Source organism: Leguminivora glycinivorella, chromosome 1, assembly GCF_023078275.1.
Source record: "Leguminivora glycinivorella isolate SPB_JAAS2020 chromosome 1, LegGlyc_1.1, whole genome shotgun sequence".
Lineage (NCBI taxonomy): Eukaryota > Metazoa > Arthropoda > Insecta > Lepidoptera > Tortricidae > Leguminivora > Leguminivora glycinivorella.
The window spans coordinates 22,711,884-22,855,096 of NC_062971.1; the positions used below are offsets into that span (position 1 = coordinate 22,711,884).

Genomic DNA, 143,213 nt, shown 5'->3' on the forward strand with positions numbered 1-143,213 from the left:
TATCTATTTAAGTATGTATATCGTCGCTTAGCACCCATAGTACAAGCTTTGCTTAGTTTGGGGCTAAGTTGATCTGTGTAAGGTGTCCCCAATATTTATTATTATTATTTATTATTATTTATAATTGACAGACATGACGAAACTATAAGGGTTTCCAGTTGACTACGGTCCCCTAAAATCATCAGATATTCACAGTTTAAAAAATGGAATAAAAATTAAGCTTGGTTGGTTTTGTTATGCTCATTTATTTATTCATCAGTTTCATCACACATCATGTCATGTCTACGAGAAAACCTGATTCAGTAGTGCTGCCTCTGGATTAAATGGCAGTATTATACCCTAATGGGCTCTTTTATACTAAATCGTGACGATAATTTTCCCATAAACTTATTGTTCATAATTTCGTTAGTCAGAAGTTGTTATTCATATATTTTGTGGTCATAAAAATCACTAGTCATAATTTTTGTTACGAATAACGTTTAATGGCTCTAACAATAACAAACCATAATATTGGATATCATAATCTCAAAAGTCATAAAGTTGATGATGAGTATAAAATTGAAAAGTATAACAATAATTATTCAGAAATATTATTAGGCATATATTTTGAAGCCCTACTGATTGGTCTGCATATAGATTTAATGTCCAAAACTCCTAAAGTATATTATATTTCAGACAAACATATAATTACACAGAAACATTTTGATACATAAAATATTATTTATGACTTGCAAACAAAAAGTAACTCCATTCCTTAGATAGGTTGTTAGTTTCCTTTGATTCCTTAGAGCGGAAATAGGAGCCCCGAGTAGCGGGGCTCCGTCTACTCATTGGTGGAATTAAATTGTTTCAAAATAACCTTTTTCCTCGTGTAGGTTCGTTAGTTTCCTTTTGTATCTTAGAGCAGAAATAGGAGGCCCGCGTAGCGGGGCTCCGTCGACTTATTGGCGGAACAAAATTGTTTCAAAAAATAACCCTTTGCCTCGTGTAGTTAGTTTCGTTAGTTTCCTTTTGCTAGTTATCTTTTGTCCTTAAAAGCGGATATAAAATATTGGCGAGATCAATTGGTTTAATAGGTGTCATGAAAATTTAATAAATACTGAGGAAGTTAGTAAGCCAAATTACAACTTTCGGGAATGCAGACAAAAAAACATTGCAACATTTTTTATGGGAAACAATAGAGATCCCATTGAATGCTATTAGTGAAGAAACACATGGTTATTAATCATTATGACTTGTGATAAAGTCCTTAGAACAATAGGCTAGTTTCCTACTAGTCAAATCAGCTTCTTTTTAAGAACTGTCAAAACGCTTTGCTAATATGGAATTACTATGAAATACTGAGGAGTGACGTCACAGTCAATTCATTTACTTTATATCTTTCTCTTTGACTTATTAAATAGAAATTATCTTGAAACATAACTACTGTCCATATTTTTCTTCTAATTATGTGGTGCTTTATTTCGTGCACTGCATAAAATATTTTATTTTAACTATAGGAAACTAGCCTATTATTCCGAATACGTTTATATCCTTCAACATTATGGTTTGTACAACTATGGACTTTGATTATTATGGCTAATAAATTTTATGACTAACAATAATTATGACTTTCAAAAATCGGAACTACAATTTCTGACGTTTAATTTTATGACTAGTGATAATATGACTAAGAAAAATTATGACGGAAAACGTTATGGATAATAAAAATCGGACTTAAAAAATTATGGGAAATTACCGGACTATTTCCGCTCTAAGGAATCAAAGGAAACTAACAACCTACCTAAGGAATGGGGTTACTTTTTGTTTGGAAGTCATAATAGTTATTTGTTATACAAGGGGGCAAAGTTGTATTTTAACGCCGAGTGTGGAATTGAAAAACGAGCAAGTGAAAGGATTCTATAGTTGAACCACGAGCGAAGCGAGTATTTGGGAACGTTGTTTACAAGGGACGGTAAACATGGAAAAGATATTGAAAGGAGAGTGAATGCTGGGAATAGAGTGAATGGAGCACTAAACGCTTTTATGGGCAGCCAGAAAGTATCGCAAAAAGCACGTCTGGCAGTGCATAGAGGAGTTTTGGTGCCTACACTTATGTATGGTAGTGAAAGTTGGGTGTGGGAGAAAAGACTTCAAAGTCAAGTGAATGCCGTGGAAATGAGAGCGTTAAGAAGCATGGCTGGTGTAAAGTTGAGTGATAGGATCAGAAATAGCGTGATAAGAGAGAAGTGTGGAGTGGATGTAGATGTGGTGACAAAGATTGAGATGGGTATGTTAAGGTGGTTTGGGCATGTAGAGAGGATGGATGAGAGGAGATTAACGAAGAAAGTATATGAAAAAGGAGTGAAAGGGTCAGTTGGTAGTGGAAGACCTAGGCGAACTTTTCTTGATCAAATCGGGGAAATATTGCAAAAAGGCCAGGTCAGAAGTACTCGAAACCGACGAGCGTGTATGAGAAACGTTATGAAAGTGTGTGAAGCGAAAGTGGTTTGTCAGGATCGTAGTAAATGGAAATCCGTGATCTCTGCCTACCCCTCTGGGAAACAGGCGTGATTGTATGTATGTATGTATGTATGTATGTAACACAAAACTTTTCCCCTCACTATAGCGAGGAAACTACAACGCAAAAAATGCGTTTATCACTGCTTCCAGTAGTTCCACAGGTGGTAAGTCATCTTTATTACTAGATTCACCAACTTTTATCAATTTTAAAGCAGTTATTTTGACTTTATTCAAGGTCAAATTACTTTACCCACTAGTGGATAAAATGCGTTTTTACCCGCTGGTATTAAAGGACAAAACACGTGTTTCCGAGCTAGTGAGGGGAAAATAATATTTTATGTAGGTATCAAAATGTTTCTGTGTACTTATATGTATGTCTGAAATATAATATACTTTAGGAGTTTTAGACATTAAATCTATATGCTGAACAATCAGTAGGGCTTCAAAATATATGCCTAATAATATTTCTGAATAATTATCGTTATACTTTTCAATTTTATACTCATCAACTTTATGACTTATAAGATTATGATATCCAATATTATGGTTTGTTATTGTTAGAGCCATTAAACGTTATTCGTAACAAAAATTATGACTTAGTGATGTTTATGACCACAAAATATATGAATAACAACTTCTGACTAACGAAATTGTGAACAATAATTTTATGGGAAAGAAAGGGATCCCGAAATTTTGACAAATGTTAATAACTTAAATTATAACAGCAGTATTATTCCCTATTATAGATAAAAATAATCGATATTTATCAATAAACACAATTTTTAAATGGACCTTTTCGGCCGCCTCCTAAGTATCTATGTGTATAATAATCTATGTTGAGTTCATTAGTGCTAAAGTTTGAGAAACACTGAGTGAAAAATTAATTACTTACGGTTTTCTTCCATTTTGTGAGTTTTAAACTATTTTTCCGTATTTTTCGAGCATTAGCACCATCCCACAGCACGTCAGAGAGATGACTGACGCCGCGAAATAAAAATAATCGCATTTTAGTAATTTACCTCTGAACTATGCCAGTTGACACATACCTTGTGACTATGTTATTCCTATGCCAGTAACACAAATATGTGACTACGATAATTACGCCCGGCATAGCTAAAGGGCTTAGTGAAACGCTGCCGGCGTCGAACGTGTTAACAAGGGCGACAACAATTGACAACTTGACATCATTTCATATATTGTTTTACTTGTTATTAGAGTGTCGCCTCGACTACTTCTCTAAATTTCATACAATAAGGTAATAAATAAAAATCTGCCATATTTCATAATATAATTTTATAATCGATTTTCGCTTAATCACAATTATTTTTCGAATTATATAACACTATAAATTTAGAAAAATGATTTTACATTCCAAACAATAGAAAAAACGTAAAATAATTAACATATATTCAATGTTATAGCATAAATAAGATCTTACAATCATTATACGATTAAAGAACGATAGCAAAGGTTAAGTCTGTATTACAATATGAAAAGATTACTGTATAGGCATACGTTATACAAGCATACACTAAAGCTGATTAAATGGCCCTTATAGGCTACTAGACTCGTATCGAATTTAGCACATCAAGTTATTGTTTTCTGTAGTATTTGACTTATGAAATCAATATTTATAGCTTGCGGGCATTAAAAGTGCGTGATGACTGCGTATTTTTAATAAAAGATGTGTGTATGTTTTTTTTTTAATAATGGACTGCGAAAACGGTGTTGGCCAATGGAGTGACGTCACATAATTCAGATCAACTATGGAAATTAGAGGTAGTAATCTGATCTCCATAGAAGCAAACTCTATTGTATTAATTCATAGTCGTTGACGGGTGTGACAATGTGAAATATTTTTTTCTAAATATACTGACGTCATGTCATAGATATTCTATAGATTAATATGGCTGATGTTGTTTTTGCCTGATCACGTAAAAGTAAACTTTAAATAAGTTTTTTGCGGGTTTTTAAGTCGTAATAAAATATGGTACTATTTTTTTTCGTTTAATTAGACAGTAATTAATAATATAAGACAGAAAGAAGAGAGAAAAAGGGTCAAGTAGCGTATTATTCGCTCTTAAATTTCGGCAAACCAATAAAATGTATAAATGTTGAATATATTCAGTTTTCCCTGTAAAGGCGGACAACCACTGCGGCGCACGGCTACTCGCCACATCTATTGTTTGCTAATCTACGTGATGTACAGTCATTATGACTTGTATGATACAAATCTCAGTTGACAGCGATTTTGACAGCTCCGTTGGGTGCAGATGTTATCAATGTTATCGTAAACAAGCGTAGAACTTCTATAAATTTAAGGCGCTTGCGTAAGTGTGGTTATCAAAAGTATCAAAATCGCTGACAGCTTGTTTTGGTTATGACTTTAGTAATTTTCGTGAGATAGTCATTGGTCGCTAGAAAAGTTTTGCAAAACACAAATTAATGGCTTATCATATCACATATATATATTTTAAAACTGTAACGTATGCGGAATGAAATCTGGACAAAGTTTTGATATCGTACAGAGTAAGTAAATAAATAAACTAAAATAATGTATAAATGCCAGATTAAAGTTTACATATCTGTCATTTAAACTGGTAAGTTTCATGAGTATTGGTTTCCTTTTCTCGAAATGATGGTCAATCGAGAAGGACGACCTAGCGAAACTGTTTGTAATTTCTACATACCAATTTTCTGTGACCGAATGCAAAAGCCCGAGGAAAGTTTTGTAGGAAGGGTTAGAAGCTAACAGTCAATTTATAATATTTTTGCGTCCTTTTTCTTTACAAAAACTACCGCAACAAAGCGTGGTTCAAGAAAACATTACAGCATTGGCAAGTTTTCTGGGAGAGATTTGATTAAAAGAAATGTCGGCCCCCTAAGGCACAAAATCTTACAGAGAGCTCGAGACAGCATTCGAATGGGGCAGCGAAAGTGATAAAAATTATCTTGAAGACATGAGTATCGATACACATTCAAAAAAAGTTAGACCTATAGTCTTCAAAAATAAAATAAAAAACTTTGAAAATGCTGCTACGCCGTTAAGTCAAAAAATGTAGAAAACAGCTGTTTTTGCATTTCTGGGTTTATGAATGAATAATAATATGTCGAGTAAATGGAATTTCATGACTAGAAAACTATTATTTTGAGAACACTAATGATCCTACGGACAAGAATGTGAAAAATGTCGAGCATACGAAGCTTCTTTAAAAAGTTATTACATGGAAGATAAATTTGGACCTTAAAAATTGCTAACATTGGTTTTGTCGACACCGATGGACATAAAGTATCACAAGTTCTGTTAGAAGCTTCACATTGGCGAAAACTAACTCTTTTATTTATCGATATTCAATACATAATTAAAATCACGAAAGATATCAAAAATAAACTATGTTATATTAATTTTATAAGACATTGAATTTTGTCCAGATTTCATTCCGCATACGTTATTTCTATAGACAAATTTTGGCTGTAAAACATTTACTTTTTCAAATGTCTTGACGACCAAATTACTTATTAAAAACAGATTTATGCCTCCTTTGAAAATGTCGGCTTCAGCTAAAAACGACTTATAAAAGGTTTTATCTTATACAAAGTTGGAATAAGTTTTTTAAAAAGTAGATTTAACAAGGAAATTAAATATTTTCCTCCAAACTCTCCCAAGAATTGTATGGTTAAAAATAATATTTCTGTTAGGTCTTCTTTTTTACATATTTGTCTATTTATTGCAAAACGTTGTCTAGTGACTAACGTACTAACGTGATTTAGATAGGTGCGTAGCATGCGTCGCAGTGTTGGCAAGTTGGACCGAGGGGTCTAAACAAAGAACATGCGACTGTAGGCCAGCATCTTGTCGAGCACGGCCAGGCGGCGAGGCTTGCGCTCCAGGCTCGCGTTGTCGAACCGCTCGTTGCTGTAATGTAAACAAACGAATAAGAGCTGAGATCTCACATGCGAGTTGCATTACAATGCGGACCGTCTGCTATGTAACTAAAATCAGTAATCAGCCTTTACAATAGTTGCAACGAGAATACGAATTGCAAGGATTATAAGTGTAGCAAGCGTATTTCTGAACACATAGGAACGACTAAAGCAGATCCTTTTGTTCAGCGTGTTTATTTCTCACAACTAGAGACAAAACGCAGTCGATGATAGAATTCCGACTAGAGCTCAGGCAGGAGACACTTAGAGTAGGGATAACTGCTGTAATGGACAAAAATCTAGTTTGTGATTAGTCGTCATTACTCAGTACGTGAGCCCAGGCAGGCTGAGGCCTACTTTAGGTTGCCGTCGTGGCACACGGCATGCTAGTGAAGATAGTCAGTACTCACTAGGTCAGCGAGCGGGCTCGCAGGCAGGCGAGGTGCGCGTAGTACGTGGGCGTGGGGTAGGACACGGAGCGCATGCAGCGCGAGTACAGGTGGCACAGGTAGTACGTGAGCTGCTCCACCTCGTGGTCCTTCAGGTTGCCGTCGTTGCACACGGCGTGGTAGTGAAGGTAGTCAGTACTCACTAGGTCAGCGAGCGGGCTCGCAGGCAGGCGAGGTGCGCGTAGTACGTGGGCGTGGGGTAGGACACGGAGCGCATGCAGCGCGAGTACAGGTGGCACAGGTAGTACGTGAGCTGCTCCACCTCGTGGTCCTTCAGGTTGCCGTCGTGGCACACGGCGTGCTAGTGAAGGTAGTCAGTACTCACTAGGTCAGCGAGCGGGCTCGCAGGCAGGCGAGGTGCGCGTAGTACGTGGGCGTGGGGTAGGACACGGTGTGATACTATACAGCACGACCACAGATGATTTTATTAATTCTGATGCGGTACAAATTCACGAAAAAAAATGTACTTTTTTGTACTGACGTTTAAAAAAAATGTACCTTTATGATTTTGGAGTTTTGACATAGGGCCCGTGGTCGTGCTAGGTAGGTACTTCCTGGCACGACCACACTATATTTAATGAGATTTTAAATTTCTGTTGCAGTACAAATTCACGAAAAAAAATGTACTTTTTTGTACTTACCTTTTAAAAAAAAATACCCTCATGGTTTCGGAGTTTTGACATGGGGTGTGGTCGTGCTAGATAGGTGGTACTTCCTGGCACGACCACACTATATTTAATGATTTTTTTAATTTCTGTAGTGGTACAAATTCACGAAAAAATTGTACTTTTCTGTACTTACCTTTTTATAAAAAGTACCGTCATAGTTTCGGAGTTTCGACATGGGTTGTGGTCGTGCTAGATAGGTACTCCCTGGCACGACCGCACTAAGTTTTTGAAGTAATTTACATAGTACAATTTCAAAACACTTGTTTAGTATTCATTTGACCATCAAATTAAACATAAATATAGTGTGGTCGTGCCAGGAAGTACCACCTATCTAGCACGACCACACCCCATGTCAAAACTCCGAAACCATGAGGGTTTTTTTTTAAAAGGTAAGTACAAAAAAGTACATTTTTTTTCGTGAATTTGTACTGCAACAGAAATTTAAAATCTCATTAAATATAGTGTGGTCGTGCCAGGAGTACCTACCTAGCACGACCACGGGCCCTATGTCGAAACTCCAAAATCATAAGGGTACATTTTTTAAACGTCAGTACAAAAAGTACATTTTTTCGTGAATTTGTACCGCATCAGAATTAATAAAATCATCCGTGGTCGTGCTGTATAGTATCACACGAAATTCGTGTGATACTATACAGCACGACCACAGATGATTTTATTAATTCTGATGCGGTACAAATTCACGAAAAAAAATGTACTTTTTTGTACTGACGTTTAAAAAAAATGTACCTTTATGATTTTGGAGTTTTGACATAGGGCCCGTGGTCGTGCTAGGTAGGTACTTCCTGGCACGACCACACTATATTTAATGAGATTTTAAATTTCTGTTGCAGTACAAATTCACGAAAAAAAATGTACTTTTTTGTACTTACCTTTTAAAAAAAAATACCCTCATGGTTTCGGAGTTTTGACATGGGGTGTGGTCGTGCTAGATAGGTGGTACTTCCTGGCACGACCACACTATATTTAATGATTTTTTTAATTTCTGTAGTGGTACAAATTCACGAAAAAATTGTACTTTTCTGTACTTACCTTTTTATAAAAAGTACCGTCATAGTTTCGGAGTTTCGACATGGGTTGTGGTCGTGCTAGATAGGTACTCCCTGGCACGACCGCACTAAGTTTTTGAAGTAATTTACATAGTACAATTTCAAAACACTTGTTTAGTATTCATTTGACCATCAAATTAAACATAAATATAGTGTGGTCGTGCCAGGAAGTACCACCTATCTAGCACGACCACACCCCATGTCAAAACTCCGAAACCATGAGGGTATTTTTTTTTAAAAGGTAAGTACAAAAAAGTACATTTTTTTTCGTGAATTTGTACTGCAACAGAAATTTAAAATCTCATTAAATATAGTGTGGTCGTGCCAGGGAGTACCTACCTAGCACGACCACGGGCCCTATGTCGAAACTCCAAAATCATAAGGGTACATTTTTTTTAAACGTCAGTACAAAAAAGTACATTTTTTTTCGTGAATTTGTACCGCATCAGAATTAATAAAATCATCCGTGGTCGTGCTGTATAGTATCACACAGGACACGGAGCGCATGCAGCGCGAGTACAGGTGGCACAGGTAGTACGTGAGCTGCTCCACCTCGTGGTCCTTCAGGTTGCCGTCGTGGCACACGGCGTGCTAGTGAAGGTAGTCAGTACTCACTAGGTCAGCGAGCGGGCTCGCAGGCAGGCGAGGTGCGCGTAGTACGTGGGCGTGGGGTAGGACACGGAGCGCATGCAGCGCGAGTACAGGTGGCACAGGTAGTACGTGAGCTGCTCCACCTCGTGGTCCTTCAGGTTGCCGTCGTGGCACACGGCGTGCTAGTGAAGGTAGTCAGTACTCACTAGGTCAGCGAGCGGGCTCGTAGGCAGGCGAGGTGCGCGTAGTACGTGGGCGTGGGGTAGGACACGGAGCGCATGCAGCGCGAGTACAGGTGGCACAGGTAGTACGTGAACTGCTCCACCTTGTGGTCCTTCAGGTTGCCGTCGTGGCACACGGCATGCTAGTGAAGGTAGTCAGTACTCACTAGGTCAGCGAGCGGGCTCGCAGGCAGGCGAGGTGCGCGTAGTACGTGGGCGTGGGGTAGGACACGGAGCGCATGCAGCGCGAGTACAGGTGGCACAGGTAGTATGTGAGCTGCTCCACCTCGTGGTCCTTCAGGTTGCCGTCGTGGCACACGGCGTGCTAGTGAAGGTAGTCAGTACTCACTAGGTCAGCGAGCGGGCTCGCAGGCAGGCGAGGTGCGCGTAGTACGTGGGCGTGGGGTAGGACACGGAGCGCATGCAGCGCGAGTACAGGTGGCACAGGTAGTATGTGAGCTGCTCCACCTCGTGGTCCTTCAGGTTGCCGTCGTTGCACACGGCGTGGTAGCGCGTGGGACGCGCGGTGCCCTTGATGGCTTGGTGCGATACCTGCACCGAACAAACATTGCACTGATTAGCTTTGAACACTTTTCGTCGCCACGTCAACGAAGTCAGAAAGAGGTATCAACCGATATATCAAATTTTGCAGCTTAGCTTCAAAGCTTGTGGGGTACAAAATGGATGTTACCAGATAACTTACCAAATAAAAATCTAGTTCCGTGGCATGGACAATGTGTTTATCCACCACAGTTCCTGGCTCGACGTTTCTCGGATTATTATCACCCGAAAAGAACCTGAAAAATAAATATAAGGTATGAATATGAAATTAAGAAAGTATTTTAATTTATCAGTTTATAACCTAACCTAACCACAAAATTAAAATTTTGAAAAAACCCCCGACCGCGACATAGTGGACCGATTTTCATGAAACATGGCTAAGAACACTCCCGACTAACTCAGCTTTCAGACAAAAAAAAACTAAATCAAAATCGGTTCATCCGTTCGGGAGCTACGATGCCACAGACAGACACACACACAGACAGACAGACAGACAGACAGACAGACAGACAGACAGACAGACAGACACGTCAAACTTATAACACCCCTTCGTTTTTGCGTCGGGGGTTAAAAACATTGCACATCAACCTCGTACTGTCAGCTACATAAATATTTTTACACCTGTATTCAATTTTGAACCTTATTCCCCAGTAATAAGTTTCGATATGTATAGATATTTATAGATGTGCCTGTTTACTTTTCACGTCCCCATTTAGGAAAGAGGCTCTTTCTTGCTAAGAGGGACCAAAGTGGCACTTTTCCTCACTGCTATGAGGTAGCAAACAGGGTAATTTTTTTTTTTCATTTTGTGTACATTTTTTATAACGCGAAACTGCCCTAGTGCGCTGACCTGGTGTGATGCCGCTTCTGCACCAGCAGGAACAAAACCTCGGGCTTGGCGGTGGGCCCGGCCATGCGCTGGTACGCGTTGTGCACGGCCAACAGCTCGCTGTTCATCACCTGCACCACAAACAAACGATTTAACACATTCACTTCCAGACAAAAATGGAGCAATATGTCAGAAACTGGTCGCTATCTATAACCAGCTTGTATGGCAACAACGCGACCAGCGGATTGTCCGGCAGCTGAGCAAAGTTCACAGGTGCCTGCCAGGGAGGGAGAGTTTCGAGACTTCGTCACTCGAATACTTGTGGAAAACGGCGAAATTCTATAATTGAAATACTATGCTAGGATTTGAAAAACAAGTCGTACCTACAGACCACTCGTTTTCGTTTCCATTAGAAGAATTTAAAAACCTGGATATAATGACCGAAATACACAAAATCGAGTTGTCAAAGTTTAAAAATCGACTCCACAGGGCCGAAAATTTCGATGCCTTACGATGTACATATGTATGATAAACTTCAGCTCGAACGAAAATCTTTTTACAGCCCCTAATTTCGGACTTAGATCAATAGTATACTAAATTAGAGTTTTGTAATGTGTATACATTTACCTGAGCAAATTGCCCCTCCGACACGCCGTCACGGAATACATATATTTTCGTCGGCAAAAATCCGTTGCGTTGTCTGTAAACAGTCAGATGGTCCACCATCATATCCTCAAACTCGACGATCATTTCTTTCTGTAAAATAAAAATAAAACATATATTATTCAGAAATTTAACTAAAAGGACATGTGAAATGCTTATTTTGCAAGTGTTTCTCTTCCCTTAAGAGTATACCTAACACCAGTAGCGGCTTGCCCTAAAGAGCGCTTGTGCGGTGCACTCCCAAAAATAATCACAATTAAACTATAGTAATACATCAATTATGGTACCTCAAATTAATGTATTATACTATATAAAAACTATCGCAAAAAAGTCCAATCAAACAATTACTTACTTATATTTCTTAAAAGTTCATTAAACAGTCTATATTATAATATTTATAATCCGCCAATTCCCTTATACAATTTCATACGCACCGCGCTCAACGGAGCGCTTTGAATTGCGCTCCTATGGAGAAATATTCAGTACATTCTCTAATACGAAATTCAGTAAGAGCGAAAGAGAAGTTTAGTCATAGCTCCGCGCGTGAGACAGAAGATTATGTATGAAATATTAGGTAAATCTGGAGCGCCGCTCCTAGGGACGTTTGACCACAGAGCTATATCAAGATAGAAAGTAAAAGTATCCTATTTAGTACCGCGAACGGCAGTCTGCTCGACGAGTGGATGTCAAAATTAGTTTTCCATTGCGGTTTTAATATGACGAGCTCGATTTGGCGTGCGTTCAAAACGAGCGACCTATAAACATGAAATAAATGCTAGAATAATGTGTATGTAATGAAAATAAATTGATTTGTTCTTAGAGTACGAGCGATGTAAAAATAAGCCATGAATTCAAACTGTCGAGTCAATTCACATTCGTGATATCAAGTATTTATCTATTTATTCAACAGATTAAAAAGTATGCAACACAAATTAAATTACAAATACATCCATGCAAAAATCTTAAACTAACTTATATTATAAATATTCTAAACTACATTAATAATTAACTAGGATAATCCAATCATAATAAGAACACCAATCAATGCGAAATGTTACACGATGGGTCTCCCTGTCAACCGCCAAGCTTTTTCCTTCTATCTCGATATAGGTCTGTGCGTTTGTCCTTGATTACCGTCTCGGTTGCACCGCGCAGGCGCGAAATTCGTCGCGGTCATCCGCGACCCGCGTATTTCGCGCGCTATTTTGTTAATTGTTAGTAAACACTAGATAAACAAGTTTTAAGGCACGCGCGGGAATACATACATACATACAACATACATACAATCACGCCTGTATCCCATAAAGGGGTAGGCAGAGCACATGAAACTACTAAAGCTTCAGGGCCACTCTTGGCAAATAAGGGGTTAAAAGAAAACGAAACTGTGGCATTGCAGTGACAGGTTGCCAGCCTCTCGCCTACACCACAATTTAACCCATATCCCATAGTCGCCTTCTACGACACCCACGGGAAGAAAGGGGGTGGTGAAATTCTTAACCCGTCACCACACAGGCTATACAATTTTGCCTTATTTTGAAACCGCATAATTAAATTGTTTTTATTGCAAGTGTGTGAGAATGGATGGATACAATGTGACATTTATAAAACATTTATATTTATTTATATTTATTTAGGCGGGAATACAATTTTGCCTTATTTTGAAACCGCATAATTAAATTGTTTTTATTGCAAGTGTGTGAGAATGGATGGATACAATGTGACATTTATAAAAGAGTGTGAAAAAACTTTTGCAACGCGATTAGAATTAAAAGCTAAAGGACCACCGCGGCCCGACCTTAAACTTACGCAAATATGTTTTTCAAAAACCAAAACTTTTACACGTGTTTTTAAAACGGAACAGTATGAAAAAACACCGTGGTTAATGTGGATGTGAAAAAAGTGACAAACTGTTTTGGTTTCCATGTCTTTTATTTGGAGCGGGCGCGGACGGCGGAGGTGGTGAGTCTGCATGGACCGATAGTGACCGTCAGTGACTTATCACATCTTTCGATGAAAATAAAAAAAAAAACATTCACAATCCCGCATTCATTTACTGAATGAACTGCAGTTTTCGTCTATTCATTTTTATGTTTTACTGTTATGAACCCTGAAGCTGGGCAGCTATATAAACAAAATAAAGAATATTTTTCATTGAAATTTTAACTTATAGTTCAGGCATTTGTTGGAAAATTGAAGGAAAGAAAATAAATGCATCTCTGAGCCAATATAATATGATTTAAATTTAATCACATTGAATAAGTACAAACAGGAACACTAGACTTTATGCCGTTCTAATAGGAATTACAAATACACAGTAAATAGTGTTGCTTATGTTACTACATACATTTAGGACCTTGGGCCTTACGATGATTATTTGAGTGAACACCCACAAATTACAGCCGCGAGCCGCCTCTGCCTAACACCACAATTATCCATCAAATTAAATGTGGAATATCAATGTACAAAATTACCTTAGGAGTTTGAATACTCAGTGCTATGTTGTACATGAAGCACTTTGGATCGATGGACGCTGTTACTGCAGCAATACTTGGCACGGATGTCTGAAAAATAAGTAACTATTAAATATAACCTTTTCTAAAGCTAAGATGACATCTTGAGTGAGATATCGCTTTGAACTGAGATAGCGAGTGCTGATTCTATCATTAATCGCTACGAAGAACCCAATGTGAGTACCGTATAGTAATAATTGCCGATCGCCAAAATGGATACTTTTGTTAGAAAATATCACAGATACGGTGCAATATTGGTTTTAAATTAACATTATATAGCATTTGCCTAAAAATAATTATTTTGATAATTACATGTTCTCGCACGCTTCCTATGCGTGACTTGCCACTAACGACAAACCTTGATCTCAATCTTATGACATGGGTAGCATATTAACCACATAGTTATACCAAAAAATCGTGGACAAATTAGGAATATGAAAAGTATACAAACCTGGTCCGGAGAAGGATGTGTGACGTCAGCGCCCACTACCATCACCTTGCCGTCTTTGAGGCAGTTTGGCAAGCTCCTGTTGTCCAGAGCTTGATTTATACCCATCAACTTGGAATTAACCTGGACATACAAGCATATATTTTTAATCCACTTAATAAGTGAATTATGTAAATATCTGTGTATTGTGTCCCCAATATTTATTTATTTATTTATATTTGCGACAGTTACGTACATCTTAATTTTAATAAAAACCTCAGAAAATAATCGATTTATGTGTCAGTCGGCTTAAAACTGATTATTATCTGCGGGCGTAGCACACTAGTGGGATATACGTTATCGCGTCGGTGCGTCCCTATCGCACTTACAAATAATGCGAAAAGGACGGTCTGACGTGATAGCCTAATATAGCCTTTATCCTTGCCCGCCTGATGAGTCTCAAAAAATTATAACATGTATTTTACTTTTCTGCTTTAATAAACTTTAATTGACGATAGTCAATTCGAGCGTTTTATGACAGCAATATGCAATGTTCACAAATAACGTTCGTGTATACGATACATGTGGTGACGAATGCTATGGCATAAACTTTAGTTGATGCTAATGTAATGTATATCCTTAACCTCTGGAACGCCAAATTTACTACATAAAGTCTAGATTGTCTGTGACGGATACGGGACTAAGCGTTCGATGGGTTAAATAGCTAACCTTTAGCAGGATGTTGCGCGCAGTCTGCGGGTTCATCCTTTTGAGGCAGTCTGTTCCTTTATGCACTGCGTTAATATTCCTACGTCCAGCTCTGCCATCTGCTTCACCTGTGGAGTACGTAACAAAATGACTTAGACTGAGCGCGAGTCCAAACATCTAGAAATTTCAAATTACAAATAACAAATCATTTATTCAGCATATAGGCCACAGGAGCACTTTTACACGTTATATATATTATACAAAACATTTAAAATTGAATTGAAATTACAATTGATAATACTAATTCTAGTTCAGGGTTTCTTAAAGTCACCCGACCCCATTGTTTCTCAGAAGTCCACATAAGGTCAGTTACTAAACTTGAGGAGACCTAAGTGGTTTTCCAAAAATATTTTGGTCTGTAGAATTAAATTGCCAATGTGGTCCATGACTGCAAAACGTTAAAGAATCCCTGATCTACTGCAACTTCAAGTATGATTCGCGCGCCGGAACGCAACTAATGGTAGCCGATTAGGATAGAGATCTTACAATTTCATTTCACCATTTATTACTATTTGAGAGAGACCAGTCACAGAGAGGCAAAATCTTTTATTATTTATTAATATCAAAGACAAAGATATGTAACTCCATATAGACGGATAAAGTCTAAGAAAAAAACGTACCTCAAAGCCCTAGAGAAAGAGGTACGGTTGCCTAGATGGTGTTACACCTTTGGGGAACGCTCAGCTAGATGGCGTTAATATTAATATTTGACATTTTAACACATATCAAGCTAACAATATGGGCCAAATTGACAAAACTGAGTTTCAAAAGTTTTAAGCTTGTGTCGAGAGATGGCAGTCTATGCACTGTGATTACACATTTTACTTTGACAGTAACTTTCTATAATACTCGATCCTCTCTGTTAATATTCAGGTATTGGCTACGTGCACGACAATTACGCCCACTACTATGTGAACTTGAAGTGGAAAATGACAAAAAATGACATGTAAACAAACATTATATTTTAACGATTTTTCGTTAATTTTAAATAAATCGAATAACAAGAGCTACTATTTCAAGTGTAATTTAGGTAGATAGATTATAAAGACATGGATATAATATAAAAATTTTACCTTCCAATAAAATTTGTATTATTTTGCCTGGTATATCCGAGGTCTTTATAGAGAGTACGTCGTAGACGTCGCATCGGACCGATAGATGGCGCCATCGTTCGTTGTAAGTCGCTCCGGCGTCTCACCGCCGCGATGTTGGTAGTCCCGTTTTTCCCCACCTGCAACACAAGGCCCCCGCGCCCCGACTCGCCACCAGCCACCCTCATTGTTGAGGAGAAGTGCCGACGGTATATTAAGCCTACCAGGAAGGCATCACTCAGACCTCGGATATACCAGGCAAAATAATACAAATTTTATTGGAAGGTAAAATTTTTATATTATTTGTGCCGTTTGTATATCCGAGGTCTTTATAGAGACCTGTTTATTATCTCCTGGTGGCGAGTCAGCTGGCGCGCAAGCCTTTGGTAGCCCTATTGGCATAGCATAGAAGAATAAGTGAATCAGTTGAACCGATTTGACAGATGTATCAGTCGAAATAGCCTTCGATCCGCGAATATCTCGGTGCCAGAAACGCATAAAGAGATTTTCGTGATGACGTTTAGCTTTAGTCAGCGAATAGTTAGAGAAATGACATTATTATACATCGCAGATCAAAACCAAAAAAAAAAAAAAAAGATGTAGGCGAGGCTGACTTGAACAAGATACAAAAACCTTAGATACACTATTATTATTAACAGACACGTTATTTTATCAGGTTATAAACCCAATTTCAGACACAAAGTGTGGAAATTAACTGTAAAAGTAGTGTCTGTACTGTAGCAGGGTAACGTAATTGATACTGCTTTTGTCAACCCTTCGTAAAAATTATCTAAATCAATATTAGCTTTGATATGACTATTTAAAGTCCAACGTCTTACGTCCATATCAAACACAGAAAAAGGTCATCACTCACGTGCCCAAGGGCTATTTGTTACAATACTGGTATTTTCGATCAGACTATTTCGCGTCAAGCGAGCGCGGTTGCAAGCGAGACTCCTGAACTCTGAACTCTTTTTAGTGAGGGCATTTGAGGATACCGATCGCTCGGTAAGACTAGCCTAGAAGATGAAAAGTACGAGCGCTGTCGATTGCTACTACACTGGACGGAGGTATCAGTCGATTTCTTTAAGTCAGTCATTGACTCTTAGGGTAATCCATTACCTAATCCAAAACCCGATGCGACGGATTTCTACTTCGTGCAATGAAGGTCGACAGAGTAGACTGAGAGGTGGAGACGTCAGTGTCGCATCGCTGGTGGTTGCTGAACACGTCGTGGTAGCAGGTCAAGGGGTGAATTTAACACCGCCACACATGCGCGCTTTAAGAGCGTAGGCGGAGCGCAATAATGGCGGTGCACCGCACTAACGCTGGCGTTGCGCCCAGTGGGCGCTAGCGGGAACGAACGAGCGCTGATAGCGAGCGCAACGCGCGCGGGACGCGAGCGGAATGCACGCGCATTCAGCGCGCTGATAGCGAAGCGGAATGCGCTTTATGTGTGGCGGAGGCTTAATACGTACCGTTGTACGGCGTAATGGCCCTGCATCTCTCATACGAAGCATACATCATCTCGCAGACGAAGAGGTACGATGACGGGCGAAGCAGAAGAAGGCGAGGTCACCGAAGGTCACTTACTTGGCTCCCAGGGGGTGCATACTGACCTCGTACGACAGTCTGTTGGAGTCAGCAGTTACTGTCGTAGTTACTCGTACCAGAAGAGATGTAGTCCTGCCATCGTACAGCATAACATAACATACAACTGAACTGTGCATAGCATATAGTGCTATGCGAACCTTAAGCCGGCTGCATGTCACTTCAGTCGCCAGCGCCACCGCCTGTTGAAGATTATTCTCCATCGGAAGAGCTTTACTTCGTACAATGTTCCGATTATTGAAGGTCTTATCGGGCTGCAGATGCAAGCAAAACAGGGGCGATTGGCCTACAGCTATCGGCAGCTGTACGAGGTAATGCTGGAAACTGCAGCGGTGCAACCTTCCTCTGTAGACCACGAAAGTTGTGAAATTTATGAAATCAGGTTCTACGATCGAATCAAGCACTATATTAATTGAGTATAGTCGAGCCAGATGATAACTACTGAAGTACTCCTGAGTTCCTGGCCCCTTTCGCTTTGAGCTGGAATCTGAAGTTCACTAAGGCGAAGCAGGTTTATTTTTCCCAATTTGTTTATTAGAGGCTCGGCGAATAAGTTAACCTCTCGAATGGACAGGGGGCGCCACAAGCCTCCGGGAAATCGTCGTGTACTTGGAACCCCCGCGGCCAGATTGCCGATCGGTTTTGGTGTCCGCCCGGTAAACAGACGCACGCTCAGGATGCAGGACGCTGGCTCGAATTCAGATCTGGACATTCTGAAAGGGATTTTTTTTTTAATTCCGCAAACCTTTACGATGTCTTTGACCTACACAATGAGCGATGTACAGGAATCACAGGGTCTTCTCGCGAGGCGCCTCTCCGATTAGATAGCTCGCGAACATCGTCAGGACACCCTCGCAGCAGTGCGGCTCCTCGTCCGGTTATTGACGTCTTACCTCGTTCAACTATGGGTCTCCAAACCACGTTAGGACGTAGCATCTTAAGAATTTATCTGTTCTCACTTCGGCGACGGAGGAGTCCTTGGTCAAAATAGAGTGTAAATACTGTCAAAGTACTTCACGGGAACTGGAAAGAGAAGAGTGGATACCATAGTGTACGGGATGTCAGCTGATAGCGGCGCCCGGCGTCACATTGGAGGGTAGTATCAGCCTGGTCAGCAACAGAGTCTGCAACGATACCGTAGCAGACGGAGCCTGGATAGTCGTGGTCGTGGCACCATTGTAGGGGAAGACAGTGTTCGCGGTGAGCGTGACATCTTAGGCGCGACGGGCGTTATCAGCGTGGCGGCTAGCAGCACCAAGGGCCCACGTCAGCAATCTTACCAGCTTGTCACTGCAGCAGACGCTGTTATGTTCGGCGGTGAGATTGAGACGGCCGTCGTCAGCTCGAAAGGCGTCTCGATGCCCTGTCGCGTCGCGCAGTATCGTGCTCGGTGGCCCTCTCGAGGTCGCCGCCGTCAGCGCGGGAGGCACCGGCGCCAGCGTGGCAGTCAGCTACATCGGTGAACAGCATCAACAGAGTTCGCGGCGTCGTCACGGCAAACGCGGCAGGAAAATTAGCGACGCCTTCGCGGCAGCCGCAGTATTGCGCTCGGTGGCGCGATGAAGGTCGCCGCGTCTGCAATCTTACCTCGTGCGATCGAGGCGACATCAAGGCGCCAGCATGAGCGTGTCGGCCGACGACACCGGTGGAAAACTTCAAGTAGCTTGCGGCGTTGTCACGGCAGACGCAGCAGAAGGATTGCGACGCCTGTGCAGCGGTTAACAGTATTACGCTCCGCATCACCACTGAGGCGCCAGCATAAGCGTGGCGGCCAGCAATACTGGTGGACAGCTTCGGCAGGGTCGCGTCTCGCGTCGTTGTCACGGCATATGAACGCTCTACATCACCATCGAGGCGCCAGCATAAGCGTGGCGGCCAGCGATACTGGTGGACAGCTTCAGCAGGATCGTCACGGCAGATGAGCTCGCTGCATCACCATCGAGGCGCCAGCATGAGCGTGGCGGCCAGCGATACTGGTGGACAGCTACAGCAGGTGGACAGTCAGCAGGATCGCGGCGTTGTCACGGCGGACGAACGCTCTGCATCACCATCGAGGCGCCAGCATAAGCGTGGCGGCCAGCGATATTGGTGGACAGCTTCAGCAGGCTCGCGGCGTTGTCAAGGCAGACGCACGCTCTGCATCACCATCGAGGCGCCAGCATAAGCGTGGCGGCCAGCGATACTGGTGGACAGCTTCAGCAGGATCGCGGCGTTGTCACGGCAGACGAACGCTCTGCATCGTCACCATCGAGGCGCCAGCATAAGCGTGGCGGCCAGCGATACTGGTGGACAGCTTCAGCAGGATCACGGCGTTGTCACGGCAGACGAACGCTCTGCATCACCATCGAGGCGCCAGCATAAGCGTGGCGGCCAGCGATACTGGTGGACAGCTTCAGCAGGATCGCGGCGTTGTCACGGCAGACGCACGCTCTGCATCACCATCGAGGCGCCAGCATAAGCGTGGCGGCCAGCGATACTGGTGGACAGCTTCAGCAGGATCGCGGCGTTGTCACGGCAGACGAACGCTCTGCATCACCATCGAGGCGCCAGCATAAGCGTGGCGGCCAGCGATACTGGTGGACAGCTTCAGCAGGCTCGCGGCGTTGTGGCGGGGGCAGAAGGTGGTCGCGCACGGGTTCACTAACGGCACGGCGCTCGCGTCGGGGCAGCAGCAGACATACTTACAGCGTCGCACGCGACGCCATGCGGCGGCCACAACGTTGTTCGGCGGCACCGCAGAGATGGCCATCGTTAACGAGGAAGCAACTTCTACGCAACCTCGGCGGCGCCGACGCGGCGGACAACACTGCCGCGGTCAGCGGCGCTATCGCAGCGCTACAGTAAGTTTCGGCGCCGACACGTGGCTTGGGGCCTCCGCACCGAATCGGAAACCGAACATATTCTTTCTAAAATAATATGAATCTGCTCACCCATTCGTCGGAGAAATTCAAACCTCCTTGAAGCGCGGTATTCCTCCACCGCGCCCGCCGCCGCCGCCGCCGCCGCCGCCGCCGCAGCCCGCAGGTCGCGCAGCACGTGGTCCCCGGAGCACGTGGTCCCCGGCGGAGCAACTTACCTACGTTACCGCTTATATTCTCGCGCGAAACTTTTAATACGCGGATAACACTTCCTACTTTAGTCTCGGAAATGCGAATAGTTTAAAAAGAAAACTGATTAACGGTAACGATTTTTGCAGCATGGAACTTTCTTACAAAAAAGTGGGTAGAATCATAAAGCACCGCTCGTTCATTTCTATAGTGAGAACCCCGAAAGACAAATAATGATCGCTAGCGAGGCATAATATATCTCATTATTCAAGACGAACGAGCGCAAATTAAAAGGGAAGAAAGAATTGACGGATGAAATTGAAAAATTTCATAATTCCGAAACGTTATAAGCCACTTTTTAAATAAAAACACGAATAACTCTGGTTTGACCAGAAATAACAAGGAAATAGAAACTAAAAGATTAATTTCGAGACACCATGCTGTAAAAATGTTCGAACGGAATACGCGACAACCGGTCACTTCGGCGTTCGACGAAACAATGAGGGTGGCTGGTGGCGAGTCGGGGCGCGGGGGGGCCTTGTGTTGCAGGTGGGGAAAAACGGGACTACCAACATCGCGGCGGTGAGACGCCGGAGCGACTTACAACGAACGATGGCGCCATCTATCGGTCCGATGCGACGTCTACGACGTACTCTCTATAAAGACCTCGGATATACAAACGGCACAAATAATACCAAAAATCAGTTTCCAAAGCATTACTCACGGTATAAACTTCCAACCCCAGACTACAGAAAGAGTCAATAAATTGGTGCTGGCAGGGCATATAAAGAATCTTGAAGAACATAGGAGTAATGGTACAAGTTCTTCGAGCTAGTGATATGGTATTCGCTAAACCTCCGTCCCGTTAATGCCATATAAAACAAATCTAAACGTAAGTACCTAGTCATGTCCGCGGCCGCAGAAATATCCGACACGGGCCTATTCCCAGGCTAGGCCTGAATCTTGAAGCATAATCTTTTACGGTAGGAAAAATACTAACAGCGTATTGAACAATATTAGGTAAACAAAGCTTAAATATAATTTATTATAATGGTTTGTTTTGACATGTCACTTACGTTTTCTTTTCACTGTAGCTATCCATTTAGTTCTTTGATCCAATTTCCAGTGGGCTCTAAGAAACGCATAGAACGTGCAACGACTATTTATGCCATTATTTTTACAATTAACAACGAAACAACATTGATGCCCCATATCAAACATTACACATTGTATTATATTTTATGAGTTTTGATAGATGACAACCACAATCAGTGTCGATTTTGACCACCGCAAGCACTGCGATCGCTTTGCTTACCCCCTCCATGCACTTCGCACGAAGCCAATATTCTTATGGTACAAAAATCCAAGGTTGAAAAAAATCCTTGATTGCCGCAGAACTGTCATTAATTTAAGTATTTCGCATTAATGTAAGAAAATCGTATAAAAATGATTGAAAGAGTCAAGCAGCACATACCCTATGGTAGTAATCGCGTCCTCTGGTCGGCACAATGATGAACAGGAACTTGACGTGCGTCTCCAGGCACTTTAACAGCACAGTGCGCAGCTCGTTCATGCGAATGTTGAAGTGTTTCACGGACGGCTCCGACACGGCCATGCCCATTTGGCGCCCGCAGCTCATCATCTGAAAAATAAAGATGATTTAACTCTTACTGTTATCAAGTTATTAAAAAAAAATTAATAGTACGTCATGTATGTCATGTTCCGTCAGATACTTGACACTAACTGTTATGTTTTTCTTAAAGTTATCTCAGACACGAGAGGTCATTTAATTTAGTATGAAAACCAAAAAGCATATTTTTCAATTTAACAAAAAGCTATTGGTGGTTTTTTTTAATACTACGTCGGTGGCAAACAAGCATACGGTCCGCCTGATGGAAAGCGGTCACCGTAACCTATGGACGCCTGCAACTCAAAGACATAGATTTAGAATTATTAAACTAGATTGTGGAATCACATTTTTTGCCATACTAAATTGAACCTTATCACTGAGACAGAAAGGTGATCGTATCAGACTAGCGAAAACGGTCCACATGAGAGGGCATTGTTTGGCCTGGTGTCCCTCTCGCACGTGTGGCCAGTGTTAATGAGGTTACCATAGTAGTAGTATTTTTATCTGTATATTACCTGACTTTATAACTTCTTATATTATTTTAGTGTTATATTCAAACTAGGGGTTCGACCGGTCTGGCGCAGTCAGTAGTGACTCTGCCTGCTGCGCCGCGGTCCCGGGTTCAAATCCCGGTAAGGGCATTTATTTGTGTGATGAGCACAGATATTTGTTCCTGAGTCATGGATGTTTTCTATGTATAAAAGTATTTATATATTATATATATCGTTGTCTGAGTACCCACAACACAAGCCTTCTCGAGCTTACCGTGGGCCTCAGTCAATCTGAGTAAGAATGTCCTATAATATTTATTTATTTATATTTCAAAGAATTGGAAAATAATTATAATGTAATTATTTTGATGCCCATAAATCAAAGATTTGTATAATTAAAAAATATGTTCAAATGGGTATTAGTAGATTTGGTAGTAACTTTGAAAATTGACTGGTATCCCCAATGTATGACAGTGATGACGTCACTGAATAATGATGACATTGTCAGTAAGTGCGAGAGGGACACCAGCCCAAACAATGACCTCTCATGTGGACACACTTTTTGACCTAACTACTCATTCTGGTTTAACTGTAATTCTGTGCTCAAAGAGTTGTCACATGCGCGTTGCCACCCCATTAGAAACTTGGCTCCTGTAAATGAGCCCTGTCAAATTTAACGGAAAACAAAAAAAACACGGCGTACACTACACAAATACACCTTCTTCTTCGGTCCTCCTGACTGGGGATCGTGACCACATGATGACGTTTTTGTGAACATACTCGTAACGTAACTCTTCCTTCCGCACGGTCACCGGCGCCCTGGTTGTGGGCTTGTGGCAGTGAATGTGTTAATAAATACCTATTTATTAACACATTCACTGCCACAAGCCCACAACCAGGGCGCATAATAAAGTGGTGTGAAAAAAATGTTGCTAGAAATTCGTGAATGGCAAACGTGCAAGATAATGATTTATATTGATATCTACCTAGATATCAATATAAATCATTATCTTGCACGTTTGCCATTCACGAATTTCTAGCAACATTTTTTTCACACCACTTTATTATTAATTATTTTCGGTTCGCCGACTCGCCTCGACTCGACAAGCCGTTTACCAAGAAATATAAAAAGTTAAAATCACATACCAAAGAGATGATATTGGCGGGGTCTATCGGGGTCCTTTGGTCAGGCTCGATCATTATGAAGCCCCAGTTTTGGAGAGCCTCGGGTTTCAACAGTCGGTTAGCTTGCCACGCGCCATTCCTACAAAACAAAATATTACGTGAAAATGATTTTCAAATTACGTATACATATTTTATCATTTTAGGCACCTGTCTAAAATCTCTCTCTCTAATAATATAAATGCCTGAAAATGTCAATTAATGTTACAGACGTGGTGCTGTTCATCCTCATCTCCCTTGCGTTATCCCGGCATTTGCCACGGCTCCTGGGAGCCCGGGGTCCGCTTTGATAACTAATCCCAAGATTTGGCGTAGGCACCAGTTTAATGAAAGCGACTGCCATTTGACCTTTCAACCCTGTTGCTGTTATTCCTTCTTATTTTCACGGAAACTCACGAACGTGAGATGCTATTTCAGTGAGTCTTAGTACAAGAAGTACTAACGTTTACGAACTAGCACGACAAATACGAACGTTTCCGAGAAAATTCGATGGAAAACTATTATACACTACATATGTATGCTATTATCTTGACCGCCAAAAGTGGACATCATCGAAATGCCTTATCAAGGACGCTAACGCCTCCAGGCAGGCAAGCATGGTCGCGCGATAAAGTATAAAATATCAGGCCGTCCCTATCGCACTATTTGTAAGTGCGATAGGGACGGCCAGATGTTTTATCATTTATCGCGGGACCATACTTGCCTGCCTGATTCAATAGGAACTGCCGGCTGGGGTTCAAGGGGTTAGCTAAGAATTACTAGAAGAGTGGCCTATGCTCAGCAGTGGGCGATAAAGGGCTGATATGATGATGATGATGAGTAATAAATACGGACCTGGGCTCGATGCAACCACTGCCGGTCTCCAGCTTAGGCGGAAACAAAACTTTCGCTTCCACGGGGAAAAACTTATCGGAGATCTCCAAACCAAACTGTTTGAAATCCTTGTTGCGCGAATAGTCCATCTGAAAACAAAAAAGCAAATACTTTTAATACTCGACGACCGATCTAGCCGAGCGCGTAGTGACCTTCGCCTGCTAACCCGCGGTCCTGGGTTCGAATCCCGGTAAGTGTGAAGAGCATAGGCACATTGATACCTAGTACCAATGAATAAAAATAATCCTTGACAAGTAACTATAACAACCGTCTAATCTATACTGGTACCAGTATTTTCATATAAATATTCATAAAAAACAATTGGGTAGTCTAACTCACGTGAAAAGTCCTGTCGCGTTTCGTTAATGCTAGCTCAAATCAAAATCAGATATTCAATCCACATCCTTGAGGAAATAAAGGTCACGGGTCCAACCCAGGCCGTTTTCGGAACTTATGTGAGAAATGTTATGTGGAAACAGGACTAATCCCAAAACCGCCTATAGATTGGAAGGTCAGATGACAATATTTTTCGCAAAATTAGTGCCAACGCCAAATATTAGGATTAGTTGTGAAAGCGGACCCCAGGTTCCCATCATGGGCCGCGGCTAAACGCCGAAATTATTTATTTATTAAAAACATGATTACATGACCTTACATTAACCAACGCGTCACGAAACTTAAATAACAATAACCACAAAATTAAAATTATGAAAAACCCCCGACCGCGACATAGTGTACCGATTTTCATGAAACATGGCTAAAAACACTACCAACTAACTCAGCTTTTAAACGAAAAGAAACTAAATCTAAATCGCTTCATCCGTTCGGGAGCTACAATGCCACAGACAGACAGACAGATAGACAGCCAAACAGACAGACACGTCAAACTTATAACACCCCGTCGTTTTTGCGTCGGGGGTCAAAAACAAGGAGAGAAAAAGACAAAAAAAGAGACCAATAAAAAGAAAATTAAACAATCATTTGGGCGATGACGTCACAGCGATAAAGCAAGGAGGACGATACTCAGTACTCACATCCTTGATGACCTCCTCGATCTTGCGCTTGCGCTCATCGGGGGGCGTAGCGGCCTGCCGCACCATCGTCGACAGCTGGATCTCGTTCAGCTGTCTGTTGCGGGCCTGTAACAACATGTTCATATCAGTATCCTTAACGTCCGATGATTCATGTGGTACATTTTAGCAACTCTATCAAGATTCAAGTCTCTGGCATCTTGGTTTTAATAAATCAACTTTTCCTCTCCTGTCTTTCGCCAACTCAGCACTCACTCCTTCTAAGAAAACGGACGCACTGGTTGGTGTAGAAAGCATTACGCTACGATACCTTCTTTCTTATTTACTAATTTAATTACGCTATGATATCCGAGGATATTTTCGCATGCAACCGTGAGTAACTTATTACTGACCTGTCCATATGCTACCTCCAGGAGCTCCATGGGGTAGTTTATATTTTTATCCTTTGGGCCAACGGACACGCAGTTCAAATTGGGATAACGCAACCTGCAATTATAACGATAAATTTTATCATAATCTCTATTACATTTGTACACATTCTATACTATATTAACATGACATGACATATAATATTACAATTTTTCTTTAATCATATAAAACCCAAATAAGAAATTATGTACGTATACCCAACTTGGCAGAGGCAGCCATGCCCATTTATTATTTAAGATATCTTAAGTCATGAATGAAACACAAGACCTGTATCCCTTCTCCTTGGCGAAGTACTCCGCGACAAAGACAGTCTTAGGGCTCCTTTACACGGTCTGTGCATTAATTATAATGCGGTATTTGATGGGTGTGGCGAATTGTATGTAACCGTCCTGTCAACAGTCCTGTAATGTAACTAAAATTGCGTGCCGTCTCAATGGACCCTAAGTCTTGCCACCGCAGAGTTCCATGAAACTCGGCTTACTGACCGAGTATAAAAGACAGCGATAACCTCTCGTTCGTGTCCGCTACCACTTGGATAATACATCTACTGTCTGACTGACCTGTATCCCTTCTCCTTGGCGAAGTAATCGGCCACGGTGACCATCTTAGTCTTGCCTCCCCCGATATCCATGGGGAAGCTCAGCTTGTTGGGCGAATCCGAAAGGCCGTTGGCGATGAACTCGCGTTTCTGCCCGCTGGCTGACGTGTCCCCTCCGATGAATGCGACCACCTGCGTGTTACAACAAAATTAACAGAAAAACGCAAAATATTTTGAAGTTTAAGGTAAGGTAAGAGTGACACAGGGACTTTGTTTTGGTGTTGTGGCAATATTGTATGCTGCTTAGTTTTCACAAACTGCTCTTTCATATGTAACTTCAAAACAACGCTCTCGTGCTCGTACCTTGAGTCCTTTGATAAAGGCCAGGAAGGATTCCACGCCCCTGTTTCGCTGGGTTTCCACTTTTTCGTTGGTGCTCAGCCGGAAGTCGTTGACGAGGGCTTGCACGAGGGGCTGCGCTCGGGGGAATCCTTTGTGAGCAACTGTGAACAGAACAGTGGCTTTCACAACCAACATATTACATAATAATGCTTAAGGCACTTTGTGTTATTTTATTTTTCTTTACAGAAGTGTAACAAGAAATGATAAATGTTATACGAACCATCGACATTGACGAATGGGCGCGTTGTGAAGATCGCAGACTGGAACAAGCCTGTCCACATCTCCAAACCGTCTCCGAGGTCGATCGGCTTCGCCGGCCTTCTGAAGAACTGCCGACCAGCCTGGAACACTTCATTTGTGAGGAACACTTTCATTGTACCCTTTCACATATACAGTGTGTATTTTAATAGAGGGTCAGTGAGGGCATCTATCAGATCCCGTGTGGTAGAAGACCTTCCCTCGATTTCAAATGAACGAAGATTTTGTAGAATTAACAACTTTATTTTTCACGTGATTTTTTTTTTTAAACCAAACGATTCCGTTCCGATCCAGCATCAATGGTTTCCTAGAGGTCAACTTACATAGTCATATCTAATGTGTTAATTCGGCAGTGCTGTGCCCTGTTGTCACCATTATGCCAACTCGAAATTAACGAGGTACACAGTTTATATTACAGTCATGTTTGAAAATTAATAGCAATGTTAGTTTGACAAGTACCTTTATGTAAGACTCTAATGTGCCCTGACGTAAAATTACGTCGATGCATTGAATGGCTTCAGTAGGCGGGTTTAATGAGGTGCCTCCGGACTTCATGTACCTGATGAAAATAAAAAGAATATTTCACGTAAAAGGTAATACATAAAAATTTAGAAGTCTTGAGAAATATTTTGTAGTGGATACTGATTCGATGTATACTTACGTAATTATAGTACTGAGGTCAACTATTCCAGTGAATTTAAAAGAAACTTCTACTGCCATCTTCTTCCCGTTGCCATCAACATACTCGTCCTGAAAGAATCACGTCACGATATTTTTGGTTCTTAGTAGGTGCTTAAAGTAGAAATCTATACATATTTCTCGCGTTCCATGCTTGTTCAAATTTCAAATGAAAACATCCTTGTTGCACTTGCAATCAACCAATGTAAAGTTTATTGAACGTTGTATGTAATTAATTAATTATTGCTTGTTATTAATCGACAATGGAGCACTTTTTTCTTAATAAGTCATAAATCATAATATTCAGTTTTACTTACCGTTACGCTATAACGGTCATTGTCGGATACATTCGGCAAGGGCTTCAGGCAGTAACAATTCTTCATCTGATCAAATGCAATCAGTTCCCTGGGGAAATGTTTTTGCTTGATCTTTATAAACACGGGTGAAATCATTTTCTTGGGCTTGTCCGGTTTATACGTAACGTCGTAACGATGCTGAAATATAAAATATGAAATAATGTGTCGCCAAAAACTAACCAAATATTTCATGCACTTTTAGCTAGCTACAGCATACTAAACATTTATGACGAAAACTTACTATTTTAAGTGGCGCAATTTTCATTTCCAAGTAATTAGTTAAGACCTTAACACGCCTGCAGGCTACAGGTTCTCCTTCAATCCTCAAAGGTATTGTGTATCGGCACACAGTTTTAGAGGAAGCGGGTCTATCTCCTTGCGGGCCAGGGGGCGTGGTCTGACGCACTGCCTGCGGTTTCTGAGGCGGCACTTGCTGTTGTGGTGGCGGTCTAGCCTGGCCAAAACCTGGTGGCGTAGGCTGAGTAAATCCTGGTGGGCCGGGTTGTTGCATATATCCCGGTAGGCCGGGCTGTGGTCCTGGAGGACCCGGCTGGCGAGTGTAGCCCGGTGGGGCACCCGGCGCGCCAGGCCAGCCGGCCGGCGGTCCAGCTTGCGGAGCTCCTCCCGGTGGCCCAGAAGGCATCCCGCGACCCTGACCACGCCTGCAAGCATTTTTAATAATCACTAACAATTTGAACAAGCTATGAGAACTTTAACTTCAACGTTTGTGATAACCATATTTATTACCAACGTTTGTGATAACCCTAGTTAATTTATATTTTGGTATTAAACTCATATTTTATAGATAACATGATTGTTATGGACTAAATAGAATAGACTATATCACACATTAAACTTTCAAATTCTCACCCAGCAACCCACGGTGCTTTAGCCTGTTGTTGGGCCGGTGGCCATGGTTGACTTGGTGCACCAGCAGCTTGCCCTGGTGGTACACCTAAAGCAGTTTGCCCTTGTGTTACAACCCCAACCGCAGGAGCCTGCCCCACTGGTGCAGGGCCAAGTGCGGCTGCTTGCGTTGGCAAGGCAGCTGCTGCAGCGGCAGCCTGCCCTGCTGGAACAGGTGTAGCAGCAACAACTTGTTCCGCTGGTGTGGCTGCCTCTTGTGAGGCTAGTGAAGGCTTCTTTTTTCTAGGTCTTTTCTTGCTCTTTCCTTCCATTCCCAAACCTAGCCCTCCTTCCTCTTCCTTCTCTTCACTCTTAGCTTTTTCTTCCTGAGCAGGTTTGACTGGTTCTGGTGCTGGTGCAGGCACATCAGGCTCTACTTCAGGTATAGTGGATGTCACAGGTGCAGAGCGAGGCTTTGAACCCTCTAGAGGTGCTGCTTTTGCAGCCTTCTTAGCCTTTCTCCTGGCAGCAGCAGATGTCAAACCAGAAACCTCTTCTTCCACCGGAGCCTCAGACTGTGATGTAGAAGGTGCATCACTAAGAGACAACGAACTCATAGAGGGCACCTCTGGCTCTTCATCTTTCCCTTTGCCTCCCTTCTTTTTCCCTATGAATAAAAAAAAATTACATCCTGACTGTCAAAGGATCACTGACAGGGCAATCCACGTGAATAAAACCCTAACAAAATGCAATTCTTCTATAATTTCTCAAAAGGCTAAGAGAGTGATTATGATTCTTACAATATTTCATGACTTTGCCAACAAATTGGCAGCATATTCTCGAGATTTACGGACTTGATTGAAGTAGCTGCCATACAAAACCATTTTGTAAGGGACTCTCTTGTGACTCTCGTAAAATGAACCTGGTAAAGAATGCATCATGGCATTGAGCTTGTCTTAAGTTTTTCTTTAGTGCTGTAAACTCAATTGTCACAAAAGCTAATTTTTATATAATTAGTGAATTACAACAATAGCAAACTGTTAAACCTTTTCACTGCCTTTGACTTAAGATAAAGTCAGTATTACTTCTATTTTAAGGTAATTACTTGAAAACATAGTTTGCACTTACCTTTAGCCATTGTTTCTTGGTTATATTTCTGAAAAGAACAAGAGGTAGTGAAATAAAATATATTATCACATAATAAATATTTTCAGGCTCAAATGCAATAATCATTTCATCAGAAAATCAGGGTTGCAAAAAGGTCAATTTTTGCCTGTTGATGCCCAAATTAACTCAAACAAAGAAAATGAAAAAAGCAAATTGATTTCACCATAATCAAGATCTGCCTGAAAAAGTAATAGAAATAAAATTATGTCAGCTAGTGCTGTTTTTGGGATTTCTTACTTTTAGAACACAGAATGTAAAATTGTTATGTGATGAATAGTCATTGTGTGGATTGTTTACGTGAAATAGTAAAATTCATAATTCAGCGCATATAATGAGTACAATGATTATAGTATTATGTTGTTACATTTTTATTAATTTGATTACTAAAAAAGACTTGACAAATTGACAGACTGCTTGGTGAAGTCACATGAAATACATGAAACCATCATGAAACTAAATAAAAAAAAAGCGAATGGTTAACACAGTAGTAAATGTAGCCCAAATTTATTATGGTAAAATTTTCGGCTGATAATAAATGTATGCATTAGTATAACTAACTCTAACCGATACCTATTAAATATGTAAATAAATAACTCTGCTTTTACTGACGCAATAATCCAATACTTATTTTTATTACTTGATTTCATTCTTAGTTTTACACACAGCTTTTACATACATACCTTGAGTTTAAAATTTTATGGTCGCTCTGGATACAATCGAGAAATTAATTAAACAAATCAAATAGATATTGTGAAATTATTGGACAACTTTATAATTGTAGTAACACAACTAACACAAGTTATTTATTTTTATATCCACTCCAAATCTCTAATCCACAGGCACAGACCACAACCACAGATTCGCAAATAAAGCTAGGAACACACTACGCGGACGTCCGTCGTGAATCGACCGCGGACGGGAATCTGGACAATGACATTACACATAAAGCTAGGAACACACTACGCGGACGTCCGTCGTGAATCGACCGCGGACGGGAATCTGGACAATGGAAATACACATAACCGTGCAAACTATCGGTCGACGGACGCGGACGTGGCCTTGAGCGCACGGACGTCCGATCGAAATGTGGCTCTCTGGATGTTTTGTTCCGTGCACACTGATAGGTCGCGGTCGCGGTCGTTTTACGACGGACGTCCGCGTAGTATGTTCCTAGCTTAACCGTGCAAACTATCGGTCGACGGACGCGGACGTGGCCTTGAGCGCACGGACGTCCGATCGAAATCTGGCTCTCTGGATGTTTTGTTCCGTGCACACTGATAGGTCGCGGTCGCGGTCGTTTTACGACGGACGTCCGCGTAGTATGTTCCTAGCTTTAAGCACGAGCGAACTGAGGCACGTCTTCAACACGTATTGTATTCTTTTAGGAAGCACACGGCAGGCCGTAACCCAGACATTTATTAATACAATAGATAGAGCATACGACTACAGCATATACTGCTCTTTGGACTACATCCCCACAGGTGTTCTCTGTCCGGGTATTCCCCTATTCGAGAAACTATTGCCTATTGGAATGGAGAAAGGTAATTTGACTCCAAAGCAAGGAAATATGACGCAATCACATAAATCGTGGTGCAAGCAAATAAAGCAAACTTTATAGTCAGACGGTTCAGGCCATTAATACTAGCCGTGAATAAACTAAAATACAATACGTGAACATCAACAAGTATTGATATGTATAAATTTCACTAAAATATTAATACAAAAAAATATAGGCATCATAAATATAAGTACTGAGACGTCTCAAACGTCAGAGCAAGAGAAATCCAATCAAAATCCAATCGTCTTCAAAAAACGTTGCGAACTATACTATAATCATCGATTTAAACTTCTTAGATCGATGACTATAATATAATATTCATCATTACTGTTATTACAGAAGCCAGCCAATGAGTTAAACTTACCTTTAGTAAATTATTTTTCTCAGATTTCTGCTTATACTTTATAGCAAACGTAGCACTTGAATAACAAAATTTGTATCACAATATTCACAATAATACCATGTAAAAGTGCTAACACATTACCGCACCGCATCGCACCAAGATCATTCACACATTAACAAAGAATATACATACATACATACAATCACGCCTGTATCCCATAAAGGGGTAGGCAGAGCACATGAAACTACTAAAGCTTCAGGGCCACTCTTGGCAAATAAGGGGTGAAAAGAAAACGAAACAAAGAATATAATACTCACTAAGGCCTGTTAACTCTTTGAAAGATAAGACCCCTTGTAATGCGCATCAAAGAGCATTGAATTACTACGCTAGTGACAAAGAGTAGTATGCTAGTGAGTATTAATATTCTTTGCTCAAGTCCGACTTTTGGTACCGGATCGATCCAACGTCGCAGTCTGGTACACTCGTTTGTTGTAGCTTTAAAGCCTGTCACTGTCAATTTGACATTTGCTCCAAACAGCAGTCTCCGTTCTCTCACTCTTTTGAAGGCTTTTTCATTCTTTCAGTCCCTACTACAGAGATTGAAAATTAATTTTAGATCAAAGCCATTGTAGTTTATTTATGTTAATATATATAACTATTTCAAAAGTACCTAACGTAAACATATTCTGTAATAAAACGTGATTTGTGAAGGTGAAATAAAAGCAAATTTGCTGTGAAAAAACTTGTGCGACGACCGTGGGTGTCACCGAAACCTAGATTACCTCTCTCTTGTTTTACCTGGGTCGATGTTCAGAGATAAGAACTTTTAATTTAAACTGACCGTATAAAACTTGAGCTACAGAAGTTCTTAAAAGTGAACTAATCAAGAAAGCTTATATAATGCGCCAGTTATAATATATCTACATAGCAACGCTCTTCTACATTTTATGATAGGTAAGTACATATCGTATCTATTTCTTTGAAAATACTATTATTACAAACCAGAGGTAAGCCGTTAACAACCTTGATTCTTCAGTTTTATCGATAGCAACAACTGTTTTGTTATTGTTACATAGTTTTCTTATTGGAATCTGTTTGATGAATGAATATTCAGTTCTAAATATTATCTTAAATACTGTGCTGTAATTCATCAATATGGAAAAAATGAACAGAATCTTTATCACCAAATAAAATATAACTAAGTCCTCCACCGTATCTCCAGTGTGTGTCTGTGTGTGTGTTCACGATAAAGTCAAATACTACTAGACAAATTTTCAAGCAAGTACAGTATTTCTGGAGAAAAGTTTAGGTATATAATTTGTTATAAGGTGTTGTATTATATTTCATTAAAATATGATATTATTATGTCCTATTGTTACACACTGACACTGTAGACATATAATAAGTCAATTTTGTAAATAATAATTTTTCTAATGTATTTAACACCTTGGCAATACCTAATCAAGATTTCAACACCCACCATACATTACTAACTCGCTTAGTTTTTTGCCATCCTAGATTAAAAAAAATTGTTCAGTTACAGGTAGTTACTAGGCATTACTAGGTAATGAGTAGGCATTTCATTTCATAACCTGGAAAAGTGAATAATAATAATCAATTTGCCACTGGAGGCATTATTGGTTTATAAGTCTTTTTTTTTTTTTAATCTTTATTTGGGTAAAAGGCCTTTATCGCTTAGCGATGATGTCGGCCTCATTGTAATTACATAGTGTGATAAATTTCTACAATTAAACAGTTTTATAATCAGATAATATAACTTAATAGCTTGCTTAGTTGTGGGTTGAGATAGCAAACTATTACAAATGCCCACGTCAATTAGGTTGATTTTGGTTTGCTTAACAAATGCCCTGCGGTCGGCCCCGATCCGGGCACACTCCACCAGTGCGTGGTAGGTATCTTCTCTTACCCCACAGCTTCTTGTGTTGGTTGAAGGCATTCTTGGTTTAAAAATATTGTGAATGCAATATTATCTAAATATTCTGATATGTAAATGTCAGAACATTAATTGTTTGTTTACAGTGTGGTTCCTACTAGAATGTTTATTAAAACAGTAAAATTTCCTACAATCTGGTCAGATCATGGCCCATTCTCGCGAAAATGCCCAAAAGCATAAATTTGCCTGATTTTCCAGTCCTGTTTTTCTATAGTATGTACAAGGCTGTGTTAGACAGTTTCAAACCATCTTTGTAACATATAATCCTCATTGTCACTTGGGTGCCTGGAATCTAGATATTTCCATAGCTGGGCACCGTTAATCAAATAGGTAACTTCGATAATCGCTAATCCGTTAATATAAAAGTTAACTTCATTAATCGTTAAAGCGATACATTTCAACAAATTTAACGGAAGTTAAAGTTAATCGATAATCTGTTAATCATGATAAAAAAATAATTTTACTATAGCTAGTTGCAACAGTTATCAACTACTATTTAGTATTTGCGTAAGTTTATATGTTATTGTAAAAGCCCGAAGTTCGCCAAAATCTCTTAAAAAATCCCAGCTGCCAATTGGTAAAAGCGAAATGTTAATATGTAAATATTGTCCTCTTTAGACTTATACCGATGTTGGTTCGGTAAATCCTTGGTTTTACTTTGGTGACCTGTAGATATTGGGTCATTCATGCGGTCGTAGTCATGGTGCGTGGGTTCCTCGGATTGAGACACCTCTAATCGAAGTTGTGATCTACGGTAACTTAGTAGATAGCGCGGCCCGCCGAACTTTGGTTTGATGCATCGGTTGCGCGATTTGTGTCATGCCTGATTATTTGCATTCTATTTCCCAGTTAGTGATGGGTGCAGTAGGACTAATAAACTTTAGCAGGTCTCGAACAAGTGATCCAAAGTCACACACAGGTCGAACGCGATTAATTAACATTATTTTTACCTTTTTTCCCAACGTTTCGGCCAGGTTGCACTGGCCGTGGTCGCGGAAGACTGACGTCCCAGCAAAGTGTCACCGGAGATGTAAACAACACAAAACTACCCGATATTAATTTATATAAATGTTCGGGGTAGACAAATAAATATAATCTACCCGCTTTTAGTTATTGTTTATTTCCCACCGCACGACACACAGCACTCACAACATCCGCGCACTGGTCCGAAGATAGATCTTTTGGTTTGAACATTTGAATCACTGGTCCCCATGTTGGCGATAATCTATACCCGTCTTCCCTGTTAAAGTTTTTAGGATATTTTTTAATTTCGATCGCCTCCCTCACAATCCGGGGATAATAGTGTCGCTCGGTGGAAAGAACTTTGGGTTTGTGTAGCTCAATCCAGTGATTCATTTCCGCAGTAAGCAAGTGCTCGGCGATTGCAGATTTGTGTATATGGCGATTTTTAACTGCCGCTATGTGTTCCTTCACCCTCTCTTGAACGCTGCGCTTTGTTTGGCCAATATACGCACTTCCACAACTGCAATCTATCTTGTAGACACCCGGACTTTGGTTTGGTGGCTAAAAGCGGGTAGATTATATTTATTTGTCTACCCCGAACATTTATATAAATTAATATCGGGTAGTTTTGTGTTGTTTACATCTCCGGTGACACTTTGCTGGGACGTCAGTCTTCCGCGACCACGGCCAGTGCAACCTGGCCGAAACGTTGGGAAAAAAGGTAAAAATAATGTTAATTAATCGCGTTCGACCTGTGTGTGACTTTAAATAAGTGATCCAAAGGCACCAATTGGTCTGTACCTCTAGACTGTGAAATTTACAGGAAAATCCTAGGTTTCGCCGTACTCCGGGCTTTTGCAGTAGCGGGCAGAGCAAGTTTTACTCGACGCGTGCGGAACTGGATTAACGATTAACGGACTCGAAGAAATTTAACGAAAGTTAACGAATCCGTTAACATTTTTTAAAGTTTTAAAAAGTTAATCCGTTAATCAAAATGTTAACTTCGTTAATTAACGATTAACGGATTAACGAGTTAATGCCCAGCTATGGATATTTCTTAATACCTTATCCTTCCCATGGTTTTTAAACTTGGACACTTGTATTTCCAGCCAGCAGTGTAAGATCCTACACTTGAGTGTGGCCTATGTTTTTGGGCATCACTGTTTGTTCTGTACCACTTCATGTAAAATTCATTTAAAAAGAACAAAGTGGTCAGACTTGCACATATGTAATGTCAAACACGACAATCGCACACTTTCAGAGACAATACGACAACTGTCCTAATTCATACCTTTAATGGGGGATTACCTATAAGTTACTTTAAGATAAGGTACTTAGATAAATGAGTATTCAAATATAAAATGTCTAAGCCTCTGCACTGCACCACTGACAAATGTTTACTTGTTTTTGTGAGGTTTGCTCCAACTGTTCTATTCTTTTAAGTAAAGGTAGGTATTAAAAAAAAAAATCTTATGAACAACAGTACAATATTTTGATTATCACCACATACACATTGTGTAATATTAGAATACCTTTTTTTTTGTTTAGGGGGGGAAAATGCGTTCCGCATACCACTAGGGTGCGAGGGGGGACCCTAGTGGTTATGTGGGACTCCCGTATTGGCAAATGAGGCCACGGTATACCCACTAAAAACCCCCCCCACATGCCACCTCGCCGCTTTGTTGGCGGGGTTACCGGAACACTTGCGCTCACAACGGCGACCCCGCCGGCGGCAGCCGGCCACGTGCAGCTTCTCCGCGGATGCCCAAAGGCCCTCCACAGTGAGTGCGCCGGATGACAGGGCGCACCTTCCTCCTCGGCCGCTTATAGGTACAGTGACGGACCCCCTCGAGTCCGCCACAAAGAGGCCATGGGCGCCAGAATGTTCCGGCGCCCAGCGGTGGAAATGGTCTTTGGTTCCACCGCTAACCAAGTCGGCCGCAAAGCATAGGGAGAACGGCGCACCGTAATACCGGCACTCCTCTTCCCTTGCGGCCCAACCAATGCCGCTACAGCGGAGCGGCCCCGCCAAGGTCGCAGGGGGTAGGGAGAGTGGCGCACCGTTATACCATCACGCCTCTCCCCCTGCGATCCCACCTCGGCTACCGTGGGAGGGCACAGAGCGGCATCCCATACTGTCGGATCTTCCCTCCCACCGCAGTCCTCCCAGCCAGAGGCGTCTTAAGTGGGCTTTACAAGCCCACTTAGAGCGACCACCTCGGGCCAGCCAGCTCCCCAAACCGGCCGGCCCTGGGTACCTCTTAGCTTCACCGTGGGTGACCAGTCCACGGTTACTAAGCCCCCCCACCACGGCAAGGTGGGCACCCTAGGGGGGGAATATTAGAATACCTAGATACCTACCTTAACTATAGATCTCCTTGCGTTATCCCGGCATTTTTGCCACAGCTCAGGTGAGTCAGAAGTCCGCTTTGACAACTAATCCCAAGAGTTGGCGTGACCACTAAGCTTTTGCGAAAGCAACTGCCATCTTGACCTTATAACCCAAATTACGCCTTGTTGAGATTACTCTGGTTTTTATTATTACCAATAATTTTCTTTCACCAAAAAGCGACTGGAAAATCTGAAATGACATGTATGAGGCATATACTCGTACAATATAAATACATACATACAATCACGACTGTATCTCATAAAAGGGTGGGCAGAACACATGACACACTCAAGTTTGACGCACATACCCTTCGAACATACCTTTTGAAAAATATTTTCTAAATGCATTTACTACTGTTATCCAAAGGAGTCGCCCAACGGAAACTGCAACATGGCCGGGCAAGGGACACGCAACCAGGCTAATAAAATTAAAAACAATTAACCAACATTTTATTTTATTCGAAATTCATTCGATTACACAATTCTCCATCTTGACCTCGTGATAGGTCTTATTCATTTCTCTATGAGACTGCGTTTGGTAAGCTGCAGCATCAGTAGTTTAAGACTTAAAGTCAGTTTGTTAGGAGTTATATTGTTTTGGCCCGGAGGCTGTCGTAAAAGTTAAACGGTTGCAAGCAACGGAAACGATGCGCATCGTCGGCGGCGACTCGGCGAGAGCCGAAGGCTGCGTTGATACAATTCGTTACGTATTCATAATAATTCTGCAGTCTGTCCACAAAAGCGTCGCGAAAAACGTTGATAATTACTTGTGCAAATCTGCCATTGTCAGAGCCATTTGTTAGGAGTTTAATACAAGAACTGAATGTAATTAGGAACTTTTCTTTCTTCTACGCTCAACGAAGTTGTCGCATTCCAGTCCCATCGAGCAGGAAATTAATATAAACCTTGGGCTGCATATAAGAAAAAGCAAACTTCAGATGATACAAATAAAAAAAGAAACAAACTTTACTATCTAATTCCTAGGGTGCCAAACGCATAAGCCCAAATTTTGTAGATTATAGCTCGTGCAATAATAATGACTATAATGGACCGCCCTATTTGAGTTACTGAGATCAAATTACGGGCAAAGGTTCCGCTTTGCAGGAAATGATCACTCGCTGGTTCCCATTTCCGCACTTCCGGCCTATTTCACCCCGTGCCGTCTTTGTGCAATTAAAAATAGACTTTATTAATTTTTTTTATGGATTTCAATCTGGAAGCCCTGTTATCGAAAAGCTTATCTATAGATAAAGGATGCTAGATAAAGTTTCCCTTAACTTGAAATTTTTATTATACTTAATATTTATAACGAAATCGCCATACTCACCATAGGTACTAACTACGCAGATAAAGTTTATTAGTGATTGGCGCCTCGCAAACGAGCTGCTTCCCGCGTGCAATCAACCTATTGACACAAATATTCTGCTTCGCTCGTTACAATACGAATCCCTCAATTGAAGAGTTGAATCACTGTCAACAGTAATTATCCACTTGGCCTTGTTCAAGGAAAGAATGCATTAATGTTCTATTGGTATATGAAACAACACCGGTAGTAACTGGTGGTCAGTCACATTGTCTGCATTGTCACAAGGTACGGTGGTTAGGTTAAAATATATTTTTTTAAGGATAAAGTGTTTGACTTAGCTCTACGATAAAACACTAGTATGTACCTGTTAAGAAAGGTTTCCATTCGAATCTCTGCGGAGTTCCGTTCTAGTACTTATTTAGCAGGTCCTCTTCCACATTTCATGAAATATACATGCAATTTAAACAAAATACAAATACTTATTGCTACATCATGTACAACTATGGACACGATTCTTCATGAATCGTATGGTCCGAACAGAACAGATACAGCATTGGGACTAATCTATATAGATTTCAGGAAATAGAACAACAAACCCCAGCCATTGTATCGTTCCTAAATTTGATCGCAATTATCTTGTCCCAGACAGAACGAGTTGAATTTTGTGGACTTGCGGATAAACTTGAGTGAGTAGTTCTTGTTGCTCAGATAAATAATAATATTGGTTCTATTAAAGTCTTAATCATGAAATGATTTTCAAGCATTATCAAACGTGATTGGTTAATCATGTTTTATATGTTCACACAACATCAGACTTACAGATTCCGATATAGTACCTATAATAAGTTTTTTGCAAAAATTTAATTTTTGTCACAAGCTTTCATTGCCGACTGTACCTTTCTTTCAACAGTCATCTACTGCTCCCCGAGACGTTTCTAAAAACCCCTTACTCGATGGGGATACGACGTTTCATAACAGAGTTCCTATGACCACCTTTCCGCTCATCATCAGATCAGCTCCATGATACCATAATATTGCATTGTCACGTGATTTACATATGTGTGCAAAATTTCAGCAATTGGAAACCGGGAAGTGGGTCAAAATTAGCTTCTAAGTACGTTTTGACGCACACTATACATACTAACAAGGCAAGTTTAACAGCTTAATAATTATGAATGTAAAACTAAAAGTAATGAAGTAGTGTTCTTGTATTAATCATAAAGTAATATTTTGCATAATTTTTATATACTATGCGATATGATATTCATTAATCACTTGCACTTGTCCTCGCTTGTGTTGAAATCGCATATCACTTCTCCCTTCATCATTCCGAATTAAATAGGGCTTTTCTGGCTTTTGGCCAGTAACATGTAATCTCGTACGAGTCGTACGTATGCAAATATCAAGACAATTTTATGACTAATTCTATAAACGTTAGTTATGACGTCGAAAACAGTGCTATTAAATTTACTGTGGTGGTCTCGCCATAACAGAACAGAAAAACGTGTTTATATGTTCCTTAATTCCTTAGATTAACGATTTTGTGTTAAGAGGAGAGCTACTACTCGTCCTTGAGTTGGTCAATGACGACAAGTTTTCGATGGTGAGATATAGCGAAGCTAACTGAAAAAAAAAAACTGAAATATGCTTTGAATCTATCCCAAAAAGGTATACTAAGAGTAGTCGGTGAAGTGGCTGTGCTGAAATTTATACTGGCGCGTACCTGCATACATACCGCACAGAAATATACCTAAACATGCGCTTGTGTTACCGTCTAACTCGTAAATATTTTAGTGTCGGCGATAACCCAACGCATTTGAATACCTCCCACTGACGGATTAGTACGAAACAAATGCTTTTAATCTGAAGAACAATACAGAAAGTGGGTTGTGTCTTCCTACCTGCTCACGTTTTCGACGTCAACGGATGAAATGTATGTGAACGTGGGACGTTAGAAGAATGAGATTCATTAATTTAGATAATTAGCTGTTTACCCACTTGCACATATTCTATTTCTATCTATTATGCAACGGCTCAAATATATTTTCTATGCGCTTCCATTGCATAAATTGGCTAACAAATAACAATGTTATGTAGACTAAAGGGTCTTCATATACTTAACGCTTTAATTATTCAGTGTATGTTTATTTTCACAACGAGTTTCAAAATATTACCTTCTACGCCAATGATGAAGCCAGTTTCAGATAGCGTAGAAGTCTAAAAAGTAAACAGAAAACTGAAAAAACACATTTTCTCTTAACATATTCGTATGTACGTCGGTTGGAAACATGTACATACATAAGACTTATATTGACCGGGATATAGACCGTGATTACCTTTTTGATTTTGGTCTATATCCCGGTCAATATAAGTCTAATGAAAATAACCGTGAATCATTCAAAACTCTTATGTACATACATACATACAATCACGCCTGTGTCCCATGAAGGGGTAGGCAGAGCACATGAAACTACTCAGGTTTCAGTGCCACAAGTGCAACATGTACATAGCCGATAATAGGGATATCCCCTAAAATAGGGCGTCAGCTTATCCAACTAAAGCAATTTGACTTCACACGTCACAGAAGGCCTACAAGTAGGTAAGTACCTACCTCCCTATAAGAAATGCAATCAACACAGCTGGGCAATGATAAACTTATAAGAACAGCTTGGAAATATCTTTCAGAGTTTATAATATCATTGTTATACTGTTTCCTAATGCACAGCGTGATTCATGGTCGACCTTTTGATCGTGATGAATATGGCTTGTGGCGCAACGTTATTTTTAAATAAAATAGGTGCGAACGCAACGTTGCTTAGTGTATGGTGAATGTGTGTAAAATGAATGTAAAAAAATAGGTAGGTATTTATTACTGGATTTTATGATGCTTGACCACATAACTATCTCTGGTCTACATAGACTGAGTGTCGTGCTACCACAATTTTTAAAGTAACTAGACAGGGAACTGATTAAGTGTTTCATTGATTTCTTGCATATTTATTGGAAAAATGTACTAACTCTTCAAAAAGGAACTTAAATACATTAGGATATTAATTCCGATATTTCGGGGAAAAGCTAAACATTTCAAATTAAAGATTTTTTTGCCATGGAGTCTGCGTAACCTTCGTTAATCGTTAGGTGTCGAAAGAACAAAACATATTGAGCCAACCTGGTAGATGTGAACTAGAGTGTGTAGGCAATTCACGTGTTGAGCGCCTGAAATAGTCAGTGCTGTGGAGTAATTAGTAGCGTATGGATGTTAGGATCGTCACCGCACTTGGCAACAGTTGAGATTTCTAGTGCTTCTAGGTAATAAATACTTGTAGTGTTGTTTCTAGTGGCTAGTGACTAAGTGTTTCGGATGGCTAGTGGTTTTTGTGTACAAATCTGTCCTTTACGTGCAAGTTCGGCAGTTCGTGTAAGTGTTGGAGATTTTATCGCTGCGAAGGATCGCGTGTTTGAGTGACCCCGAGTTTACTCATCTTGAGTGTAAGTAGTTTTGAATGAAAGTTTTAGATTTTTTAGTTGGATGGAGGGCAAATATCTATAATCTTTGCAGCAATGAATTTCAATATGTAATTAAATAGTACAAATTTTTAATTAAAATATTTAGTTGCACTATATTGTGAGTGAGTATTATATTCTTTGCACTATGCCTCTGATTTGATTAGGTTAGATTATTTTTGATAGTCTGTGTTGTGCTCGTGTTGGTACGGTAAACATTTTTTTTCACTCGGTGGCAAAACTTGTTTAACCTTCGTCCCTCGAAACCCCCACAATACTCATCAAGATTAAATTTTTCATATAGTATTTTTTCCCTTAGTCGGGTTGTGATGGATGTGACTTCTAGCACAGCTTCTATTAGTTATTTATTTATTGGATCGTACGGCGATGTATACAAATAGACAAAATAATAGTTATTTGTTATACAAGGGGGCAAAGTTGTATTTTAACGCCGAGTGTGGAATTGAAAAACGAGCAAGTGAAAGGATTCTATAGTTGAACCACGAGCGAAGCGAGTGGTTCGAGAATAGAATCCTGAACTTGCGAGTTTTTTAACACACGAGAAGTAAAATACATTTGCACCCGAGTGTAACACAAAACTTTTCCCCTCACTATAGCGAGGAAACTACAACGCAAAAAATGCGTTTATCACTGCTTCCAGTAGTTCCACAGGTGGTAAATCATCTTTATTACTATATTCACCTACTTTTATCAATTTTAAAGCAGTTAATTTGACTTTATTCAAGGTCAAATTACTTTACCCACTAGTGGATAAAATGCGTTTTTACCCGCCGGTATTAAAGGACAAAACACGTGTTTCCGAGCTAGTGAGGGGAAAAAGATATTCTATTTATTAAATGTCTTTTCTAGTTATTATTTATCTTCTAAAATTAAATCTAATGATGATCAATGATGGGCAAATTATATTTTAACTTTGAGCCACATCTATCAATTAATACTTACCTATTGATGAGATATCCCACAACATACCTAGTTAAAAATGCAAATTGTATAAAAAATGTCCGTTCTTGTTTAGGAAAACGTTGTTCAATTTGATTAAATTGGAGGCCACATGGTGCTGTCGCCTATGCTCATTATCAATTCAACAAACGATAGGTTATACTCGTAAGTATATGTAAATCGCACGAACTCCAGCTTACGGGCCCATTTACACAGTGCGAGAACGCACATGCAAGTTTCATTACATTGCGGTGTTTGATTGGTGTGCTGAATTGTATGCAACCTCAATAGTCCGCAGTGTAACTAAAATCGCGTGTGAGTTCGCACCCGCATGCGCTGCGCCTAGTCGAAATGAGCCTTGCCTCGGGCTCATCGAAATTCAGCGGATGCCCGACGTTGCCCTTTTGACTTTCTGAGCCTATACAAAATTCGCTGAAGACGCGTTTCCTTCTCGAGATATCGCTCTTATTCTATTCAGATTTCTAAGTCCTATTGTATTGTTATCTGTTTAGGAATCTGTAGGTGCATAACTTGTACTATTTATGCCTTACTTTATTATCTCTTATATAAGTCTCTGTTACAAGCTATTAATATTAATGCAAATGAGTGAAAGATCAAATTAATCTTATACATACATAAACATCTAATTGGAATGGAGTCATATAATATGGCGATTATGGGGTTACAGAAAAAGTCATTGGTTATAGGGAACGCATTTAATTATCCTAAGTTTTACAAATAAACATGGATAATGTATAAATTTTCATTTGCAATACTTTGTTGTACAAGTATGTATTTGTAAATAGTTTTGCTGACTATAAATGCCGAATGAGATCATTTACGTACCTACTTACAATTTTTCAGTAACACGAGTTCTTATAAATTATATTATAACATATTTAGTATTTACATGTATGTTCATTTAGGTAAATTTATATAGAGCATAAGTACCTACAATAATTGCAGTAAACGTATTTGTGTCCAAAAATTCTGCCTAATTTAGTAGGAGGTAAAGAAATAAGAAATAACACCTGCAAAATATTAATTAAACATATAAAGTTGGTCTGCGCCGAAAAGACTTATAAATAAAGATATAACGCATTATTAATTATTTATATTACCATATCACTCATCGAAATGTTCATATGATCATATGCTTCTCTGTGATGTCCTATTTTATGCAGTGTGCAATATTTTTAACAAGAAAACCCCTCTTAGTAGGTTACTACAAAGGCTTCTCTAGTTACTGTGTCGTGTGCTTTAAGATATCCATTCAACCGTCCAACCCGATCATTACTCGGGAAATAAACAGTTATGTAGGTACTAAAATTTAAATAATAAAATGAATAACTAGATCAATCGATTCCAATTTTAGTATTTAGAAGTTCTCTGATGACAACACGAACTGAATAAAAAAGTACAAAGGTAAATAAGGAACACCGCCAATATTTCCTGCTAATGAACCTTGTTACATTACAACAACACAGATTAAAACAGGTAAAGTTTATTACAAAGCTTGTAAACAGATACAAGTATATGAACTGCTGATGTAGGCACATAACATAACATTTAAGTAGATCTATAGTTACTCAAGCGTGAACAGCATCTCACACATAGTGTAGTTTAAGACAATAATCATTACAATTTGAATTCATATCATGTCTTGCTCGATAGAAGTTTTGCTTGGCTTTGGTTTATTTTATTAATTACCACATGGTTGTTTTTGTGTTCACACGCATATTTTCGGGCAGTGTCTGTGACAGTTTATTAGCCAGTGAACAAGATAGACACCATTTTTTAATACGCACACATTACAAATAATATCCTTATGCTGGGTATTTAGGGGAGGTCCGCCATGAAACGGACATTTAATTTTGAAGCATGATTACATACTGTACTTATAAACTTAGGAACTTGTTAACCATCCTTATACATTTCGGATATACTATAGTATAATTATTAATACACCATATTTTTAATGAAACTTCATTTTAGTGAGAAAAATCTACACCTACAAATGTGTTAAGACCCACTGTCCGATTCAATGCTACATGCGTTATGAAACGGACATAAATGAGATAAAGAGAGAAATGGACAAGGAACCAATGCCTTACTTTGAGGCACATAAATACTCAATGCTTCCCAAAGTTACTGCTTTTACATAATGATGATTATTTTAATAAGGCAATTACTTTGGTAGAACCCAAACCGAGGTCATATAATTAACAACTACAAAAACTCCACAGCAGACTCTACTGTAGCTTTTTCTGGAAGAAACCTCTTCTTTGGCGGCATCTGATAGTGATGAAAATAAATAAAACCAGTTTTAAAAAACTACAGTAACTATAATATGCAGGAATAATGAATCGGACATTGACTGGTACATTATTGTACGTACGTTTCAATGCGATGGTACCTATCCGATTCATTGCGCATCTAAGCTATAAACAAATTACCCAAATCCATATAATTAAGTATTGATAAGATTATATCACTAAACTAAACTCGCGCGGTTCTACAATGTGCGAAATAGTGAACTAAAGACTGTATCGTTAAGTATGAAGACAACTTTGAGTAGCCGTATTTATTTGCTATTAGATTTTTTTCTTATAACAAGACATGGGCTTAATAAGGCACACAATAAGGTACACATTTTGTCCTAGAAGCTCGACGTAAAGCATATGGTTTAGACAGTATTGACTTAATCCTCCCGAGTACCAATTACGATTCCGGACAAATGCTACTAGAAAATTCACAAAGTGCGTAAAAGTCGATACGATTGCGAAAAAAAATTGTACGGTGCGAACCTCAACGACACATGATCCACAAAGCAGAATATCTGGACATAGTCTAGCCACTGTTATTTAAAAAAAATAAAGTTCAGGATCTGTGTATGGCGGCCATTTAGAGAATGTGGCATGGTGCTTACTCTAACTCCGACTTGGATGTCGAATTTGACTATCATACACTGTTTATATTGATCTGGTTTAGGCACTGTTCAAACACCATGAATGTCAATTAGACTTTGGCCTATGGCTAATTTTTTTATCTGTTTCTCTCATCCTGCTCGCATCAAAAATTTACGGCAATCCGGAACGTTGCTCAAAATTGCGTTTTATTAATTTATATAAATTCACCGCATTTATTCTACAAGTACCCAATTGGAAAACCATGAAGAGGACTCTTAAAGAATATATTTTGGCAGCATATTAACCTTTGTTTGTTGAAATCGTACAAAGAGTCATTGAAATATTCTCAAATTAAGCCAGATAGGGGTTGTCCGAACTTTATTTGCTAGACCTTAATGAAAGTACCATAAAGTCCCTAAAATAAAAAAAAATATCAGACCTTCTTATATCAAATAGTTCTTACCAATACCTTCAGATCATACTCTCGGAACATAATAATACAAAATTATGCACATGTCAACATTTAGACGAGGTTTGTTTTGTCCTTATACTTAACGATACAGTCCTTAAGTAATGACCGCCGGGATCTGACATTATTGTGGGCTTCAGCGTTGCTAATAACCATAAGACATGAACATGTTCTCTTCGATTTTTTAAAGATATCGATAGCGTCCGTTTCATGGCGGATTCCCCCTACACCACACACATATAAATTGATCGATATCATATTGTCTGGGTCGACAATTATTATCACCACACTAACCTTATATCGCTTAGTAAAATAACAGTCATTCACGGTACTTGTCTCTTACGATCTGCGCAACAATATCTCTTGGCAGTACGGTTGCGCTAGCAGTCTTGGTGATCGCGGTCTTGGCGCTGCGGCCCGCACGGAAAAAAAATATTTTAACAATACTACCAGAACGTTTAGTAAAATAGATTTATCGTAACTGATACTACAATCTCGTAATAAAAACAACTGTATTGTTACGTTTACTATATTTTGAATTCAATAGAACTAAGCAAACATTAATATGCACTAAACAGTTCTGTTTGAACTACATATACGAGAACTCTAGTTTTATTTACAACTAATAGAATAAAGGTTACGATAATTCTATTAACAAAAAGCTTCTTGTAATGCCAAAAAAATAAAAATTATCTTTACAATCTTAATCTTAGCGGTTACTATCACAGTATACTTCCTGTAACTTTTTTATACGTTGCCATTACTTTGTAGTTCTCGTAAAGAAATAAAAAGAATATTCTTGTAATGTAAACTCAACGAAGAGTTATATTTAAAAATATTAAGTTTGTATAAATATGTACGCATCGCTGTCAACTCTATTATTTGTATCGTAGCGAATGCCATCGCTGTATAGTTGATATGACTGTTTTATAAGTTGGTATTACTTTGCAGCTCTTGTAAATAATGACAATAATATTCTCGTAATGTATACTGGTGAACAAATAGTTCTGTTGAAAAAGTATTTAGTTAGTATAAATATGTGTTTCGTTTTTGTAACGAAACGCCATGTTTAAGTACCATTGTATATCTTAGTGAATGCTATAGCAGTATAGTTGATTTTACTTTGCGCCTCTTGTAAAAAATAACAATGATATTCTCGTAATATACACCGAAAAATAATTGTTATAACAAAAATATTGTCCGCATAAATAAATGTTTTGCTTGTGTAACGAAACGCAATGTTTTGCGGCGTGGTCGGCGGCCATTTACGTGTCATGAGAGATCATGCGTGGACGCGGATCGCAATAGGTTATATTATTTATCGTTAAACGTACTCACTACGTATTATCCATTCGTTTGGTAGTTTCCATTTTAGGAAATGGATGAAGAGGTGCAAAAACTCTTGCAAGGATGGGAGATGGCAGAGTTGGCAAAAGCAGGTGAGTCACATACCGTACATGTAGAACTTAGTAGATAATTAGAATGGTGAGTAAAAAGGCATTTAATGTTGTATTCATTTTACATTGCATACAAATTCATACGACATTACGTGGGCAAAATCTAAATACTGAACTAATAAGGACTGTCCACGATAAAAAGTGGTCATACATAACATGATAAATCTTTCTTCCTGAATGCACATTTTGAAGCAATATTATATTTTGATAAATCTGTATACATAAAACTATATAATAATTAAAGCTATTCCTTATAATGCTTTAGTGTGTCTGAGGTTTCGCCGAATGTATACCATCAAGCATTTCATTTCTTGTACAGTGTTTTTTAACAAACTTCACACGCTTCCTGGCACAATTTTATAAATACTTATATTTTTATAAGCTGTTTTACACACATTAGAATGACATCTTAGCAGACAAAAAATACTTTTTGAAACTCATTTCGACTTTTGGTAGTCAGGAAGACTTTCTACTCCAAGCACTGACAGTTGTTTTTGTATGGAGAGCCAAAAAGTGTCAAAAATTCGAATTCAGCAAAGTTAGAAAATCTCAGTACTTTCTTAATCTGATTACAATCAGAAAAATTATTACTATCGTAAAAGCAGTATGTAATAGGGTATATTTTGGCTATTATAATTAAACATTAAAAAAATATTTTTGTCATTAAAACTGTTGTACTTAAAGACTGCAAGAAGACACTGTACAAAAAAATATTGTTATCATGAGATACATACTGCTAAAATTCATAGGCCACCTAAAGTTTATAATTTGTTTGTATTTTTATAATGTAGTTTAATATCTACAAATTATTTGACAAACATGCTGCTTATAAATTCTCATTATTCTCAAGATTTACCATGTTATATATGACCACTTTTTATCGTGGACAGTCTTTATATATATCTGAAGTGGACGTAGAATATTACTTAATGTAAAATTTATTCATAGAAATTTTAATGTCTTTTTCAGATGATTTACAATGGTTGCAAGTTTCCTGTGACCCATGCCATACTGTGGAACAAAAGTGGAAAAATTCTGCAAAATATAAATTTTGACGAAATGAAGGACGGTTCTATTAACACTGACGAATATATGAACAAAGTCTTGCACTAAGGATCGTTGAAATATATTTTTTAACAAATTATATAATTATTTTATTTACTTTCAGATTCACCAATTTTCACCGCTCATAGCATCCATTCCATATGCTGGGTGACCCAGGTTTCCGGATCCCAGTTTCAACTCTAGGCTTCTGTCTCTTGGGTCTGGTCCTAGCAACCTGCATTTTTATCGGTAGGTACCTATGAATTTGTCTGTGCACTGTATAGACAACTAACATTTCTTGTAAATGTAAGAAAAGGTTTGTTGTCTATACAAGGTGGTACAGTAGGATTAAAGGCTGAGCCACGCCAGATACGTGTACGTAGACGTGCGCGTAGCGTACGCGGTGTAAATGACGAATCCTCATTAGAGATTACACCGCTTGTGTGACGTGTTTCCCGTGTGTGTCTAGCGGTGTATCATCTCTTTTGAAGATTCGTACTTTACAGCGCGCACGCCACGCACACGTCTACGTACACGTATCTGGCGTGGCTCGGCCTTTAATCCTACTGAACCACCTTGTATAGACAACAAACCTTTTTTTACATTTACAAGAAATGTTAGTTGTCTATACAGTGCACAGACAAATTCATAGGTACCGATAAAAATATAACACGTTAACGCAATTGTATATTTATTAGAGAGTACCATAAATGCAGTTGCTGTAACTAACTTTCTTGTTCTATCAACCATTTAATGAAGTTTACATAAATGAAGAGAATGTAATATATATCAGATGACTTGTATTCTTAACGATACCTATTATTGGCCTAACTAAAGTTTTATAACCTTTACAAGAATTTCTTGTGGAGTTTACATTATTTTGTTTATTTAGACACTCCATTTGTTATAAATACTGAATAATCTAGTAATACACACAATTTGACTGTGTGACCCTTACAATATTTTTATTTTATGATACGTAATGTATATATTACCTTTACAAGAATATATTGTCAAGGTCACATTTCATTTATTAAGCTCTGCAAGAAAATATTATTTATTTGTACGGTCCACGTGTTATGATTACTAAATATTCTAGTAATACACGCTATTTTAATGTGTAGCAATTACAAGATAACTAGTTCACTAAGCTCAACGCATTTAAACAGACTAGTTTAGTTATTTATACTATGTGAACAATTGTCCCAGAATTTACTAGATTTTCTCGTTCAGATTACACTATTCAGGTATCATGGACGAGACTTTTTTCTCCGTGCGGGCGGCGGCTGAAGTACATGTACACGTTGAACACCAGCTGCCGCGTGTCGGCGGGCAGCTCCACTCGCGACTCTTCCCGAGTCTCTAACCCTCTTCCATTGTAAAGCCTCCTCCAACTAAACATTGTCCATGCGGTCATAGCCTCGTCCCCGTATTGCGCCGTTTTGTCGCAATAATTAACTCAAACTGAGATCAATTTCTCGAGCACGCAGACGAGAAGTTTACTCCAAACTTCTGGCAAGATTTAATAATTCGCGAATTGGATCTGGTGAATATGCGTTCGGTAGGAAAGGCAACCGAGAACTGACGGCAGCCGGACTCCGGAGACCACATCGACACCCTGGTCACACGTTTACAACATCCGCTGCGCAAACGCGGACATCGATAACCCGCGGACGGCACTTTGTATGCGACCGGGCCCTTCGCGCTTTTGACAACCTTGGCCAGATATAGTAAGGAGCCGTTAGGAGGAACATATCCCGCGCCATAAAAATGTCACCGTTGTACGACATGTGAGATCGGCTCGCTATCGATTTTGTGTGATAGAAATATTTATTGGCGTCGCCTGGATAGGCCGTGCCCTGTTCTAGAAATGCAAGTAAAGCCTTGAATGACGTCCATGCCGTAAATAGAACATGGTGTGATACATAATTTAACAAGCTGCTCTTTTTGCTCCACTACTGCCACCTATTAAGCCTACTTGGTTGTCTAATAAAATTACTAGCTCTTCCTTGGTTGTAAATTACTGCTGCATTTCGCACAAAGTCATTTTGTTTGAATGTTTTCGTTTTAAGTTTTGGGCTTCTACCCTGAACTTTATCAGCGTGAAATAATTAGCATTACCTTTGTATACTTTTTTATATCGTTCACATTAATATAAATTATATAGAAATAGTTTCAATGCATGAAAAGGTAACATAGATATTAGTAATCTTGCTCATATTAAATATTACGGATTTACATTCGAAATATTTTTACGAGCATAATTATATGCTATACAAGTTTATTTGTGTAATACCATTAAGTTACTGATCTTGCCACAGAGACAAATCATACGTGTTTTCACTATTTTCGTGGTAGCTTTCTTTCTTACATACTTTGTATTGTTTCTGTGAGTAGGTAAGAAGTGTAAATAGGTAGAAAATAAAAGTGACCCGTTTTCACTAGACTCCTAATCAGACGTTACTGAAAAGGTGCATTTGAATGTGCCACGATAATTACGATATTAATAAACATAATCATAACATAAATGCGCTCTGAAATGCAAGACTGTATGCATGAGAAAATTAAGAGTTTACTGCGTTGGTTATCAAGATAACGTCTCTTCCACAAACAGACGTTTCTCAGTTACCCTTTTATCATTACCAGTATTTGCAAAAGCCTTGTGACAGTTGTGACCGATGTATGCAGTTCTATACATAGCTGCATAGTTTTGTGATTGCGTAGTAGTTCACGTATTGAACGCAGATTACTCGAAATGTCAGTCAAAGGTCACTTTCAGAGGACCACTTTTCTTATTTGAGTATTTGGCTATGCTTATTTACTTTAATAAAATGTAGACCAGGAAGATATAGGAAGTAGTATTTTATGCTCTGAGATGTAGATGATCCAAAATTTTAGGGGAAGCCTTTGCCCAGCAGTGGGACACATTATAAGCTATTAAAAATAAAAACACCGCGACGCACTCACGTGTATTTTGCCCACAAATTTTCTTGTCTATGTTTAATGATCATACATTATTGCAAAGAATTGCTATTGCAATACAATGCTGCTTGCGTGATGGGCACCCTGCCGAGGGGCCAGGGCCTGGAGGGTAGTTTTTAGGTTTATTTTTTATTTATTTTTTAAATAAGTATAGTTTAAGATTTTTTATTCTCAATAGTGTAATATTTAATTTATACCCTATTTCATTTTCATGATTAAATTTACTTAAGTATACGTTATTTATTACTATAATACATTACCTTTACTGATATTCAGACCACAAGCATGTCAACACGAATCGGAACACAGTGACCAAATCAAGCTCATTATAGCGGTACTTTGATTTCAAAGTAGTGAAGAGGTCGCTGTAATGTGTATCAACAATGACCTATGTGCAGTTGAGTAATTGTTATAGTTACGACCTTTTGTTACTAGCGCAGTGTGATGGAGGCGTCAATTTTACGGTGGCTGACGACAGGGCATTGTCCTGTCGTCACAGCCATATACCACTGTTTGTTTTAAACTTTACTTATCATGCTTCTCGGAGTTCGTGTTAATTCTAATGATTGTATGTACATTGTACATCACTGATGTATATTATTCTTCGATATAATGTCGAGCTTTCTACAAGCATACTTGTGGAAGTCTCGCAAAGTTCCATCTATAATATCAACATTTGCCAACTAAGCTAAGCTATTATCGCTAAAAAGCTGCTGATATATTGCCACAAGTTTTGAACTTTTGAAGATAGAAATAAAATATTTAATACATAAATAAATAAATAAATTTCTGTATAGTAAACGTAGTAAATCACTCCCATCCTATCCTTAATTTAATGGGGGATCAAAGATTGTCACAAGCAATAATAATAATAATAAGTGAATTCCCACAAGAATCATTTTCATATAAAATTAAAAACGGCCAAGTCAGATCAGATACTTTTGGCTAAGGTGTTCGTATGGCTCGTAGGGCGTGCAGAGCTGGGAGCTTATTGGCTCTATTACAATCTTTACATCATCTACCTAGCTACCTACATGGGATTTGATAACTCTTGACATCAGTAATGACAGTGCGAGTATTGTGGTCTATTCAATTCAATTCAAAATATCTTTATTCATGTAGGCCTAGTTACAAGCTCTTATGAATAGTTCATTACATATATATTATGATCTTAATCTAACCTAATTATCAGAGCAATTTATTGTTGTAAATTATTGTTCATAATAATATTGAGTCTATAATATACAATTTCATATAAAAATAATCGTTAAACAAAAAATATATAATTAGTTATATGTATATATAAAAATACATGTCTAGAATATTTCTAGGAAAAATCCAATGTCCAAAAAAATACAATATTAATTTCATCAACAATAATAATAATAAAAAACGTAAAAATAAGAAACCATTTCGAATAACAATTAATCCCACGTTGTTTTATCATTCATGTAGTCTTGTGTTGTATAATAAGCTTTGGAAATGAGTACACGCTTTACATGATTCTTAAATTTATTAATTGACAAGTCAGTAATATGATTCGGAAGTTTATTATAAAATCGAACACAATTACCCATGAATGATTTTTTAATTTTACAGAGCCGTGTGAAGGGCACCGCGAGTTTATGTTTATTTCTAGTATTTATATTATGTACATCACAGTTTTTCTTAAAATTACAAATTTTTTTATGTACATACATAATATTCTCATAAATATATTGACAATGCACTGTCATTATATTAATGTCCTTAAATTTATCTCTAAGTGAGTCTCAATGGTTCATTTTATATATTGCTCGAATAGCCCTCTTCTGCAGAATAATGTACATTTCTATATTCTAATGTACATTTGTCTCCTGAAATGGCTGAAATGAAACTATGGAAACGGATTAAGTATATCGCTTATAATGAATTTACAATACATACCGACGTTTCGAAACTTTCGAACAGTGACGTGTCGAGTCGAGCGTTCATGGTCAACGGCCTCAACGGGTAAAGAATATTATAAAATTGTTGTTGGTCATACAACTCATACATAAATCAGACAGGCAATTATGGCCGCGCGATAAATGATAAAATAGCAGGCCGTCCTTATCGCACTATTTGTAAGTGCGATAGGGACGGCCCGATGTTTTATCATCTATCGCGCGACCATGATTGCCCTACAGAATAAAAGAGTTATGATATTTTGGGTATGCTGAAGGGCAGCGGCGTGATTACTAAAATGCCTTAAATTTACTGAATTCCGAAATTGTGACATATTGACAATGCAGTTCCGGGGCAACCTGCCGAATCCTACACTGAGTCAGACGACGCAACGGAGCCACGCTGTTACGTCGTCGCCCAAATCTAATGTTTAATTTGTATTAAGGTAACGGACCCAATCATGGACAGTTTTCTCCAATTATGGACGGCAGCTCTCCAGTAATGGATCCCCCATTATGGACAGTGAAATAAGTTAAAAATTTTACTTTTAAAGCCAACTGACACTCAATGAGTCAATTTTATATACCATAAATAAAATTAGTTTGGGTTATTTTAAGATAGGATTGTTTCTTGTAAATTTTGGTTCTGTAAATTGTTCCTTGTCCATCATAGGAGGTACGCAGTTTTTCGGTTCCAGTAATGGACACTCGCAAAATAACGCTATTTCTTTATATCTTTGGAGCAACAAACTAGTATGTTTTATACCTTATCTCATGCTTAATGCAGTAATTAAAACTCATTCAAGTTTACACCGAGTATTATTTTTTTATTATTTTATACATGAACTCAACTCTCTTAGCAACATTACTAAGAATTCGTCTTGATATTTTTTTCAGTAAACTGGTGAATTTTGACTTGTCGCCAAATCTTTCAGAAATAACCGAATTAATTGAAACTTCAAAACGAAACAGCTCTACAACTCTAGTTTGTGGTACATTGCCGTCAGTTTTTAGAAACTAATTTTTGATACTTATTTTTAAAGATTTGTGTTTTTTTGTCCATAATGGCATCACCGTCCATTATAGGGTATTTTACATTATTTGTCGTTTGTGTCTTGTTTTGTATTTTGTAGTTTCACAGTGCCTTGGTGTAAACTGTAATGCTGTGTTACTTTTTAACCGCCTTCCAAATCTCAAGGGAAGGGGTTCTCAATTCGTCTGTATTTTTTTTTTTTAATGTTTGTTCCTCGATATCTCCGTCGTTACATACAGATTGGTCCCATTTTTCTCAGAACCCAGTTCTGATGATTGGATCCTGGAGAAATCGAGGGAACTCCTCAAATCTGAAAGGCATACATATGGTGATTTTTATGTTTTTAAAGGAACAGCATGCATTTACGTACGGAACAGTGACATTTGGTGCAGTGGAACTCCTGATAATGGTCAGAATGGAACTCCCCAAATCTGAACGGCACACTTATAGTGACTTTGGTATTTTTATAAGAACAGCATGCACTTACGTCCAGAACAGTGACATTTGGTGCAGTGGAACTGCTGATGATGGTCAGAACGGAACTCCTCAAATCTGAACGGCACACTTATAGTGACTTTGGTATTTTTATAAGAACAGCATGCACTTACGTCCAGAACAGTGACATTTGGTGCAGTGGAACTGCTGATGAAGAGTGAGCCGCCCCTGGTTAGAGTTCCGTTCTGATAATCATTCTCATCTGTAAGTACTTCAGAATCATCCAAATTTCAAAATTGGTTCAGAAATGACGGAGATATCGAATAACAAACATTAAAAAATATACAGACGAATTGATAACATAATCCAACATTTGAAAGTATTTATCACCGGGTTTATCAAAGGAAGGCGGTTTTTTTTTTTCTTAAAAATTATTGATTAAATAAATAAAATAAATAATGGAGACCAATTCAATCTTTTTCAGTTTGGGGTTTTTAGAACTTTCCCTATGATTATTAGTTGTTTTTTTTGAGATAATAGTACAGTCAGCTTCTTTACATCGTCTTCTAGGTCATTGTAGGAACTCTAGTGATAAAACTGATAAAACAACGTACCTTTTATTGCGGTAGTATTCGTTAACTGCTGAAAGGAAAAGTGGAAATGTAGAAGTACATTAAATAAAAATGAAACAAAATAGAACATGTTGAAATATTTTCATCATAATTCATAAGTAATTTAACGTGTGCCAATTAGAAATAAAGAAGTAGGTACCTACAGTTAGCGACAAAGAAAGGATAATAATAATAACAAAACAGGAATGTTTGTTGTCTGACCTAAAACTTATATCAGATTTTTTTTTAATCAGAAGAGTAAATGAACATACGCATATTTGTCAATTTCATTGTACATTATCCTCATATACTATGGCAATATGTTCAGCAAACCATTGAATGCTACATTGCTGCTGCAAATGGCCAAATTTAGCACTGGCCTGTTTCCAAGTCGACTTTGTCGGTAATAATACATTGGTTTTTAACTACATATATTCCATTCAATATTATTCTCCTCGTTATGGCATTGTTGTGCGCCCTTGGCTTCCTGCCCTTCTATCCGCTGTAGTTGTGATTCGTGTTTTTTAAATCTTAGCTTGCATCAGCTATTAGTCATTGCTACAAGCATTATCATACTAATGAGGGCTCTGCTAATGGATCATTATTATTTATAAGCGAATACATGTGTTTTATATATACCTTAATCAGTAGTTTTGTATATTTCGGATAAAATCGAAATTTGATTGAACTAATAAGACACGAAGTTTAAGGATCCAAACAGGAAAATTAGTAGAGCCAGTACTGTTCTAGTATCCTTGCAATTTATCTTTATGTTCTCATGGGCTATTAGCGTGAACGATATGTAATTAAGAGCTTGATGGGTCACTGATAAAATTAGTCAATTTACCAATGAATGCAGGCGTTCATGTCGGCCACCTATGTGAGCGCCGGCTCTTACGGAATGTAGCGATGACTCAGTGTAATGATTCAACGTACCTCTCAAATTTCTTGTTAGTTCATTCCATATGCACCGGTCCACAAAACCACCTATTACCTTTTCCCTTCACTTTAAAACAATAAAGAATTAGGATCTTTTGTTTTTTTTTTGTTTATCGTAACGTGTCATACATAACATTCATAACGCAATCGTAAATAGTGTTTATGTTTTCATCTCGCTGATTCAAATCGATCTGCTATTACAACGAAATTAAACGAAGGTCGGCGATGTTTGGGTTACAATTGGGTTGGGAGGAACATATGTTCCATTCCGAACCAATAATAGACTTGAGTTTTGCACCTGCGTCCGTCCCGTTTTCTCGCACGCGCTCAATCCAGATGTTGGACCCAGCGACGGATGCGCACATGGCACCCCCCGAACATGCCAACTTTATTCGTCCTACGCTACTCACTTGTAACATACTCAACTTCAATTTTAGCCACACCATGCATATGGGCAGAAATCAAAGTGCTCCACGAGCAGCTTTTGGTAAGTTTTGATAGAGCACAACTATTGGTTCTCACATCTGTTAGCAAATGCACATATTTGACTGAACTTTTTATGTGGATATGTTGGATTAAATCAGAGTTTAGATGAGATCACCGTCGTCATCAGTTCTTGACAATACATAGGACCGGTCTCGAGGGGCGCGACGGGCGGGGCAGGCCGGGACGGGTGCGCCGCTCCACTCTGCAGGGTTTGCGCGATTCACAACGTACGCGACCCACTCAGTACGACAGTTGTCCGCTGCCTGCGCGGCGCGCGCGCCTCTTCCCGTTTCCGATTCGATAACATTCCTTAACTTAAAATAAATCTAGTCAAAATGAAGTTCAGTGTTTTCTGTGATACTAACTGGAAGTGTTTGTGTGATAAACGAAAAAGTGGATTAGCTCTGTAACGACACGCTACGGTTCAAAGAACAATGCTGTGGGAAAAAATAACGTTCAGCTGGCATCGGCAGTCGTTCCCAGCTACCTACCGAACGTCTCTCCCCCCGCGGGCCGGGTGCCGGGTTCAATGCGCCTCTCTGCGTTTATTCATCGCTTGTGGGAAAAGTTGACCCCCGTTTAAAAAATATTGTTAACGAATTCACACGATTCCTGTTCTATTGATGCGTGTCTTAAGATGAATGGATCATCAGCACCAGTGTGCCTATTAGATCATTATGAGATCATTTCCTAGACACCTGCAATTGAAAGAGAATACATATTTCTATCTTAAAGTGATAATTTCTGTTTACTTGCAAAGGTGTCTTTAATAATGAACTAAGCCCAATAACTTTTTTTACTCGCAAGCCGTCAAGGTTGCACCATTCCTCAGTTCGAGTTGTTTGTTTTGAGCTTTGCTGTGTTTGTCGAGTTTCGAGTTCGTCGAAATTGTTATCTTGTTGTGCCACGGATTGTGTACCAGTACCTGTATCAGAATCAGAAGTGATTTACCTCATTATTAGATAACTTGTTTTTGGTGAACACGGAGATGAAACGTGTCGGATTTGTCGTTAAAATTTAAATTGAATTAACTAGATTCCGAAGGCCATGGATATAGTGCGGCGCGTGAACAGTGCAAAGACTTCGCATAGGTAGTGGCGCTAAGTGGATTAGTGGATATGTGCTAGTGCAGTTTAGTGTCTAGTGTACCTATTTGGATTTCGCTGCATTGTCTTCAAAATGGGGAACCAAGGCTCGTCAGCTCACGAGCCTTTCGACCGAGCTCAAACGCAGAACGCCACCGATTTGAAAATGGTTAGAACTCATTTGATTACATATTTCCAATTCAATACGCGTGACGTGACTCACTGGTTAACTATGGTCATCGTTTTATTGTTCGTAGTACCTGTGCTGGTATCTGATCTGCATATTGTGCGACCATTGTTTGACGTAGGAAGAATCAGACCAAGCCAAGTTAACAACAATTTTGTTACCAACCCGCGCAAGGGTTATTTTAAAGTCAAAATGTCACGTGCAAAGTCTGGTCTGTCAATATCGCAGGCAGTTACTTTAGGTCTGACCCATGTTTTATTATATTCTATTTATTCTACATACTTATAACTCTACAAATAACTCTTAACAGTTTATTGAAGCCTAAAGCACAGTAGGTCACAGAAGACCGAAGGCACAGTATAATATAGAGTACTATTACAGTATGTCCACTTCCGCTCCCCGCTGAAAGTGCCGCCCACCCGCTCTCGGTTACCTCACAGTTTATTACCGCCTGTCAAAAACGCGTCCAGTCGTAACCTAGAGGGGCTGGGGGGCGACACTTTCAGCGGGGAGCGGGAGTGGCAATACTGTACGATAGTACTCTTTATTATACTGTGCCTTCGGTCTTCTGTGGGGATCGTGGCGACAAGTTAAGGGAAAACTGATGGCAGATATGCACAATTTCACATGAAATGAGCAAGGCTCGCCCGTATCCTTCTCGGAGTCCTCGCTCACGAAACCTGTGCAAGCACAGCTACCACAAATTCATGCAATCCAAAATTCGTAACTGCACTCGTGGTCCATACTACAAATTACAAATAAAGACAACCCATTCTTAGCTAGCATGTGAAGCGTTTATGGGCTACCATAAAACTTTGTTAACATTAATGTTTATCGACGACAGTGGGTGGTCGTGGTCGGGTAGCCCGGTCACTTTTACTGCTTTTACTTCATTTACCGAATAATCAAACCCTTCTCAATCAATCGTTGTAAACAACAACTACTTAGCAACTTATGAAATGGATATGGACCAAATAAAAGAACCTGATACCTAATGCCGTAAACTTGGTGCTTTTCAAAATGTATACATTCGAAAATATTGCAGAGCGTGTTAGTAATACCGACCTAATTACAAGAACCTATGTGTAGTGTATGCTATTCTATGGTTCTGAATTGATGTGACACATGTGAGTGAAGTGGGTAAACAGTCTAGTATTTGCTGCCACACAGAAAACAAAATGTATGCACTCTACTCTTAACTAATAAGGACGAAAGTTGAAAAGCGTAATTTGCGTTTGCGCACCCTTGACCAAAATATTAGTTCCCATGGCACCACGCGGTCGCTGTTAGTTCTTATTGTGTTTGATTACCCACTTCAGAGCTGCCATCTGTGAAATTGCAGTTACCATCTAATCTTTTAAGCTGACTCACTATACGGCCACGTGCTTTAAGTATATTAATCTGTTATTTTTTTCTATAATTATATTTAATTTTAACCCTTTAAACGACATCTGTCATAAACAGGAACGTCGTGCACACGCCAAAGTAGAACGCATAAGCTAGCAAAAATGTAATAAACAATTCTGGAAACATTAAATTAAAAGTTGGTTTTTTATTTCATATTTAAGGACAACAAAACAAAGTGTTAGAATAGAAGTACATATTTAATTTTTGTCGATTTTTTTTTCTTCGTGGTAAAGCACCACGGCTTGCCATCACATCACATATAAAATCTGATATAGGAAATAATGTTCACAATATACACATCTAAAAATTTGATATGATTAGCGATGCACCTAAGAGAAGTTTGTTAAATTGCGTAAAGTTTTCGGTGTTGTTCTTCGCACATTATTTATCGCCCAGGTTTGGGGTCAACTTCTAAGGCATTTGATGAGTTGGTAACAAACGCCAGTGTGTAACTCAAACATCAAAGTTTATGTATGTGTGTAGTGCTATAGGTACAAAAGGATGCATAAATTAAATGAAAATAACAAAGTACTTTTCTGCGCGTGCGAAGCCGTGGGCAAAAGCTAATATATCTTAATCTTAAAGATAGTGTTCTCAATAGCAACTTGAATGAGAATTATCTCATCAAAATTTCCAATAATTTGAAATTCTGAATGTTCTGCAACTTGTACATTGTTAGATATGATTCGAATAATCGTTGGTATTAGTACTTTAGTGAAACATAGGCCACGTGAAACAATTTTCTATCTTATCGGTTGGCCTGAAAATTGTAGGCCACAGTGAAAACGAATTGATAACATTAATTACACTGCAATAAACGCGCGAGTCACTTATCTCTGGATATCTTTGCTCGTGGAATATACATTAATTAATTATTTTTTCCCTACTCTACCTATATAAACCAAGGCGTCTTATCTAAAGTTATTGACAGCTTTTCTAGTTATCGTTTATCAGAACTTTCCTCGAAACTCCTGAAAAAAACTTTTCTTTTCGTCATTGATGAAGAATTCATTTTTTAACTAGTTAGTGTGTTCGGAAAGAGAAGAGTCGTGGAATGTATTGGACCCCATACATTTCACGATTCTCTTTCCGAACAGACTCTAATATAGTTTAATCTACATTTTCATACTTTTTGTCAATATCTAATGATTATTATAGGCAAGTATATTTCAATGGAACTTTTCAAGGTATTAGTACATTTGGAATAAATTACTCGTACTAAATTGGTACTTTATATCGTTTTGCCTTATTACAAAACCACGTATTCAATAAATAGGTAACCTATATCCATATACACGTCCTTTTATCAGAGCTCGTTACTGATAACTCGTAGCAGTCATTAGCAATTAGCGACTCATTTGAGGAAATACCAAAAGAAATGAGAGGTTTTCGTCGCTGTCAATAATGCGACGCCGAACAGGAATTAGGTATAATTACATATCTGCATCGCGTTGTGAAACAGTTATTTTCCGTTTCCTATGGGTTGTAATATTGTGGGATTCCCTAAATGAAGTTGCTGTGTTGATCACCAGCTCGTTAAGGCGATATGATCAACCTTTTCAGTGTTTTTCCTTCCGTGACAAAAAATGGTGTAGACCCCAAAATGTCGATTGATGAAGAGCGAATAATAAAACTTAACCCTTTAATCGGTATCGGCAAAATACTTGCCATCATACTCGTACTTTTAAAAAAAACGCAACTTTACAATAAGCATTAAGTTAAAAAATTGAATGACCAGAAACAAATGTCAAATGGTTAAATGGTTAACTGAAAATAGGAAAGTCGCTCATGTGACAAAATGCTTTCTGCTGAACTCTGAGTGATTATTATCTACGTGTGTTCAGGTCACTATCACTGAAAACGCATTTTGGAACATTAGCGACTTTCATATTTTCAGTTAACCCTTTAACCATTTGACATTTGTTTTTCGTCACCTATATCATGCAACCCTTAATTTTAACTTCTTTGTCTTTTTGCGCTGAATTGAGAATCTCATACGAGGACAACTAGCCTTCATTGATTTAGAAACTTTCCCATTAGGTTTTTATTATATATGCATATGTATAGGTACATAACTTACAACTCCACACGCACGTGCTGTCCTGCTGGCATTGATCTTTGCGTAGTTCAAAATAGTAACGTGTCAACATTTGATTTCAGAAATCGTCAGTGCGCAGTTCATTGCGGCGGGCGCGCGCCGGCGGCGCCCTCTCGCCGCCCCGCGCCGGCATGGAGCGCCTGCGCCGCTCGTTCCGGGAGTCGTTCCGGCGGCGCAAGGGCTCGCCGCCGGAGTCGGCGCGCCCGCACCAATGGCACGCCGACGAGGCGGCCGTGCGCGCCGGCACTTGCACTTTCCCCGTCAAGTACCTGGGATGCGTCGAGGTGTTCGAGTCAAGGGGGATGCAGGTCTGCGAGGAGGCTCTTAAGGTCTTACGGGTAAGTAGTAATAACAAGTTTACCGTTGAATGCTTTTTGTCAGGTATTATAAAAACTGGAGATAAGTTAGGTTTCACTCTCTTAACCCATTAACCGCCATTCAAAATTCACCTCATTTCGCCGACGGTTTCGTAGCTAAACGTTAGCAGCCCCGCGTTTCGCATGTAGGGCCTTACATTTAAGTCATTTAACCCTATCAATTCTCTGCAGCAAAGCCAACATGACTCACCTAGATAATGCTTTCATACATTTTCTACTTTCTATTTAGGTAAACATCAGTTTCCGATTGTTCAACAATCATGCACCTTTACCTTGCTCGGCTGATTGTCAAATCATTAAACCTGTCACGGATAATATCCGGTCAATTGCCCGATACGTATTAGAGGGTGCATACAACTTTAAAGAATCTCATTCGTAGTAACGGGTACCTAATTGCCTCCGTCCTTGAAGAATGCTCGGAACTTTATAGGTCAAAGTCATGTTATGCAATCCAATTGTCGGAACTCCCGTGATCACATTGACACACAAAACCAAATCGTCCCAATTCGATGCGTACGAGCAATTGTCGCGTTGGCCACTTGCCAATTACTGGCGTCGGTTCAGCGGGTCAGAGGACGATGAATCAAGTGGGACTATATAAAATTGCGTGCAACAATAGTTTGTAATAATAGCCCGAAACAGGTCGTGCAAACTATTGTGAATGAAACACTTAAATGTCATTTTGTCATTATGAATCCGGACGAAACTATGACTACTTCATTGTTTTCGATTTCACGGTTTTAATGACTGGATTTATTTATTACATAATTGTAAAGATTCTTTTAACGTAACTTCTGGGTTTCACGAAATGTTTTTTTTGTTTCGATAAAATAAAAGCCTAACCGATGATGACCAATGAAGTGAACAATTACGATATTATTAATGTCACGGCTCCGTAATCAGTTTAGGTCTATTAAGACAAAAAAAATAGTGCGTGGAGTCCCTCGCGCGGAAGAAGTGAAACTTCGTAACATAATTGTGATAGCTGGGGGCAACCAGAAGAAATAATAATAAAAATACAAAAAGTTTTGCATTTGCCGGGGATCGAGGTTCTCTTATTTATCGCCGAACATTGTATGGCCGATTATCACTTCCCAACTCACGTTTCGCTGAATTTTATTTCGCCTAATGTTCATTTCTCAAATTATAATTTTTTTTATTTGCCAATCTTACATTTACCAACATAACGTTTGGCCTTGAAGGCCTTTTTTTAAAAACCAAACTTTCATGTTGTCGAATGTTTTAGGTACTTGGCGTAATATACAACTACATAGTTGTTTATTGTATACATACCAAATGTTTTATTGAACACCAACAATATAAATACGCAATATGACTATGAGTATCCTATGAACTTCTAAATTTATTGACAGGGATGCAATTTTTACTTACGTATAACTGTTTTTTTAAATAGTTGCCTACTAATTTTTTTACAAGAATATTGTTTAATTTATTTTTATAACATTTAAAGTTTTTCCGGTTTGCTCACGGTCAACCTAACGTCGTCGCACCTACAGTAGCAGAGAATAATCTATCATATTTTTTCGGACACATTTGTATACTTATTTCAGTAATTTAAAAAAATCTAAGATCCATCTATATTATATTGTTGGTAGGATTCGCTATTTTGTGTTTTTATAATAGAAGGTCAATATTTGTAACATACACGATCGGTGTGTGTAAAGTCTCTAATCCGCATCAGACTCTCGTGGCTGCTCACGGGCCACGTGCTTTGGGTTCTAGGACCAGTAAGTATTCAAATACATATTTGGCAACATAGTCCTTGAACAGAAAAGTGCTACTTTGCTCCCTCCTAACAGGGAAGAAAATTATATTACCAAATGGGTGATGTTAAAAATTATTTGTGAATTGCCTAATGTTTCATTGCGAAACGTTATTCGTCCGAGAGTTGTTTGACCAAGTGAAAGATTTGACAAAATGATAAGTGTGCCAAACGTTTAGATGGATTTATAATAATCTGCTTTACAATAATTCTGCCAAATGAAAAGTTGCCATACAAAAAGTTTCTAAACGTTAGTTGGTAAATGAAATTCGGCCAAATGTAGTTCTGCGAAAAGGCAGAACACCCTATAAGCGTTACTGTTGCCCCAGTGTTTATCTTATCCCATGTAACTGTATATTTTTTAATTTCAGAATTCGCGGCGGAGGCCCGTGCGCGCGGTGCTGCATGTGAGCGGCGATGGGCTGCGCGTGGTGGATGAAGAGACCAAGGGGCTGATGGTGGACCAGACCATTGAGAAGGTCTCTTTCTGTGCGCCCGACAGGAACCATGAGAGGGGCTTCAGGTACCTATAACTCCGTGTATTTAGGTATAGTAAGCTGCAGAGTTGAGTGGGGTCCACTCTGTATGAGGTGTTACTGCATGTGAGCGGTGACGGGCTGCGCGTGGTGTTTTTTTTTCCATCGACATCATAGAGGAATAAATAAGGGAAGAGTTGTAACTCCATACATCAGTAAATGCGAGTTATTTGTAGTGACATCTATCGTCAATCACGCGCCAACTAGCGTAAATTATCAGTACTGCTACTCGACACTAGGTGCCGACAGTGTTGCACCTGCCAAAAATGTAATATTAAAACAGTTTATACCTTATATTATAAGGTGAAGTAATTGAAAGCAAAGTACTGATTAATACTATTGTAATATTAGCTAAAAAACCGGCCAAGAGCGTGTCGGGCCACGCTCAGTGTAGGGTTCCGTAGTTTTCCGTATTTTTCTCAAAAACTACTGAACCTATCAAGTTCAAAACAATTTTCCTAGAAAGTCTTTATAAAGTTCCACTTTTGTGATTTTTTTCATATTTTTTGAACATATGGTTCAAAAGTTAGAGGGGGGGGGACGCACTTTTTTTTCCTTTAGGAGCGATTATTTCCGAAAATATTAATATTATCAAAAAACAATCTTAGTAAACCCTTATTCATTTTTAAATACCTATCCAACAATATATCACACGTTGGGGTTCGAATGAAAAAAAAAATCAGCCCCCACTTTACATGTATGGGGGGTACCCTAATAAAACATTTTTTCCCATTTTTTATTTTTGCACTTTGTCGGCGTGATTGATTTACATATTGGTACCAAATTTCAGCTTTCTAGTGCTAACGGTTACTGAGTTTATCCGCGGACGGACGGACGGACGGACGGACGGACGGACGGACGGACGGACGGACGGACGGACAGACAGACATGGCGAAACTATAAGGGTTCCTAGTTGACTACGGAACCCTAAAAATTGTTGAGCAATAGACTTTTTGTTCGTCGTGACATCTATTGACAAGTAGCAGTACTGATAATTTACGCTAGTTGGCGCGTGATTGACGAGTGAATGACGATAGATGTCACTACAAATAACTCGCATTTACTGATGTATGGAGTTACAACTCTTCCCTTACTTATTCCTCTATGATCGACATCGACCATCGAGAAGGTCTCCTGAAGGAACCATGAGAGAGGCATCAGGTCTACCTCCGTGTTTATTCAATACTGAACAACATCAAATTCTCAAAATAAGTGACACTGGTATAAATAACGCTATATTATTATCAAGATAGTAAATACTCATATAAACAGCCTGACTCATTCAATTACCTGTAAGTATCTTCATGATGAATAAATACTTAATACGCTATGTTAAATCTCGCAATAGCTGTTATTGGCTACTACGGCATAGCGTGAGTCGCAACAAGCTAGGAAATACAAATCCTATCAATCTGTTTTCTTTATGATTAAATGTACGAGGGCTATGAATGCATAAACATCAAGATTGACAAATATATTTCGGTCCCACCATCCGCATTTTAGACAGTGAACTTAACCTGTCATTCAAAAAATCAACCATCCAATTCATTCCATAAAATCTTAATCCAAACACGAAATCAGTTTGTATTTGAAATAATTTGTCGCATTCTAAATCTATAAACGCACTGTTAACAGTATATTAGCTTACTACGGTACCTTATAGTTGGATTGAAGCCAGAAGCCGTACTAGCGCCGCGAAGGTCGTTGTAATGCTTGTAATGTTACACACAATTGAGTGAACCAGGGGGATTATGCTCTGTTAACTAATATTTACTTATGTCCAATTATGCACCTCGAGGCATAGTTGTTTTGTTTTTCATAACAAGTAAAGTTTTTATGGGCCCAGCTGACAATTAGTTCGTCGGACGACAACGGCCTATTCTGACAGGTTCGATTGACTGGGTCAATAGCTGGATCCACACAGGGTTGATAGGGTCCAACAATGCCTCGGTCGAGGCACGTCTACATTGAACGTTTGCCGCGCGAGCACATTGCCTCGAGACGTGCCTCGCTCTTTGTGGACCGAGCTAATGGGCGCACGAGAATCAAAAGGTCCCACATAAACGTAATGTAAGCCCACGTAAAAGAGACTCCGTTTGTTTAAATTGCTCCACGGTCCACAGATCGCGTTTAGCTATGCATGGATAACTTTGATGATTATTAATATCTATAGCATGTCTCGGAACAAAAGATAAACACTATCAAAAGTTAACGGTAATGGTTCCGTAGTTTGTTTAGTAATTGTGTTCTAATTAAGAACACATTCGTGCTCAATGGTAACCGGGTTTCAATGTAAACAGCTGAGTCAATACTCGATTCGCGGTAATTATAGGTGAAGGAAAATCCTTCAGAATTATTTCTGACAACTTAAAGTGGGTCATAATTATTTTTGGTTTAATATGCGATACTGTAAACATGCCAGCCCATTATCAACCAATTATTGAGCTTTATGTTTATGTATACAGAGTGGGGCGTGTAACAAAGGCGAAGAATTGAACTCTAGGCTATTCTCCTTATACTGATCAACATTTGTTCGGCGACTTTTAAAAATAACTTGTATTTTGATTTTTATCACCCTTGAAAGTTTTTTCTAAGAGGTAATGTATTGCGAATTCTGTTAAGTCTAAAGTGTGACAGACAACGTCAATGACAACAATAATGGCGTACATTGAAGCTAATATTTATTTTGTATGAAAAATTAAAAATTTTAAGACTTCATAATTTTTAAAAGTCACTGAACAAATGTTGATCAGTATAAGGAGAATAGCCTACAGTTCAATTTTTCGCCTTTGTTACAGGCCCCACTCTGTATTATCCTCCTGAGATTCAATGTCCTAACACTAGGACAAAATACCTACGATAAAATTTGAATCTTCGTTCAAAAAAAATTGAGTAGTTTTTGTTTTGATTCGTTCGATTTTACAAAAAAAGAAATTCAGGCCTGTTTTCTAGTACCACTGTACCATTGATTCAAAGATTGGCAAATTTTTTGTATGGTGGGTCGCTAGAGCTACATACTGTTACAGTTACTCTTTAATTCCTTCCTTTTTATTCATATCACCAAGCATCTGAATGCGAAGAGCAAAGTTTAGTAACATTTAAGGTATTGCTATATCCATGATGCATCCCTCATTGACAATTAGGTATTAGTTTTGTTTGTAAAATCATAATTTATTTAAATATATTTACATATACCATAACTCAAGAGCGTTAACGAACAATGCTTATAACATTTAAAAGCTCGGCCACACATGCGCGTTTTGATAGCGTAGGCGGAGCGTTAGCGGAGCGCAACGATAGCGGTGCGCCGGACGAACGCTGGCGGTGCGCCGGACGAACGCTGGCGTTGCGCCCAGCGGACGCCGGCGGGAGGGAACTAACGAGCGCGGATTGCGAGTGGAACGCCAGCGTTCCGCCGGCGCACCGCTATCATTGCGCTCAGCTAACGCTCCACTCACGCTACGCTATCAAAACGCTTTATGTGTGGCGGAGGCTTAAAAGCGATCCAACATCGATCTGTCAGAGTTGAAGTTTTCTTAAACAAAAAAGGCACCTATAATACAATTAATCATATCACATACAACCCAATAAAATGTCCATTATCGTCTACAGCTACATCTGCCGCGACGGCACAACTCGTCGCTGGATGTGCCACGGGTTCCTGGCGTCGCGCGACTCGGGCGAGCGGCTGTCGCACGCGGTGGGCTGCGCGTTCGCGGCGTGCCTCGAGCGCAAGCAGCGGCGAGATAAAGAGTGCGCCGTGTCCATGAGCATCGACGCGGCTAGCCACGCGTTCACGAGGCAGGGCTCTTTTAGGAAATCTAGTGAGTACTCTGTTTGAATACTGTTGTCTCTATCTACATCAGCAGGCCTAGCACATGATGGCCGCGGGAGTATGTCGCCGCGAGATAGACTACCTGTCCTTATGTCATTAATACAATTAGACAAAGACGTGTCATCTATCTCGCGGCGACATACTCCCGCGACCATCATGTGCTAGGCCTACTGTTGCGTCGTTGGATGTGCCACGGGTTTCTGGCGTCGAGCGGTTGTCGCACGCGGTGGGCTGCGCGTTCGCGGCGTGCCTCGAGCGCAAGCAGCGGCGAGATAAAGAGTGCGCCGTGTCCATGAGCATTGACGCGGCTAGCCACGCGTTCGTGAGGCAGGGCTCTTTTAGGAAATCTAGTGAGTTGACTACATTTGAATATTGTTGTTTTCTATATCTGCTGCGATGGCATGACGAGTCGCTGGATGTGCCACGGGTTTCTGGCGTCGAGCGGTTGTCACACGCGGTGGACTGTGCGTTCGCGGCGTGTCTCGAGCGTAAGCAGCGGCGAGATAAAGAGTGCGCCACCGCCGTCTCCATGAGCATCGACGCGGCCAGTCATGCCTTCACGAGATAGGACTCCGTTATTATTTATGGCATCAAGTGTATTTGGCAATTCTTGGGCCTCAACAGCAATTCATATACTTTTCAATTTCACTGAATTTGAGATGTGTATTTATAATCTCCTACCCTGGTCTATTTCCACCTTCAAAATATCTACTCCATTGCGCGCCACCAACACCATAATAACCTGATTTTTTGTCCAAAGCATCCATGTCTATGTCCATCGAAAGTCGTAAGTGACCCTCGCTGCGCAATAATTGACTACTGCATGACCCAAATACAAGTAGAGGTAGATATAGAACAAACTAGTTACACGGGACAAGTTACTACCACAAAACAAACGGAAACTTGTTACGAAATTACAATGTGAACACCGCCCACGACCGCGCGCTATTTGCGCTGAGCTTTCTACAATTAATGCAAACAGTAGACAAATTTACTGAAATATTCGAGTACGTAATACTTCACAGCATGTTTTTAAAGTAGTAAGGTATCACTACTTTTACAAGTATGTACTTACCGATATTGCATGAAATAATGAACCAAAGTTCAATTTTTAGGTACTAAAACTTAGATGCTACAAAAACATCTATGATACTGTTGCTTTAGGCACTGTTCTTTCGGCTATAGTCATAGAAGTTACTTAAATAAATAGATTTCAAACGAATTCTTCTAGAAGCTGATTAGATACTTTTAGACAAAGTATTTTAGTATTGCTTTACTTCTCTAATTTCTAAATATGTATATATATAGGAGTTTGCTTCAGACTAGATTATTTTTAAGTTATTAAATAAAATACAAAACGACAAATATACGGACAGCTACCTCACTTCATTACATAAATTATTAAACAGACGGACATTTTTACCTTTTTGGTACGGAACCCTAAAAAGCACATTAGACGATTTAGCGTAGACGTTTATAACCTATTGGCACAAAATTAATAGTCCAGACTATTAATTTTGTGCCAAATAACTGTGACGATCAGAAATCGACTATTGAACATTATTTGTTTTTCGTTTCCCGAATAATGAACCTTATATTAGAAATTACGCCGAGAGTTCGATCACTGGTGAAGTGGTGGTGTGGTGATATTCGATCGTATGGTTGCGAGTGATGCCTAGATAAGATCTACTCATTAGATACTAAATAGGTACAGATACGAGTGGCATATTCAAGACAGGCTTAATCAAAGATATCTCCAATTTCCAACAGCCTATGTCAATAGAGAAAGTGTGTGATTGTGAAACTGACAATGAGTATTAAAAGTTAGTCTTAGTTAAGTTTGTGATAGACACGCTTATATTTCTTTTTAATAGGTAGACTGAGTACAGTAATAACCGAAGAAGAAAAGTGTGATTGTAAAGTGACCCAATAGTAACCGAGATGTACTTCCAGCGATGACGTCCCGGCGCGCGTCGGAAGCGGACACGCCGCCGGTGCCGGCGCTGCCGAGCGTGCCGCTGTCGGCGCCGGCGGCGCAGGCGGCGCCGCGGCCCACGCCGCACAACCCGTTCGCCGTCGAGCGCCCGCACGCCGCGCCGCACCTGCTCGAGCGCCAGGGCTCGTTTAGGGGCTTCTCGCATCTCAATAACAGGTAAACATTTGTCGGGTCACTCGTGAGCCGCAATTTATTTTTTAAATAATTTTTGATTGCATGCAGTTTTGCTATAAGCGTAGTACATACGAGCTTAGCTTACCAAAATGTGTAAACAAATCAAAATCGTCGTATACAAATCTGGAGGTGATTAACAAAGTGCCCTGCCGAGGATAATCCTACTTTTCAAAATAAGTGAGGCAAAATGTATGCCAAGGCGGGTCGCTCGGCCAAGCAAAACATGCGTGCTGCCGCTGCCTCAGCCCACTTCTATTCTGATCGTTTGCCGCGCGAGCACATTGTCTCACAACGTGCCTCATTCTGCGTGGACCCAGCTAATTAATGTATTGATTACAAACCTGCATATTCTTGTTCTTTGTCCAGTTCCCCATTCAAGCGGCAGATGTCGCTTCGCATCAGCGAGCTGCCGTCCAACCTGGAGCGCACGCGCGCCGGGCTGGGCTCGCCGCCGCGCGTCGTGCCCGCGCCCGCCGCCGTCGCCGCCATCACGCCCGCCGCCGCCATCATGGCCAGCCCTGCGCCCGACACCATGCTCGCGCAGGTACCAACCGCTAAGGCCCACCGTTTCGCTTCTCGAAGACTTTTACTATTGGCTTAGGTTTAACTTCCCCGTATTTGGGCTTTCGATCCAACGCGAATCACGATCTTCGGTCGTTGATAGATTTTCGAAGCTCACCGTCGACTTACCAAAGACGACTAAAATATCCACTGTATCAAATTAGCTTTAACTCACTTGCATAGAGCATTTTACAAATTCATAGTATCATGTTTTATCTTTTAATTAAACTTAAATTTGAAGTAACTCGTATTTGTGCAGACGGGTGGTTCAGAAGGCGCGGCGGAGCCGGACCCGGTGCTGGCGATGTGCCAGCAGCTGTCGCTGGGGCTGCGCGCGCTGACGGAGGAGCCGGTGCCGGTGCCGGTGGCGGTGGCGGTGGCGCCGGTGCCGCTGCCGGCGCGTGGCTGGGCCGCGTGGCGCGCGCGCGTCCGCCGCCGCTGTCGGCCGCCACGCGCGCGCAGTCCTTCGCCGGACACGCCAACACCAACCCCTTCCTCACGCCCACGCCCGCCCCCATGTAGGATGCCCGATCTGAACGAGCGCGATCGCCCGTGAAGCTTTGTTTGCGTTGAGGTCCGTCGGAGACCTTCGTTTTGTAGCTATCGGCGAAGACTTATGTTTGACCGATTTAACGCTGAAGAGACGACTGACGAGGTCCTCTGTCTAAAATGATTTAATATCGAGCGTGAGCTCGTATGTCTTGCCTTAACATTTTACAACCGTCGTAGAATAGACGCGTGATTTTTTTAATGCTGTCCGCACAATAGTACGCTATGGTCTGAAATATTCAAGTGAAAATGGCAAAACAAATATTTGTGTGTATAAATCGGTTGTGTACAGGAGTTTACTTAATTTTGTTTTAATAGGGCATTTAAATAATTTCTAAATATATAAAATAGGAAAATTTTTGACAGTGCGAGTCGTTGATTATGCAATTATACACAACATGATTATAATAATGGTTACAGTAATACACATCATGTTTGTATGGTGTGAAATTTTATTATAACTGAGGCGAAAATTGCTAGTGTACACACAAAAAAGAAATGTGTAGTAGATATTTCATATATGTCTGGGACTTAGAAGAATTGTTAACATCGACGTGTGAAATGCTCAAATCAGATTATTTATCGGGTATTTAAATCTGTTAGGACTATTCTTATTGAATGTATGAGATATTGAATGTGAGTGCAAACGAATACACTGCACGCTCCAGTTAAAAACGCTTTGTAAGATGGGAATGTTGTATGTTGGTGCTGATTGTCTTATCATATCTGTGTCTTAATGTCACCGAACCTATTACATAGTAAATCTGCACGCCTAGTGTCAGCTTAATAACGAAAATGCGATCGGTGTTTATCTTAAAATATTGGATATTGTATTAGTAGCATAAAATTAAATATCTGTTAATTGTGACTCGCCTGGCGTAGCCAGATCAGACTTCACTTGCAAGAGTGATATTTTTGTTTTATAAAAATATACTCTAGGCGGTTTAGCGCAACTTGCGTTGTCGCGCGCGAGTCCATACATCAAGCGCGACTTCAACAAGCATGGACTCTCGCGGGCGAGAGCGCAAGTTGTGCTGGACCCCCACCTAGGCGATGGCCTGTGATAGAAACTTCAGTCACACTGACAAATCGGAGTCTTAAGTAATCATATGTGGTGTTCCATATCTAAAAGGACCTTATGCAATCAGCATAAGGACACTTTTCATTTGGAAATACACATATTGTCTCAGTAAACGATGTTATGAATTAGTCACTTATTATTAACGGACGGTAATGCCTGAATGAGGCTCAAAGGATTGGTCTAACTAACATTTGGCTGAGTAAATGATCAGCTATTCTAGATAATCTAATTACGCTCTGACTCTTTGAGCTATCATTATCAGGTGACAGAGTAAACCGGAAGGGAATTGTAATTTAGGTAAATGTTGTACTTAATTCTGTCTATATAGCATACCGCACTATGCTTTTGCGCCGCACACTCTTTGATAATTATATGTAGTATACGTAAGGTAGAACTAGTTCACGTATATTCGTCCATGGACAGTATTAACGAGTCGAGAGCCTTGTTCCCGCAATGCGAAACAAAAATAACGAACAATGCAGTATTTAACTTAATCGGTAAATACTTATTACTGTATAGGGTTTTGGATATATTTTTCCACTTATTTTGTATATAATTGTAAATTAGTAGACTTTACGTTTGTGAATCTATTTTTAAATGAATCAATATATGCGGTTTGTGCAGCCTGTAAGGGTTGTCATTACTGCGTAAAGTCGTGCTTCATTGACTACTTCGAAATACTTAAAAGATTTTGTGTACTTACGTGTTATGTCTTGAGTTATTTTTAATGTTATTCTGTTACTTTTTAGGGTTCCGTACCTCAAAGAGGAAAAACGGAACCCTTATAGGATCACTCGCGTGTCTGTCTGTCCCTCTGTCACAGCCGATTTCTCCGAAACTACTGCACCGATTTACTTGAAATTTGGCACACGTACGTAAACCTGTGGCCCAAAGACGGACATGTAATTTAATTAAATGAAATTTAATCACAGGGGTCACTTTTGGGGGGTAAAATTGAAAATTAAAAATCAAAGTTATTAAAACTATATTGTGTTACATATCAAATGAAAGAGCATTTTATCAGCATCTGAAATATATTTTTTATATTTTTTGTTTTGGTAATTTAGAAGTAATTTAAGAAAATAAGCAAAAAATTACCATTCCCCCCTTATCTCCGAAACTACTTAGCGTAAAATTTTCAAAAAAATACACGAGATAGCCCTCTCCCTGTAGATTACAGGAAAACCTATTAGAAATCTACAGTCAATCGTAAGTCGGACTTAAGAGAAAAAAACTCAGATTACGAATTTCACTCACTGCCGCTGCAAGTAGTTACTAAACGTCTTAAAATTGTGTAAGCGAGTTGGACAGGTATAAAGAAATTCATTTCTGTCTTTTTCTTTTTAGAACTTGTTCAATTTTTTTTTTCATTTGTACAAAATGACTTAAGTTCCTACTAAAAAGGAGGCGCTTAAGACCGTTTATAAATTGACTGAGCAAAATTTTATTCAAATCGGTCCAAAAAAAGGTGTCTGTTGACGAAAACATAGAATTTGTGCCACCGAAAGCCCAAATCTGAAGTCCATTTTGCTCTATCTCTTATCGTTTCCGAGATATATACGTAAAGTCTTGAAAGTGCGAAACGTTAACTTTGCCATTATAGTCGTTCAGGCGCTCATGAGTTCTTTGTATGGAAAAGTCGAAAACCGACTCGCACTTGACCAATGTTCATAGAACGTGGTTTTTTTTTATTAGCAAAAATGACTTAAGCGCCTTCAGAAGTGCAGGTGCTTAAGACCGTTTGTAAGTTAAAGTTAGCTGTGATGGCTCAACGAAGAAAGAAGATTTCAATATCCTACTTATACATATTTTATTAATTTAACTATACAGTTTTTATTACTCAAGCCAAGCGTTACGTTAGCTATTGCTATTGAAAGGAAAACTTGTGTATAAAGCTTGAAACAAATTATGGGACGCGTCTGACGACCGCGACTGATAAGCCGATGGCTTGCGTGGGCGACGGTCGCGCGACGGCGATGCGACGCATACGAAATCAAACCTTATCGATATGGAAGTAGACGATGCGATGAGACGTGACGGCGACGGTCGCGCGACCGTCGCCCACGCAAGACACGGCGTAAGTGTGCACGCCAATTGCTTGCATTTGAAATTGAACTTTAATTACTAAGAAATAACGTTGTTTTTGTAAAAAAATGAAAGTAGTTTTTACTACATTGCGAAGTTTTCGTTTGTCAACTAGACGCACACATTTGCAACTAAGCGATCGGACTGTAGGTGACAGTGTATCTAGCCTCGTGGCGCCGAATGTACTTTCTAAAGTACATAATGGTTTCAATGGAATTTTAACTCTCATGTAAACAAATAAAATATAATTTCTTTTGTTTCTAAAATTTTTCGAATAACTGAAATTGAATTCAATCTCAAGTACAATAAGAATCAAAATTCCCTAGCAAAAATTTTGTATGGTGGGCGCCACGATGCTAGGGAAGTTTAAATCGATGTTATCGCATCGATCTACTGAGGGGGCGGTGCCTACAGCAGTTGTAGTTGTATGCATACCTAGCTCACGCACACAGACGCGTCCACTGGCGCCGCGCCGGTGTCCGCGTGCGCTCTCTGCAATGTCTCTGCAATATATGCAGAAACCACATGGTGGTCTGTGGCAGAAACTCAATAGACATTTTTAGGGTTTTTAAAATAAGTACCTAGGTACGTGAAGTAACATGGTAAATTAAAAATTATCATTAGATACTTATTTGCGGAGGTGTAAACAATTTCCTTCGTTTTACCATATATCAATAATTACTTATCTATATTAAATTCATTAATCCGTATACATTACATTTTTACAATTAAGTGTATTAATTATACTCATAGCTGGGCACCGTTAATCAAATAGTTAACTTTATAATCGATAATCCGTTAATCATGATAAAAAATAATTTTACTGTAGCTAGTTGCATCAGTTATCAACTATTAATTTTTTGGGTAAGTTTATTATGTTACTGTAAAAGACCAAAGTTCGCCAAAATCTCTTGAAAAATCCCAGGTGCCAATTGGTAATAGCGAAATGTTAATAAATATTGTTCTCTTTGGATTTACACCGACGTTGGTTCGGTAAATCCTAAATACAACAATAGATAATGTATTTACTAAATAATATTTATTTAGTAATTTCCCGCTAGAAACTTGCGTTATACTATTCTGTAGGTATACTTTTTCAGCTACCATAACCAAATTTGGATTAGATTAAAAAAACCTTTAAGTAAAACTTAGAACCTTGCAGATTGTTTTACTCACCCTTTCTGATGTTTACCATACTTACTTACCCCGTTATTCATAAACGTACACTAAAGTTATCAAGCCGATAAATTTCGTTTGTCCCTTTCCGACGTATTGGTGTGATAGAAAGGGACAAACGAACTTTATCGGCTGGATACTTTAGTGTACGTTTATGAATAAGGGTGTTGAAATTTATAGCTACGAAATTTTACATAAAACACCTACTTTAAAATAAAATAAAAAATGTTGAATTTGGTTAACATTATAAAAGACCTCACGCAAGCTGTGCTAATTAGTTCGCGAATTCGTCGAGAGGTGGCGCTAAACACAATTATGCTCATTAGAGAACCTATACTTCTAGCCTAGCCCAGTCTTTAGAATTATGTGAGTAACGTAAAAGTTTTGTAGGTACGGAACCCTCGGTGGGCGAGTCCGACTCGCACTTGGCCGGTTTTTTATTTTATTTTTTTGTATTTTCTGACTTAATCATTATTTTAATAGCAATCATTTAACTAGAAAATCAAATCATTAGATAAATCATATCACCACTTTCGTAACGTCAATATACATTGATTATTTGCGATTTGAAATAAAAACTAATATTGAAAAAAGAAAATGTAGGAATTATAAGTAGATATGAGACAGATAAACTAAAACAAATTTCATGAAAAATAATAATTGGCGTCCAGAGAATTGGTCAAGGATAACATACATTTCAATTAAAATTGTATAATAGAAAGTCCAGTTTGTTAAGCTATTGGCAGTTTTGGCTAATATAGGATAATAGTTGTGGTTATTAATTGTACCTGTAAAAGTGCGCATACATTCCAGACTTTTTTGAGCCGTACGCCTTTTCTAACTAAATAGCTTTAGGTTGATGCAGTACAGGCATATCACTAATTACCACTATGTATATTTTCCTTGTGTTTTCACACAGTTTTCTAATGAATTTTACTTAATTGACTAAACCTTAGTACTTAAAATATGTGTAATATGACAAGAACACACTCAGTAGTTTCCGTAGAGAAATTTGCCAATCACAGTTATATTATGTGTCCTTTCATACGTACCACTGTCTGATTATCAGAAAATAGTTGTTATGTACATAATATTGTGATATGTAATTTATATAAGTTATCATACGTAATAGGACATGTATCGAGATTGACGGCACCGTATTTTGTAAACGTGTAACCGCACGCTGTTGCAGAACCTAAGTACATGCATATTTATAGCCACTGGTAGCCATAGCTTGAAACAAATTACATATATTCTGTGAATCGTATTTTCCTGTACTTATAAAAATAATGTACTCTTTGTAAAATTGTACTTAAACGTTGTTTCGAAATTTGTTGGATGTTTTGTATATTCTACAGTGACTCTATCTTTGTCAAAAGCATGTAAATATCAGCACACAATGTAGATATTTTAGATACATAATGAGAGTTCAAATATTATGAAGAATAAATATTATGTTTAGTTGACATTTGTGTTTTTTTACACTTTATCCTTAGACTGTCATTACTAGCTTAAAACATACACTAGGTTGTGTGTAGGTTCACTAAGGCACAGTATTGGCTGGGTGCGAAGTAGGCGGTGGGAGAACCACGAATCGATCGCAGCGCGCACCGTGGCCAAAAAAGGAATCCTCGGCAGACTAACTGTCACTTTTTACAGCGAAATTTACGTATCCGTGCATTTAAAGTAAAAATAAATAAATGTGCGTCACGATACTTAATCTTAAAAATAAGATCGTGTCAAGTTCATTTTGAACACCTTGCCCGCTACGGAACTTATGCTGCTGACTGTACTTTTAAGATAGACAAAAATTCTGCATTATTAACGACACATAAATAATCGTCTCCAATATATATGAAATGAGTTATTACCTAAAATCGGTTTACTTCTTTATTTACATTTCGTGAACTCAACCGTGAGAAACTCCGTTTGTACTTACCTGAAATTTATTGATCGTGTCATTTTAGACGGAATTTAAAAAGGTGAATGTTATTATCGACACATTGCGAGGGTTTACTGGTGAAACCCGATAAGTCGAGATAATTTGTCCTTGAAATAACAACATTGTGGAAATTGCACATAGTTTGAATTTCAAAAACCAGTTTGCTCAACATATCGGGTTTCACCAGTAAACCCTCGATTGATGTATTATAGTACTAGATACACAGTCAGGCGAAAAAAATGGCTACAGTCAAACTCTAGATCTTACGAAAAAGTATAGAGTTGGTGACTTAGTCATAGTCATTCACCGACCGGCGTCGAATGACAATGTCGTCGTGCTCGGTTAAGAATTGTAAAAATAGCACAAAAAAACACAAGAAAGACAGTGGGATAAGTTTTTTTACGTAAGTAATTCAAATGTATTGACAAATTATGTATAAACTCGATGCAATTTCGTGTTTTAGAATAAATTTAATTAATTGCAAAATAAAGGATTTTCATGGAACAAAAAGGTACGGAGTCGCTATTATTTTATTTACATCTACTTACATGCGTTTTCTTATACATGTGCCTATTGACGAAAAAGTAGGTAGGCAGTGTACAGTAGCCATCAGATATATGGCAACGAACAAGATGTTCAAAAATATCTGAACATACACTCACACGTTTTCTGATATCTTTGAGTAACTCGTACGTTGCGATATATCTGACTGTATATTTTTAAAATACGTGTAGCAAACTTGAAATGGCAGATTTCATCACTTTGTCTCGTATGTACTTTAATAGCGTTATATTTTAATTCAAGATTCCCTCGGGATCCCAAGCGACGATCCTCTCGGAATCCCTCATTACGCTCAGGATTCCATTTTAGAATCCCTCGCTACGCTCCGGATTCTATTATATAATCCTCCGCTACCTTTAGGATTCAATGTACGCCCTCGCCGTAAATTTATCATTTTGCTCCCCTCTGAGACACAATCTACTATTTGGGTTGTATTTATCGAAATAAATATTGTTGCCGGTTTTACAGATTTTATTTTGTTTTTAGTATTTGTTGTTATAGCGGCAACAGAAATACATAATCTGTGAAAATATCAACTCTCTAGTAGGTACATATTTAGTCTAAGTATCGACACTATAAATTTATATGATCGAATTAAACATTATGCTATTTCATTAAAATGATTTGTTTATTTACTTACTCTTCGTATTGACAGAAACCCATTTGGCGTTTCAAAGTCCGCCGTAGTTGTAATCGCTAGGTGCTGTTGTCATCGTGCACCCAGCCATATAGTTATAGTACTATCGTACTAGGGCGAGGTTTATTTATGAAAAGTCATGTTTGTTTGCTGCATCACTTTATTCATTTATACATGAATACATTAGTCAACGCCATAAACTTCAGTGCCTACGTACTACCTAAACAACATTACTATATATTGTCTGTAAATTATTCTTCTATACAATACAGCCCGCCTACCTCTAATACTCTAACAATTCTAGTCGTGTTGCTAAATGCGAGACCGTAACTACCGGCTTATATCATTTGTTGAAGCTGTTGTTTCACACAAATTGTTTATTCTCGGTTATCATAACTTTTTACAAGTATAGAAAGCTACCATTGAAACATTAACTATTTTGTAAACCATACATAGAAGTGCTATTGACTAATACACAACACAATAATTACAATAATTATATATTGACATTGATTTTGCAAGCTATATTACTATGGTATCAGTTTATGACATTTGTAAGTGATTAGTAGTACTCTTAATAACACCGAATACAGTATTTCAAGATAGTGCTTATTTTCATAACCTTATATACTTTGTAATAAACTTATTATGACAGAAAAGTAATTTTAATAAACGCAATCTATTTTTCACCTTAGGAATGTTGAAAATGCATAGAGTATAAAATTGCGTAGGTATTAAGTTAAATTGACTGTTACTCAAGCCTTTTTACTTCATATAAAATCCTTATACATTGTGTGATTGTGACTAGACTAATCCATATAAATGATAATTGATAGGTTATGAGATATTTTTTATAAGTAGGCAGGTTAGTATAAATTATGGAAGTTTAAATCATCTTATTAGATTCAAAAAGCAAAGAGAAGCCAATAAAGCAATAACAGAAAACAGTTGCCAAAAAGTAATAGTATGTTTTCTGATCATTCCTTTTATAATAATATTCATGAGTATAAATTAAAAGTAAAAATTATCACAATCTTAGACTGAGCGAGGCTACATGAATATCAAACACTTTACAACAAAGGAAAACAATCTTAAAGCTAATTACGTGTATACTGTATAGGTACAATAAATATTCGACAAACTCATCTGAGATCTAATAAAAACATTAAATAAATAAAATATATTACCAATATTTTTTTACAATACTAATACTGATTAAGTTGTATAAATAATGCATAAAAAGCACCAAAAAAGAATATTCTTGAAATCTTATCATATTACTAATCAATGTTTGACTAATGTACAAAGAAAACTGGATGATGGTAATATTCAAAAGAACTGCTAATGTACGACCAAGTACATTGTATACATACACATATAAACTCTGCTACTCAAGAAGATAACATCAATTTCAATCTTAAATATGTTTCTATAATAAATATTGACGGTCCGTTATCTCCCCGTGGATTTATAGACTAGCTGAATTCAGGAATCATCTTTATATTTTCAGATAAGAATTCCTGGTCGAACAAATCCAAATGTATGAATATGAAAGTCTAGGAATGATATACATTTTTTAATGAGTTAAATTAAAAACGAGCGGTTCCCTTCACCTTCGCTACTAATTATACTTTGTATCAGGTCGCGATAAACGTGGTGAGCCCCTAAGGCACGGGTCCCACCTCGAGCTAGTAAACTATGAGCTATAAAAACGAACAAAAGATAATCACTCCCGTGTAAATAAAAGAGACACGGTGATGTTTATAGTTACTCGCCCAGCGGTGAACTATCAATATCGCCGTGTCTCTTTTATTTGCACGAGAGTGCTTATCTTTTGTTCGTTTTTATAGCCGATAGCTCATAGCTTACTAGTTTGCGGTGGGACCAGTGCCTAAGGTTCACAATGTTGTCATTCTTCGAAGTCTCTAAAAAGTACATAATTTATAATACTAAATAATATTTGACTAGATGGTTCAGAAAATCAGGTATTATGATTTATTCCGCACCTGACACTGAATCTTTCAACTTTTTCAGTGTTCCTTTTTGCATTATCAGACATTGTACAACTTTAGTCCACAAAAAATAATGCATATTAATCTTGACAACGAATGATGTATGCCTTGTTGAATTGCTATAAACATCATTGATTGGATGATTGGATGTGTCTTTAAGATGTGGGCTATTCCTTTCTGTCACCTTACTTTTGTGCAGTTAAATCATGACAAAAATAAGGAACCCTATACTCTGTCAAACAAGTTTGTCAGTAAATACGAACAAAGAAAACTATATGCATCCTTTTCTTTAGGATGCTAATGAAAAGGATACCTATAGTTTTCTTTGTTCTTATTTACTGACAGACTTGTTTGACAGAGTTTAGTAACCAAACGATTTGTCAGATTTTTTTTTAAACCTTCATTTCAGTTTAGTCAAATATTTAAGATGACCCATAATTGGTTGAATTTCAAGTCAAAAAATCTTTGCTATCAATAATATTAACACTTCAACATGGCATTAGTATTTTGTAATAATCTGGTTACACGGTTAACTATAACTTTGCTGGGGAGTTATAAATAAATGTTTGCGAAAACATTTACACACAAAAACCTTAAATACCACTGTTACCTTATCTACATAGTGCATGTATGAGTTAAGCAAATATTTCAATAGGTAGACATTTTACAAAATACTGAATATTCTTTGCTGTGTCACGGAGCTTTCCACAAGAAGTGCATGGTCCGTGGAACCTAAAACGAGAATAATATAATGAATTCTTATATTTCTTATACAATGAAGTATACATTTCTGCACCGATAGCATGGTCGCGCGATAAGCAATAAAACATCAGGCCGTCCCTATCGCACTTACAAATAGTGTTGATGTTATATCATTTATCGCGCGACCATGATTGCCTGCCTGGTCTATTATTAGTGTGCCTCAAGACACCTTCGCTTTTGAATTATTTTAAGTAGTTCGAACTATAAAACTCCCGTGACTCAAACACGTCATGTTTCGATCCATTTTCGAGGATCTGTTTCAAAGAGTAACGACCCCGCCTTCACTCGTCGAATGCGCGGCGCGTACTGCGAGCCAGAGCTATGCGCGCGTGGTTGCTCATGTCATGACGGATCGAAATATGTCGAGCGTTATTTCGACTTGATTAAAAACGTGAGTAACCCACTTAAAATATTGTAATTATATTTTAAGTAGATAAATTATTGAAATACATAATGGTTAAATAAAATGTGAGTTGTAAACATCACTGTGATGTCTTATCGGGCAGAATACTTAAATTACTTAATAAATAAATATCCAAGAAGGAAAATGGGGACTAGGTTTAAACATAATAGGCTAGTTTCCTATACTTAATAGTTATTTGTTATACAAGGGGGCAAAGTTCTATTTTAACGCCGAGTGTGGAATTGAAAAACGAGCAAGTGAAAGGATTCTATAGTTGAACCACGAGCGAAGCGAGTGGTTCAAGAATAGAATCCTGAACTTGCGAGTTTTTTAACACACGAGAAGTAAAATACATTTGCACCCGAGTGTAACACAAAACTTTTCCCCTCACGCGAGTGGTTCAAGAATAGAATCCTGAACTTGCGAGTTTTTTAACACACGAGAAGTAAAATACATTTGCACCCGAGTGTAACACAAAACTTTTCCCCTCACGCGAGTGGTTCAAGAATAGAATCCTGAACTTGCGAGTTTTTTAACACACGAGAAGTAAAATACATTTGCACCCGAGTGTAACACAAAACTTTTCCCCTCACTATAGAGAGGAAACTACAACGCAAAAAATGCGTTTATCACTGCTTCCAGTAGTTCCACAGGTGGTAAATCATCTTTATTACTAGATTCACCTACTTTTATCAATTTTAAAGCAGTTAATTTGACTTTATTCAAGGTCAAATTACTTTACCCACTAGTGGATAAAATGCATTTTTACCCGCTGGTATTAAAGGACAAAACACGTGTTTCCGAGCTAGTGAGGGGAAAAATAAAATATTTTATGCAGTGCACGAAATAAAGCACCACATAATTAAAAGAAAAATATGGACAGTAGTTATGTTTAAACATAATTTCTACTTAATAAGTCAAAGAGAAAGATATACACCGTGTTTCACTTAACACTAAAAACCTGAAAACCGTTTGTTCAGAATCGAGAGTAGAATCGATTGAGCTATATCTTGATGGGGGTAATATTTTTATTTAAATTAGTAATATTAGTTTTTTTTTACGTGCCTATTCTATTGTATTCGTAATGCAACATTGTGTATATCGCATTGCTAGAGGTTGTTTACCTTTTTCAGTATTTGGGGGTTAAATACTGGCTGGTTACTTGGACGATTATTTTTTCCGCTACGAGTTTGACATTGTTTGTCAGTTTAATCTTAATATTTATCATAAGTCATAACAAATTGAACTCGTACCTAATAACAACCTTGTCATTTTGAATATTGGGTTTAAATTTGCTTACTGCGATTACATGTCCAATTTGAAGTTTACTGTGACAAAGCTTTAAAGTGTTTTACAGTGACATCTTAGCTGTCTATTGATAAACCTTATGTCGTTGCAGTAACGTACACAAATAAATAGTTTTATGGTTTATGATGGTAGTTAGCAATTATTTTATTGAGTGTAGAGCTAAAAGTCAAGTAGAGCTGTACAGAAAATTAAAAATTCAATTTAAAAAAAAGTAACCATCAGATTAAAAGATGAATACTCTAGATGAGTTCAAAAAAATAAAAATCAGTTGGGGTGTCTGAGGTTTTGACTGATACCGGAAACACGGTGTAAAGTAAATGAATTGACCGTGACGTCACTCCTCAGTATTTCATAGTAATTCCATATAAGGAAATCGTTTTGACAGTTTTTAAAAAGAAGCTGATTTGACTAGTAGGATACTAGCCTATCAATCAATCAATCAATCAATCAATCAATCATTTATTTGCAAGAATACTTAATTGTAGTTACAGGTTGTTCTTGTAAGAATTTTCAGTCACAGTATTCTATCGTGGTTAAACTTAATTTGAAGCAGGGATGTAACGGAGCTCTGCTTCTGCTTCCGTTTCTGCGGAACTTCCGTTTTGTTTTACACATCCGCTTCTGTTCCGGTTCTGTTATTTTTCAAACGGAAGTTATAGCGGATGTCGGAATTTAGCGCGACGGTGGGACATGAGCGGCGTACATCAAAGACCAACAGGTCTATACCTGTCATTCACTCATCTCTCCGCTTGCCACGTGCTGCGATACTAAACATCAATCGCTTCATTCCATTGCGCGCCAATATTTATTTTGTCCTGTCCACCTAGTTAGTAGCGAGTGAACAACTATTCAGTGGTGCAGGGCTTATCTACGATCCCCTTAGAAGCAAACTGCCGTGAGATAAAGCTGCTAAGCTTTTGTTTATTAAATACAGTTTACTTCTTTTATAATCACTCCATTTAATTTAAAAATTTATTTGTGTGCTAACAATTACACATATAATTTTTACTGGTTAGTTTTGGATTGTATTATACTACCTACGAGTAAGTTTTCTTTTCGTTTCTAAAACCTTTTACGGCATAATAAAGGTTTAAAAGGATTCTTATGTGATTTTTAGTGATTACCTAAACAACTAAACATCTTAAAGTTCAAGGTGATTTAAATTTTTGGATTGTAATGAATGATATACTTAAGATAAAATATCAGGTAACTTTTCTTTTCGTTTTTAAAACCTAAGTGGGCCTAAAGGCTGATTACAAACTGCTGATTACAGGCTGAACAGTAAACACCTAAAGGTTCTAGGTAATTTAAGTAGTTTTGGTTTATGTTATACCTATGTGGTATTTTTAGGGTTCCGTAGTCAACTAGGAACCCTTATAGTTTCGCCATGTCTGTCTGTCCGTCCGTCCGTCCGTCCGTCCGTCCGTCCGTCCGTCCGTCCGCGGATAATCTCAGTAACCGTAAGCACTAGAAAGCTGAAATTTGGTACCAATATGTATATCAATCACGCCAACAAAGTGCAAAAAAAAATGGAAAAAAATGTTTTATTGGGGTACCCCCCCCTACATGTAAAGTGGGGGCTGATATTTTTTTTCATTCCAACCCCAACGTGTGATATATTGTTGGATAGGTATTTAAAAATGAATAAGGGTTTACTAAGATCGTTTTTTGATAATATTAATATTTTCGGAAATAATCGCTCCTAAAGGAAAAAAAGTGCGTCCCCCCCCCTCTAACTTTTGAACCATACGTTTAAAAAATATGAAAATAATCACAAAAGTAGACCTTTATAAAAGCTTTCTAGGAAAATTGTTTTGAACTTGATAGGTTCAGTAGTTTTTGAGAAAAATACGGAAAACTACGGAACCCTACACTGAGCGTGGCCCGACACGCTCTTGGCCGGTTTTTTCATTTCGTTTTTAACATCTATAACTTCCGCTTCTGGTTCCGGTTCCGCTTCTGCTTCCGTTAAACTAAATTCGAAACTTCCGCTTCCGCTTCCGGTTCCGTTAAAACCACATCCGTTACATCCCTGATTTGTATTGTCATAGCAGTGTGGGTACTCACCGCGCTACTGCTTGGCCTGTATGGCGTCGTGGCAGCGCTGGCACACGCGCACGGGGCGCAGCGCGCGCAGGCGGCGCACGGGCGCCTCGTAGCGCGAGCAGCGGCCGCAGAACACCGCGCCGCACTCGCGGCAGTGGTGCCGCCTCTCCAGCGCCGTGAACCGCACCTGGAGAACGCGACATCGATCTTAACCCTGAGATGCGGTCAACACATGCAGTAGTCGTACCAACATAACAACCGTAGGGAAGATCAGCGCTGATGAATGGTCCCGTCTCAGCATACCCAGGAGGTCAGCATCTATGCTGAGGCGGGACCATTTCGTGGTAAACCCGTCATACTTTTTTTTAATATTAATTGTAAAATTTATGTAATACTTATGTAGATAATTATGTGTTTACCATGAATAAACTATTGAATCTTGAATCTGTAGTTGCAAAAATCCATATACATATCGGACAAAAAATGGCGCACTACGTCAGAAACCGATCGTAATTTATAACCGTCCGCTTGTATGGCGAGGACCCGCCCGGCGGGTTCTTCGGCATCTGAACAAAGTTTACGAGTGCCCATCAAGCCAGATTCTTGATTGCGAAAGTGTTAATAGGGCATAATATGGAGAGAAGTGTATCATCTTGGGGCGAATGAATGGTAAACGCGCTTGAGGTGGGGCTCGTAAGAGATGGTCTGACTGTCTGCAGAAGTCGACTGGCGGCAGCCTATACCGTGCAGTCCACATGGCTTATGACCGCATTCAATGGAGACATGCTACTTGTGGTCGCGATCCTCAGCATTGAGGGAACGAGGAAGAAGAGAATTGGGCATAAGGAGCAATATGCTCTTTGAAATATTCACAACATATTTTTATCTAAGTAACATAAGTTTATCTATCGTTGACAGGTTTCAAAATTGACTAAACATGAGATACTCATGCCCAACATGAATTTATAGTATCACTTCACTTATCACTCATTTTTTTAGTGCAATGTAACGTACCTGACATTGAGTGCAGTAAGGTGCGGTGTCGTCGCGAATCCAGTGATCTGCCGGGCCGCCTTTCGTCGCGCTAGACATGTCTGGCGCCGACCAGCGGAATATCTGCCAAAATAGTAAAGTTATCAATTACAGCACTAGTAAACGAATTAAATAAATAGATAAAGTTCAAAACAAAGTATTGCTTATATAGGTAGCGTTCGTTAACATTACAAAAAAGAAAGGGTCTGTCGTCGCCGCTATCATACTATCGTCTCGTATTCTGTACAATAGGAAACTTGACTGTTCTTAAAAAATAAAACCGCCTTCAAAAATAAGCGCGTTACAAAACACGGAGAAACTAAAAAGCAAAAAATAATAAACCTTTGAATTCAGATTTCTTATCGTATTGCAATAATCTAAACATCCAAATTATAAACAAATCAATTATTTTTGCAGTCGGTACCAGACCTGTTCGTCGCCTTGCTATTGCCTGTTTGCCCCACCCAACTCATACGCAGGCTGGCACCGACTCCAAAAATAATTGATTTGTTTATAATTTGGATGTTTAGATTATTGCAATACGATAAGAAATCTGAATTCAAAGGTTTATTATTTTTTGCTTTTTAGTTTCTCCGTGTTTTGTAACGCGCTTATTTTTGAAGGCGGTTTTATTTTTTGTTAAAAAAGTTTATTTATTTGTTGATTTTTAGTGGTTCCTATTGATATTATATGTATCAGTCCGAATACATGTACACTAGTGAAAGAATTATCCTTTAACTCCTAACCATTGAGGAGTTGACCTTCCATCATCAGCTCAGCCACATAAAATTATTACCATCAGGCGTAAATACTGGTTTACCTTTGAAAAATACACTGAAAACATTACATGTACCTATAACATTTGAAGAGTTCCCTCGATTTCTCCAGGATCCCATCATCAGACCCTGACTTGGTGCCAATGGGACCATCTCGGGGTTATACCCGTTCGGTCAAAAAAAAAATTTTGAAAATCGGTCCACAATTCTCGGAGATATCGAGGAACATACATACATAAAAAAAAAAAAAAAAAAAAAAAACATTCAGTCGAATTGAGAACCTCCTCCTTTTTTGAAGTCGGTTAATAAAATATGTTATATCATGCACAAAATAAAGCATCAGATAATTATTATAAAAACATGGACAGAAGTTATTTTTAAAACGAATTTCTATTTAACAAGTCCGGTAGAAATATATTAAGTAACTTCATTGACCGTGACGTCACTCAATTCGATTTCATGATTATTCCTTACTAGCTTTTGCCCGCGGCTTCGCTCGCGTTAGAAAGAGACAAAAAGTAGCCTATGTCACTTTCCATCCCTTCAACTATCTCCACTTAAAAAATCACGTCAATTCGTCGCCCCGTTTTGCCGTGAAAGACGGACAAACAGACAGACACACACACTTTCCCATTTATAATATTAGTATGGATTAGCAAGTCGTTCAAATTCGTTTTGACAGTTCTTAAAAAGAAGCTGATTTGACTAGGAGGCAAGTTACCTACAACTATGTAGATTAAATATGAGGGTTACCCGTCCTCTGGCGTCGCCGACGGCGAGTCCGCGGCCGGAGCGCGCGGCGGCCACGGCGGTGACGGACGCGGGGCACGCGTTGTCGCGCCGCTCGTACGCCGTGTGCATCGTCAGCTTGCCGCGGAGTATCAGTCGTCGTTGCCATTTTATTGCTGTTTCGCATTCTGTAATAGTATTTTATACAACAGGCGTTTAAAGGAGGTCAAAAAAGACGAGTGGCGTGGGTAACAATTTGAGGCGAAGCCGAAATAGTACATTGTGCAACAAGGGGAGGAAGTTGAATATTACTAACGAGAGTAAGTTAAATCGCGACGGCTTGCCGGAGCGATTTAAAGACTCGAGTTAGTAATATTCATACTCCCCGAGTTACACACAATGTTTTTCATCACATTTGAGAGAAAAATACAGAGGAAACAGTCATAAGGCAAACCCTTCAACCGGCGGCGTTGCGACCGGTAGTGTATCTTGATTTACATCAAATTATTCATATTAAATCCATTGTTTTTGATAACAAACACTTTTTGAACGAAAACAAACTCGAAAATACTGCGTATAAATTAAATGCAATGTTCAAAAAAGCAGATAAATCATATGATTGAACTAAAATTTCACTTATTTTCCATTCATTTCAATATTTTTATCTGTTGTACTCTCCGTTGCTAGGCAACGGTGGGTGCCTCGCGTACGCACGCGGTCAAGCGCGAGTAGAGAGCATGTTGTCAGATTATAAATTATAACAATTTATCTCAGTTAAATTTACGAAATAAATGCAAATCACACTGAGAGAATTGTAAAACATAAATAAAATGCATTTTTAATACCGTATTTAATGTCTTTTATAGCTTTAATAGACAAATTTTGTTTGTGCAATAAAAATCCTTGGCAGATTGAAACATCCTTTGCCTGAAGTATTGTACGGATTGTATTCACTTTTAAAACTAAATCCATTATTCCCTTGGGAATAAAATAGTACATTATGCTTCAGTACACGTAGACGTAATGTTACCTTTAAACAGCAAATGTGATGAAAATTGTTATTAAGACGCCACGAGTATTTTTTGACTCAGTTAAACACCGTTGCATACAATACTTTTTCTACGACCATTAGCCCGTTGCTTCTGGAAAGTTATGTATGAAAATGTTGGCATAATTAATGGAAGATTTTTTTTGGTTGGGATATGTACATTATAGGCCGAAGTTATTTTTTATCAACCCTCCCCATCTCTCCCCCCTCTGCGTCACCCCTCTTCCCCCCCCTTAAATAGCCGAAAATATGGTTTTTCGCGATTTCTGACAAAACCGTTGAAGATACAGAAAAAGCGTGTAGGAACAAAGTAATCCTTAATAAATTTACTACAAATCATTCATTAACACTTTGGTTCTAGCACTTACAGTTTTCGCGTGATCCATCACGAAAGTTGGTCCTTTGCTGCAATTTTCTTTAGTGAATGTTAAGTTTTCTCCCAAATTGCTTACGAAATCTGTTTGATATTACTAAAATATTATAAACTGAAAATGAATTTCAGGGGGAAAAATCACTACCATGGGTGGAACTTGAACTCACGGCTTCTGGATTGAAACTCCAGGGCTCTACCAACAGCTACCAAAAGCTCATCCCCAGTCATCGATATACTATATGGATCAATGGTACTCCTAGCGACTACTACCGTGAAAATATGACGTCTTAAATAGTTACTGGAATTCCAAGACATATTGGAAATTCCACCCATGGTAGTGATTTTTCCCCCTTAATTTTATTTTAGTCATGGGTTACAATATTTTAGTCATATCAGACAAATTTCGACGATTTCGTAAGCATTTTGGGCGAAAACTTAACATTCATTAAAGAAAATTGCAGCAAAGGACCAACTTTCGTGACGGATCACGCGAAAACTATAAGTGCTAGAACCAAAGTGTTAATAAATGATTTGTAGTAAATTTATTAAGGATTACTTCGTTCCTACGCGCTTTTTCTGTATCTTCAACGGTTTTGTCAGAAATCGAGAAAAACCGCATTTTCGGCACTTTAAGGGAGGGTAGAGAGGTGACGCAGAGGGGGGAGGAGTGGGGAGGGTTGATGAAAAATAACTTCAGTCTATAACGTACATATTTCAATTAAAAAAAACCTTCCATTAATTATGCCGTAATTTTAGCTAATTTCCCCCTACTACATGCACTTACTTTTGAATAGTTTTCTAGAATAACTTTCGTGAAATTCGCACTGTTTCCTATAAGTATTTTGACTTGTCCTCTGCAATGTTTCTGCACTCACCCTGTCGCTCGCACTCCCCCGCGCCGCCGCCCGCCCCCGGCCGGCGCCCCGCGGCCCGCGATATCCCTTAACGGCTACCTAACAATGCTGTAAGAGCTATATCGTATGCGTGGGTACGCGGGGCGCCGGCCGGGGGCGGGCATCTTTTATGTAGGGTTTTAACGATCTATGCACGACACGGTAAATGACGAATAACAACACGGGAGTAGAAAAAATAACATAAATAAGTCTTTACCATGAACACCGAGCAAAATATTTCTTAGCTAATACGCGAAATAGCCAGGTAGGATTTTTACAATAATTCCATAGACGTTACCATAGTATACATATTATATTGCTATTACGAGAGAATAGGGATAACGACTACATACATTTTGCATTCTGTTTAGTCCGTCAGTTAGATCGTCCAAAGATACAGAACACATATTTTTCACTTTTTCTAATTAATGAAAAAATACATAAGATATAGAGCATCAAAGTTCCGGAGTGGGGGCTTGTCACGTCACTTCTAAGTAAATATTGCACCTAGGCGTGACGTCACGCAAAACTTCAACGCACTGTACCGTCGTCATTTTTCGTTTACGAAAAAAGAAAAAATACATGTCTAAAATTCTTTGATAATCTAACTGACGGACTAATTAGTTTTTTTTTAGTCGTCTCGCCTATTAGTTAACAAGCTTACCCGGATCTAGCCTGGGCTTGGCGCGGTCGGGCTTGGGCGAGGCGGGCGCGGATACGACGACAAACGAGTCCGTGAGACTGGTGTCGGACTTGCTGGCTCGCAGCCCGCCGCTCACACCCTCCGTCTCCGTCGACTGGCCCGGTGCGCTCTCTAGGGAACCAGAATCAGCAGAATCGCCTATGCTACCGCCACCTATAATATGATATTATTTTGTTTAAATGCTATTAAGATTTTTTTTTAATCTTTGTCATAAAGAAGTAGGTAATCTAAAGAAACTGGAATAAGAGGTTTCAAATATTTCGTAATGAAAGTTGGACAACAATCAACAGCAAGGACGAGGCAATAAGATCAAAACAATAATGCAGACTCGTGTTATTTCTTGTACGCCTCGTACACCGCACTTCAAATTATTTGGACGAGAGACATAGTTCTTGCACGTATTTTTAACAAGTAAACGTCCTACAAAAGTGAACTTACTCTTTCTAAACAGCGGATTCCCCTTAGATTTCCTGCGCATGACGACGTTGCCCTGCTTCTGCAGCTTCCTGTGTTCCTTCTCCGTCTCTGTATCCTTATCGTTGTCCTTGTCATTATCATAGTCTTTAGTCTCGTCGCACGAGTCGACGGGTTCTTGGTAGGGCGCCTCTTGGTCGCTGCATGTGTCCTTTTCGTCATGCCGCCGGGAGGACTCCTTCGCACTTGTCGTTTCGCATGCGTCTGAGAGCGAGCTCTCGGATGCGGATTTGACTAGTTCTCCTGTTGAAGTAGATTTTTTATTAGTTTACTGTAAAATGTACAGCTCAAACATTTTAATTACCATTACCAAAGTATCAAACTCAAACTGAGCATACATCCTGGCAAAAAAAGAGTATAAAATAATAGAGGCGCCACCGTCTATGTAAACCGTTTTGCATTTGGAGACTATTTTGACACTTTTCTATGAGAACAGTTAAGTGTTGCTGTGATAAAAAAAAATCGTTCAATTTCTAGTCTTTTTTGGAAAGATGTAGAAATATTAATAAGTTGTCAAAACGTCTTAATGGTAAGCGATACTGTGGGTAGCGACTTTGCAGGCAAATCACACAATGGGTTCTTATTTTTACTTATTTTTAGCCAAACATTCGCACCCAAAGTCCTGACTTATGGTCGTAATGTTACTAGGAGTGGACATCAATTTAAAACTTATCCAAGTGTCAAATGCATGCTGAATTGTACGAACCGTTATCATTATCTTGCGACAAGCTCATCTGCTTCACCAACTCCTCGACCCTCTTGATGGCCGCTTCCGTCTTGCTCGGTTGGTCTTCGCTCTTCGTCTCGTCGAAGGTCGTCTCGCCCTCAGACTTGGCCTCCTCGCTTTCTTGTACGGACAAACTGTGCTCTTTGTCTTTCGCTTCGATTGAACTGGTGGGCTGCTCTATACTGATCGCTTCGGTGCTTTGTGGTTGGTCTTCAACGGTTTCTGGTATGTAGTCGATGGACCACATCTGTGAGAAAAAAAGTTTTTAAAATTAGACATGATACATTCAAAAATCTAGATTGATTTGTGAATTCTTGTCTCTACTTTGGGTTGATTTAGGTCGATACAGTTTGGAAATCGATGGGACAACCAAACAAGCACCACGTAAGAAATATGCAACTCGTGTCGATTGAAAACTCCACTCCACTCCACTCGTTTCGAATTTCCCTTTTTTCCGCACTTGTATACAATTAGTCAATTACTCACCCGCACCACGCCGTCGGTGGAGCCAGTTATGATGACGTTGAGCGGGTCCCATTCTCGAGTCTCGCTAAAGGCGCAGCATAGGATCTGTTGCGAGCTCTTGGGCCCGCCGCCGGTGTCCACGGAGCCGAGCGGCGTGCCGTTAATGTCCCATGCGTAGAGGTAGCTACCGCTGCACGTTGCTATGTCACCCTGGTACAATACATTAAAAAGATCTTCTCAAAACATATACAAATTCGGCGCTAACAGTAGACTTTTTAAAGGGGTTACCAATCTAACCTAACCCAATCAATGAATATAACCTAGCCTAGCATAGGATACCTTTATCTCACGTTAGGTCAAATGAAAATTCGGTACGTGAAACGTCGGCCAAACATATTTCGAAGTTGGGATATGTTACCTTTGGATTCTTGCATCTTTGGATATCGTGAAGTTTACGGACAAAATCGCTGTCATTTCTATATAGTACATATTCTGATTTTTCCTTCCGTATTTGATACTAACCGTAAGATCGTCAATGGCTAGTGCAGAGACAGGCGGCGGGGATGGCATAGTCGGTGAGAGTTGCCTTATGAACGAGCCACGCTCGACGTCCCAAACTATAGCCTGACCATCTCGGCTGCCGCTGACCACGAGATTGTAGGCGGGGCTCGCGGCCAGGCATGTTACGGCTTCTGAGTGCCCGTAGAGACACACTTTCACTGTTAAGCGACGACGCCGGGCCCAGTATTGCCATACTGTTACCACCTGTAATAAATTCGAGATTCATGATATCAATTACCTATTTAAAACATGTTAATGTTTCAGTTTTATTGCGCCGTCTCGTCTACACTACATAGGTATCTGAACGAGTAACTAACCGTGCTAGTGCCCGCAGTAACTATGGTCTTGGCACTCGGACAAACACAGGTCACGATCTCGCCGCACGCCTGCGCCACGGTCTCACAAACGAACACAGCGCGGTCGTTGTCATAGTTGCCGACGCGTAGCGAATGGTCCGCGAAGCCCCACGCCACGTATTTGTTGTACGACGGCGGCATTAGGACTTTATTTTGCTCCACTGCAAGTATGGCTTTGTCGGTGTACAGGATTTGGCCTACTGGGCCTTTGACCTCTGAAAATATGTAGATACATTTATATAATACATGTTTTAATTACAAAGTTTTCTGATTTAATATACTACACAGATATCCTAATTTCATACCTTTGACAGGTTGTAGAGAAGGTCTTAAATTCTCCAAATTGTGGAAGAACAACTTTTCAGGCGGCGTGATCCCTTGTGACGGGATTATATTGTTCGGGTCTAATATGGTCGAGCTCCGTTGAGACATCTTTTTGCTGGGGTGAGCTTTTTTGAAGAGCTGCTTTGGTATCTGACCAAAGTTGTTTATGAAACCGATCGTGGCGTTTTTCTTTAGAGGATCGTCGATGCTGAAAAAGAGAAATAAGTTATGAAATAAGTATGCGAGTGCAATAGAGAGAAGCGATTTGTGAAGTTTGGAATAATTTTAAGGTCTTAGAGTAAAAATTCATTCTTAGCACTGAAATGGATACAAGAACTTGATAGACTAGGTGCTCTCACTGTTAAACTGTCCGCGCGGACCCGTCCGGGCCACTCCAAAACGATCCCTGACGTTAACACATATGTATTACCTAGTCCAGTGCGGATCGCTCCGCGCAGTCGGTCTGCGTGACACTAAAACCAGCCTAAGAGTGGAAGGCACTATGTGACAGTTTGGTGCGACTCTAATACGTTAACATACTTGTAAATATCGACGTTGCCCTCATAGAAGAGGTGGTGGAAGACGTTGTTGGCGTCGACTGCGGGCTGGCCCTGCTGCTTGTAGCCGAACACGAGGTCGATCCAGTGGTGCAGGCGGTGCGACACGTAGTCCGACTCCAGCGCCGCGCGGTGCAGGCGGATGAACTCGCGGGGCGAGCCGCGCGCCCACGGCGGGAGGACCACGTCGCCTAGGGCCACGCCTGACTGTTTTGAACCTGTAGTCAGATAGTATTTCTTTAAAATTCGAACTTTAAAAAATAACAAATGACTGTTTATTACGTTTTCTGACTTCGATACGCATATGTGCTCGACTTTAATTGTTGAGCCACTTAGATGTCACAATAATTTTGATATTTCATAGTTAAGCTATGACATCTCCAGTACGAAATGAGCTAGAAGTGGATCAACAATTAAAGTCCGTGGCCGTATTAAAATAACTGGGCATCTTTGTCTGTCAATAACATGGCACATCATGAGCCGCTCGTGGGAACAGCTTCGATTATGTTAATAATTATTGACTCTCATAAAACTCCTTACTATAAAAATCACTACCGCAGCACGAGTGAGATACTTACCCAGGTCAAAGTTGTTGGAGTTGAGCAAGAACTCTGGCAAATAGAAGAACTCCGGTATTAGCTCTTTGACGTCAGCCATGTTGTGACGCGATGCGGAATTCCAGGCCTCCTTCACCGAATGGAACATTCTGAAAAGGTAATTAAAATAGGTTTTGTAACAGATTTGGCTAATGAGCACTATCTCATAAACCACACGTAGCGTCGTAACCAGATATACATCACACAAATACAGCATTGGCTAGATGCTTTAGTACTAAGGGTAGGTTGCACCAAATCTTCGCTAACTTTATTTCTGGAAGGAAATTTCCATAGACTTCTGAAGAGTGACGTTGAAGTGTCGATTAACTGTGGTTGATGCAACTGGCCTTAACCGTTACAGTAGTATTAGTAGTAGTAAAACACTTTATTGTACCAGAAAATAATACAACACACAGGAAAAAGAGCTTATTATAAGTACAAAGGCGAACTTATCCCTTTAAGAGCGCTATGACAAAAAAAGGCGATATATTGTAAAATGCACAATATTTATCGACAAAATTGTACACTTTACTCATACTAAAAGACAGTGAAAGTACTTGTTTCAGTTAGAACATCTTATTAACTGTCGGTTAAATAAAAAACATATGAAAAAAAAAAGCTTTTTCAATTAGTAATGATTGTTTTTCTGATGCTCGTTTAGGAAAAACCGCGTGAAGCACAGAATTCGGAGCTCTTATTATGTACAATTTGATAAGATCACTCTCATAAATGAGGTAAATTTAAGTTCCAAATATCTTGTACTTAAGGCCCATTAAACAATATTTATCATTTAATCCTTTGAAATTGAGAAATTGAAAGTAAAACGAACTCAATTTTGTCTTGAAAATACATCGAAACAAGTGATCATTTCTCCGAAAATCTACATGTTATCGAAGTTATTTTAGTATATAAATAATCTGCACAATGTGCTTAAACTGCTGTTATCCATTTGTCGTTATAATATTTTATCATGATTTTTTGTCAATTTTTTGAAAACTAGCCTTCCTGTCGCTATTTTACCGGCAACGGACGCCTGCGATTTCAGTGCCGCGCCGGAGCTCGAGCAGGTAAGACGTATGTCGCTTTGGTCTCCGAGTTTTCATCGCAAACGTCGAGAATATTTATTGTTGTGTGGGTCGGACGCCTTGTTTCTACACGGGCTATCCTCGCATTGTGTGTGTGTAAACAGCGAACAACGAATTTGATCCTAGATCCGTAAATATTTGCTTTTGTAATACTTTGTTATGTTTGAATGTTAAAGTATTACAACGTTGTGATGATAAAAATGTGAAAATTACAATACGGTCAAGATGATAAGACACATCAAGATGGTACTCGGGATCTGATGATGGAGCCAGAAGGTGGTCACCAGTACCAGTGAACCATGTAAGTAAACGACTTCGTGTTTAGGCTCGTTGGGTTCGTCTCAACAAGACCTTTGACAAGAGGTGGTACTCAGGGTCTGATGATGGAGCCAGATGGTGGTCACCAGTACCAATGAACCATATAACTAAACCCAGAGATGGGGAAATCGTAATCGATTCCGGATTACACGATTACTTGATTTTACTTTGTAATCTGACACTACTGGGTGTCAGATTACTTGTAATGTAATCAAGTGAAACGGTAAATTACCATTACATGTAAAGGAATCACTAATCATCTATACAATCATTACTATTACCAATAATTCGGAATCATAGTCGATTCAAAATAACTGAAATTATTGACTTGATTACTTTCAGATTACGAATATGTAGTACCTCAGATTGCTGACTGTCACTTTGACACAAAAGTCATCATGGGTGTCGTAAAATAGGTTTTAGGGGTGCTGATTCCAAAATTAATGACCAATGTGGAATCTGACATTGCTGACTGTCACTTTGACACAAAAGTCGTCATGGGTGTCGTAAAATAGGTTTTAGGGGGTGCTGATTCCAAAATTAATGACCAATGTGGAATCTGACATTGCTGACTGTCACTTTGACACAAAAGTCGTCATGGGTGTCGTAAAATAGGTTTTAGGAGGTGCTGATTCCAAAATTAATGACCAATGTGGAATCTGACATTGCTGACTGTCACTTTGACACAAAAGTCGTCATGGGTGTCGTAAAATAGGTTTTAGGGGGTGCTGATTACAAAATGAATGACCAATTTGGAATCTGACATTGCTGACTGTCACTTTGACACAAAAGTCGTCATGGGTGTCGTAAAATAGGTTTTAGGGGGAGCTGATTCCAAAATTAATGACCAATGTGGAATCTGACATTGCTGACTGTCACTTTGACACAAAAGTCGTCATGGGTGTCGTAAAATAGGTTTTAGGGGGTGCTGATTCCAAAATTAATGACCAATGTTCAATCTGACATTGCTGACTGTCACTTTGACACAAAAGTCGTCATGGGTGTCGTAAAATAGGTTTTAGGAGGTGCTGATTCCAAAATTAATGACCAATGTGGAATCTGACATTGCTGACTGTCACTTTGACACAAAAGTCGTCATGGGTGTCGTAAAATAGGTTTTAGGGGGTGCTGATTACAAAATGAATGACCAATGTGGAATCTGACATTGCTGACTGTCACTTTGACACAAAAGTCGTCATGGGTGTCGTAAAATAGATTTTTGGGGGTGCTGATTCCAAAATTAGTGACCAATTTGGAATCTGACATTGCTGACTGTCACTTTGACACAAAAGTCGTCATGGGTGTCGTCAAATAGGTATCCGGAGGTGTTTGAAAACTAATGACCAATTTGGAATCTGACACTGTTGACTGTCACTTTGACACAAAAGTGATCATGGGTGTCTTCAAATAGGTTTTCATGGGTACTGATCTCAATATTAATGATCAATTTGGAATCTGACATTGCTGACTGTCACTTTGACATAAAAGTCGTTATGGGTGTCGTCAAATAGGTTTCCAGGGGTACTGTGCAATGTCAGGTTCCAAATCGGTCATTACTTTTTAAATCATTTCATTAATTTTGGAATCAGTACCCCCTAAAAACTATTTGACTACACCCATGATTCCTTTTGTGTCAAAATGACAATTAGCACTGTGAGATTCCAAAATAGTCGTTAATTTTGGAATCAGCACCCCCGGAAACCTTTTTGACGACACCCATAATGACTTTTGTGTCAAAGTGACAGTCAGCAATGTCAAGATTCCAAATCGGTCATTAATTTTCAAATCAGCACCTCCGGAAACCTATTTGACGACACCCATGATGACTTTTGTGTCAAAGTGACAGTCAGCAATGTTAGATTCCACATTGGTCATTATTTTTGGAATCAGCACCCCCTAAAACCTATTTTACGACACCCGTGATGACTTTTGTGTCAAAGTGACAGTCAGCAATGTTAGATTCCACATTGGTCATTAATTTTGGAATCAGTACCCCCTAAAACCAATTTTACGACACCCATGACGACTTTTGTGTCAAAGTGACAGTCAGCAATGTCAGATTCCACATTGTTCATTAATTTTGGAATCAGCACCCCCGCAAACCTATTTGACGACACCCATGACGACTTTTGTGTCAAAGTGACAGTCAGCAATGTCAGATTCCACATTGGTCATTAATTTTGGAATCAGCACCCCCTAAAACCAATTTTACGACACCCATGACGACTTTTGTGTCAAAGTGACAGTCAGCAATGTCAGATTCCACATTGTTCATTAATTTTGGAATCAGCACCCCCGCAAACCTATTTGACGACACCCATGACGACTTTTGTGTCAAAGTGACAGTCAGCAATGTCAGATTCCACATTGGTCATTAATTTTGGAATCAGCACCCCTAAAACCAATTTTACGACACCCATGACGACTTTTGTGTCAAAGTGACAGTCAGCAATGTCAGATTCCACATTGTTCATTAATTTTGGAATCAGCACCCCCGCAAACCTATTTGACGACACCCATGACGACTTTTGTGTCAAAGTGACAGTCAGCAATGTCAGATTCCACATTGGTCATTAATTTTGGAATCAGCACCCCCGCAAACCTATTTGACGACACCCATGACGACTTTTGTGTCAAAGTGACAGTCAGCAATGTCAGATTCCACATTGGTCATTAATTTTGGAATCAGCACCCCCTAAAACCAATTTTACGACACCCATGACGACTTTTGTGTCAAAGTGACAGTCAGCAATGTCAGATTCCACATTGTTCAGTAATTTTGGAATCAGCACCCCCGCAAACCTATTTGACGACAGCCATGACGACTTTTGTGTCAAAGTGACAGTCAGCAATGTCAGATTCCAAATCGGTCATTAATTTTTAAATCAGCACACCCGAAAACCTATACTCGTGGTATATGCACTTGAAATGTGAAAGTGAAAATGCTAGAATGACATGTAAATCACGAAGTTGTATAGTCATATTGTTCATTGGTATTGGTGACCACCATCTGGCTCCATCATCAGACCCCGAGCACCACCTTGAAGTAATTAGAATTGTATTTGTCTTATTTTATCATTATATTAATATATACTTTACTCTAATACTTATCATATAACAAAAGCAAATATTTGGGATGGGATCTACTTTTATAATTATTACTTTAATTTTTTAAATAAATTTTAACATAATTGATATTATTTCGCGCTATATTCTCGTATTTTCGTACAAAATAATGTTTATTAGAAACCAAGAGTTTATATCGAGATAGTAGATTGTGGTTGTTATCAAAATTCCATAGAAAGGATCAAGATTGTTTTGTCCATTATTGTAGTGCGAGCGAGTGATAAGACGTGCTAGAAAGGGTCGGCATATTGGGCTCGCGCGGCGGGTAAAATACCTAATTTCGCCCGACGCCGAAATGTTATAACGCTCTTAAGGGATCTCTTCCAGTTAACCTTTGAGCAATTGAGGGAGAATTGGAGATGGTAGGCATACAGTACAAACGGCGCAGTACAGTTAATGGTTACCTGTCCGCGAGGTCGAAGTGGCCGCCCTGCAGCCGCAGGAAGTGCTGCGTGAAGGGCTCCATGCGCAGCAGGTACGAGCACACGATCATGGCGGACGAGTAGTGCGTGCCGTAGTGGTACGGGGGCGTCTCGCCGTGCGGGTCGTCCCATTCCTGCCACGTCCAAGGTTTGCTTATTACATACAAGCCAGAAATAATACGACAGTGGGCTGAACATGTTCAAGTTGTAAAACGAAAGTTTTATGTCTTGAGTACTGTAGAAAGTTTCGCTCATCATACTTGCAGTAAAAGAGATTGGGTTATATTTTTATTTTATTCATACATGTTCCATAATATAGACAGTTTCTATAACACCTATCGTGTTCGGAGACACCATGGACTTTGGCGAAATACAAGAAGTTTGACATTGGACTGTCGCCGTGAGCATCAATTGGCGTCTTCTTATTGAAAACATTCCATTCTCCAAATAAGAAATGAACGACCAGGGTAACCTGAGACAATATACTCTACAATACCATGTATCTCTTCCTAAATTGCTCGAGACATTGGGGTCCAGCTCCTGCGAGTCGTAGTCAGCGAGGATCCATGGGAACACCGGGTACTGCATCAAGTCTTTGTACAAGCGGCCCCACGAGGATAGTCTGATAGTACTACAATACCTTGTATCTCTTCCTAAACTGCTCGAGACGGTCTGGGCTCTGCGCGCCCATTGGTTTTGTGAGGTCGTGGAAGGTGGCCGGGTCGTTGAGATCCAGCTCCTGCGAGTCGTAGTCCGCGAGGATCCAGGGGAACACCGGGTACTGCATCAAGCCGTTGTACAAGCGGACCCACGAGGATAATCTGATAGTACTACAATACCTTGTATCTCTTCCTAAACTGCTCGAGCCGGTCCGGACTCTGGGCCCCCATAGGCTTGGTGAGGTCGCGGAAGGTGGCCGGGTCGTTGAGGTCCAGCTCCTGCGAGTCGTAGTCCGCGAGGATCCATGGGAACACCGGGTACTGCATCAGGTCGTTGTACGAGCGGCCCGCGAGGGTGTTCAAGTGCATCAGGTATTGGAAGTTGGATATTTCGCCTCGCTGTAACAATGCACTAGTGTTAGGTTGTGTTCTGTTTATGGCACATATAGAAATTAGTCTGCAGAAAAAACATTTTAAGTTTTGACCAATTTTATGGGCATAAAACGTCTAAATAACTAATTACAATAACGTATCAGCTAAACTAACCGTCGTCGGTTGATTCGGTCGTGTTGCGAAATTCACGATTGCCGCCAACGCAAATGCGTACGGACGTTATTAACAGTATTCGAAGTAATCTGATTTTCGCGGGCTACGTGGCTTTATGTTCTGAAGCTCTATTACACTCGCAAGTCTCGCATGCTAACCAGACTCACTTTCGTAGATCTGTGGCAGGGTTATAATGGTGTTCTCCGTACAAGAGCCTTGTTTGTGGGTCAAGTCGATTTTTCTAAAGAGATGTTGACACGTACCAGCCACCGCTGCGTGACGGAGGTGTCCCCGATGAGCGTGGCCAGCAGGCTGGCGGGCTGCTCCACGGCCACGCCGCGCTTCTGCCCCGCCACGGAGCCGGCCGCGCTGTCCGCCATACCCGTCGCTAGCGCCGTGAACCTGCTGTACACCTGCATCACAACAATTATTTAAGATGGTTGTGTTGTGACACCACTTTTACAAATAAATACAGACTGGGTATAAAACCGTCGTAGCCGCCTTCACCAGCTTGACGAGTGCATGGAGCAGGTGACAGGTCATGCGAGTGAGTGCGGCAGATATTACCTGCCAGCTCCTCGCACACGCGCCAGCTAGCGGATTCGACGCTGTTATGATAACTGAATTGGAGAAATCATGAGCACATCATCATCATGGGCCTCAGTCAATATGTGTAAGAATGTCCTATAATATTTATTTATTTATTTTATCGCTTGTTGGGACCTAAGTACTTTAAGAGTACAAAAAAACATAAGGAAATGGCCATGAGCACAGAGAGGTTCACAGAAGTGTAAGTTAAGGTGCGTACCTTATTCCGTACTTTCCTGGGGAAAGCGAGAAGATAATTTCGACCGTCGCTAGAGAAAACTTCCAAAGCTATCGGTTGCAGTAGATACCTTCTCTTGTGTACTTCCCTGTTGGATAAACAAATTTCAATATGAATAATTCACCTGTTTAATATGTACTATTACAAGTGCGTCAAGTCTGATCATTCTTACCGAATATCCTCATATAGAAATTTGTTACACTGCCTCTGATTGCTTCTCTGTATTCCTTGACTAGGTAAAATGGGCTCATAATCATCAGGACAGCTGTCCAGGTCTCTGATTTCCCTGTTCTTTAGCAGAGTGAAGCCGTCGATGACGTAGCAATGCTCTCTGCCGAATAAGAGTAGACCTTCCACCGTGTCGAGACCTTGTATTCTTGCGCAACGGAACATGTGTGTTATCTGAAATAATATCACTCTTAAAATACTTCCCTAAGTTATTGATGTTCAAACAAATCGCATCAATGGACAATCGTTTATCGACTAACACCAATCGGCAAGTATCAGTGTACCAACCCAACGTTACAACGGCTTATGCTAATATTGAAATCGTAGCTCTCTTTATCGCACCAATATGGAAGAGCGATTGTGACGTTGGATAGGTACCCCGGGTCACAAATGCGAGTCCTGCGGCTTACGACGCCACTGCTAATTAGGATCAATAGAGACCCCTTCCCGTTCGTCTCGTCTAGAGAAATGTCCCTGTGGTTGTAAATTTTTCTGAACTTATTTTTTCATGATGCTCCAACAGCTTTCTCAGCTCCAACGCTACTGAGTAGCGTCTGATTGTCCGGCGGCGGCGACCGTTGCTCATCTTCGTCCTCATTGTCAGGACTGTCTTCGTTACCTTCAGCGGAAGTCTGGTTGGTCCCGCGACTTACCACCCCACTGCTCACTAGTTCTCATGGAGACCCGTTCTCGTTCGTCTAGTCGAGATACCCTGTCTCTACAAAAATTGTTTAACTTACTTTCTCATGATGCTCCAGTAGCCGCAGTAGCGTCTGGTTGTCCGGCGGCGGCGACTGCTGTTCGTCCTCGTCCTCATTGTCGGGACCGTCTTCGTTGCCTTCAGCAGACGTTTGATTGGTCCCGCGACTTACTACGCCACTGCTCACCAGGTCTGATGGAGACCCGTTCTCGTTCGTCTCGTCTAGAGACGGGTCCCTGTTACTGCAAGAGAAACAAAAATGTATTACAAATGTGATTTATACATTTGTCAACTTTCTTGCTGATTTAAATTAACAGCGTATAAGCATAATTAAAGCATAGGAAAAATAGTTTACTTGGTAATTTCTTCTTCGTAAGTCTGTAGATCAGCGGCCTCAATGGCGTCGGTCTCGCCTAAAATGTTTCCCGTTGTTCGCCATTGCTGGTAAACCCTGTAGTACTCTTTGCTGTCCAAGCTCTGAGCTACTTTGTATTTTAATTGTTTCTGAAATAAAAAGATTGAATGTGACCGTTCTGGATTGGTTTATGAAAAAGTGGGCAAATCTAGATTCAACAAGTAAAACAAAAACATGTTATCGGTCATTTCGAATTTTTGGGTTACATAAATAACTTAGTTCCACTTGCGGTCATTTGACTCTTTGAAATCTATTTCTACTTACGTTGTCGGGATTATCCAGCTCAGGCCTATACGGGTAGTGCAGATAGAACAGATGGTTCCGCCGCAACATCTTCCTCATCCGACAGGGTCCTTCTGTAGAGTCTAGTGCCCATTTGTCTAGAGGAGAAGCGCGGGGCGGGCCCCACAGCCCGCGTTCGCGCGTCAACTCCCGCCACGCGCCCGCCCATTCTGCTTGCACGTAGCGCGTTGTGTGCATGCATGTGTTTGCGGCCGTTTGGAGTTGTAGACACCAAGCTTGTCTGCAGACAGACATATCTTGTTAGATTAAATGATGCTGCGAGAACGTCAGCGGTTAGCAGGATTCGTGTTTGGTAAGAGAAACAACTTATATGTTTGTCTCACTTCTGGAGGAGTCATGAAAGTACCTTATCAGGGGGTCAAGTAACAAAAATATGTGAAATTTACCTAACAAGCTGCACATGGTCCTGTAAGTAAGCAAGCGCATGATCGCGCGGCGGATGCGGCCGCAGTTTGCCTGAATCCTCTTTCTTGACTTTGGTGCGAGATGCGAGTCGAGTTAGTCCGCCTGTCACTTTCTGAATCTTCGATTGTATCTGATTGTGTAGTTCCCAAGGCACTCGGTAGACAGCCTGTAAATACAGAGTGAAAAGGTTAATATCATTCCAACAAAAAGTTTAAAGTTGTACAGATGTAGTGCGAAAAGATTTGCCTTCGTATTGTTACAGAAACATACGAACGTGTCATGCTATTTCAGTCAGTCTCAGTACAAGATGAACTAACATTTAACTGAACTAGCATGACAAATACGAACGTTTCCGGAAAAATATGAAGGAAATCCTTTTCGCACTACATCTGTACATATTGAAGACGCGTGTACGTATTCTATTCAAAGGATGTATAGTTAAACGTTTAATCAAGTTACCTTCCGTTCGGTGTCGATGTAGTTGATCCACAGCTTGTGCGCGCTCTCACTGAGCTGTTCCCTGACGGCAGCCAGGTCGGGCGCGCGCGCGTTGCCGACAGCCGGCACCAAGGTCACCTTGAACACCTCCTCGATAGCCGGCTTCTTGCATGCGTATAGCTCCTCCCATACTCTGCGCGCCGCTCCCGCTATCAGATTAAAACCTACAGGAAAATAGGCAGATAAAAAATGACATCGATTTCGAATGGAACCCCATTGACAAGATTTTTTTGATCATCTAAAACCACCGCGTTTTAGAAAAAAATAATCGTTTATGCATATGCAACTAACTGCACGAAGTAAAAACTCTCGAGTATGGATACAATCTTTAGACTCGAAATTTCCTCTTGAGTTGACGTGCCATGTGGTGCGCATTGTGTGAGTTCCATGCTATTTTCACGTTGGCGCTCAATTGAAGCAGGCACTAGGGCAGACTACCAATGAAGTCCAGGTTATGGTACAGTCAAGTGCAAAAATACGTATCGATTTTATCCGCTCAAAAATATGTACCGAGACCTTATTCCGCCGACATAAAGTGCTATGAGACATATTTTTGATAAGTTGTACGGACCCATATTTTTACACTTGACTGTACATATGGTTGCCGGCGAAAAATATCAATAATCTGCTATAGATTTACCTTGATGCGTGTTAAGTTTATCATCTCTAGACTCGAGATCTCCGCTAGGGTTGACGTGCCACGTCGTGCGCATATGGGAGTCTAAAGCTATCTTCATGTTGGCGCTCAGTTGCAGCAGGCAGTAGGTCAGGCAACCGATGAATTCCAGCTCATGGTTGCCAGCGCCAAATATCAATAACCTGCAAAGAAATAGTAAGTCAAGTAGTGCGGCAATAGTGTTTATTACTTATTCCACTATTTGTTTAGCATGTTGAGCACTTACCTGTTAGTAGTAAGGTTCCTCAACGTGTCTAAAACAGACATCTGATCTGTGATGGAGTCGGTAGGCCGCGAAAGCAGGAACAGTATCGTTCTATTCAAGCAATGGTGCAGCCCTTCTAGCGATATGACGGAAGACTTCTTTTTGGCTTGCGTTATTAACTTCACTATGAAATCAAACACCTGAAAAAGTATACGTATTTAAATATGGACGTTCTAATAAAAGTAAGTCAAATATATGTCTGTTTTCCAAGGTTGAAATCTGAATAAACAGCCAAGTAAGACGTGTCTTACCTCATGTGGGTCCCTAGAAAGTTGGCCCTGCCAAAGTTTGTCGACTAACCTAGCAGCCAAGTAGCAAACGTTCGATATGTTAGACTCTGAGCCGAACAACTCCGTGTTCAGTAGGTTTTCCATCAGCGTCGTTAGCACGTCTGTCTGGAACTCGATTTGTTGTTGACTCGTGGAGTTGGCCGGGGAAGCGTCGAGTACTAAATCGATTACCTAGAAAAATAATTGTTAGTGATGAAACCAGTAGGGAAAAAGTGAATCTGAATGGTACATGTTATCTACAAGATAGTCAAGTTTAAAAGCATATTTGTATGTAATTATACAATATAGAAAATTGGTTAGTCATGACTATTTAGAAGATTATGCATTTTTATAAATAATTACTTGGATTGGCAGGGCACTAATACTGCTCTCATATACCGCCTTATCGAAATTACATTTTTATAACACATTACATGTAATTTTAAATCTTTGGGTTATAAAAGATCAGTAACTCAATAACACATAACTTACCAATAACAATAAATAAAGTTTACCTACATACATACTAATAAAAATAGTTGTAACACTGTACATTTAACCTAATTGCGGATAAACGAACACAAAAATCTATTATAAAATATAGAGACCTGAACGGTACAAACAAATTATCACGATCTGCAACGGAAATAAAGCGACAAATCGACAAACTAATATGAATAAATAAATACAATTGCTGCTAACATTGCTGGTGCTGAACAGATAAATGTTTAAAGATTAATTTAGCGTTGCATAATGACGTGCTATATTAGTGTTATGTGAGGTGTCTGTTAATAATGATTTTGATTGTGATTAAGAATCATTTACTTTGCTCGAATCGAAATAATCTAATAAAAATGTTTATTTCGGGTATAAGAAAAATGTAGGTGCGTAATGAAAACTAATTTCGTTACAGACACTCAAAATAGGTACCAGAATTTAGCACGCGCTTGTCGAGTATTCTAAAAATGACAACGAAGGACGACTGGTGATAAGAAAATGACTATTCCAAGACCAAAGTAAATGAATTAAACTTAAAAGATAAAACTTCTAATATTTACGCTATAAAAGTAGGATGTGGGCGTGGAGCAGCTACAGGGCGTACAAAACATGGACGATGGCACTGAGTCAGTGGCTGATGCAGTACTCTACAAACAACAGTCAAGCGAGTGAGTGTTGGCTTTTAAAATTACGTTCGTGAAAATAAAGCTACACATAAGTAGGTACGTAGGTTAATTATCATTACCAATTCAAATTAAATTCGATAAAAAACCCGCAAATATAGAAGACAACAAACAAAAAAAATCTCCTCTTTTTGCCAAAACGAGAATGATAAATTCTACTTTTATGATGAGTTCGATAATTTCAAAATTATTAATATTTCGCCTCATTTCCGATCTGTTGCACCAAACCTCGAAATTTGAGTAACAAATTGGACCTATTGGAAGTACTAATTGGCCTGTTATCTAGCAACATAACTTGCTAAGGAAATTAGAACGTTAAATTAACATCGAAAGCTCTTAAATGAAAACATGAGGTACGCTACACTTACCGGGGCAGCCTTGCCAGTTACGCTCAGAGGCAGGGAGTCCAGCACGATGACTTTAAGGAAGTCCATGACGCCCTGCCGGGCCGCGTGCTGCGTGAGCGAGGCCGATCCGGCCACCAACACCACCTCTTTTTCTGAACCGGGCGTCGAGGCTCCTGAGTCTTCGCCGCTTTCGCAGATCGCTAAAATAGATCGTTTAGTTACACAAAATGTACCGATGATTACAAATTAACTTGCTAAAAACACTTGCATATTATTGCGTGACCGGAGTGAAGACACATTGTAAAATAGTAAAGTCACGCCGAAACATTTAGAGAGAAATACGAAAGATTGGGAATATGTACTTACGCATATGAATATCATCAGCTGAATAAGGTGGGAAGAGTGTTGATGCCAAAGCTGTTAGTACTTCTGCGGTCATCATTATTGTTACAAAGTCTGGGAGTGTGTTGTACAGTGAAAACAAAACCTACAAATATAAACAATAATTATGATTTAACCATTTACACATTAAGAGTTTTGAATGATTCATGGTTATTTTCATTAGACTTATATTAACCGGTGAAGTCAGAATTGAACAAACGTAGTGACACTGTGAGTGTAGTGTGTTTGGACAGACCATCGAGTGTGAATGCGACCAGTGGTAACGCTAAAAGTCAACGTAGCCGATGCGCGCGAAGGAGGGTAGATCGCGCACTGTCTACGCAACTTTGACATCCACCCGTCTTCGTCAGTTTTCCGTGATCATGATGCTTGCAAATGCGTCAAAATATCGGGAGCTCGACAAAAATCAAAAAGCTAATCACGGTCTATATCCCGGTCAATATAAGGGTCATTCCATTGTGACGGGTGGGATATTTATACTCTTTTTTGCCTACATTTTGCTTTATTTCTGCCAAACGGCAACAATTAGCGTATTAAATATGACATTATCAATTACTTGAATAATCAATGCGTACTATACCATCAAAAAAAATATGAAAATGTCATTATTATTATGAGAAATTGATGGTATAAGAAGTGTGACGGGTGGGACTTCAAAGTGCCTCTCCTCTCCGACTTGACTTACACAATTCGCAATTGATAAGAAACTACGAAACTTTTGTTAAACAACCATTTTTTATTTAATTCCTGATATTATATAGATTAGGTATTAGTATAATTTACGCAAATAACTCGTAAAACAAAAATAATTTTGCTTCTCAATGCTTGTGAAGGGTGGGACAGCGCTTTGTGACGGGTGGGACGAGTAACATTTGAGTATACAAATATATGAAAAATATAAAGACAGTTCGTTTGTATTTACTTTAAATCAGCTCTTTTATTAATTATTTAATGTTACAAGTAATAATTTCAGTAGTTTTCTTAGAGCATTAAACCAAAAAAAATATTTTTTCAACTTGAATTTTTAAAGGTTCAGAAAATTGTCAAACCTTGTCAAACAGTCTATTACCACATACTTTTATCAGTGGGTCAGAAATAATGTCAAAAATTTTACCAGTTTTAATGAAAAAGACTTCTTCCTGACTCATAGGCCTCATTGCATTCATTGTGTTCTAAAAAGTAATACCACAACCGAATTAAGCAATATTAGACATATAATTTGTTTTAATATAACCCAGTTAGTAATATTGTCTTCGGTTACCGCGATAGTTACTCATGAAATAAAACTATGTAAACGGATTAAATCGCCCAGTACCCAGTTAGGTTTAACTAAACTTAAAAGAAGGATTTTATACTCATTAACTCAAGTTTTATCAGATAACCCATTTTGCTCACCCGTCACTGTGACGGGTGGGACCTACTTTGAAAAGCGTTAAAAGTATACTTTTATTCACAAAAGCAACGCGTTTTTAGCTAAAATAACCAACCTCAACCTAATTGTTACTTTCACAAAGTAAGACATCAAGAGTTTAGATACTTTTAGGGTAAACAAGAAAAAACTTTGTTTTATTGTGACGGGCGGGACGTGAGTTACGCATTGTGTAGACGCCCAATAAATCCTAACCATGAAACTTAATTTAAATTTACTTGCCACTGGTTTAAACAGCTTTAAATATATTTTCTTTTACACATATCACTTTCTCCATAATGTTTATTAAAAGCGCGAAATAGCGCTGCCAACTTAGGGTATATATATGCCACCTTAGACAACTGGTGCTAGGGGTACGTTTGGACACATATAAAATGCAAAAAAATGTCATAAAAAGGAAAAACTCATTGATTCATAAAATTAGGCATAATGTTCTATTCTCTAGATGTAGATTTAAATGTAAATTAAGCTATTTAATTTTTATGCCTGTGGTGTCGGTTTCGCTGGAATGACCCATAAGTCATTTACACATTAAAAAACCCCTAAGTTGTATGGCTCAGTATTATTTATATATTTATATCTGTCTATCTCAATTAGTCGAAGTTGACGAAGGCAATTTGGTGGTAGGTACTCACTTGAATAATCGCTACAGGGTGATCAGCCAGCCACTCCGGCAGCGTAGCCGGGTCGGCATGGATCAACGATCTAACCGCCCCGAGTAGGATAACCACGGCCTCGGGGCACAGAGTAATCCTCGCCGCGACGGCCGCGGATGATTGCCTAGAAGGCGCGGCGGCACCCCAAGCTGCTGCCCAGACGCGTTCTACTGATACAGTCTTGTCCGAACCTATGTTCCGCATGGGCTGACCGAGCGTTAAACCGAATAGTAAGTAGTACAGCTCTGGTATATGTAGATGAGATAATAGCAGCCTGAAACAAATTCGACGTTAGTTTTCAACAAACAATAATGATTACAATAGATGAAATAATGTTGCATTCATTAGTAGCATAATATTGACAACAAACACAGTACATTTACTATTTTGCATCATTGTGTACAAATCCACTATTATGCGGCGTAATAGTATACTACCAGGACAGCATGACGAATCCGGAAGTGAGGAGTAACGGCATGTGCAAATGGGAATGCGAGTGAACGGCCGTAGAAAGAACTACGCCCGCTTGTTGCGGCGTTACTACCACCTCGGTGTGGCGGAGCCAGCCTCCATTACCAGCGCCTTCGCGGAATCTATGATGAACAGAAAAACGTATAGAATTGGGAAAATCTCATGTAATAAACATAAACGTTATTTAGTTATAATAGCCAGATACCTTTGCATTATAGCAGATTGCTGACCCTGTCCAGAGCAAAGTATGACCAGTATCCTAAGTGCCCATAAAACAGTTGTGGGATGAACATTCTCCTGCATAAAACTTAGCAGCCAATCCATACCGAGTACTCTTGAAATCTCTTCGCATACGATAGTGTTGACTAGATTCCGTTGAGTGAACAACAACCCGTGTAAAACGTTAAAACATTTGTTACGCAGGATAACCTGTTCGCCTTCACATTCTTTCTCGCAATCGCTTTCCTTCAGATTGAGACCCTTCTCCGTTTGTGAAGGCAATGGAAGGGTGTAAGCCATAAACTGGCCCAAGCATAGAAGATCGCTTGGTCGTGGCTGACTTCCTAGAAGCGCTGCTAGCAATTGTATGAGTACATTTTTTGTGCTGACAACTTTCACGTCATTTATAATGTAGAGAAGCTTCGAGACCAGCTGTAGCTCTCGCATTGTACGTAAGTTGTGAGTTTTGTGCGCCGTTTCGGTGGCGAGTTCAAGCAAATGTTCCAGTAGAGACTTTATCAGTCCGCCTGGAGCCCCAAGCCATACGTCCAACTCGCATATCAGATCCTGGAACGAAGTTAAACAAAACTAATAAAACGTACACAATGGAGCCGCTGTTCTAACGAAAATAAAAATAAAGGTTATCTTAGGTGAGTTTTCATACCTGAAAAGCGGTTAAATTAGGTATTGATGATGTTTCCTTTTGGCTATCAACGGTGCCGACAAGGCCAAAGATCAGGTGCAGAATGTGAGAGTTGAGTAATTGCTTTTTCCTTTTCAACAGCATGGCTAGAGTTTGGTATCCTTTCCGTCGGTCCATTTCTGCTTGGGCCGCCTTGTTAGAACGCACCACGCATACTAGAGCTTTAACGCCAGCGTAAAGGCATTCTACATCTTGCGCCATTGCGATTAAACCTAACAAAACCGAGCATCCACCAACGGTATCAATCTGTAACATAAATGTATGTTCAAAAAAATATCCGACATCAAAATGTTTAATTGTAAATGTGTGTTAGAGGCTTACCATTATGGCGGCTGGTTTAGGGCAGAATACTCTCACACCCAAATAACCCACAACGGTCCCGCCCAAGCATCGTGCCGGTCCCATGAGGTGCCCAGCAGAATTGTGCAGTATCCTAATAGGCGTCGCATTTTCATGTGAAGACATGCCAAGTTGCTTAGCTATAGCTTTATTATCGTTCTTGCTGTAGACTTTGCGAATTTTGGCCAGCGTTAGCTGTGACATCGCTCGGGCGTTGATGCCGAATACGACTTTTTCTTCGGCCACTAGGGGTGCTAATGGCTCTTGATTGTGGCCGGGAGGTAAAGGCGCCTGAAGGGTGCCAACGTAATGTGGACCCAGTTGGTATATTACTGATACAGTTTGAGCAGGTAATACCTGTAGGAAAAAAGGATTGCTCAATATAATTGAACTTGATCAATGACTACACCAAAAATGTACAATACTCACAATAAGTGTACAGACGTTTTTATGGTTAAACGAGCTACCAAAATACTTTTGTCATAATAAACTTTTCAGTGACCATGGGCGCAGGTCACGGGTACATATACATATTCCCCAGACCCCACGCCCTGTCTATAATTACTGAATTACTACACATGAGAAAAGCGCATCAGGAACGGCGTGTGTAAATGCCAGCATACACGGCCCGTTTGTAACTGTCCGTGTCCGACTGCTTCAACCGGTCGATTAATGGCCCGCCTTATACACGCTATTCTCGATGATGCTTGCACGGTAAAACTAAAACTGCGACTGCCGGAAAGTGGCTGGTCTCAGCTGTCCTTGTTCGGAGACCTTAATCCCACAGGTACAGTGACACAAAGACTCACGTCTTCCAGCAGCAGCGCGGGCCCCTGGCGCCACACGAGGCGCGAGTAGCGGCGCCAGGGCGGCGGCGTGCCCAGCACGCAGTACACGCTGGACGCGCCGACAGCGTCGTCGCCGCGCCGCCGCCGGGGTTCGAGACCTCATCCCACAGGTACAGTGACACAAAGACTCACGTCTTCCAGCAGCAGCGCGGGCCCCTGGCGCCACACGAGGCGCGAGTAGCGGCGCCAGGGCGGCGGCGTGCCCAGCACGCAGTACACGCTGGACGCGCCCGACAGCGTCGCCGCGCCGCCGCCGGGGTTCGAGACCTCATCCCACAGGTACAGTGACACAAAGACTCACGTCTTCCAGCAGCAGCGCGGGCCCTGGCGCCACACGAGGCGCGAGTAGCGGCGCCAGGGCGGCGGCGTGCCCAGCACGCAGTACACGCTGGACGCGCCCGACAGCGTCGCCGCGCCGCCGCCGGGGTTCGAGACCTCATCCCACAGGTACAGTGACACAAAGACTCACGTCTTCCAGCAGCAGCGCGGGCCCCTGGCGCCACACGAGGCGCGAGTAGCGGCGCCAGGGCGGCGGCGTGCCCAGCACGCAGTACACGCTGGACGCGCCCGACAGCGTCGCCGCGCCGCCGCCGGGGTTCGAGACCTCATCCCACAGGTACAGTGACACATAGACTCACGTCTTCAAGCAGCAGCGCGGGCCCTGGCGCCACACGAGGCGCGAGTAGCGGCGCCAGGGCGGCGGCGTGCCCAGCACGCAGTACACGCTGGACGCGCCCGACAGCGTCGCCGCGCCGCCGCCGGGGTTCGAGACCTCATCCCACAGGTACAGTGACACAAAGACTCACGTCTTCCAGCAGCAGCGCGGGCCCCTGGCGCCACACGAGGCGCGAGTAGCGGCGCCAGGGCGGCGGCGTGCCCAGCACGCAGTACACGCTGGACGCGCCCGACAGCGTCGCCGCGCCGCCGCCGGGGTTCGAGACCTCATCCCACAGGTACAGTGACACAAAGACTCACGTCTTCCAGCAGCAGCGCGGGCCCCTGGCGCCACACGAGGCGCGAGTAGCGGCGCCAGGGCGGCGGCGTGCCCAGCACGCAGTACACGCTGGACGCGCCCGACAGCGTCGCCGCGCCGCCGCCGGGGTTCGAGACCTCATCCCACAGGTACAGTGACACATAGACTCACGTCTTCAAGCAGCAGCGCGGGCCCCTGGCGCCACACGAGGCGCGAGTAGCGGCGCCAGGGCGGCGGCGTGCCCAGCACGCAGTACACGCTGGACGCGCCCGACAGCGTCGCCGCGCCGCCGCCGGGGTTCGCGCTCACGTAGTGCAGCTTGCCCGAGTGCATGTGTTGACCTGACAACAGAAACTTTATGAGAAACATGATCTTTACATATTTATTCTTGGTGACCAGAGCCCGTCTGTGCCCATAGCCCGTCTGATTTACCAAAATTTAGGTTGCCATTAGGCGGATCTACACAGCGAATAGCGTCGCGAGGTAATCAGTTTTAGAAATGTTACCTTGCCTTGGCCCAATCAGATCGGTGAAAGAGGAAAACGCGCACACTGGCTCAGCCGAGGCGAGTCTACATTGACCATTTACCGCGCAATGACATTACCATAACGCTGCATTCGCTGTGAGGACAGCCTTTGTAATGCTTCGTTTTTAATTTTGTCCACCAACGTCAACTGCTACTCTTACATACGTAAGCACAGTTTCTAGAAACCGGTGACTTCCGTTCACGTTCTGACAAAATCCTTACCATCCAGGTATAGCGAAAAGGAGGAGTTCTTCAGAACGGCCCGGTTGAGCACCAATACCAGGTGATGCCACTGGCCCTCATGCTGTAGATCCGGGCACCAAACTCTGGCGCCGCACTCGCCTGATCCTTCTGGTTCCCATTCGCCCACGTCTGTAAAAAAATCAAGACACATTGTCAAAATATGTTCGCGATACACTTTTAAAGCGACGTACCATCTCCATTGTAAGAATATTATGTCATTTCCGAAAGTTTTTCAATATCGCTTGGCTAAAAAAACGTTTATGACTACTTTCCGATAGCGTTATCAGATCAGCTCGTATTTTCAGTTTGTAGAGCTGTTATCATGTTACAGTGTTAAATGAAAAGTTAGGGTAAAACTAAAAACTAATCCACTTACTATGCGGGACCATAGTCTCCTGTGTCGATATGATAATAGCCTTGTCCCTCGCCGAAAGCACGACCGCCAAGCACACAAGATGGTCTTCCCGACTGTTGTTGATATTCCGTACGAGGGTCAACAACCGGACACAGTGGGGGTCGGTCCGCGGGTCTGAGTACTTTTCCACGCATATCCACGTGGAGTAGGTAAGCCCGGTCTGCGGCGGGAATACTCGGTCGCCTGGAGGTAAAAGAATAATAAATATTCCCGATCAGTTATGTCCATTCAGTGTATAATATATATAATACAGTATTTGATTTCTTGCTAACATAGTTTCCACTATAAGTCCATCATAAACGGATAAAAAATTAAAAATACCATCCGTGAGTTAAGGAATCAAAAAGAGACATTTTTAAACAGGTATATCAGGCGTCCCAAATTTTGAAATTTTGAACTATAATTATAAAACGTTCGGGTCTAAAAGACACCTCATTTAAGGAAGAAGCTCAATTCTAGTATTCCGTGACGACGGCATGTGTGTTTAATGTGGTAATTACCAGAACCAATGCCTCCAAGGGTGGCGTTATCTTGCGTGCCGAGAGCGTTGAGGTTGGCCGACTGAGGTGCTATACTCGGTAAGTAGAGGCAGCCGAAGCCTTCGGCTGACATGTCGAATTCCACGAACGGCGGCAGCGTGCATGAATTTTGGGATCTGGTGAAACAAGAGTATTTTAAAAATATAGTACCATTTCGACTGTGGCATAACAGTTTTATTATCTTGGAGAGCCATTCGAGTAGGTATCCCAGGGGCGTCATTTGATACACCTACTCAAAAAATAAAATCAAAAACGCATGTAGATCATATTCATAACATTTGAAAGCCTGACCTGTAATCTCTAGGAGTGGTCATGGAGACCAGCGTCTTGATTCGGGTGAGCGGTACTGGTCCTCCAGGCTTGCAGACCTGCCCCGGCTCGGGCGCTACGCAATTCAGAGGGTTGCCCATGCGCAGGAACTCTCTGGAATAATTGGTGTGATTAGTGGTATCCATCTACGGGTAGAATAGAATAGAAAATTATTTCGTTTATTTGGTGAAAATATAGGTAAAAGTAAAAAAGATAAAAGTATGCGCAGCCTGCAGTGTCCGTAGATAGATAGAGTGCGCCTCAGACCATTTAAGGGCCTGTTGCGTCAACCACTGTTAAGGTTTGGTGCAACCGACCATAAGTCATATAAAACAGACGAATAGCTTAAGTGCCTTTTTAGTACGGAACCCTAAAAGAAATGTATGTGTACCTGAGTTCAGCTGGCCTTAACGCGTGCGCAGCGAGGCGTTCTAGCATGTACATAGCAGGAGCATGCAGTGGGTGTTTCTCAGCTCGCAACGCGGCACCCATCACGCGTAACACCGCGCCTGCTAGCCCTGCGCCGCACATCACTTGTTGATTGCGCTCACTATAACAAACAAACACAAAACTACAAATTTGTAAAAACTCCCGACATAGTGGACTGATTTCCATCAAACATGGCTAAGAACACTCCCGACTAATTCAGCTTTTAAACTAAAAAAAAACTAAATCTAAATCAGTTCTTCCGTTCGGGGGCTACGATGCCACAGACAGACACACACATACAAACAGACAGACGCGTCAAACTTATAAAACCCAGTCGTTTTTGCGTTGGGGGTTAAAAACAGTCGTCAATGTCATCCAACTCGTATTTAGTGACAAGTAACCCAGTAAATAAGGTATACAAAGTCGTCATTATCATCAATTGGTTCGTAAAGTAAAGCCGTTTCGTCGTAAACGTCATTAAATTAATTCATTTTATTGAAACAAGAAATATAACTAAATCCGAGGTACGTTCTTGTGTCTCAATGGGGTTAAAAGTGCCCGTACGACCTCTAGTAGAGGAGTGGAATGAGAATTTGTATGGGGGGGGTCATAATAATTCCCACAGAACCGAAGTTTGGTTTTTTTAGTTCTTTGTGTGTGTCTTTTTGACATACTAAAAATATAGTAAAATATATTTATGCAAAATGCGTTTTTTCGACCGCCAAAAGTTGTATGAAAAATTACTATGGGAAAAAAATCCTAAAATTTAAAAATCGTCTCTGGTATCAACTTATGGGGAATTAGGCGGCAATTTTTTTTATAACGTTGATGTTTAGCAAAAATATAAATATTTTTCACTATTTTGGTAAAATAAAAAATGATAAAAATCATAAATTTGATGAAAGGAAGTAATTAAAACATAAATTTCAGCAATGTAATTTTTTTCATATGTCCCACACCATGGTAAATACGGGTACGATCCGCCTGGTGATTAACAGTTACGGTAGTCTATGACGCCTGCCAATCTAGAGCCTCCACATGCGCGTTGCTGGCCCTTTAGGGTACCTTTCCACTAGAGATGCGCAACGTGATAGTGTTTGATATCCACCAATCATGTTCACTGTTCACAAAGCGTAGCGCTAGTAGGAACGGGTTCGACTAAGCTGATTGTGGATATCAGAAGTATCCATAACACATCTCTGGTGGAAAGGCACCCTTAACAGTCCTCAGCTAGCTCGCAGGATAACGCGCGTCCGCGGGAGAAAAATCCTCCTAAGCCTACATCGAAAACAGATGCCTTAATCTCGCTGTCCAAGGCTCTAAGTCACGCGGCCCCGGTAGCCCAAAGAAGTGCTGGCTGTACGTCGTGGGAGCGGACATACAAGAGAACAATCTCACGTCTAAGTATGCTGAAGACCGGGCAAAGTGGAGAAGACTGAGCAGGAAAGCGGACCCTGGCGCTAGGCCGGGAAAACGCTAGGATGAAGAAGAAGAAGCCGCAGTGTGCGACCATATACGGGTCCAGGGTGTGTGGATGCGCAGATTTATGACTAGAAAAACCGATGATTATTAGGTTTTGGTTTTCTCTCGTGTTCGATATAATGCTTTATCGACAGTTTTTTTATGGGATGCGACAATTTATATACTTATATTGAACCCCACCAAAATACAAGTTCATGGTAAATACGGTTACCCAATAGGAGAATTTTTCTCCCGCGGACGCGCGTTATCCTGCGAGCTAGCTGAGGACTGTTAAGGGTGCCTTTCCACCAGAGATGTGTTATGGATGCTTCTGATATCCACAATCAGCTTAGTCGAACCCGTTCCTACTAGCGCTACGCTTTGTGAACAGTGAACATGATTGGTGGATATCAAACACTATCACGTTGCGCATCTCTAGTGGAAAGGTACCCTAAAGGGCCAGCAACGCGCATGTGGAGGCTCTAGATTGGCAGGCGTCATAGGCTACCGTAACTGCTAATCACCAGGCGGATCGTACCCGTATTTACCATGGTGTGGGACATATGAAAAAAATTACATTGCTGAAATTTATGTTTTAATTACTTCCTTTCATCAAATTTATGATTTTTATCATTTTTTATTTTACCAAAATAGTGAAAAATATTTATATTTTTGCTAAACATCAACGCTATAAAAAAATTTGCCGCCTAATTCCCCATAAGTTGATACCAGAGACGATTTTTAAATTTTAGGATTTTTTTTCCATAGTAATTTTTCATACAACTTTTGGCGGTCGGAAAAACGCATTTTGCATAAATATATTTTACTATATTTTTAGTATGTCAAAAAGACACACACAAAGAACTAAAAAAACCAAACTTCGGTTCTGTGGTAATTATTATGACCCCCAAGGCTATATCTCCTCTACTACTCAGCTCCCCGCGGCATAGCCGTTATTTTGTTACCTGCGCACGAGGCTCTTGAGCACGTGCGCGAGGTAGTCGCGCAGCGCGCGCGCGTGCGCCTCGTGCGGCGCGGGCCGCGGCAGCGCGGGCAACAGCCGCGCCAGCACGATCACCACGCCGGAGTGCACCACCCACGCTTCGCCCGATGAGCTGGCTGACAGGTTGAGAGGCGCAGTGCGCCCTGCTGGCTTGGACTGAAAATAGTACTCATTCAAAAACTGGTATACTTTTAATGCGAGCGACAAAAGAGGGTTTAAATATCAATAGTCTGTTTCTTATAACATTTTTTTTCAATTTTTCTAATAATTTAAGACTAGGTAGGACAATTAACCATATTAGTCTCTAGTCTCGCCAAATCTGTCAAAGCGGCCCCAGGCTCCCATGAGCCGTGGCAAAATGCCAGGATAACGCAAAGAGGATGATGAGTCTCTAGTCTAAAACGGCGTTGGTATTATGTGCGGCGACTGCGGCGTTAGTGGTTGTAAATAATACTATAGATATCTGGTGCCGTAGCCGAATGGCATTTCTGCTACGCGAAACGAAAACGAAACGCCTCGAAAGGTAGTCTGGCTCTGTCGCGCCAATACGCAAGAGCGATAGAGATAGATATCCACGAGCTTTTCGTTTCGTGAGCGTTTGTGCCATTCGGCTACGTACCCTGTTGAGTAAATGGATGCAGAAAGAATCCTTTATTGGTAGAGGCTTACAGTACACGCCTACACTACATTGGTACGGTCGACTATAAAGAGATGTATACACTTTTTTACCTTATTGCTTTGTAATAAGGTGAAAAAATGGACCTGTACCAAAAGCTAAATCAAATTTGTGCTTACTTGCGTACGTGCGTACTTCTTCACTACCGCTCATTCAAATGTAGGCGAAGAGAGTTGATTTCCCATCGAAAATTTGAATTTAGCATCTTTTCGTGTTACAGGTCAATTCACAAGAGCTGGCACGAATGGAACGAATGTTTGAATGAAAATATGCATGTGTGTGACAGATTAACCAATAAAATGGTGGCTCTTGACAGTTACGACTGTATACCAATACAGGTGTCACTCACACAATCAAAGTTTCGTTCATTTCATTCGTGCCAGCTTTCGTGAATCGACCTGTAAATAATGACCACAACTTAATTTACAGCTGAAATACTCATTCTACTGACACTAACCTCATTGATAGCTGAACTCTGCCTCGTCAAACTTGGCGATTTGACATTGAGGGAGCCGCAAAAGGTGGGCTTGTCGAACGAGTCTAGAGCGACGTCGTACAAGAGTCGCAGAACGATGCACGCGTGAATGAATACCACCGGAACAGTATCAGGAAACCTGTAAGAATGAGACAATTTTTAGGGTTCCGTACCAAAAAGGTACAACAGGAACCTGTATGGTGCGACTCTGTCCGTCTGTCTGTCCGTCTGTCACATTCCTAAATATCTCGAGGACTACTAATGCTATCAACTTGAAATTTGGAATAGTTGTGAACATTGTAAACCTCTACAAATAGAAAGTAATTATTTTTAATATATATTAATTTTAATTGTAGAAAATGGCCAAAATGAAAGGGGGGCAAACTGTAAATTTCAAGTTACTAGGTCAAGTGGGGTATCGTTGGAAAGAGCTCAAATTGAACGTAAATAAACTATTTTTTATAATTTTTTTGTTGTGGAAAAAAAAGAATTTTGAAGGAAAATGTAAAAAAAAATACCGTCCCCCCCCCCCCCCCCCCTTATCTCCGAAGTTTACCAACGAAAAATTATGAAAATTTTAGTAAACATTGGTTTTATGCTATATATTACAGGAAAAATATAATCATGTTTGTATTTTGAATACTTTTTTTTTAATTCACAAAAAACTTTTCAGATTTTTACTTTCAATTTACCCACCCTTGCGGATGTATATCGTACTTAAAATTAATACGAGATGATACGTAAACCATCCTCTGTCCAATAAAGTAAAAACTGTTTAAATCGGTTAACATTATAAAGAATTATCCCTGAAAAACCAGGTCGCGCAAATTAGTTAGCAAATTGACCGGGAGATGGCGCTATACACTATAATACTCATTAGTGCCTATGCTTTTGTCTTCTAGTCAAGTCATTAGAGTTATATGAAAATATGAGATTATTTTTACTAGGTAGTTTGAAAGAAAGTTTGTACGGAACCCTCGGTGGGTGAGTCCGACTCGCACTTGGCCGGTTTTTTTTTAATAGGAGGTATCAGAGACACTTATTTTAACCTTAATCGAGTGAACGGGTAGCAATCAGTTAATTAACGTAAGTTACTGAAGTAAGTGACTGCCCGTACACTGACGTGAAGCCGAGCAGCAATCTCGATTTGCAGACAGTGGACAGAATCTTAACTGCCATTGCAATAGGAAACTGACTGAACTGGAAAAAGGATTATATCACAGGGTGGAAATCCTGGAAGGAAGGACCGTGCTACACTGTAACAGACCAAGGTTAGACTGGTGCGTTCCTGATCTTTATGGTTCGGAAACATGAACCGTCGGAGCAAATTTGAATAAATGTATCGATGCGTTTAAGAAGTGGTGCTGGCGCCGGTTTTTACGGATTCCATGGACGGCTATGCGTACTAACCAGTCCATTCTTGAGGAGCTATGCATAAAGCGCCAGCTGTCAACAATATGCCAGGACCAACTCTTAGTTATTTCGGTCACATTTCACGTCGCCCGCCAGATAGCCTGGAGAGAATAGTTATGACGGGCAAAGTTGAAGGCACGAGACCTCAGGCACCTCCCCCTACTAGATGGTGTGCTCAAATTACTGCACCCATGCGATTAAAACTGTACGAGGCCATGCGCTTGGCGAGGAACAGACGCCTATGAAGGGACCTAGTCTTCAACAGAATGACATGATGTCACGATCCTCAGCATAGAGGGAACGACTAAAGAAGAAGAAGAAATGTATACTTATTACTTACGTCATATCCAGTATATTCCCGGTAAATAACTCGTGGAACACTTCGTACAATTCTGTGTCGCCGGCATCAAAGTCATTCATAAGTTCCGTGTCTTCGGTGAAACAGCCCAGTAGCCGTATCGTATCCGTAAGTGTCGTCATACAAACCTACAACCAAATAAGAAGTAAATAAGACTTCCTAAATAGACTCGTGGCTTGTTTCTTATAACGGTGTCCAACACATTTATGGTGAAAGCGTAAATTAAATACTGAAGGCACTTGTTCAAAGCTGAACACAACCACTAGAATTTTGACCATTTGTGAACATTTTTTTCTGGCCTATAAGTTTCGTATTGCTGGGAAAACCACCGAAACCTTTACAATAAAAAAAATACACAAAATATAGAGAACCAAACTTACTTCGTGGTGGAAGAATTTTGCGTTGGCCGGCTCGAAACGCATAGCAGTGCTGACTGTGTAGAAAACGATATGTATCAACTGCAGCATATCCCGATCCATGAGAGTATCCCCTTGCAGTTTGCCTTCGAGCGATGCCAGTACGCTCGTCACATATACAAAGCCGCTGACCTGAAGGAATTGAAAACAGTTAACATTAAGAGACATAGGTTCTAAACCCAAGTATTCGCCAAACGAGTTTTCTAAATACAATAAATAATAATACAAATTATTCATAACATAGAGTGGATTTGATGATAGCCAGAAGATGGGTGGTTGAACTCTGACCTAATGACCTAAAGAAATTGATCACGTGGTGGCCCATCAAAACCAAACGCGTCATAGCAAGCATGGAAAAAATACCTTTCTAAATATTGTCCTAGTCCTGTGTGAATCCCTAAGGCACGCCAGCAAAGCCTTTAGGATATGAAGCTTGAGCCGCAGGGCGTCGTTGGGCGCAGCATGCATGCCGCAAAGCAATGCCGACATGTCTTCCTCGCCTGACCCGCTCACTATTAGTTCTCTTATGACTCCTGAATACAGAAAACATCGGAATAAATTTAGATCACCTTATTTGACTGTTAATTTTAGAGCTTCTACGGGCAGGTTTCTATGTTTGTGTTACTACGGTATTATTTATTTATTTATACTTTATGTCACATTAAAAAAATATGTACAAATAGTGGACTTAATGCCATAAGGCATTCTCTACCAGTCAACCACTGGGTCAAAAAGCAAGGGTATTAGCATTTAAGTAAGGTCAATACGGCTAACTGTGTCATAAGGGGAAATGTGTCTGGCCTTCACATTTGACCTTTTTACTCATTGTCACAGGTGTTTTTGAGAGTTCATAACTTCATACTTTTGCTACCTGATATTCTCGATTAGTGGTAAACGTATGAACTCTCAATAAACACTGATCATTGGTTTAAACAGGCCAAATGTGACCGCTAGACACACTTTTCCTTATGACACACTTATCCGTATTGACCTTATTTTAGTCTGAACATCGTTCTAATGTTTGACCATCGTCGTCTTACTTAACTTACCTAGCGCTTTACTCCTACAAGATTCATGAACCACCATACCGTGGACGCATTTCGCACCACCGCAATCCCTAAACACATTACAATTGTTCGTGTTCCCATTCAGTAACGCCGTCAACCCTTCCATCACCAGAGTACCCAATTCTTCCTCTTCTGTATCGGTGTTAGGGTCTTTTATTAGTGAATCTTGTCTTATAGACAACCGTTTCCTCCTTTCTGGAGCAATTGGCTCGCTAGAATCGGTTTCCTTCTTTTGTTTCTCCTCTTCTGCGATCTGTTTGTCTTTTAAAAATACGGCGTAGCGAGAAAGGCATGTAACAAAGACTTCTAACATGCCTACTTCCCTGTATACATTTTTGAAAATCATATTATGCCTGCAAATAGATAAGTGCGAAAATTGTTATCATGTTCATAAATTCTAAAGTAAATATTATAAACAAGCTATTAGAAGTACTTACTTTAAAATATTCAGTAGCGTTTTCATACACAATATGCTACAACTCCTCGATTTATTTGCTTTTAATAGTAAGGACAGTGATATCAATTCCTTACAGGGAACAAAATTCAACTGGAAGACAATAAACTCTAAAAGTTCAAAGAACTTTTCTTGAATTTCAGCGTTCTTCAGGTGAATTCTTTCGGAAAATTGACTTAACGTATTTTGGTTCTCTAGTATGAAATAGTTTGCATTATCCGCATGATATACGCTCGATATGGCATCTAGTATAGTGCAACATAGTGCAGCGGAGTTTGACTTAATGAAGACTGATTGCAGCACCTGTAAATAAATTAACATTTAAATGACAAAATATATTTAAAATTTCTAGAGATTAGAGATCCCGACCTGGCCAGGCGTCCATCACTAGAGAGAGGGCTTGGTCGCTTTTTACTTGTACGGCCCAGCCACGACATTGGTCTAAGCGCGACAGCGGTGAGCGGCAGCCCTACGTGCGAATGAAAAGTTCCATCGCTGTGTCTCGCTCCAATGTATGGCCGCCGCTCCCCGCTGTCGCGCTTAGACCAATGTCGTGGCTGAGCCGGTACAATGACATAATTATATTTCAGTTTACGCCAAAATTAATGTAGGTAATTTGCTCGATGAATATGTTGATATATGTAAATAATGACATCTGACCAATAACAGACAGTAGCACCATATTACACGCACAAATGTTTCACACGCACACTGCGGCAATATAGTCAAAAGGCGGATCCACAAAGTGCGCGGCACATTGTGAGGCAATGTGCTCGTGCGGCAAACGTGCATCGGCCGAGAGGTCACTCGAACGAGGAAAGCGCGCGCCTCTCTCTGTGTGGAACCGTGTGTAATCATTTTCAACTCATAATGGTGCCATTGGAGTTTACGCACCTGGAAGGCCTGCACGTTCCTCACAGCCTGCCCCGGCGTGGTGGGCTGCGGCAGCACGAACCCCTGCAGCTGGAACAGCTCGGTGTTGGCGCGCGTGGGCCGCAGCTCCGAGAACCCGCAGGCGCATAGCGATGATATCATCAGCACGAGATTGCGGAGCGCCGCGCGCGCCTCCGATCCGCTCACGCGTTCTTCTTCTAACCTATAAGTTAGTTACAAAATGCGTATTAAAACTTTATTTGATTGCTTCACAACAATTAATTGATATATAAATATTACAAGAAGCCTCAATATAAAGTGTCGTTATTTATATTTACGAAACATACTCGTATGATGATACGGCAGGTATAAACTGATGCAGTTTCCAATCGTTTCCAAAGTGATTCGATTACCATAATTAAAAGGGGTATACAGCTATCGTTTTCAGTTGTGGATACCCGTAGCAGGTGTACGGCCTGAATAGCCTGATATAATAATAAACAGAGTGAATTAAAAATGACCAGCCAGGTTGACTGGAAGAGATCCCATTAAGGGATAAGTCCGCCTACATTGTATATTACTGACTCTGTAACTGTGTCTCTTTTGTTTCCTTTATGTACAATAAAGCTTATACATACATACATACATACATACATACCAGCCATACTTTGCAAAGAGATTTGAGGTCATAATGAACAACTTTTTTTACCTATTGGGACTAATGCTGAAATCGCGAAAAAAATTGTATACATATGTTACATACCTATGTTTTACGAACACTATAAAACACCTATTAGGTGACCAGTGACGTTGTTATATAACTTTTAAAAATGACATTACGTAGGTAGCGTAGGCTCATTCTTTCAACAAACATTACATTGATGATATAATAATGGCCTTAATTAACAAGTTAACGCAATAGGAAGGAAATGATATCTATAGCCATTAAATAAATGAATCGATTTGTTTACATATCATAACAACAAAGTACTTAACATTTATATTATGTAGACGACACATTATGCAGGCACACAGTTAGATATCAATATCTGCTCGCATCATTATCATGTATTAAGGTAATGTAACGATCTGTTTGAATAGCGATGCATTATAGATGACGCAATACGAATGTGTTATAAACAAGATACACATATCCATAACTAGCTTTTGCCCGCAGCTTCGCTTACGTTAGAAAGAGACAAAAAGTAGCCTATGTCACTCTCCATCCCTTCAACTATCTCCACTTAAAGAATCACGTCATTTCGTCGCTCCGTTTTGCCGTGAAAGACGGACAAACAGACACACACACTTTCCCATTTATAATATTAGTATGGCATAGGTGGTAGGCACCTATCTCTCTAACTGCAAATCACCATAATCTAATATATTATAGGAGATCATTCGTCATATCTGTGACGATTAAAGAATCTTTATATTTAAATAATAACTTTTAGCATACGCTATTAGAATAGCTTAATTAAGTAGCTTATAAGTAAAATTTGCATGCTTATTCAAGTAGAATGTACGCACTTTTTGTATACTTACACTTAAGAACTCACTGTAATACTACATTTTTGCAAATAAATATTGATTGATTGATAAAACAATCATTCGAAAAAAACTAATACATCATATACATGTATTATGCTTCGCCTAAAATGTCACTTTTATAAGAAGGCAACATCATTTATATTTCTCTAATTCTTCTACTACTAACGTGCCAGATATTTTTGCGATATTGGTTGTATAGATGTAGTATTAGCAGCGTATTCATTTATTCAAGTGACTGTCCCATGATGATTTAATATCAAGTTATGTCGAAATTATTGATTTCGTTGATGAAAGCAGCCAATGATATAATTAATACATACTAATATTTTAAATGAGAAAGTGTGTGTGTCTGTTTGTTTGTCCGTCTTTCACAGCAAAACGGAGCGACGAATTGACGTGATTTTTTCAGTGGAGATAGTTGAAGGGATGAAGAGTGTCATAGGCTACTTTTTGTCTCTCTCTACCGCGAGCGAAGCCGCGGGCAAAAGCTAGTATATTATACATAGAAAAACGTCTTAACATCAAATAACAATAATGGTTTAAAGTGATAGTGAATACGAACATAAATAGTTAGCTATGACTAAAAACAGTGAATGGTGCTTACCCTGACGTCAAATAATCAGGTACCCCATCTCTCTCATGCCTGTGATAAAAAAAAATAACTCAAAGAAATAAAACAAAACATTGTGATACAAAACAAACTGTTAAATCTAAATAACGTGCACATGCACTAATTTACATGAAACAATTTTACTAAATAGGTAAGTTTACTTACTTGAGAAGAAACTCCGACAAAAATAAATATCCTTGACATGAACGAAAGTCGTCCAATAATAATTGACTAACTTCACTTGAATCCTTGAGGAAACAAAATACTGCCACAAACATTTCAACTACCTGAAACAGCAAAAAGTATATTGATCAACATCATAGTCATTAATAAAAGTTATACCTCTGCACCTCTGCCACACTATGCTCCTCGCGCTGCCGCGATGTTACCCTCTCCGGCCACACACTGGCCTACTCGCGCGATTATCGCACTAGGTTGTTGCCGGCCCTTTGACTCGCGCCAAAAAACCGACAAAATAGGGAGCGGTGGGCATGACGAGTAGCGCGGCCACACTATGCCTCTGCCTACTTCCCTCGTTACTTTCCACGCCGCTCGTCGAGTGTGTGGCAGAGGTATTAGATATACAAGGTACAATATGAGGCAGTTGGAGTGAGCGTAGCTCTTAATACCTATATCTGGCTACCCAATAGTGGCGATTTCTTACATTTCTTACCTTAAAAACTGTAATGGGTATACAATTTTTCGGTAAGATGCCTTATGGCAGCCGCTTACGCCATTATTAGCTATAATGTGCACTGAGATTAGTCCTTGATCAACTTCTATTATTATCAAATAAGGGATCAATTAGAAAAGACAGTGACATAGGTCTAAGCAACCTTTGCACCATCAATACTGTTAACCATAAATTTGTAAGCTTTATTACAATGGCATTAGGTCCACAATGGTAAGTCACTAATTTTGCCGAGTGTATTACAGTTCAGTGTTGTTAAGCCTACAAATAGCTGATGTATGTAGGTACTGTCTGCTAGCAGGTAAAATGCTCTGCCAGTGGGCAAACTGACCTTTCAAACTAAGCAGTTAAGAATGTGTACATATCAGTATATGTTAAGCTTGTTAAACATGTAAAATCGGGTAACACACGTAAAATTGTCGAAGGTCGCTCGACATGTTTCGCTCCGTAACGAGCAGCATTTTCATTGAGCACGCGCGTGCCACCATACCGCCGCGTGATACCATCGGCATCGCGCGTGCTCAATGAAAATGCTGCTCGTTACGGAGCGAAACATGTCGAGCGACCTTCGACAATTTTACGCGAGTTACCCGATTTTACACGTTTAATATGTCAGTGTCATGGTAGCTTTATTATTAAAATGTTTAGCTTGATTTGTCTGATATCTTACCTCCAATGGAGTCAGTTCTGGTATTTTCTGCATGTTTTCAATACACAATGCGACACAACCTTTATCTGTAATAGAAACAGTGTTGTTAACTCAATTATTCATTTCTGTAACACAACTGTGAACACAATGACTCAGCCTGAAAAATATAGAGTTACAGCAGATTTCTGAGAATAAGCATAGTGGGTCCATAGATGCCAGCTGTAATAGGTACATAAAGTGTTACTGTTCATGTTAACATTTGTATTATTGACCTAATTATACTAAACACCAATTATTCATGGTTTTGACAAAACTGACTACTATAGTATGTGGGTTCCTTGCTCCATTGTGTTAAAGGGTGTCAATAAAGTTTATCTCTGTGTATTTTAAAGAATAAGGCAATGTAAATCACCTGGCCTGTACATCAGCCACATGAATATTTTAAACCCTATTAGAAACAATAACTGAACATGAACAATTCCTTACCCTTCAACCAAAACTGTATAAATGAATATTGTCCAACCAAAAACTCTTCAATAAAGCAGGCCTTGCATTCGCTTTGATGAATAACTGGGCCATTCAATGGATTTTTTCTTGAAAGAGGTGGACCCTTCTATGAGCCCAACAATAAGGAAAAAAGTAGAATTATGATCTTAAGAAATTTATGAGCTATAATAATTATATAACTTACTGTGTATGTATTGTACAACAGATTGTGTTAATCCATGTCTAGATAATGTCATCAGTACTTCCGCTGCAGACTTTCGCCACATGATATTGTGAGGGGCACACCATGACGTTATAGCAGAGAACAGTAGGCTGAGATCATCTTTCCTTGCCAACTCTTCACATGGAAATGGATGACTGCATAGTCGCACAAGGACCTGCATATAATATAACCAGGGTAATTTATGTAAGTAGCCTGTGTCTATTTACTAATACTTTGAAAATATTAAAATTTTAATTATTTAGGAGACACCTGATAAAGATCTTTAAAAAATATAAAAGCAGTATGATAGAAGCAAAGTAGTAACAAAAATAGAGCTTTTTTAAGTTTCAGGCCAAATTATAACATATTTTGAGTATAGTCAGACTAAACTGACTCTGCAGCATCTCTGATGGCTCTGAATGTAGTGTTATCATAAATGTCAAACTTTTATAATGTTGCAAATGTTTAAATAACACTTTAGCTGACTTTGGGTATTTAGGATTTTTGCAGATTATATCAATGATGATACATGCCGATTTTTGTAATATTACCTGAACAAATATTTTTTGCAACAGTATTCTTCTTTCCCTTGGGGTAAAATCACTAACACCGTCTTGCACATCAGCCTCTGATTCAGGTATTTCAGGAAGATCAAAAAATAAGTATAAACATTTGACTAATGTTGAAGGAATGGCAGCTGTAGTCATGACCTAGAAATAAAACCACAAGTGTCTAATGGATGTAAATTGTCTGAGCTTATAAATTATTGATTTTAGTTTTATATGCTTACAAAACACTTTCACTGTCAATGCATACAAGAAAAGTTATATTGCGTCGGAATAGTGAAGATTGGAAGTGATGTGTTAACAAAAACTATGTGTTGTTCCGTCAAAAAACCAAAACAAAAATGAAATTATCAAACAGTTTTTCATATATTACAATGCACTAAATAATTTATGATTCACAGATTTAAATCTACAGGCACAACAGTACCCGTATCAGTTTTAAATAATAAAGAGTAGAAAAATTAGTATAAAGTAACCTGTATCAATGACTGGTCTCCTGCTGCTAGAAGATTTAATGTGGACAGTAACATCCAGCCATTGCTAGATTCCTCAGAATTCTCAATTTCCAGGAACTTTGCTATGGCACAACTTGCTGCCTCTGTACTTTGGTTGCTAGCTCTCTTCCTAATCTCTGATACCATAAGCTTGGACACTTGCTGGCAAAATGATAAAATGTCCCAAAACTTTTCATTCATCTCACTTGAGGGGCTGCTACCAAATACCTGTATTTTTAAACATAATATGTGTTTAAGAATGTTTTAAATAATATACTTAGCTGCATATCAATATAATTATTTGTATTTTATTGTACTTTACCTTGCAAAATAGAGGTAGCATATTGTACAGTTTATCATCTTTTTCAGCATCTGTTAAAGGTTGTGCTGGATGAGTGTACTCCGCAAACAGCTTCTTGAGGTGCATGAGGCCCAGCTGAAGATGTGAAGACGCGCTGGCAGACTCCGCGGGCTCCGAAGACGAAGAGCCCGCAGCACCACGTAATTTGCGCATTAGATTCATCTTCCTGGCACTTAATTTTTTTTACAAAATTTAAGTTATCCTCTTATTCCAAAAAATACACATATTTATAATTTTCACTTCATTGTTTTCAATAAAGAAACAAAACGTCTGAGAATTTTGGTCTCATGGTAAATCATTTTTTTATTCACTTGGAATTCGCAGTCCTTCCGCCTACATGACTGATTTAGTCTATAATATCACTCTTTGTCCTTTAAGAAGATATCACATTATTTTTTGAGAATCTTAAATGAATCCTAAATAAATGCGCCTTCCGTACGCCCACTCATAACAGAAAACAGAAATCTATCAATTTTTATCAATCAAATAGGCAGAGTTGCCCGAAGAATAAAAATAAATATTGCTATTTCTGCGAAAAATATTCAATACAATGTTGCTACAACGAAAACAATCATTATATACAATATCAGAATGAAAGAGAATATAGGTAATTCCATTTAATAGTAAACAAAATTTCTCATTTTATTCAGTACTTCAGTACTACATTATGCTTCTTGGACTTTACAAGTTTTTTTCACTTCTCCAGCGAAATAGCACGTGTATGCACACGGAGAATATTACTTGCGTAAATATTGAGCGTTTTGAGTTTGGTTTTGAGCAATGTGCACTCTTCTACAAAATACCTATTTAACGAAAGAAAAATGTGAATTTCTAAAAACCAAATCTGGCAATATATTTGCCATGAAAAAAAATGACAGCTTATTTAATATGTAAAATTGTTGCCACTTTTTTTTTGGGAATGTTTTGAGACAAGACGGATAATCGGTCAGTATACTTTGGCATTGGCACATCGTGCATCGAGTCGGTTAGTAGAAAAGGCTTAGATTAAAATTGATTACAGTCTCTTTACTTTAATCAAAGGTCTCAGAGCAAAAAATACTTAAATCTGTGATTCTAATTCTATTCTCTCGGGCATGCCCTGGCGCCCACATTTTTACAAACATTTATTTTTTCTACTAACAAAATGAATGTGTCCCAGTATACACAATTTTGATATGTCAACACACAGCTGCGAAAGTGCATACTCACTTTACGAATGAAATTTATTATTAAAATGGATATGTACTTTGCGGATTAGAGAAATTGTGACCGGTGACGGTTTACAGCTAAAATTGGAATCCACACAGAACACACCAGAAGATCAAGACTATGAAATAGCAGCACAAAAGCTCACAACAGTCACAACTTCGAAAACGATATACCTATTCTCTGCTAAAGAATGTAAACAAGTGCTGGAAGTGAAAATGGATACTTATGAACTTTAAAACCACTTTTATTTAAAAGTAACTTTATTGTTTATTTTACACATATGTTTTCTTCTGCTACTGGAAAGAAATATTATCATGCAGGTGCTTGATCTTGATGGAAAGTTGAGTGCAAAAATTGGTCCTGGTAGGTCCTGGTCAATCAGCATCATTAACAAACTTTTAGGCCCTTTATTATTTTGTGTTATCTTGGTAGTGTATGCCATTATGGCAAAATGGTGGCAGGCATACTTAGTTTTTTTTTCTCCCTTCAGCTACAGGTCAGGCACACAAAGGGATAGAACTTAGGCACTGGTCCCACCGCGAGCTAGTAAGCTATGAGCTATCGGCTACAAAAACGAACAAAAGATAAGCACTCCCGTGCAAATAAAAGAGACACGGCGATTTTGTTAGCTCACCGCTGGGCGAGTAACTATAAACATCGCCGTGTCTCTTTTATTTACATGGGAGTGATTATCTTTTGTTCGTTTTTATAGCCGATAGCTCATAGCTTACTAGCTCGCGATGGGACCAGTGCCTTAATCATGATAAGCATATGTTTACATAACAGAATGTTGATGTAAAGATGCCCTTTGCCCTATTTTCATATAAGCAAGGTCAGGTGACAAATTTAATGCAAGAATGCATATCAATCATAAAATATGTACTATATTAAGTTGACAGTTTAACTTACATAAATACAACAATTCAATCACAACAGACCCTATAGGAAAATAATCAGTACAAAAGTATTTTATAACTTAGTATTAATATAGTATCTTAGTTGAATTTCATTGATCATCTTATAGAAAATAATTATCACTTCTTACACATTTAATGCCCATTGAACATAGACTTAGTATTTACTTAAAACTATTTCAGTACTTCTAGTACTTGTAATACTTAATAAACTAACAGAATGAACCTATAGTCAGACAGCAAGATTTGAGGATTAACTTCTTGTATGCCGGAACGCGAATCAGCATACAAGGAAACCATATGAAAAAATAATCGCAGCATGCGAGAGGTTAAGAGGGGTGGCAGAATAAGAATATTTTATTTAATAGAGAGGGTGCATAGGTTTCGTGGTGCAAAAACGAGAGTTTGATTCCTCATAACTTGATATACTGTATGTATGATCAATGTCAAAGAAGTGAATACAATAAAATGTAATACTGGTATACATTTTTTAAGTTTCACATTATCATCCAGAAACAACAAAGTATAACAATGGATTGCTGCAAAGTTGCAGTTTTCTCTAGACATCGTTTAAAATTGGGATGATGAAGATATTGCTTTGCACATAGAACCTAGTTATGAGATTCATAATTTTCTACTATTGGTTTAAATAGAACCCAAAGTCTTTCAAACTCCAGCCTGTACTTATCAACAAGTTCCTTTTGTGAAGTAACTGCCACATCTTCCCAGTTGCCACTCAAAGCTTGATTGGTCCAGTTGAGAGACCCCAATATCACCACTGGCAACGCAGCGGGGTTTTCACTCGACGCATCTACTAACGAAAACTTATGATGCATAAGATTTGTTGATTTCATCCACCTAACAGGGATACCTTGTTTCTCCAGTTTCCTTATGTGAGAACCAGAAGCATACGCCATGTCAGCGTCGACTATTACACGTACTTTTACTCCTTTAAAATGCTGCTTCAATACTGTCTGGGCCAAATCCAGATTAGTCAAAACGTACATGCATATATCCAATGTGTATCGTGGGGAGTTTACGAAATATAATAGTCGGTCCATACTCTGCGTAACGACGCATCTTGAATATTTACTCCTTTGTAGCTCCCCGAGTCCATGAGAAAACATCAAAACTTCGTGTACCTCTTTTGGCGCTATTTTCTTTTCCTTCTTCTTAAAGTAATGTAGGTATGCCCATTGAGAAGCAAAAGTAAGTGCGATGAAGATAAATAAGGACTTACTTATATTTAACAAAGGCGTCATTATGCTCTAAGTAGATTTTACCGCATGTGTCTTTTGAAGAAGAAACTTGATCAGCTATTTTTTTCGCTTGCCGGTTTGCCGAACTAAATCTAAAATAAATAAACACGAACTAAAATGACATCAACATGACATGACATGAGGACATGACAATAAACCGGAAACGCCTTTGTTTATGGGTGACGTTTACAAACCCAGCTAAATGGCAGTGCGTCAAGTGGAATAATATTGCTAACACATGACCGTACCGCAGCAAGATTAACCACATTACTATCCTGTAAGTCGGTGCGAGAAAGAGTAAAGCTAGGAACACACTACGCGGACGTCCGTCGTAAATCGACCGCGGACGGGAATCTGGACAATGGAAATACACATAACCGTGCAAACTATCGGTCGACGGACGCGGACGTGGCCTTGAGCGCACGGACGTCCGATCGAAATCTGGCTCTCTGGATGTTTTGTTCCGTGCACACTGATAGGTCGCGGTCGCGGTCGTTTTACGACGGACGTCCGCGTAGTATGTTCCTAGCTTTAAGCTAGGAGCACACTACGCGGACGTCCGTCGTAAATCGACCGCGGACGGGAATCTGGACAATGGAAATACACATAACCGTGCAAACTATCGGTCGACGGACGCGGACGTGGCCTTGAGCGCACGGACGTCCGATCGAAATCTGGCTCGCTGGATGTTTTGTTCCGTGCACACTGATCGGTCGCGGTCGCGGTCGTTTTACGACGGACGTCCGCGTAGTATGTTCCTAGCTTTATTCTTTTCTTCCCCTCACTTACGTTAAAAAACTCCATGGTGCTCCAAGGTCACTGTACGGACGGTCGCTTGTTAGCTACTTTATAGTGTTGAGACACAAGCAAGTCGTTCCAACGTTATACTGAGAAAGAGATATCTTATTCTCCCTTTTACGGATGCATTACCCATAGAGCGAGTCAAGAGCAAGTGGTATCTCTTTCTCGCTCTCACGAATCCACTATGCGTACCAAGGTCACATATGCGGTGTGGTAATCTGTTACGGCGTTTACATATTGTCTATGGTTTCTATCATTCGTTCAGTGACATCCCTGTCCTGTCAACAATCTGTCCAGGGAGTATAGAAGTATAAAGGAGGAACATCTGTCGAAGTACAACAATCGCAAAAATTACCGGCTGAGGCCTTGTAATTGCAGTTACAAATCTCTCCGCTTGGAGCGCATGTCTCGCTCAATGATCAGCGATGTGACATGACATTAGACGTTTTTTTCTCTAGGCTGATTTCGTCAGACTGAGCAAGTCAAGACGTAGTCCCGTGGTAGTGCGCTGGCTTCGTACGCAGATGTTCTCGGGTTCGATTCTGACAGCGATCTTTTTGCTTTTTTTTTTTTTTATACATTAATTTTCTTTTTGTGTATTTCTATTTGTGTTTATTTATTGTTTTATTCAGACAAATGTTAATTTAAGCCCTTTAACATTGTTTGCCCCATGTTAGGATTCTTAGGTAATGTTGTAAGTCTTTCGAATGAAATTTCGAAAAGTAGTAACAAAACAAAATATTTTTGGACATTAAAAAAATAAAAAAAATTGAAGAAAAATATTAGTAGAAAAAAATAAAAAAGATCTCATCAGGATTTGAACCCGGGACCTCTTGCTCTGTAGGCGGGGTCACTACCGATAAGGCTAAGAGATTGTCAAAGCCTTATCTCCCTGCTATTGCAGCGCCACCTATCTTTTCTTTTATATGTGCACTTCTGATACTTAAAGCTTTCGCTCCTTATATTTCTGAACTCCATAAATCTGTCATTGTCACTTGAAGTTTCATGTGCGGACTGCGGACTTTTGGTTGTATAGCGGTAATTTGTTCCAATATTCTTAAATATAAACAATATAAACATTGACCATCGTTGAAGAAGTGTCTTTGAAAATGCCTGAAGATAAGAATTTAGTCCAATGCTACAACCGTGGTTGTGGCCAACAATTTGACCCAAATCATAATGATAAAGGTAAGAAAATTCCAGAAAATTCTCGTGTGTTCGCTTTATACATTCCTGATTGATTTTGCTTAATAATTATTGCTAATTGATAAAAATCTATACTTTTAGATGATTGCCATCATCATCCAGGAGCTCCCGTGTTCCACGATGCCTATAAAGGATGGTCATGCTGTAACAAAAAGAGTGTGGACTTCACTGAATTCCTCAACATAAAAGGTTGCACTGTATCGAAACACTCTAATGTGGTTAGTATTTTGTCCAAATAATACTTTTTGGTATTTATAAAAGTAATTTTAACCATTCATCATTAACTTTGTTTCTCTTATGACAGAAACCACCAGAACCAGAAAAGAAGGCTCTTGATAAGGAGCTTGAGAAAAAGGATGTGATAGAAGTGAGAGCCCCAATAGTGGGGCCACAACTGACCCGGCCACCTTTTGACACTCCTATGGTGGCACTCGAAGCCCGTATTGCTGATTCACTCAAACAGCTTGTCCAGAATTCACAAAAACCAGTAGCTGCAGCTGATGACGGGTAACTATTATTTGAAAATTTTTTTTTTGAAAATTACTTAATCCACTTATGACAAATTGTCATCTGATATTACAAACAGTCCAGTTTCTTATAATTAAAGTTACCAAAATGCGGTGCTTATTGAATAGGCTGGCGGCCTGTTATCTGGAACATAATTATGAGGTGTTTATTCCTTAGTCCCTTTTAAGACTTGTGTAATATGGAATATAAAATGGAACATTCAAGATTATATTGATTTCCAATAAGTATCCTGTCAGTCCGAGTTGATATTATGTTAATACTGCCTAAGCCTTTGTCTATTTTATATAATTGAGCACATTGTTAATCAATACATGGTTTACATATATGTAACATAAAATGTATGGTGTTTGAAGTATCAAGGTTTTTTCATCATGAGCTGAAGTGTTTATAATTGACATTTGTTTATAATTTCAGAAATGTTACTGTAGGCACCAGTTGCAAGAATGGTGGCTGTTCAACATCATACGAAGGTCCCCAAACAAATGACACAATCTGCACTTACCATCCAGGCTGTCCTGTATTCCACGAGGGCCTGAAGTTCTGGTCATGTTGCCAGAAGAGGACAACTGACTTCAATGTTTTCTTGAGTCAGCCGGGCTGCACTACAGGCTCTCATAAATGGACTAAAGAAGTAAGTGTGGATTTTCTTGATATAGGTATATAGAAAACTATCATAATTATTTTGTTATATTACCTTGGACATGTGGAAATTGTCTACAAAATTGATACAGGCTGTGTTTTGCTCAGTATTGCTTGAATAAAGTGTTAACTTGATGCCCCCCTCATACTTATATGTGCGCTACAACCAATAAGATAATTACCTGATTTTTGACAACCGTAAGTAACAGACTGGGAATATGGCATGCATTAGTAAAGCACAACACGAATGACTCCTGAAAGTGGATTAGAATTTCTCTTTAATAGAAAATGTCTTTTCAAATAGTCAGTTGTACTAATATTTATTCTGTAACAGAGCCTATGCGACTAGGTTCATTATTGACCACCAGGAATATGGTTGGCATCAAAATATGTCTATGTGAATAGGACTTCTTTTGAAGTAGACAAAAAGGAAAAGACTGACAACTGAGACAAACAATGTTTTCTTCTTTCTGAAAGTTTTACAACCACTCACATGATTGATATTTTTCAGTGGATTCTATAATATGTAAAATAAAGGTGACCACTGATAGATACAGTTACATACTGGTTTATAAGACCATCCCATTCTTATATTCTCACTGCCCTGTTTCCTTCAGGAGGTACGGTCAGCCATGAATGTGGTTTACCACTTTTCAGCTCTATTTTTAAACACAGGTCGAAAAATGGTAAACCACTTTTTTGGCTGACTGTACTAAATACTAATATTCTTGTTTCAACATGTTACAGGGCCCTGCAGCCGGTACAGTGAAATGTCGCTGGGACTGGCACCAGACGCCCGACTATGTCATCGTCAGCGTGTACGCTAAGAAGTACGACCCCACACTGAGCTTCGTGAAGCTGAACCCCATCAGGCTGAACACCAAACTGGTGTTCAGGGAGGAGGGTGATGCCGTATTTGAATTGGACCTTGAACTTCGTGGTGTAAGTATTATGTTTATTTACAGTGTTCGGCGTAGTATGTTTTTTGTGATTTATTTTTTATTTTTGTGTAGGTATTTGTCGATGTGTGACATAGAGACTGAATCTCTTTTCGAGGCAATGTCCTCGTGCGGCAAATTGGTGATCCATACGTTCCTCGGCCCAGCCAGCACGCGCGTTTTTCCGAGGCAGGTCCACTCGACGACGCTAGGATGTTTGCCGCGCGAACGTAAAAACCGCCCTGTCAGAATGTCCTCAGTTTAAAATGATATAAAAATAGCCTGCTTTTGTCAAAAACCTTTAGGTACCAGTGGCGGCTGGTGAAAATTTCTGCTAGGCAACACTGAGCAAAAAGAAACCTACCTTAACATTATGTAGTTTACTTGTAAGTAATTAATTTTAGGCAAGCCGGTGGGAATCGACTTGTATGGACCAGCCGCTGCTGGTGTACCTATTAAACCTCTGTAGGAAAAATTAGATTCTCTTTGCCTATGCTTCAGTGACAGTTAGGTTGCTCATCTAACCTTCATGTAGGTTTTTTTACTTAAATACATATTTTTGTTGCAACGGACCTGAGTTGGTAACTTAACTAACTTATTGTGCCTGAGCTGTAAATTCACATTTTTGACACATTTGTTTTGAAGTATGTTGCGATGTGGCTAAGACGTATCGTTTGCCAAATCTAGCGATTATTTACGAATTGGTTGAATCGATTAGGCCCTATGTATAAGGAGGCGCTTACAAATATACGATTTCTATCAACTTTATACTGAAATGTCATTTGAATCGAAATGATAGACTCTGCCACAGCACTAGTTTAAAAAAAAAAGAATGATAAATGACATAATAAGTAAATCCTGCGTGATAATACTTACTCACTCACTAACGAAGGTCTGCTAAAATATAACATGTGTTGTGTTAGATTATGTTTAAAATAAGCGATATATGGTTTTTAAGTACTTGGTTTTTTGAAATATTATTACAGGATTTTATATTTAAAATTTCATCAGGTCGCGCCAGTTTACGTTTTGTGGACGCTGTCATATGTCAAAAATGTGAACTTACAGCTCCGGGATAATAATGTATAGGGATAAAAGGAAAAGAGGGAGGACGTCCCAGCGCTGACCTTTTTTTTAATCATTTTATGTAGGTATGCCAATGTTATAATAATACTTATAGTTATAGAACAAAACAACATTTTACATGTTGCAGCGTAACCTATGTTTAATGAATAGGCATGCAATGTGTCTCAATTCAATGTGGTCAATTTTCATTAGAAATAAAAGCTTAAAATGTAAGTAGAGCTTTGACCTTTCTCAATATTAAAATATGATATAAACAAAAGAGTAATTAACAATATTTTTCAGGTTATAAGCATTGAAAACAGTAGTGCATCAATGCTGCCTTCTAAAGTAGAAATCAAGTTGAAGAAAGCAGAACCCGGTGCCTGGGCCAAACTGGATTTTCCCAGAGCAGAACCAAAGAAGGAGCAGCCCAAACCACAGGAACAAATACCAGTAGAAGACGACTCTGTTGACCTATCTACTGTAGAAGCTATAAGGTCTATTGGACAAGTAAATATGTCAGAGTAAAGTACATCGTTGATCGCATTTTATTCGTGAAAGGTGAAGTGTGCTTGCCAGTCTCCTGATTTTTGTGAAAAACACCTACTTTATGTTCAGTAAAGTCCCATTTAGATGGTGCGAGTTTCTCGTCCGTTTTGGTCATACACATTATCGTATGCGATAATCGCCTGGCGAGTATCGTACGAAAACGTTTACATTCGTGCGAGAAATAACAACTCGCATACGAGTATCGTATGCGATACTCGCCAGGCAAAATAGTTTAGACGGAGAGTTGAATTTTGCGGGAGATATTTCCATAACATTTCTCGACTCGTCTAAACCGGTTCTCGTATGACATTTCTTCTCGAACGTGCGATTATCGCACGAATCGGAGCGAACCGATTTTCATACGAGTTTTGCCTGTCAACTTTCGTGCTCAGTTGCTAATTAATAAATTATAAACACATACATTATATGCTTTTTTTATAATATGGGATATAATTTACTTTGGATTTATTTGAATTTAAGTTGAATAGTACCCAATAATATTAAAAACACCATAAATTATTTATGACGGTTTCAATAATAATTATACAATAGGGAAAATAATGAATTCGACCGTAGCGTTACCTAGTTAATAAAATCTTGGTTCCGATTAGGTTTAGGATATTATTGAACATAGAATATAGATAAGATTTTTAAAAAAATGATAGCATTATACCCCATATATGGGGTAAAATGCCAGTAAACATTAACTCTATAATATTGTTAATGATAATCCTAATTTATTTTTGGTTTTAGCAGGTACTGCGAGGTAGCTATAAATATAAAAATACTATGTTTGATTTACATGATTTCTGTTTCTAGGTAAAGAGAATTCATTTCGACAGAGTAGCGTACTAGCGTATAACTCGTATACGATTCTCGCATACGTGTTTTGTTTACACGGAGACATACAAACATCAAAGGCGAGGCGATTATCGCCTCCTCCCATGCGATATGGTACGCATAGTTTACATGATACGATATTTTTTCTCGTACTTCGATAATCGTACGTTTGAGGCGAGAACTCGTACCATCTAAATGGGGCTTAATGCTGATGAAACAACTATGTTTCATTTAGATTTTGTATTAATGTTACTTTAGTAAGAATTATCTACAATAAATGCTTCGAATAATTTGTGATCCTTTTTTCAGGACAAGATTTTAACAAAACCTCGAATACTCTTAACTTAGCGCCCGCCCTATAGCTATAGCTAGGTGCGGTATGAAAGCAAGCGATCACACACTTGGTTTCTTACGGCCCAGCCACGACATTGATCTAAGCGCGGCAGCGGCGAGCGGCAGCCATACGTGTGAATGAAAAGTCCCATCACTGTGTCTCGCTTCAATGTATGGCCGCCGCTCGCCGCTGTCGCGCTTAGACCAATGTCGTGGCTGAGCCGTTACGGCCTAGCCACGACAATGGTCTAAGGCGGCGAGCGGGGCGGCCGGGCTGCGCGGGAAACGCGCGCGGGCGCTAGCCATGCCACGTACTTTTAGAAGCGGCGGCAGAGCCTAGGAGCGGCCAGAACGTTTTCATATTTAAAAACATGTTTTTTACTGTTGAATATGACTCTTAAAGTGCATAGAATGCTTTAATTAGTCGATTACGTCTTGTACAGGAGAATATGTGTGATGACTAAGTACATGGAATTTATTTTATGGCTAGTTAAATGATACTTAATATAAATAAACACTAAGAAAAAAATTAACAGTAAATACGAATAAATACTATACAAAAATATGTTTGAAAACATTATTACATACTACGTACGCGAAAGTACAATTCAATTTTCATTAAATAAAGGTTTCGGGTTCAAGACGCTCATAATAAAAACAAAATATTTTGTTTCGCGCGGAATCGCTAGCCCCATCTAGCCGCCTAGGCCGGTCGCGCCGCTGTAATGTCGTGGCACCGCCCGCGCGGCGCGCTACAGTTGTTTGAGTCGCGCGCCGCCCCGCGCGCCGCTCCCGCGGGTAGGCCCGTAAAAACCCGCGCGCGATTTCGAACAGCGGCAAGGTCGTGGCATGCCTCGCGCGCGCTGCGTTTTTGTTTTTGTAACTTACCGCTTGCCGCTGCCGCAAGACGCCTTAGACCATTGTCGTGGCTAGGCCGTTAGCGTCCCAGTATTGTTCGTGGTGTCGCCCTCTCGCGACTCACAGTTCGCACTTCGCACTCACAAATCCATTTGTCTTTGTTTTCCTAATCTAAAATCAAAAAATACTAATATGACAGATTATATCCGACTTTCTAGTTCAGCAACCTAATAATGGGCTATAAAAAAAATACAGCTGTTGGTATATCGTGAATCATGACTAAGTAACAAATAATCCATACTTCCATACTATACTATATATACTATTATACTATAATATTATAAATGCGAAAGTAACTCTGTCTGTCTGTCTGTCTGTCTGTCTGTCTGTCTGTCTGTCTGTCTGTCTGTCTGTTACGCTTTCCCGCTTAAACCACGCAACCGATTTTGATGAAATTTGAAACAGACAATCTTTAGACTCTGAGACAGAACATAGGCTACTTTTTATTTCGAAAAAAAGGGATGAAGGGGTTGAAAAAGAGGTTGAAAGTTTGTATGGGATTTCTTAATTTTAAAAGATAAAACCATGAAACTTTATATTTTAGCACTTGATAAGAAATCATTAAACATCTTGATAAGGTCGAACGCGATTAATTAACATTATTTTTACCTTTTTTCTTTTTTTTTTTTGTGTGTCGTGCGGTGGGAAATAAACATTAACTAAAAGCGGGTAGATTATATTTATTTGTCTACCCCGAACATTTATATATATTAATATCGGGTAGTTTTGTGTTGTTTACATCTCCGGTGACATTTTACTGGGACGTCAGTCTTCCGCGACCACGGCCAGTGCAACCTGGCCGAAACGTTGGGAAAAAAGGTAAAAATAATGTTAATTAATCGCGTTCAGCCTGTATGTGACTTTAAATATGTGTACAAAGCGCGAGAACTTAAAGTGTTATCTTGATAAGGGATAGGGATAGGGATAGCGATAGGGATAGCGATAGCGATAGGGATAGCGATAAGGATAGCGATAGCGATAGCGTTAGCGATAGCGATACGGATACGGATAATATGGGTATCGTTAGAGGGATACGGATAATCGCTCGGCGGTCTCTTACAATCAATGTGCTCTAAGACGATCGTTGTTTGCTTGCTTGAAGATTACGTTTGCGATTGGTTTG

At 39.7% G+C, this 143,213-nt stretch overlaps 5 protein-coding genes and 1 long non-coding RNA gene across 13 annotated transcripts; 3 read left to right on the forward strand and 3 right to left on the reverse strand.

Annotated features, from left to right (window-relative positions):
* Positions 1-5,829: 5,829 nt before the first annotated feature.
* LOC125231758 (protein argonaute-2-like) lies at positions 5,830-32,853 on the reverse strand. Its single transcript, XM_048137332.1, is given in 24 exon segments — positions 5,830-6,418; positions 9,772-9,974; positions 10,126-10,219; positions 10,834-10,943; positions 11,440-11,568; positions 13,947-14,036; positions 14,437-14,556; positions 15,142-15,185; positions 15,188-15,248; positions 22,404-22,571; positions 24,197-24,314; positions 25,067-25,194; positions 26,140-26,244; positions 26,529-26,622; positions 27,126-27,295; positions 27,467-27,606; positions 27,726-27,846; positions 28,223-28,322; positions 28,425-28,513; positions 28,759-28,935; positions 29,039-29,459; positions 29,668-30,310; positions 30,772-30,799; positions 32,733-32,853. Coding segments are annotated over 23 exon segments (3,432 nt in total). The 5' UTR covers positions 30,782-30,799; positions 32,733-32,853; the 3' UTR covers positions 5,830-6,321.
* LOC125231769 lies at positions 9,606-9,975 on the forward strand. Its single transcript, XR_007177666.1, has 2 exons — positions 9,606-9,723; positions 9,906-9,975. It is a non-coding gene; the product is annotated as an uncharacterized LOC125231769 (long non-coding RNA).
* A 413-nt stretch (positions 32,854-33,266) lies between the features above and the next one.
* On the forward strand, positions 33,267-74,489 carry LOC125231776 (protein numb). Of its 4 annotated transcripts, XM_048137356.1 has the most exons (8): positions 58,295-59,333; positions 62,919-63,194; positions 65,388-65,539; positions 69,165-69,298; positions 69,660-69,737; positions 71,341-71,539; positions 71,924-72,101; positions 72,378-74,489. In XM_048137356.1, the coding sequence occupies exons 1-8, from the start codon at positions 59,259-59,261 to the stop codon at positions 72,672-72,674; spliced, it is 1,389 nt and encodes a 462-aa protein (XP_047993313.1). In that variant the 5' UTR covers positions 58,295-59,258; the 3' UTR covers positions 72,675-74,489. The 4 variants fall into 4 exon arrangements, with proteins under 4 accessions (XP_047993320.1, XP_047993329.1, XP_047993313.1 ...); XM_048137363.1 differs by lacking the exons at positions 58,295-59,333; positions 69,660-69,737 and adding an exon at positions 33,267-33,665 and having other exon boundaries at positions 69,165-69,376; XM_048137372.1 differs by lacking the exons at positions 58,295-59,333; positions 69,660-69,737 and adding an exon at positions 42,589-42,814 and having other exon boundaries at positions 69,165-69,376.
* A 6,152-nt stretch (positions 74,490-80,641) lies between these two features.
* On the reverse strand, positions 80,642-131,325 carry LOC125237938 (WD repeat and FYVE domain-containing protein 3). Of its 5 annotated transcripts, none has more exons than XM_048145297.1 (55): positions 130,853-131,325; positions 130,513-130,758; positions 130,022-130,180; positions 129,453-129,645; positions 128,783-128,847; positions 127,587-127,708; positions 127,416-127,454; positions 125,282-125,483; positions 124,371-124,690; positions 123,916-124,286; positions 123,230-123,399; positions 122,831-122,998; positions 122,433-122,578; positions 120,662-120,818; positions 119,491-119,684; positions 117,027-117,185; positions 116,618-116,749; positions 116,288-116,442; positions 115,749-115,970; positions 115,352-115,501; positions 114,775-114,944; positions 112,765-113,139; positions 112,405-112,689; positions 111,727-112,307; positions 111,488-111,643; positions 111,030-111,324; positions 108,930-109,050; positions 108,585-108,763; positions 108,094-108,180; positions 107,018-107,227; positions 106,728-106,906; positions 106,466-106,644; positions 105,787-105,989; positions 105,309-105,493; positions 104,884-105,142; positions 104,560-104,708; positions 104,245-104,446; positions 103,449-103,678; positions 103,259-103,364; positions 102,714-102,863; positions 102,085-102,303; positions 101,228-101,379; positions 96,277-96,404; positions 95,682-95,916; positions 95,123-95,349; positions 94,779-95,032; positions 94,423-94,665; positions 93,922-94,110; positions 93,415-93,682; positions 92,673-92,951; positions 92,196-92,387; positions 89,242-89,405; positions 87,695-87,796; positions 86,702-86,867; positions 80,642-82,893 (listed from the first exon to the last, which is right to left on the reverse strand). In XM_048145297.1, exons 1-54 carry the CDS (start codon positions 131,051-131,053, stop codon positions 86,706-86,708), a joined length of 10,686 nt encoding a protein of 3,561 aa, XP_048001254.1. In that variant the 5' UTR covers positions 131,054-131,325; the 3' UTR covers positions 80,642-82,893; positions 86,702-86,705. The 5 variants fall into 5 exon arrangements, with proteins under 5 accessions (XP_048001254.1, XP_048001178.1, XP_048001322.1 ...); XM_048145221.1 differs by having other exon boundaries at positions 111,727-112,328; XM_048145365.1 differs by lacking the exon at positions 127,416-127,454 and having other exon boundaries at positions 111,727-112,328.
* A 1,528-nt stretch (positions 131,326-132,853) lies between these two features.
* LOC125226974 (mitochondrial cardiolipin hydrolase) lies at positions 132,854-134,396 on the reverse strand. The gene has a single exon (XM_048131159.1). It carries the CDS (start codon positions 134,274-134,276, stop codon positions 133,626-133,628), a length of 651 nt encoding a protein of 216 aa, XP_047987116.1. The 5' UTR covers positions 134,277-134,396; the 3' UTR covers positions 132,854-133,625.
* A 1,712-nt stretch (positions 134,397-136,108) lies between these two features.
* Positions 136,109-139,982, forward strand: LOC125228544 (cysteine and histidine-rich domain-containing protein morgana). The gene is made up of 6 exons (XM_048133150.1): positions 136,109-136,262; positions 136,362-136,498; positions 136,585-136,787; positions 137,223-137,439; positions 138,195-138,389; positions 139,754-139,982. The coding sequence occupies exons 1-6, from the start codon at positions 136,184-136,186 to the stop codon at positions 139,976-139,978; spliced, it is 1,056 nt and encodes a 351-aa protein (XP_047989107.1). The 5' UTR covers positions 136,109-136,183; the 3' UTR covers positions 139,979-139,982.
* The last annotated feature ends 3,231 nt before the right edge of the window (positions 139,983-143,213 follow it).

Bases quoted from the DNA above. Each gene is read 5' to 3' on its own strand.
- LOC125231776 (XM_048137356.1), top strand. From the start codon at position 59,259: ATGGGGAACCAAGGCTCGTCAGCTCACGAGCCTTTCGACCGAGCTCAA. The intron at 69,299-69,659 runs ATAAAGAGTGCG...AGCAGCGGCGAG, and splicing joins CGAGCGCAAGCAGCGGCGAG to ATAAAGAGTGCGCCGTGTCC. The intron at 72,102-72,377 runs GTACCAACCGCT...GTATTTGTGCAG, and splicing joins CCGACACCATGCTCGCGCAG to ACGGGTGGTTCAGAAGGCGC.
- LOC125237938 (XM_048145221.1), bottom strand. From the start codon at position 131,053: ATGAATCTAATGCGCAAATTACGTGGTGCTGCGGGCTCTTCGTCTTCG. The intron at 106,645-106,727 runs GTAAGTGCTCAA...ATTTCTTTGCAG, and splicing joins AGGAACCTTACTACTAACAG to GTTATTGATATTTGGCGCTG. The intron at 105,494-105,786 runs GTAACTTGATTA...CTGTATTTACAG, and splicing joins ACATCGACACCGAACGGAAG to GCTGTCTACCGAGTGCCTTG.
- LOC125226974 (XM_048131159.1), bottom strand. From the start codon at position 134,276: ATGACGCCTTTGTTAAATATAAGTAAGTCCTTATTTATCTTCATCGCA.
- LOC125228544 (XM_048133150.1), top strand. From the start codon at position 136,184: ATGCCTGAAGATAAGAATTTAGTCCAATGCTACAACCGTGGTTGTGGC. The intron at 137,440-138,194 runs GTAAGTGTGGAT...AACATGTTACAG, and splicing joins CTCATAAATGGACTAAAGAA to GGCCCTGCAGCCGGTACAGT. The intron at 138,390-139,753 runs GTAAGTATTATG...AATATTTTTCAG, and splicing joins TGGACCTTGAACTTCGTGGT to GTTATAAGCATTGAAAACAG.